The sequence below is a fragment of the Mesoplodon mirus genome, assembly GCF_964341445.2.
Source record: "Mesoplodon mirus genome assembly, chromosome: 13".
In the NCBI taxonomy this organism is placed as follows: Eukaryota; Metazoa; Chordata; class Mammalia; order Artiodactyla; family Ziphiidae; genus Mesoplodon; species Mesoplodon mirus.
In genome coordinates this window covers 76,223,633-76,367,811 of record NC_138989.1, presented here as the reverse complement: position 1 = coordinate 76,367,811, position 144,179 = coordinate 76,223,633, and the positions used below count along the sequence as shown (strand labels likewise).

The 144,179-nt window shown below is 42.8% G+C and overlaps 1 protein-coding gene across 6 annotated transcripts; it reads left to right on the top strand.

Annotated features, from left to right (window-relative positions):
- Nucleotides 1–50,474: 50,474 nt before the first annotated feature.
- On the top strand, nucleotides 50,475–135,942 carry RNF152 (ring finger protein 152). Of its 6 annotated transcripts, XM_082641174.1 has the most exons (3): nucleotides 50,513–50,566; nucleotides 51,711–51,834; nucleotides 127,907–135,942. In XM_082641174.1, the coding sequence occupies exon 3, from the start codon at nucleotides 128,057–128,059 to the stop codon at nucleotides 128,666–128,668; it is 612 nt and encodes a 203-aa protein (XP_082497300.1). In that variant the 5' UTR covers nucleotides 50,513–50,566; nucleotides 51,711–51,834; nucleotides 127,907–128,056; the 3' UTR covers nucleotides 128,669–135,942. The 6 variants fall into 6 exon arrangements, with proteins under 6 accessions (XP_082497299.1, XP_082497301.1, XP_082497300.1 ...); XM_082641173.1 differs by lacking the exon at nucleotides 51,711–51,834 and having other exon boundaries at nucleotides 50,475–50,562; XM_082641175.1 differs by lacking the exon at nucleotides 51,711–51,834 and having other exon boundaries at nucleotides 50,477–50,566.
- Nucleotides 135,943–144,179: the final 8,237 nt, after the last annotated feature.

Genomic DNA, 144,179 nt, shown 5'->3' with positions numbered 1-144,179 from the left:
GACCACACTTTGAAAATCACTGTTTCAGATTTTGCTGGCTGTCAGCCACTTTGTGGTGTAGATGTCTTTGAAAAATGACCTCTTTTATTTCATCTCCTTGGAATTTAAATGCTGGTTTTAGGGTTAAGAACTGGTAGATCCTGCTGTTTGCAACCCATGTTCTGTCCTGTGAAAAGATACAATACTGTCCATATGGAATCCATCCATCACTTGCCTCCTTCTCCCTGGACCTTGAGAGTTGAGCTCATAGGATTTTGATGTCAGGTTGTTGAGATATAGAGTTACCAATAAAAGCATCAAAGATTGCCACTGTATCTTTTTTAGCATCAAAGATTGCCACTGTATCTTTTTAGCATCAAAGATTGCTACTGTATCTTTTGAAGCAAAGATTGCTACTGTACCTTTTTAGTGTGGAAGATCGCTACTTTATCTGTTTTCTGATCTTCAGTAGAGAATTTGGGCTTCTCCTTTGGACATATGCCAAAGGTAATTTTTAAATTAAATTATAGAAATTATTATGCACACGCATGCATACACACACACACACACACACACACACACAAACACTGACAATGGAAAAGAAAAACACTGCTCAGGGCTGGAACAGGGGTCCAGGGCATTAAATTGTAATTAACTGATTCTCTTGTCTGGTTTTATTTCTGACTTATTTAGGACTTTGCTCCATCAAATGGATGTTCTTATTCTAAGGTTTGACTTATTTTAAAGTCAGTTTTTTCCTTTTCCTTTTTTTAGAATGGTGAATTAGAGTCATCACGTCAGTGGCAGGAATAGCCACTGAACAATTCCTTTAATGGGGAAACACAAAAGAAAAGAGATACCGATATTTTCTTCAATTAGTTATTATTGAAATATTTTTCTGATGTTTAACTCCCCTTCTAAAAGACTATATTAGGATTCAAATGGAATTAACCTGACATTGTTTTTTTTTTTTAAGGAATTTAACTTTTTAAAAAATTTTATTTATTTATTTATTTATTTATTTATGGCTGTGTTGGCTCTTCGTTTCTGTGCGAGGGCTTTCTCTAGTTGCGGCAAGTGGGGGCCACTCCTCATCGCGGTGCACGGGCCTCCCACTATCGCGGCCTCTCTGTTGCGGAGCACAGGCTCCAGACGCGCAGGCTCAGTAATTGTGGCTCACGGGGCTAGTTGCTCCGAGGCATGTGGGATCTTCCCAGACCAGGGCTCGAACCCGTGTCCCCTGCATTGGCAGGCAGATTCTCAACCACTGTGCCACCAGGGAAGCCCGACCTGACATTCTTTTATGAAAATACCTAGACTAACAATACTTAGAGAAACCTGGAAGGAAGAAAATCCTGATATCTGCTTAAAACACTGGACTTTTGGATAATGTTTTCCTGAGGGCAGCAGAAGAAAAAGCATAAGTGACCTTTCAACCAGCCTTCTAAATCTCTTTGAGGAAATTTCTGTAGAGCCCTCTGGACAAAGATGGACCACTTACCAAAACTTCCTCTTCTCAATCTGTTCCCTGTGCTTCCAGCTCCACAAAGGAGTGCCTGCTAAGTGTTCTTCTATCCATCCCTTCTATCTTTGTTCTTCTTTCCCAAACTCTTCTCCTTTCTTATTTTCTTACCCACAGCCCTCTCTTCTGTTCTTAGCCCTCCAGAAAGCCCCTGGAGATAAGCTAACAATAATGTGTGTCTTCCCAAAGGAGAGATATACAGTAAGGAAAGGAGAAAGTTTGGGTATGTGGGGAGTTGGGTGGGGAGTGAGGGATAGAACTTAAGAAGGGAAGGAGCATAATAACCCCAAAGTGGAAATAACCCAAATGTCCACCACCAGATGGATGGATAAACAAATTGTGGAATACATAAACACACAGTGGAATATTACTCAGCCAGAAAAAGAATGAAGTACTGATACATACCTCCACATGGATAAACTCAAAAACCTTTGCTAAGTGAAAGAAGCCAGACACAGGGATTCCCTGGTGGCGCAGTGGTTGAGAGTCCGCCTGCTGATGCAGGGGACACGGGTTCGTGCCCCAGTCCGGGAAGATCCCACATGCTGCGGAGCGGCTGGGCCTGTGAGCCATGGCCGTTGAGCCTGTGTGTCCGGAGCCTGTGCTCTGCAACGGGAGAGGCCGTGACAGTGAGAGGGCCACATACCGCAAAAAAAAAAAAAAAAAAAAAAGACACAAAAGTCACATATTTTATTATGTCACTTACATGAAAAATCCAGAATAAATAAATCCATCAAGACAGAATAAAGCTTGGTGGTTGCCAGAGACTGGAGAGAGAGGAGATAGGAGAGTGACAGCTTCCTGGGTGTGGGGATTTACTTTGAAGGGTTGGAAATGTTTTGGAACTAGATAGAGGTTATGGCTGTACAGCATTGAAAATGTTCTACACGTCACTGGATTGTTAACTTTAAAACGGTAAAGTTTGTTACATGAATTTCACCTCCATAAATTAAAAATTTTTTTAAAGAGCATTATTTATCAAAATTTCAAACTCCACTTCTCTTAGATTTTATAGCCTTCACATCTGCCTTTCTCCTTAATTGTATTCCAAAGAAAGTTCTACCTTTAATTTAGATACTAAAGCAAGGAGAGGTCCTGGATTGACCTCTAAATCTAAGTATTATATCAATCTTCAATAAAATAGCCCTAATAACAATGGGAATAATAAAGTCACCCTGTGAGTCAGTGATAGAACTGGGAATGGATCCCAAGGAGCATTACCTTTTAGTCTCTTCTGAATTCTGTTGCTATCTCTGCATGTCCCTGAAACTCCTTACATAATTGAAGATGACTTGTCAATGATGTCATTCCCCCAACCAGAAGAAACAGCGCAAAGGAGCCTTGAACGTAGGCTATACATCGCCATGTCCTCTGGAGGCTGCTGCTTTCAGATTCAATTTTGCCCTTGGCAAAATTGTGAAGCAACATAACATTTGTCTGGCCTGCTCTTAACTCACGCCTTTCTATATGCTATGAGCCTCTCTGGGGCCCTCCTCTTTATCCTTTAGACATCTAGAGAGAACTTTCTACTCATTTACCCCTCCATTTCTTATTCTTCCATCTGCACCAGTATTTAGAAAAGGGGTTGACATCATTTCTTCCCTGCGAGTAAATTTTATATCTAATGTTGCTGGAGATATCACTGGACATTTTTGCAGGATTGCTGGTGTCCCCACGATCTTTTGTCAGCTGTTAGGTCCAACTGCATGGTGTGCTTCAGGAAGAGGAACACAGGGGTGATTCACTACTGCAGATCACTGTCAAGTTTGTTGGAAGTCTAGGTACCACAGAGAAGAAGTAGTGAAATATAGTCAGGGCAGCCTAGCAAACTAGTGAACTGACTTTCAAAAGACTGTAGACAATTCTAAGTATGTAAAAGTGATGTAAAAGGATTCTAACTTGAGCTTTGCCCAGAGGCAAACTGCTGGGTTCCTACACCTAAAAAAATCAAAGAGAACAGTTGACTCGGTGGTCCAATTTGGACTAGATCCATTTTAACTCAAAAATAGTTTACCCTCAGAGAGTTTATGAGTCATTTCTATATTCTCCTCCCCACACCACATGGTATCCACCTGTAATAACATGAACCCACATTATCCCTGTTTATCCAGATCACAAAGATGGAGCACTAGTTGATGGGCAGCTAAACTATAATCAGAAAAATAATACATCTGTGCTTGCAAATAATTCGTTGTGAGCCCCTCACTTTGTTAGCACAACCTCTTTTTTCAGCTTCATTCATTTTTATCTAGTTTCAAGAAAGCATACCTCATTTTTTGATTGTTTGTTATCACCATGTTTCTAAGGGAGCCCCAACTTTCTAGGAACACAAGGTGCTGTCATGTTAGATGATAACAATTAGTGAGTGTTGTGGACTGCTGGTCAACCAAGATGTCCATGGGGGCTTGTCAGCTGTCAGGTACCTCTTGGCGACTTCAGCTTGCTCTGTGCACTGCCCATTGCCGTCTGTCAGGTCACAACCAGGCGCCAAAGAACTGGAAGTTTGAGCAAAACTATTTAGACCTACGTGTTACTCCTAATTTCCATGAGTTTTAAATGAAGACTAATAAAATCTGCAAAAATCTTTTACAAAGTAGTGCAAAAAAAACCTTTTCAGAATCTTTATTCTTTCAACAAGACTTATAACATTCTTCTATACCTTTTCATAACATTTTGGTTTTCTGGGCTTTCATAAAATATTTGGCATTAATTTTTTAAAATCCTCTTTGGGGGTGGGGACTACATTTCCCCCCCACCCCTGCTTATATTCAATATTTATTTTTCCATTTGGAGTTCAGTTCTTTTGGGGGAAGTTCCTTGATCTGTGTTTGGGAAAATTACTTTTGGGGCTGATGCCAAAACTCTGGGTGATTTTGAAATCCAGACAACACCAAACTAAACACAGTCATAGCCTTTCTGCTGCTGTTTGCACAAGTGTCAGCTACATTCAGTGCCTCTGGACAGGCCCAGGGAATCTTTGGAAATTAGACTGATCCCAGTGAGTAAATTAACTCAATACTGTACAGATAAAATCAACATGCTTTTGATTATACTAGCATGGACATTTGTAAATACTCTTTAAAATTTTCAAAATAGCATGGGCTAAAGAGGTGAAGTAAGTCATTATTTTAAAATCTTTTATCAACACCATTTCAGGAGATGTTAGGGCTCACACTGAGTGATAACAGTTTTGGATAAATAACTTTTTTGTTAGGATGATTGCCTGATACAGCCAAGGGGTGCCATGGGGATGGGGCTCAAAATGACTTACTTTGGAAAAGTTCAGCTCCTCTTCCAGTTCCTAAGATGTTATTTAGAGAACTGGTTGAGAAGATTTACCCATGACATTGGTAAACGGAAAAAAGATTGAACGGACCACTCTTTCTTCACCTGCTAAACCAGACCCTCTATTTACCTTATATTTGTCCCTACCTGCCTGCACTCTGTAACGTAGATGGTGCTGTTTTTCTCCCCTAACACTCAAATCTTTAGCATAGTTAAATCCTGAGAAGGTAAAATAACTCCTGGATTTGGTGGGAGGCAATGACACAGTCAGGTTTTCAGGGCATGTCTGTGTGTCTAAGGTTTTCTCCACATTTCTGAGCTGTGGTCACCAGTGATTTTGTATTTAGTTGTATGCCTGGTATATTAGTTATCTATTGCTGCATATCGAATGGTCCCCTACATTTAGCAGCTTAAACTAATAGCACACATTTATTATTTCACCCACTTTTTGTGGATTAGAAGCAGCTTAGCTGGTGGTTTTGGCTCAGGATCTCTCCTTTGGTTGCAGTCAAGATGTTGACCAGGGCTGCAGTTATCTGAAGGCTCGACTGGGATGGAGAATCAGAACGTGGCAGAGTCAGACAAGTTAACAAGTACCTGGTCCAGTTCCCTCCTTTTGTAACAAGGAACTATGGTTCTTCACAAGACCAGTCTAAGATAGTTCTTAGGCAAGTTCCCTGTGTTAACCCATGCCTCAACATGAGATCATGGGATCAAAGTAAGGGCCTTTGGAAATTTCTTTTAGTGACTTGGTTACTAAGATCCAGAAGGTCGAGAGTATAAGAGTCATCTTTACACTGCTTCCCTCCTTATTTTAAGGCTTTGCTATCTGCAGTATTACACACCCCCCTGTCCACCTAGGCCCCTGTGGTTGTATGAATGAATGAACAGAATATCTGTTTTGAATAAGGAGATGGGAAAATTGCTTATAGTCTTTGATGCCAGGAGTGCAGAGATGGTGAATGACTAGAGGGAGGCTGGGGACACTTTATTTCTCAGGCCAGCCCAGTGTATGTTCCTTCCTCTAATTTGGTGGGGTGTGGGTCACGTCAGGCGTTGGAGGGGTAAATGGACCAAACCTCTCCTACTCAAATCCACCCTTCCTCAGGCCCTTGCTGTCAGATTTCCAAACCAGCTGTCTTCTCTCAAAAGGACCCATGGAATGCCCTGTTCCCTACTCCCATGGCTGATCCTGTGAGCATAACTTCCAGCAAGGTCAACCAAATGGAAACAGAAGTCATTTCTTTAGGCTTGAATCATTAGCGAGTAGAAAACTAAAAGATAAACAATTATATTTCTTGAGAAGATGGAGCAAGAGCAAAGAATCCGAACTAAAAGTTCCTTTGAGGCTTTCTCTTTTAGGAAGGTATTTATTTTAGAACTGCCCTTTCCCCTCAGTCTCCATTCTGTAATCATACATATTAACACAGCACCCAACGCCAACATAGCTCACCTCAGAGAAAAACAGCAGCTCTTCTCATCGCAGTTCTAATCTACTGAATAATGAAGAACGTAGATAACTCACGTTCTAAATTAATCCCAGAGAAGTTTAAGGCAGTGTTGTTCCAGGCAAGGAGTGATAAAATTGCTAGTATGGATGAGGTATATCTGAAATTAATTAACCTGGTCTCCCCTTCAATATCTAAGCTCTACAGATATTTTCTACCATATTTTGTTGGTGTTTTCCCATCCATCTGGACATGAGCCAGAGGTAACCCCTCTCATAAAGAACATTGAAAATATGACTTGAAATGATGCAGACTTGCATCATTTATAGCTGTTTGGCAAAGTGGTTTGAAAAATGTGAGCGCTTGAATATTTCAAACTGTTGGCAATAATAGGATCTTCTGTTTCCAGGAACACTGTCAGGTTTCCTATCTTGCTCTGCTTAAATTATACCAGATACTAGCAATATTTCTAAGAGTGTTTCCTAAAGTGGGGTCCGAGATGGTCATGTGTGCGTGTGTGAGACAGAGAGAGACAGAGAGTGAGGGTTGATTGCAGCCGCTGAGGGAACTCTTAGGGGCAACTGGTACTACTACCACAGCACCAAAGACTGGAGCGGCAGAATTAGGTGAGTGTTGGCTGAAAAGTCAGAAAAGCTCTTAGGAACACAAAGCAGCCGTGAACAGAGGTTAAGGAATATTGTCTAATAATAAAGGGAAGGAAACATTCTTACTAAAAACAATAGGGGTCCCAGACAATCTGCTTGGTGGTCAAGAGTTCCTGCAGAAAGAAGTTGGAGAATGTCACTTCTCAGAAGACAGGCCATTGGCTCAGTGTGGAAGGTGACCTGGCAGATGCTTCCGAAGGCTGTGGCCCTGCGCTGTGACACCCCCATCCTACACCCCCACCCCGACCAATTTCAGGAGAATGTCTAAGGAGTCCTTCATAGCAATGGGTGCAAACACCTTGTAGGTTTCCTCTAATCCAGCTGGACCAAAAGGAAGCCCTGAGAAACATAGATAAGCTGATTAAGTGTGGTCGCATTCCTGATAGGAATTTGCACTGAGGAATAAAAACACAAAAGCTAAACGAAGTGCAAAGATCCAGGCGTGTGTTTCGGAACCAAGAGAGGGAGTGTATCAATGTAAGTTGTTGCTCGCCGCCAACATACTAGTAAAAGATGAAGATGACAGTACTTACCTCATCCAGAAAAAGAAAAGAAAAAAAAAAAGACTCTGTACAAGATGATATTCCCTTTTGTATTATTATGGAACTGATTTGTGAATATCATTTTTATCTTTCCATAGGGTTTTTAAGGACTTTATAAAAGTAAACATGTCACAAAAAGATGTGTTTCCATATATTTGATCTATAAGCTATCTCTTGTACCAGAGGCCCTGATCCCCGTGACTTTTCTCACCATGGACAATGAGACTTGAAGAATATGAACAGCTATCTCTGTGCCAAAGTGCCGGTTCTTCGTGGACCGAATGCATCACACAAGAGAGGATGACGCCAAAACAAAAGGTGGACTCCAACAGGCGTTGTGAGCTGCCCTGTAGCTGAGGAGCCGATTCCAGGTGAGAGCTAAGCAGGTTTATAGTCTGCAGATGGATCCTGAGGGGTGAGGAAGGAAGCCTCAAAGCTCCTGAGAAGCTGGAGGCGAAGAGAAACTGCCTCCTGAGCCTCCCAGGGGAGACGTGGAATGGGGAGGGGACCTCAGAGCAGCCCTCACAGGCCTCCCGGGGCAACACAAGGCACTGGGCCAAGACTCAGGTGAGCTGTGGGTGGAGTTCACCTGCGTGCCCATGTGGATATGTGCAAGGTCACCATTTACAATATGTCAACATTAGAGAGTGAATATTTCTAGGCGGTGTGAGTGAAGATGCAGTCGTCTCTCCGTATCTTGGGGGTTAGGTTCTAGGACCCCGCAGGAACCAAAATCCAAGGATGATCAAGTCACTTGTATAACATGATGTAATATTTGCATATAAACTACACACATCCTCCCATATACTTTAAATCATCCCTAGGTTACTTATGATGCCTAATACAGTGTAAATCCATGTAAATAGTTACTGGGTGTGGAAAATTAAAATGTTTTGCTTTTTGGAATTTTCTGGAATTAAAAAGAACTGTATTTTTGCTCTGCAGTTGGTTTAATCTGCAGATTAGGAACCTGCGGATACAAAGGCCAACTGTAATTACAGCCAGTCAAGCCATTCAACATGTAGGCAGGTTATTTCTAACCAATACCTCTCCCCTGGTACCAGCTGCCCCAAACTCTGACTGCTTTTCATTCCTCTAAACACTTTGAGTCTCTGAAAGCTCGAACACTTATTTATCTTTCTGTCCCATAATGGTTCTCATGATGGTAGCAGTGGGCCAGAGCTGTCAACTTGCAAGAATAACAATTTTTTGGATCCCGGGCTGGTATCGTTTTGGAAGAGGACAGTGGGGATGCATTCTACATTTCTAACAATTGCTTTAAAATGGAGTTTTCGAAAGTGGAGAATTGTTTGTATTTAAGAGATAGCCTCAGGGCAGTAGAAGGAGCCTGGTTTTGCTGAGACTGGCAAGAAGGTGCAGCAGGGATGATTCATGGGGCCAGGGATGAAAATCCTGCTGACCTCCTGTGTCTGGTGAGCTCATGGTGACAAGGCTTCTAGCTCAGGAGTGGGATTTGCTTAAGCGCTTAGGAAAAGGTGAGGGAAAATCCCACGAGGCTGGGCTGGGTGGAGATGCAAATTGAGTTCTCTTACAGTGAACTGACTTAGCCCCAGGTTATAAGCAGCCCAGACTTTGATTTTAATAAGCTTGAGGGTTGGTATGTCTTAGTAGTGAGCAGAATTTAAAGAAAATGAAACCAACTCATGAGTTTTAGTTCATTTGTTGTATAGCAGAAAGCACCCCGATTAGTGATGGGAATAGCGGTAGGTAATGTCTTGGAACTAACTGACAAGTTAAAAAAAGGAATTGGGAATCAGACTAGTTCTCCAGCCTACATTTTAGCTCTTCTCTGATCAAGAAAGAAGGTGACTGGATTTTCAAGACAATGCCATCTCCAAGGAGTGGAGTACAGCCTTCCTTTATGAGATGGGCTAGTTCATCTTTAAAGCCATTGAGAATATTATAATTAACACACCTGCAAAGATTTTTGGACCTTCACTATGAGAGAATGTCTTGGGGGAACTCAGCAGCCATTTTTTAGTAAAAATAAATATTCACGTGTGTCCAAGAAATGCCCCCATGTCTACCATATTTAACCATACACAGCAGAAATGATAAATGTCCTGAGTCCTCACAGTTCCTTGCGTAACAGGTAAATGCGCAAAGAGTTGACCTGTGGCATTGAAGGAGAACCCAAAGCACAGAACCATCGAGGGCTTTGGTGAATGCAACGTAACCAACGTCTGTGGAATGCCAGTGACAGGGCCGATCACCATAGAACTATCTAGAATGAGCATTGCCGAACCATCCCAGAGTGTTTATCTTCAGGCACCTTGAGGCGCACACTGAGGAATCCTGAGCTTCTGGTAGAATCAGTGCCCCTTCAGGCATCCTTGGAGTCACAGTATGTAATATTCCTAACAGTGCTTGACAGGGTGGGTGACAGGGAAGTCATGAGTATGAAGCCACAGTACTTGGTAAAACTTAAAAAATAATAACATGAATGGGAAATTCAAGCCCTGGAAATGCTTACTCAGACACGAATTTACTAAATGTCCTTGACTTTTGTTTTTTTCACCTGTGAAATGAGACTATAATTCTGCTCTGACTTTCAAAGATGCCATATGGGCTGACAAACTAAACTAATGCAAATCATGTTTGTAAATATAAAAGTTGATATAAATAAGAAATAATATGCTTTACCCTGCATAGCCTGTGAACAAAATTAACGTGAATGTAGAAAGCTATTTTATTTAAGTGGTTAAAAATGAGTAGCATTTCCTTTATGTTTCGGTTTTAATTTAAACTTGGGGCTTTATAAGAACAAACCCCTGACTGAGCATAGACAAGGATGATGATTTGGAGAGAAAAATATGATTTTGAAACTCATGCTCAGTGCCAGAAACTTGAAGGCACACATCAGGTTTCAGAGAAGCTTGTGTGGTTTCCAAAGAGTGAAAATGCAGAGATTTCCTTTGTTACTGGTCCATGGTATGAGACAAAAATAAAACATAGGTGATTATTTCTCTCAGATCTCAAAGATATTGCAAGGGATCTTGCCAATAGAAGGACACTAATGGAAAAATTCTTCTCCCATTTAAAAATGTCGCCCCACTATAGTGAAAATCTGTAATGGTGCTTATCCTTCAATGTAGTTTTGCTTCTAAGCTTGGCAAAGGACATCTTCAGATTTACCTCTCTTCTGTGTAAGTATCCCAATCCCAATGCCTAATGGGCTGATAGCATCCCTGCACTGTTGTGTTTACATAGACTAAACGTCAACAACTGAAAATGCAAATCAAATTGTAGAACATGAGTCACTGCCCTGGCTGGGTGGGCTTGATGGGGAGAAGCCATTTTCTATCAGCACGCCGGGGGCCAAGCTGGGGGAGCTGAGGTCTGGTTCTGGTCATGATTTGGCTCAAGGGGTTTGTACTCCTATTCCGCTTCAGGTCCCAACGTGCTCACTGACTCATGAACTGGGCACCAATTAGCACATGGGTATTAAGATTAACAAAAGAAAATGAATTGAATAAAAGAGACAACAAAGTAGGTGGGGACGCTCCAGGGGGACGCTGCAGAGTCAGAGATGTGAGTGGTCTGCAGGTCAGATTGCACCAGGCTGGTGCATTTGTTTCTAAATAAGAATGGTGAGAGGGACGGAGTTTGCGGGGAGATGCCAGACCAGGTCCATCATCTTGAGGGCAATCACACTGCAGTGTTTTGGTCACAAGGGGGAACAAATACTGTCCAGGTGGGTGAGCATACCTAGAATTGTGCACCCCGGCTGCATCCCAGCATTTCTATATAGGGGAAAATATGGGTGGTTGTTCATTAAAGAACAGCAGGACAACCACTCTACTGTGAGGGGCAACAAGAAACATTGGGTCATATTGGGCCTATTCAGTGAGAGGAGGAAAGGGGTCCAACAATTGCCCTCAGTGGTAGAGAGTGGTCTTAGCCCCAGCTTTAGAGCTCAAGTGTGTAGGTACAGGGTTTTTCCAAACTTTAAAAAAATTGAGGCATAATTTATATACAGTGTCTTAGTCCATTTGGGCTGCCATAACAAATACCACAGACTGGGTGGCTTATAAATGACAGAAATTTATGGTTTACAGTTCTGGATGCTGGGAAGTCCAAAATCAAGGTGCCATCATGGTCATGTTCTGGCAAAACCCTCTTCCTGGTTCATAGCCATCACCTTCTCCTTGTGTCCTTACAGTGTGGAAGGGGTGAGGCAGCTCTGTGGGGTCTCTTTTATAAGGGCACCAATCCCATTCATGAGGGCTCCACCCTAAGGACCCAACCACCTCCCAAATGCCCCACCTCCTAATAGCATCACCTTTGTGGGTTAGGATTTCAGCATAAGAATTTGAGGGGGACACAAATGTTCAGCCCATAGCAAACAGCAGAGTTACATGCAGTAAAACTGTTGCATTTTTGCATATGCACATCCCCCTGTAAACAAGCACCATTTCTTTTACCCCAGGACCCCTGGCCAATAAGGCCACTGAGAGGCAGCCTCTTCCTGATTTCTATCATCATAAATTAATTTTGCCTGTTCTTGAGCTTCATATAAATGGAATCTTAACAGTACAGACTCACTGTGTCTGCCTTTTTCACTCAACGTTAGTTATTTGAGATTCATCTTCATTGAAGGCATTGGTAGGTAGCAATTTGAAGAAGAACATGCTTTTCCCTTCCTTCTGTACTTATTTCACTTTTACTGGGATTGCTGTTAAGTGAGAAGAGGGCAGGTGTCATAATATGTAAATTCTTTAAACTAAGAAAGAAGTTCTGTATAAAAATATCTTGTACCCAGCATGGTACAAGGGATACCGCAATCCCATGCCATGGCACGGCAACTAAGCAAACACTCTTGACTTTGCCTAGTTTTTACTGTGTGTGCTTCTCTGCTTCCCACTGCGGTACAAGCATTTCCTCCAGCCTTGCGAAGGTGGCCTTTTTTCACCAAAGAGCCACAGAACTGCTATTGGCTAGTTCACAAGGTGGTTAAGGCTGTGATTGAAATTTCGGAGACAGTGTTCAATGTCACCTTTGATGATCTAAAATTGCACACAGGTAGACTGGAGATCCTCCGTAATAGACAACATACAGAGGCTCATTTTGGGATTATGGGCTCACAGGGTCTTGCTGCAGTCGATTGATGTTATTAAGCTTTAAGGACCCCTCTGAGAAGGATGTTTGGCTCCGAATAACAGTGTTCTCAGGGAGATTGTGACCCGGTGACCTCACACAATTGAATTTTTCATTTTATAGAGAATCTGAAGCTCCTTGCCATTAAGCTGACCAAGAATAGCAGTGCAGTTTTTTCTTTTCTGCTTTAGCACATTACTGGGGGTTGGGGGCTGTGCTTTCTGAGCATAACTGGGACAAGAGCTTATGGAAATGTAGTGAGATGAGGGATGCACAGAGCGATGTTCACAGATGCTGCACGGTGAGAAATGCTGGGTCCCTTAGCAAGTTGCACTAAGGGTCCCCTGACATTTGGTAACAGTAAAATAAACAGATCTCCTTTTGTGTAGTCCTTCCCCTGCGGACCAAAGAGCTAATTAGCCCTCAGCTGAGGTGAGCTGTGTTCTCCCTTTGGAGTGACCACTCAAGCCTGTGGCTTCAGTGTCTCTGGGAGGTGAGAAGGAGGTAGGTGTCAAAACAGCCCCTTCTTATGATCAACATTTCGAGGCCTCATGAAAAAAATGCCCCAAATGAGAGAGAAACCGTCATCTGTGGGGGCACCTGATTATTAAAATGTGGGGATTTTCCTCAAGTTTGGATAAACCAACAAACAAAAACATTTAGAAAGAAGAAATGAGAAAAAGTTAACTTGCAAAAAGGTAAAGGGAATCAGACATCAAAAAGACTGACCCTCCAAATAAAGACCCCAATAAAGGGGGAAAACCACAGGTTATAAATTGGTCAAACATATTCTTTTGTTCATGGTGGAAAGCAGTGACTTTCTCACACGATCATCATATCCACCGATTAATACATTGGTATTATGAAGGTCAGACACTAAGCTGTATTTTGGTTGGGGAGTTCAGGTTTGTAGGAGTGCCCCTATCATTTTTGGTTTGTGTCAAGGTGCAAACCCTCTTTTTTTCTTGTTTCCTGATTGTGGTATGTTGTATCCTTAATCATAATGGAAACAGAGCAAAATATCAGTTGTGCTTCAGGAGTCCATGCTTTGTTCAACTTCCTGCCCCTAAGGTACGGGTTAGACCGCATAAGATGCTCAGTGATTTTCTGTTTCACTATCATTAAGATGATTTTTATTTTAGTGGATAAGTTTTGTTTTGTTTTCTTTTTCTTTTTTTTTTTGGCTGTGCCTTGCAGCTTGTAGGATCTTAGTTCCCCAACGAGGGATTTAACCTGGGCCACGGCAGTGAGAGCACAGAGTCCTAACCACTGGACTGCCAGGTAATTTCTAGGGATGTCTTATTTTCATAGGAGTGACTAATGTTTAATACACAAAGACCCTCTTGTACATTCAAAAGAACAAGAGCAACATGATATTAAGGCTTAAGAGTTACTTCTATCTGGAGGCCTTGTAAAGCCCCTAGGGGTATAAATTTTATGTCTCAGAAGTATTTTAATTTCCTTGTCAGTTTGTCCACTGAGATCAGGACCCAAGAAGCCTCAACTTCATTTCTACTGGGCTTTATCTGCAGTACCTTTAAGTTTTGGATGTAAGGATTACTCAGGGCTCTCCAGAGAAACAGAACCAACAGGAGATTGATAGATAGAGATACAGATGATAAATAGATTGATGATAGATAGGTAAGATGATTGATAGATGATGCACACATAGATAGATTTATTATAAGGAGTCAACTCATGTCATTCCGGAGGCTGGGAAGCCCCACAGTCTGCTGTCTGCAATCCGAGGACCCAGGAAAGCTGATGGTGTCCGAGTCTGAAGGTCTGAGAGCCAGGAGCACTGATGGCGTAACTCCCAGTCTGAGGGCAGGAGAAGCCTGATATCCCAACTCAAACAGTCAGGCAGAGAGAGAGAAGTTTCCCTTTCTCCATGTTTTTGCTTCATTCAGGCCCTCAACGGACTGGATGAGGCCCACCCACACTGGGGAGAGAGATCTGTTTTATTCAATCTAATCTCATCTGGAAACAGACACACCCAGAAATGATGTTTACCAGTATCTGGGCATCCTGTGACCCAGACACACTGACATATAAAATTAGCCATCACTGTGTGTCAAGGTCTCCTCCTTCCCTGACATCCCCTTGTTTGTCAATGTTTCACAGGACAGCTTGCAGACCAGGTTCGTGGGAGGACACTGACAGCCTTGTTCTGTATTGAAGGCATAGTTCTTGGGTTTATGCTACTTAATTAGATGAGAATTCTGGCATGATCATAGTATAGAATTTTTTTTCCCCAGAAGATATTTATTTATTTATTCTCAGATAAATATATTTAGAATATTGAGAGCTCAAATTGGTGTGATTGACACAAGTAGATAATACCCAAAACAAAGTTGGGCTAAGGAAAATGGTTATCATAAGCAGTTTCGTGATCCAATTTTTTCCCTGTGAAACAGGTAAGAGAATGCACCAAGATATCACACATGGTCATTTACATACAGTATCATTTTAGATCATAATATAGATTGGATTTGATTTATCCAATTGTACCCTGGTTGGAAAAAGAACACATTCTTAGTGAACCTAGGCAAATACTAACCATTGATACAGGGAGTAAAGGAACTTTAGTAAAGGAACTTTAGTAAAGGAACTTAGTAAAGGAACTTTAGTAAAGGAACTTAGTAAAGGTACTTTGAAAAATATTTAACCATTGTTGCCATTGTTTTATCTTTTTTTTAAAAAGAATCATTCTTGTTTTCCCTCATGATTTATTAATTTGTAACCTATATTAAGATCTTTCATAGGATTCCCCTCACCCCCAATCCTCAGGGTCCAGTTGGAACAAGATTGCATTTAAAGAGGGTTTCATAACTAGTTTGAACAAGTGTAACCTGTCAAACTGTGGGTCAGGGCTGGATTAAGAAGAAAAGAGTTTCCCTCACAAGAGCATTTAAAATAGAACACTGGCCACAGTTAAGTCAGTTCATCCCATTCATTAAGTTCTAAGGAGTTAATTGTGTTTTGTTGATCTCAGAGTAAACTGTTTATCTCCATGAAGTTATTTGCTTTTGGAGGGGAAAGTTCTGGGTGTCCTGATAACGGACTCTTGACAGTCTCACAGAGTGTGGTGAAGATATGTCTTATAATGGAGCTGTGAGTCTAGTCCTTGTAGTTTCAACTGTCCTGAGTATCTGGCTCAGTCCTTTACTGAAGCTCTTTTGATATAGTATTTTTTTCAGAAGATTCAATTTCTGATCTGTTCTTGTAGCAGAGACTTTTAGGTGAGTGTAAGGGAAAAGCAGAAAATGCTTGTGGATAATAGGACTCAAAAGTTCTGTTTAGTCCATTATAATAACCAACAATATCAGGATACAGAAAAGTAGAATCCTCTATTGAGTGCAATAAGCAATCGATTTATAAGGATTTAGTTAATACTTATCATGAGGGTAAGAACACATTATAAACAGTGAGGGCATTGTCAAATCTCCAGAATATTTAATTTATCTCATTAAGTGTATTCTGATTATCATCAATTGACAAGATTATTTATTTAGAAAATCAGAGGTCTTTTGAAAAATTAATCTGTTTTTTGAAAGTCATAGTGCCCATCTTTGTGCATGAACGTAAGTATGTTTCTGATGTAAAATTTCATAATTGCCAGAACATTATGTCATTAAAATTTTATTTATATGTAAAGCTAAACAAAGAAGTTTAGCTTTTTGACTTGCTGATTTTTCATATGGTGGACATAATAGTGTTGAGTATAGTAAAACCATATTATTTCTATGATCTCTTATTTTAAAAGCTGAGAGATCAAATTTTTGTGATACCCAGCGGACATCTGGGAAACTCCAAAGGTGACGTAGGTATAATAGATATCTTTACAGCTTTGGAGTTCTGATTTTGGGTCCTGAATTTGGGAAAGGCAGTACCAAAAAGAGTTATCAGAGGAGCCATGGTAAGAGCCTCAGTCACGATGAGTGAAGACAAGAAACGGTTTCAGGTAATATTTAAAGGAAACACGGCAACACATAAAAATGATTATTAGGAATTCTATTTCAAAACTAAAGACATTTTGTTAATATTGATACTAAAGTGAGACAAAAACAACAAGTTACACAGCATTTTAGTAAGAAAGAGAACCACTGATGTCTGGGCACAGAACATCTTTTAACTCTTCTCTTTTGTCTTTGTTTTTGTTAGTAGCTTTCTATGTAGACAAGGATCAATTTACCCTTTTAACAGAAGGAGACCCAAATTCTATTTTACTTTTTTGATTACCGTTTATGTAGCAGTTTGCAGTAAATGATACACAAGCCTCTTTCCACCTTATGAATAAATCGATTATCACTGAGTCAAATTTGCAAACATTTTAAACATATTTCTTTGCTCATTTCAAATTCACTACATGCAGTTATTATAAGCCCAGGCTCTTGATCTTACTTTTTCCTCTGTTCTATATTCATGGTGTATCCTGAAATTGTCTTCTATTTCCTTCTTCATATTCTGGCACAACCAGAAAATTTTAATTAAAGCAAAACAGAATACATCCATCATCTTACACATGCACCTCTCTACAATCAAATACATCTTTAAGAAATTCTTAAAATAGTAAATTTTTACATCCTTTGTAACCAGCTAACTTATAGCAAGAGTATAGTAAAAGTAGAGTTTTCAGGTGTATAAGATATGTACTAATAGCTTGATTTACTATTAGTTCAAAGTCTTAAGGTTAATTGGTAGGAATGTAAAATTATGTAGCCATGTGGAAAACAATTTGATTTTTCCTGATAAAAAGTTAAACATAGAATTACCGTAGGACCCAGCAATTCTGTTTCTGGGTATATACTCAAAAGAACTGAAAACAGGTATCAAATAAACACTTGTACATGAATGTTTATAGCAGCACTATTCACAATAGTTAAAAGGTGGAAACAACCCAAATATCCATCATGAATGAATGGATAAACAAAATGATGTGGTGTATATAAACACAATGAATATTATTCAGCTGTTAAAACGAATGAAGTACTGATGTACGCTCCAGCATGGATGAACCATGAAAACATTATGCCAAGTGAAAGAAGTCAGACACAAAAGGTCACATATTGTATGATTCCATTTGTATGAAATAGCTGGAACAAGTAAATCCATAGGTACAGAAAGCAGCTTGGTAGTTGCCAAGGGCTGGGGACAGGGAGGAATAGGGAGTAACTACTTAGTGGTTTGAGGTCTTCTTTTGGGGTGATGAAAACCCCCTCTGGTTTTGGAACTAGGTAGAGGCTATGGTTGTTCAACATTGTGAATGTACTAAATGCCACTGACTTAGACACTGCAAAATGGTTAATTTTATGTTAGATGAATTTCTCTTCAATTTAAAAATGAGGGATTTCATATATCTATATGATTTCATATATATATATGATATATAGAATTATAAACACTTAACAAGAGTAAACCCTTTTAAAGGACATTAATTATTATACTTTATTTAGTTGGACAAATAGTTTTACTTTTTTATAATAATAAACACTTCCTTGACTCATGAAACTTTAAAGCATTCAGATTAATTAGGCTTTCCATGATAAAATAAACCCAAGTTTTGTATAAACTAGATATTATTTTCTGTATTGTGTTAAAATCAAGAAGAAATATAATTAATTGCTTCGAATTAGAATTTTCACCTTGAACAAGAATCTTAAGCTTTTCAAAAGCTTTATACTTTATGAATATCTATAGTTATAAACCTAATATTGAAAATTCTTTAAATTGTGTTTGAAGTACCTTAGCATTCTTTTACTTTTTATCTTATTAACCTATAATCAAGGCTACATGCAGTTATTATAAGCCCAGGCTCTTGATCTTACTTTTTCCTCTGTTCTATATTCTATAATTTATCTGAGAGTTAAACTTTTTTATTCCTCTGAGGTATAGATGCAGCAAGCTTCTGAAGTTTTTTCTTAGCGAGCCATCACTTTGAAAACATTAAAATTTGATTTTCCTCCCTTCAGGAATGTATTTATTCCAGATTTTCCTCCTTTTAAATTTATTTTAACCTTCAAAGTTATTATTTTGAATTTATATGAGTGCTTCTGTATGCCAATGAAGAAAAGTACTCCCATAAATACAAGTAACTTTGTAATGTTATGTGTTAATTTTTCCCTCCTTTATCTGACTAGTTATCCATCAAGTACACAATCATTTCCATAGATGAAAGATATTTATAACTAATTAATCTCTAAAAATTTTTGGGGAGAGGGCAGAAAAGGGAAATGAAAAGTAGGAGAAGAGAAGAAGGGAGTGACCACAAATACAGAACGTGATAAACAAAATATTTCATTACCTTCCTTTTACAAGGAAAGAAAAAGAAAAAAAGGTATTTTTCACACACAAAAAGAGCTAGCAGCTTCAGTTTTACAACCTCAGCTAGAGATAAAAAATAAACAGAACACAAAAGCTCACTCATGGGTCCAGCCACTGTAGATCTCAAAGGTTGTTTGCCTTTCCAGAAGGTACAGAAAATTTTCTTGAGTGATGTGATCTCATTGATGGGGAGGTAATTTTGGCTGATGACTAGCCATAAACCCAGTTCACCCAGAGAATCTGGGAGGCAGAGGTGAATAGATTTGGGTTCTCTTTGGGCCTCAGTTAGTCTTCAATTGGGGCCCAAGAAAAGTGGCACATTGCAAGTTAAGGACATCCTCTTCCAGGGCCTGAAGGCACCGCTTTCGATGTCCAATCATGTCGTCAGCCTAGGATATTTCTAAAACACGTCTCTCTTCATTTTATAGAATGTTTGTATTAACATTTCAACAGTCAAAGATATCAGAATCCCCACATCAAACAAATAAACAAAGATGACACATAAACCAGAGTCTCTGTTATTTACCGCCTGACAGAAATCGCCAGAAACCTAGATTCTCAACTTTTCAGTCATTAACAGGGAATAAATTATTGCCCGAGCTCAAACCACACCTGGAACCAGACTTGATCCAGAAACACAAATAGAAACAGCCAGAGAAGCACAGAGTTAGGAAGAAGAAGAAGAAGAAAAAAAAAGCAGTGATAGTATAGCTCTCTTGCTGCAGGAGATTTATTCTGTAAATGAAACAAGGCACGTATCTGTTCACACTGCACATGAGATAAGTGTGTTCTGAGGTGAAGCTGTTCAGTCAGCTCTGGCAGGTGAAGGCCCTTCCTCACATAAATCTCCTCCATGGAGCCTCCAGAACTGCAAAAAATTAGGCACAACAGCACATGGAAAATAAAAACATGTTTTTTCTTCACTCTCAAAGTGCTAGGTGTCAGACTTCAAAAGGACTGATGTGCCCAGTAAAAACCACAACAGGTGGGGACTTCCCTGGTGGTGCAGTGGTTGAGACTCGCGCTCCCGATGCTGGGGGCACGGGTTCAATCCCTAGTCAGGGAAAGAGATACCGCATGCCGCAACTAAGGAGCCTGCATACTGCCACTGAGACCCAGCGCAACCAAGTAAATAAATAAAATAAATATTTAAAAACAAAAAAAACCCACAACAGGTGTTTAGTGGGAAAATACCACAAAGCTTAACAAAATGATCAAATTAGATGATTGGTTTATGTCAATATGATATTTGTATTTATTATATTTACTTATATTAGTTGTTATTAGTCTGTTCATGAGGGGAAAATAATAATTTTTTACATGATCATCACAGTCACAAAGTTTATGTTATATCTGTAAACACCACTATTATAAAAGTCAAAGATAAAGCATCCCCCCTCCTTTTTTTTTTTTTTTTTTTTTTGCGGTACGCGGGCCTCTCACTGTTGTGGCCTCTCCCGTTGCGGAGCACAGGCTCCGGACGCACAGGCTCAGCGGCCATGGCTCACGGGCCCAGCCGCTCCGCGGCATATGGGATCCTCCCAGACCGGGGCACGAACCCGTATCCCCTGCATCGGCAGGCGGACTCTCAACCACTGCGCCACCAGGGAGGCCCCCCCCTCCTTTTTTTAAGGTCTGTGTTCAAATTTTTATTATCTTGGGGGCCATAACTAGGCAGAGTGACTGTTATTCTTGGTTTGTTTCAAAGGGCAAAGATTTTCTTTTTCTCTATGTTCCGTCATGTGCTTAGCTGCAACGGGAGCAGGAAAAAGTGTCAGTTTTGTGGACATGACAGTATGCAGTGTTCCCTGGAGACTTTGGGGTCTCCTATCACACTTGTTATGGGGGGACATGTGTCTCCCCCCAAATTCATAAGTTGAAACTCTAACCCCTGGCACCTTAGAATGTGACTGTGTTTAGAGATAAGACCTTTAAAGAGGTGATTCATTTAAAATGAGGGGTTAGGTTGGGCCCTAATCCAATCTGACTGGTGGAAATTTGGAAACACAGAGATGCCAGGGAGGCATGCACAGAGGAAGGACCGCGTCAGGACACAGTGAGAAGGCGGCCGTCTGCAAGCCAAGGAGAGAGAGGCCACAGGAGAGACCAACCCTGCCAGCACCTTGATCTCGGACCTCCAGCCTCCACAATTGTGAGAAAATACATTTCTGTTGTTTGATTCCCCCAGCCTGTTGCACTTTGTTATGGCAGCTCGAGCAAATTAATATAACACTGCAAGTTCCCCCAAACTAGCAAGTCCTGAAAATGAGGCAGTGTGGCAGCCGGCTGTTGTGACTCACAGGTAGACGTTTTGGGCAGTGCTTCTCATTCCTGGCTGTACGTTAGAAATACCAGGGAGTTTTAAAAATAACAGGTCTCAGACCTCACCTCCAGAGAATCTGATTTAGTTCATCTGGGGCAGGTCTGGATCCTGGTGTGTGTTTTTTTAAGCTCCCCAGGAGATTCCAATAAGCAGCTATGGCTAAGAACCCACATCTACAGCCCCAAGTTTTGCAGAGGCTGCTTTCATCTACCTAAAGCTAGTCTACCCAAGCTTCTGAGTTATGATGTATGCTTTTTAAGCTGCATCAACATATTTTCCAAATTCTGCTGGAGAAACAGGAAACCAAGCTTGTATTCCAATTTGTAAATTTAAAGTAGGTGTCCCTAAGGGCAGTACACAGAGTCTAGTCCTAGAAACTGGGGAAAATATCAATAGTTTGTCTACACATATTTGAACTAGGAAGAAAGTATTAAAAAATCCACCATCCATCATTTCTTGATCTTTGAAATGGATTTATACCCTCCTGTAGGACCTTGATATTTGACCTCTGAGATCAACATATATTGATTACCCACTCTGTACTGTGCTGATATTCAGCCTGATGTCTCCCTCCTGGAAGAGGATATGGAGAGAATGGGCCTCAGGAAAGCTCGAGAACAGTTTCTTAGGGTGTGTACAATGAGAAAAATGTCCCTTGAAAAAAGAAATCTACATGTAGCTAACTCTGGGAAATATTGCATACTGTATCCTCTCCTAGTGATTCGTAATGCACGCTAACATTTTAAGGGATCTAAAAAAAAGTTCTACATTAATTCAATCAGCAGTTTCTAGACTTCGGTGATCAGGAATTCCCCTCCCTTTTCTTCTTTTTTTCCCCCCTTTGGGTAACAGCCATTATTATCCCGCAGAACTAATGGTTCTTGGAATACACTTCAGGCAGAGTTATATTACTAGATTTTTATCTCCAATTTTTGTGATTGTGCAGGGAATATATTCCTGAATTTGGGGGAAATAAATGCTTCATGCTAAAAGCCTTTTTGAAGTTTCTAAACTTGATTTAGAGAGTTTGGCCTGGGCTCAGGAAGGAGGTGCTTCCCCTGGCACTTGTCATGGTGCATGTTCCATGGTGCTGTGACGCTTATGCACATCTTTGCCCCTATATGAGATGTTAAGAGTGTGATGTGTGCCTGGCCATGTGGTAGGTAATGTTTGTTGCATGAATGAATAAATAAGTCCTGTTTCTGCTGTGATGCGGTACTTGTAGCAATGCCACACCTCACTCCACCCTCCTGAATGTCTATGTCCTGAAAATTAATATATCTCGTTTGTTCTAACAGATTATTACATAGCAGGAGGTCTGGTTGAGGAGGTCTCATTGTCCTCTTTGAGCCCCAGCTAGTCTTCACCTGGGGCCCAAGAAAACGGATTCATTACAAGTTAGGTACATCCTTGCCCAGGGCCTGATGGCACTGCTTTCTATGTCCAATCTTGTCACCAGCCTAGGATATTTCTAAAACATGTCTCTCCTCATTTTATACAATGTTTGTACAAACATTTCAACAGCAGAACATTTTCAACGTATCACTGAAAGTACTTTTATCTTCCACATTGTTTCAGTGACAAATGGTTTGCCAGATTATAAATCTCATGCGGCAGTAATGTCAAGACGACAGCAATCTTATGCAAAATTCATAAGCATTTTCTGGAAGAAGTTAGCCAGGAGAGACAAAGACTTAAATGCAATACGAGTGTTGTCATTATTGCAGGTGATTATTATTAAACCAGCGTCTCTATACATTTGACAGTGGCCCCAATAATTAATTGCTGTGTGTTAACTAGTCACTTATTCAGAGTCAGGCCCTACACTAGAGGATAAAATAACAGACAAAACAATTTCTGTCCTTGAAGAGTTTCCAATCTAGTTAATCATGACTAATTATGAATACAAGTAATAAATGTGTGCAGAAGCAACTTGCTACTAAGTGATTGAGGCTAAATGATACACTTGTGCTTAAAGTCTGTAGACCAAAGAACTGTGGAGTAGATAGCTTTTAAAGGATGAATGGAGGAACTGTGGTATTTACAGGTAAGAGAAATAAACCTCTCAGAGGAATAGGGATCAAATTTATAAAGATATAATAGATTTATTAAGTGAATTATTTATAATAGCACTTATACATCAAATAAGGAAAATATATTACTTTTCAACTACTTTCAAAGATTTTCTCATGTGTTTAATTTTGAAGTGGGAACGTAAGTGATAGGTGATGAGGTCTTATGAGTGTGACATCTGGTGTTGTCATATCTGATGTCTGGTGAGGAACGACAGTTGTCTTGCTGGAAGGATTAAACTCATTTAAGATCATGGTTTCTGTCCTATTGGCTAAGAGGAGGGGGAAAATTACTGACTCTTATTTAAACAGTGATGTGCAGCCCAAACCTACATTTCTTTCTAACACTTACATCAGAGGCAATTTCTTTTTCCAGGCCCAGGATTTAATGCACCAGAACTAGAAAACAGTTTAAAGCCTATAATGAGGAAATTGAATCTGAGAACCCCCTAACCTTTTCAAGACATTGTTCACTTTCTAAATCCAATCTGTATATGGTGAAATTCTCATAGGAGAAAGTAGCCTCCCTCTGCCCGGTGGCGGTTTGAGTTGTTTATATTTGTTAACGTTCAGGTGGAAATTTGATGTTTGAGTGAAGAAAAATAGTGGCAAACACCATGCAGTGGACCTAGCATGGGGAAGGGGGAAGAAGAATTGGAAGAGAAGAATAAAAAGTTTTCCTAGTTGCATTTTTATGTCCTTGCAATTCTGTTCCATGCAGAAACCCAAAGGGCAAATTCAGGAAGAGTTGTGAGCTCTGAATATATTGGCTTTCCGAAATAGTTTTATATATTGTGATATGCTAAAACAAATTCTATGCAATCCCCAGGAAAGAATGCTGGATTCAGAAAAAGAAAAGAATTATAGGGTGCTTTTGATAGTTGTTGTAGGGAGAAGATTGGAGAGAGCAGGTTACTGCTATTCAGAGGGTCTTTTTCTTTTAGGAGGATCTCAGGAGTCACAGATGACAGGACATAATGGTATCTAAAGACTTATATTAGTGTCCAGGCTACTAAATCCTTTGTTGAGGTCAAGGTTAATTCAAACCTTGGGACTACCCTAATCCCTTTCCCTGAGCTCTCTCTTTGAACATCCTCAGTGCTGGCAAATCTTCATCCTTTGAAGGACTATTCTGAGGATTAAAAAGGATACTATTCCTAAAGCCCTTAGTGCAATTTCTAGCCCTGAATAAGTGGGAGACATGGCGACTTTTTATTTTGAAAATTATTAATATTAGATTTGATTTTTGCAAGCAGTCAAAAGTAATTTAGAAGGGGAGTCTGATGTATAAGGAAAGGGGTCAAGCCAAGACCTGGCAACTGGAGTCCAAAATGCAGGCAAAAATGGTGAGGTTGTTTCACATGGTTCATAAGCTGAGAGTGAAAGGCTGTATTTCATGAAAAATTACTGGAAAAGAGAAAGCTTCGAAAATATCCTGAGAGTAAATCTGTACATGCCCAAGGTGACAGTGTATGTGCACATTCTGGTGTGCTCTCTGCAGGGCACTGTGGGCTGTTGAAAGGGGAATAAAAAATAAAGCCAGAGGAGAGTTGGGAGTGAGGTGTGGGGTACAACCCAGAGAAAGCAAGAAATAGCATCCCAGCAGGAGGCCCCAGTGCTGAGGCTACTGTTGCCACAGGTACAGTCCCCCTGCTGCTGGCTGCTGCCTTGGGGACTAAGCAGGAACCCAACCCTTTCCTTTATGGCTGAGCCAGAGGAACAGCCTCTAGCAGTAGCTTCTCTTTTGACTTTGGAGCGCAAGGAGTTTGGGAGGTCGGACATACCTGGGTTTGGATTCTGGCTCCATCATGTATTAGCAATAGGGCAAGTTATTTAGTCATTCTTAATTCACTTATCTTTTTTTTAAAAATTGGGGCATTTGACATGTTCTTTAAAGAACTTTCTTTGAAGGGTTTTGATTTTTTATTGTGAAAACTTTCAAAGATTTCACAATTAAACAGAATACTGTACATGATAACCTGCCATGTATTCATAACCCTGATTCAACACCTATTACTTTAAGTCAATCTTGTTTTTTTTTTCTACTTTTACCCAACACCCCCATTCTAGATTGTTGTAAAGTAAATCACAGGCATCCTGTCTTTTAATCCATAAATATTTAAGTATGAATCCATAAAAGATTAAAGCCTCCTTTTAAAACTATAGCAATTCTATAATGACACCTAAAAATATGATCATTAATTTCATAATAGCAAATATCAGCTACCTAGTCAGTGTTCAAATTTCTCCATTAGTCTTGTAATGTTTTTAAGAGTTGGTTCAAATTCAGAGTAAAATATAGTTCATACTTTGCAATTAGTTGATTTGTTTCTTAAGACTCTTTTAAGCTAAGATTCTCTCTCCCTCTTATTTTATCCCCTTGCTATTTCTATTTTTTTAATTGAGGTAAATTCCCTTGCAATTTGTTTGTCATTTGTCTTGTAGAGTTTTCACACAGTCAAGGTGTTTTAAAATGTAGGTTTTATGGGAATTCCCTAGCGGTCCTGTGGTTAGGACTCAGCACTTTCACTGCCGTGGGCCTGGGTTCAATCCCTGGTCGAGGAACTAAGATCCTGCAAGCCGTGCATTGTGACCAAAAAAAAAGTAAAAATTAAAAAAAAATAAAATGTAAGTTTATTATTGTTCAGGTATGGTGAAGCCAACAGATCAGGAGACAATTGCCGCTGAAAAGAGAGTCTGTTACTCACAGTTCCCAAGGGGAAGGGGCACACTGGGCCACGCCGGGCCATGCAAGGCCACATGAGGAAGCATTGGAGTCATCAGGGGACAGTAGTGGGAGGGAAGTGTGGGCAAGAGCTTTTATTATGGTTTCCATGGAAAGGAAGGTACCAGTTGTCTGGATTGGTTAGTTTGTATATGAAAGATGTGCTCAAAGGTGAATTCTTTGCTATTACTAGTAATTGGTTAGCCCTGGGAGGTCAGTCTCCCATGGTTTGTAACGCCTCAGTTGTCAAAACATTAGAATAAAAAGACATGCTTATTACATAAGATTTGTCTATTGCATCCCCATGATGTCATTTTATATCTTTCTCTGTCCCCTGTATTTGCTATAAACTGGTAATGAAATCGGGAGGCTTGATTGGATTCAAGTTTAATTTTTTTATGACTTCCATCACAAAGAACGTAATATCCAATTATCTCTCTTTTTGTTATGCCAGCAACCATTCAAGAGCAATCGCTAAATTGATTCTTTAATTAGGAATTACAAAAGAGGGATATCCTAATCTCCAAAATATACAAACAGCTCATGCAGCTCAATAACAAAAGCAAACAAACAACCCAATCAAAAAATGGGCAGATGGGCTTCCCTGGTGGCTTTAGTGTCTTTGCTTGGGAAATGTGCTCTTCTGTTTCAGTCTCCTGTTTCTGAGCTTTCATTACCAAGCCTTTGGGTGAATGAGAAGAAATTCACAGGGCCCAGTTAGTGGTCCACTGCCCTCGGTCTTTTTTTTTTTTTTTTTTTTTTTTTAATTAGTTTCTGCTTTATAACAAAGTGAATCAGTCTTGAGCTACATTTTTATTCCTTAGAGGAAAAAATGCTAAATTCACTATAGGGCTAGCCCACAAACCACAGGGAAGTTTTCGACTCCTTTTCAGGCAAGAACTAAAGTCTTTTTAACTTCAACCACAACTTCTCTATAAGTTCTGTCAGAGCAAAGCTAGTGTTCTATTCTTTGAGTGGCCACGAAAGCCCCCAAGGGAGTGGCTGGTATATGAAGGCACGCAGTATGTTTATTGTAAGAAAGAATGAACGAACGAGGCCGAGTGGTTATGAAGGAATGCTTGGTAGGAAAGGAAGAAAGAATCCTTTAGTCTAACAAATACTCCATAAAGAAGACTATTTGTTTTGTTCTTATGAAGCAACTGAACCACATTTTATAGCCTGAAAGAACACTTGGGGTGCCCCTAGAAATTTATTGTTAAATAACTTTTAAACCCCAATACTACTGGAATCTTAGAAGTTGCAGCTTTTATTATGAATGATAGCATTACCTAGGAAATAACCACCCGAACTACATTCTTTGTAAGTATTATATTGACTACACCAGAAAATTATAGATTTTTCTGTATACATGCATTAAACAACAGAAACTTGCTAAATTGATTATGCAAATTTTGGAAAATAAGCAAATATTTGCTGCATAAATATTTCTAATATCTACACTCTATATTAGATACCCTAGAAACTATATTTTGCCTTTCTATGAAGTTTTGCAAGTGTGGCTTAAGAATAATAATAATGATGATAACAGTCAAAATAGCAATGCAGAATTTTAATTGAGAATATTAAAGTACTCTGGAACCCAATAATGAATATAAATCTCATACAACAATACGGTTAATCTCTTGATTTATTAGGAGAGTGTCTACAAAGGTAAAATTCAGCTCGGTTCCTATTAATATAACACTGATTATGAATTAGCGGCATCTGAATTAATGAGGTTTTATTGTGAGTGAAACTTTACTTTTTAAAAATTTTGTTTTGATTACATAAAATTTTTTTGTAGTTGCACCTGTAATGTCTCCAATAACTGAACGTGCCACTCAGAGGAGCCAAATCTATCACCGCGAGGGTCTCACTATCAGGGACATGATTTTTTTTTTTTTTTTTTTTTGCGGTACGCGGGCCTCTCACTGTTGTGGCCTCTCTCGTTGCGGAGCACAGGCTCCGGACGCGCAGGCCCAGCGGCCATGGCTCACGGGCCCAGCTGCTCCGCGGCATGTGGGGTCTTCCCGGACCGGGGCACGAACCCGTGTCCCCTGCATCGGCAGGCGGACTCTCAACCACTGCGCCACCAGGGAAGCCCAGGGGGACATCATTTTTAAGACATGCGTTATATTATATATATTATATTATATTGTATTGGACTCTTACATTATTTGGGATCATTGCTGGCTATTTTAGTCCTGAGCCTCTGATCTGTTCCACAGCAGTCTGCTCTCTCGTGATGGCAGAGTGGTGAAGAACCTGAACCCTGGAGTCAGACAGACCTGAGTTCAAATGACATTTCCACAACTTTCTAGCATGCGACCTTAGCCTTCCTTAACTTGTCGAAGCCTCAGTTTCCTCATCTGCAGAATGGGTCCATCTTTGTAGGCGAGTTAACAGGATTGAATGCAGTAGAGCAGGGACAGTGCTGTTCAATGTCAGCCTATGGTAGGAATTGGTCCCGGTAGTGGTCTCTACCCCTGCAGGGCCTAATATTCATAACTGGCTTATAAGCATTGTTCATGAACAAAACTGAAATCACCACTGAAAGCACTGCAGGGTTCATGGAGGTAAGACGGGAATGAACCTCACTTTCTTACTGTAGGAGAGCTGGTTTGGATTAGAGGATCTCAAAGAGCCTTTTTAAGCTTAATGCTACAGAGCCTGTGTGGTATGATAAGAAATAAATATGTGGTTTTTGTCCCAGATTCCTGTCACAGAACTCCTAAAACTCTTAGAATTTCCTGAGTTTAGGGGTGATAGGAGCAACTTTTTTTATTCATAATGGATTCCTTTCAACCATTCAGCCTGAATTTTTGCAAATGAGGTGACTTTGGGCGAGGCCCTAGATAGCTTCTGGATGGGAGGGGGGGCTGGCCAGAAAGATAGAGTCTTGGTTAAAAGGTTGGAACTTTCATCCCCACCCCTTGACCTCTGAGAAGGGGAGAGGGGCTTGAGTTTGTGTCCAATCACCAATGGCCAGTGATTTAATCAATCATGCCTGTGTAAAGAGACCTTCAAAAGAACCCCAAATGAGGGAGTTCTGGTATCTTCCAAGTTGGCACCAGTGTGCCAGTAGGGTGGCGCACCCCAGCTCCACGGGGACAGAGGCTCCTGTGCTCGGCATTCTTCTGGACCTCACCCTGTGTCCCTCCTCATCTGGCTGTCCATTTGTATCCTTTATAATAAACGGTAACAGTAGCATTTTCCTGAGTTCTGTGAGTCCTTCTAGCAAATGATCAAAACTGAAAGCGGGGGCATGGGAACCCACAATTTGTAGCCAAGTCAGAAGAAGCGTGAGCGGCCTGGGCATCGCCTGCTTTTGAAGTGAAGGGGGTCTTCTGGGACTGAACCCTCACACCTGTGGGATCTGAGCTAACTCTGGGTAGTGTCAGAATGGAATGGAATTGTTGGACACCCAGTTGGTGCCAGAGAATCAGAGAATCTGAGAGTCTATAAGGACCATTTCTGATAAGTTTTGCAACCTGATCCCCCTGCCCCCAACCAGCACTGTGTTTCTGGTTTCTGAACCGTTAACTAGAAGTGCGGACAGAGTTTCTCATGCTTCTAGGCTGTGACAGGGAGAGGTGTGTGTGCAGTGACACTAATAAGGAGAGCCATCTCTCTCCTCTGGACTGATGTTTTCAGATGGGCATCTCGGGGTGAGAAATCAATGGCGTAAATGCACAACTACAGGACCAAGAGTCAAGAAAATAAGGAAGTTAGTTACCAGGGCCAAGGTCATCCTTGAACCGCAAAAGGGGAAGCTGCGTGTAACATCTCTCATAGGTACCATACTTAGTATGACAGTCTTACACATACGTTCAAAATACTGCCCGATCCAGACTGAAAATATGTCCCCTACTCCCCAGAATTTTCTCATTCACTACAAATCCCTTCTGGAAGTGGGCAGGGTACAGCAAACATAAATAAACACACAGATAAATATATCTCATCTTCATTATTCTGTAATATATCACTAGGATGAATCTCATTCCAAGAAGCTTCCATGACCTCAGGAATCATGTCTGCTCCTGTGGTTCACGTTTTCAATTTTGAAATGCTTTCCCACAAACCATTTTCTTTCAGGTTCTGGGCCTATGAAACGAAATTAATTCACTCTCCTCTTTTCTGTGGTGTCAGCTCAGAGGTTAAGTTGGATGCTAGAGGACATGTGTTATAACGCTGCATGAGAACTAAAAAATGTTTTCCAGCTTGTAAATTGCTTTTTGTTTATTTAATTTTGTCTTTCACGGACTATATATTCAGCATATGCCTCTGGGGTCTTTTATACATTAATAATTCAGAAACCACTGACCTATAATCGTATTAAAACTCTCATTTTATCTCCAGTTTACCCATAATAGAATCCTGTTACATGAGTTAGGCAGAAGCCTTGTGAATAGATAATCTCGTCTCTAAAATGCTAGGGCTTTAAGGAGTAAGTAGGGATTGTAAATTCAAATTGTGAGCCATTTTATTGCTGTGCATTCTGTCATTATGGTACGATTACAAAGCATTTCAGATTTTATTAGTTAATTTATTTAGCCATCTCCTGATCAGTTTAGTTCATTTTTTTTGATCAGGATTGCTGACCCTTCTAACAGGTGAAAATGAAAGCAGTTCATAGTGAAAGAAACCCCTTCCAGTTTCTTCGCAGGTGTTGAATGAGACCTGGGCGTCTCACGTCTCAGTGATTCAAAATCAAAAGGCCATTTCCACAATCACCTGGGGGCTGGAATATACCACTTAAGCCTCTTGTCCATGTAAAAAGGTAGTTTAAACCCGGGACATTTTTTTTTTTAATTAGTTTCTGCTTTATAACAAAGTGAATCAGTTATACATATACGTCTGTTCCCATATCTCTTCCCTCTTGTGTAGGCTCGGCTGAAATTTGTTTCTCCAGCTAATCTTTGCCCTTATTAATCATGGTCTGTTGGTCTGTTTCTGAGTGGAAAACCAAAGTGTTTTAAAACAACAATTATGCTGAATGTCTGCCGGGTTTTGATTATCCAGATAAGTCATAATGTCAAGTTAATGACAGTTTGATCTAAATTTCATTATTTAGTTTTATTGAGATCTATATTATGAGAAAAAAGGGAAACAAGTCAAAAGCTGCAGCTGTACACAGCCATTCAGTCAACCTTCTGTGTGCACAATTGTTTGGAATACCGTATGGTTAAGCCAACTGGATCATTACAACAGCAAACAGAATCGACCATGTAGCAGCATATTTATTTTGGCCACATTAGGACAAATGAGGTGATGTTTTAGGGCAATGTAACCAGTTTACTGAATGGGATGATCTTAGTGGATGCAAAGAGGACATGGCATTAGTTATTTTCCCCTCACGGCTTTGTCAGCTCTCTGTTTCCTGACCTATGACAGCACCGCGGACAAGTCTCATGGCTTTTGGGTGGCTTTCAGTTATAAGAATCATCTCACTTGGGTAGCTGTGACTCATGTTTCAAGAGTTAAAATGTCTGCTCTAGTCGAAATCAAAACTTCATTCTCCCCTTCAATCGAAAGCTTCTTCCTTCCCCACCTCTGGCCTCACCTCTGCTCAGAGACACAGTCAGGAAGGGCTGCTTCTTTCCCTTCTTTCCCCTTTCCTTGCCTTCCCACCATCTTCTTGAAGACCCCCCTCCCCAGCCTCTGTGAGGGGTCTCTCAATGGCCACCCACTTCCAGCCTGGAGTGGGAGGAAGCTCTCCCTCTGCCACTTAGCAACTTTCTCCAATTATTCTTTCCTATTTCTAGTCTTTCTTACTTAAGCTGCAGATGGACGACAGGGATTTTGCTCTGATTTTTCTCAGCATTGGGCTGTCCTCACAATATATTTCAACACGGAAAGTCCCATTAAACATCTGTTCACAGATACATAGACCATAGCACAGGTATATTCCAGGGCAGAAACTTCACTGCATGTGATCAGAGAGTTCTTCAAAGCCTAATATAATTCTTGGGAGTTCTTTAGTTTACTAGGAAAGAAAGAAATGACTATAGAAGTAAGTGCTGAGAAGAATAGCCAGTGTTGAGCTTTGATGCTGTTACTTTGCACATATGGCCCAGAGGATCTGAGGAGTTCTTAGACGATCTCCCTTGTGCACAGAAGGTGATGTTGGTGTCCACATTGGCTTGAGTGGTTCCCATTTCTCAGAGACAGAATCAGGGCCAGCTGCCTCCTCTAGGTTCCACCTCTTGTGCAGTGGGTGGTCCGAATAATGTGAAAGGGAGTCCCTAACTTTGTGCTCTCTTTAATTTGTTTCTATTTTCATTTGACTACTCTGTTGGGGACATTAAATCAATGTGCATGATTTTTGAAGAATGTGACCTAGAAAATTCAATTATTGAGTGTCTGGAAGGGTTTCAGAGATTAAAGTGCTCTGTAAAGATGTGTGAGCAGTTATTATTAAAATTAAATAAATGTTTGCTCCATACAATTAGATTGCATTGTCACATGGTTTGTATAACTCCTCAAGACACGTTTTGTGTTATTTTTGTTTCGACTTTTTCTAATTCCCCCAGGTGGGATTAGAAACTGCTTTCCTCTGTTGCTCCCATAGCTTTTTCTTTATACTTCTATTTTAGCTAGATTCAATTCAATTGGATTTGCTTTAGTTTCAAGTAACATTTATTAAGTGTAAACTATGTGCTAGTTACTGTTTTAGGCCCCGAGGAACAAAAAATTGAGCTGTACCTTCCAGCAAACATCTAGAGCATGTGTAAGTGTGTGTGTGTGCATTTGTGTGTGTTAACATGAATGCAGTTAGGTCCATGGGAAGAACAAAATTCAAAGGAGGCAGAGGGAAGGGAATACCTATCCATGGTCCAGGTGCTGAAAAGTTCAAAGATGAATGATTTTGGCTGCATTGAATTAACTATGAATGCTTTCAGCAAATCTGTGCCCCTTCCCTTTTGGAAGGATTCAAATCTTTCTGGATGGGTGGTTGGCAAAAATACTCCTCTTACAGCCCCCATGGAAGAGGCACAACAGAGAACTATGGTAGCAAAATTTTCTTCTCACTAGTTTTGCCCTTGAAATTGGTGAGCACAGTTCTGCAAATTAGAAATTATTTCTGAGGTTTCCAGGTTGTTCAGTTTTCCAGCAAGCATGCCAAGCATGATGGCAACCTTCTTCCTGGAGTCAAGCAGTTTTCTTCACTTGCTCATAACTCTGACTTGTTTATTGAGGGTTGATCTAGAATATTAAGCAGTTGGTATTCAGAAAAAAAATTGGTAAGGAACAACATTCATGGTTATAAAGTCATTGCAAGTGGAAGAATTGGAAAGTCAAGATTTTGGCCTTCCATTTTGAGTATCAGCAGAGATTTTAAAAAGGAAAGACATTAAATAAACTAGACAAAGCCAAACAAATTACATATTAAAGTTAAAATACAAAAAGACATCATAATATTCACAAACCATTTGCCTTTCTTAAAAAGCAGGGTAGGTGTCGCCCACATTGTAGATATTTATTATTGAAAGTTTGGATTCTGGAAAGGATGAGAAAAACATCTTCCTGTTTACTTCTTATCTGTAAACATGTTTCACGGCCTATTCGAAGCTCCTCAGAAACAAAAACATTTTTTAAACCATTTTTTTTTTTTTTTTTTTGCGGTATGTGGGCCTCGCGCTGTTGTGGCCTCTCCCGTTGTGGAGCACAGGCTCTGGACGCGCAGGCTCAACGGCCATGGCTCATGGGCCCAGCCGCTCCGCAGCATGTGGGATCTTCCCGGACCGGGGCACGAACCCGTGTCCCCTGCATCGGCAGGCGGGCCCTCAACCACTGCGCCACCAGGGAAGCCCTTTAAACCATTTTTGTGAGGCAGTGTTTGATAGAATATGAGGTTAACTGAGTGTAAAAGACCAATAAAATAAATAAATGGTGAAAGATGTGGTAAAAGAAAGCAAAGGGAAGGATTACAAAACAAGTGGAGTAATTTCCATTTTTTACATGCTTTGGAACAAACCATGGAGGATGTGAATTTTCATTCCTTGAGAATTTGAAAGAATCTATTAGTGAAATGATTTGGTTCTGGAACTTTTGGGGGGAAGTAGTTCTTTAATAGTTTTTTCAGTTTATATTATTGTTATTGCTCTAGTACATTATATTATCTCTGGTTTCAGTTTTGGAAATTTACATTTTTTCAGCAAATTGCCAGATTTTGAAATTTATTAGCATAGAGTTGAACATCGTATGAGAATTTCATATGCATGTCTATGCTAATCTATTTAAATTTCCTCCCATGTTAGTTGTTGCTTACTTTATCATTTCTAAATTTGTGCTATTTCTATTTGTTTCTTCATTTAATTTGTAAAACATGGCCTATTATGCTTATTTTTCCTAAAATATAAAGCTCTTGAATTTGTTGACCAGTCCCTAATGTTATTATTTTGGGATTTCTACCTCTTTTATTTTCTTCCTTTGCTTCATTTTAGGTATCATATGATCTTTCTCTAGCTTCCAAATTCAAATGGTTATATTTTCTCTTTTCAACCTTTCCTGAACAACAGTGAGAATTTTTAAAACTTTTAAATTTGTTTTTGGGTACAATTTTGGCTAAGTACCTTAAGTTTTAATATGTATGGTTCTAATTTCTGTTTCTTCTAAACAGTTTGTATTTTTATAGTAACATAATAGGAAGTGTATTTATTGTCAAATAATGAAGGGTTTTTGGTTTAAACTTTTATTACTTTTTTCAATTGTCGTTGTAAGAGATTAGGACCACACAATTTTTGCTATCTGGAATTTATTGAAATTATCTTCTTTCTTACTACATATTTAACTGTGTGTGCATGTATACATACATACATGTACATGTATATATATGTGTGCATGTGTGCGTGTGTGTGTCCCATGAATGCTTGTGAACTTACATTTTTAAACAAATTCAGTTTTTAGGTCAATCTTAAGTAAATATATAGGTCAAATAAATAGCTCCTAGACTTCTTTTTTAACTCTACAGTATCTTCTTCCTTCTCAGTGTACAAACACATTTAGGTCTCTCCCAGCCTTGGAAACTTCGAAGGAATGACGCTATTCCTTCGAAGTGGTCCTGGCTCGCCCCTTACCTGCACTGATAAGCATTTGGAAGTGGCAGCTACACTTACTAACTTCAGTACTTCACTGCTCAGCCTCTCTTTATTTTATTAAAGTTCAAACCTGTATAAACAAAAAGGATTTACTGTATAACATAGGGAAGTATATTCAATATCTTGTAATAAACTATAATGGAAAAGAATCGAAAAAACAAAGACTATAGATATATACATATATATGTATAACTGAATCACTTTGCTATACACCTGAAACTAACACAATATTGTAAATTAACTATCATTTTTAAAAAAAGAGAAAGAAAAAAAATCAAAAATTTAAACATTCATGGAGGACCCACTGTGAGGTAGGTGTAGAGGTGTGATCCGTGAGATCCATGACCTCAAAGAGCTTGAGTTGGGTCTGAGTTCCAAAGTTTGCATCAGGGTTCTTTGATTTGGCTTGGTAGCAGCTAGTTTCATCCCACGGCTAGTTAGGAAGGGTGTAAAACAAAGACAGAGGAATGGCTTCTCTGAGTAGAGGCTTTATTACATCCTTCCCTTCTTTCACCTTTGCCAGGAGAATAAGAGTGAGGAGGAGAAGGCTGACAGCTTTGAGCGTCTCTGGCCTCGTGAGCAGAAGAGTGTAGAGCAGGACCAGTCTCCACGAAGGTGGGAGAGAAAGCCATCTATGAAGCTGCCCAAAACTTTTGTGTCTTCAGCTGGGTGTAGTTGGGACCCAGGGAAGAGAGCCAGAAGTTTGGCTGATAATATGTCAGGTCTTCCATCCAGGGTGGGGTTCCTATTTCTTCTCCATCTACTTATGGGAACACACCACCCTTTTTGATCCACTCAGGATCTCCTGCCTTATCTGTGTTAGAGATAATATTTTGAGGGCACCATCTTGGCCCATCTCAGCCCCATCTGACACCTTGCAACCACATGAGAGATCCTGGGCCAGAACCACCTAACTTAGCCGCTCCTGGATTCCTGACCCCCAGAAACTAGGAGCAATAATAGATAGTTTTTTAAGCTGCTAAATTTGGGTATAATTTGTTACAGTGGTCCATACTATAACAGTGCATTAGAGCTTTGCAAAGAGGTACAATGAAGGCTAAAGAAAGGAGCGGTCACATCCCCGTGGGAGAACAGTGAAAGCCTCCGATGGAGGTGTGTGGCCTTTGAGATGGGTCTAGCAGAGAACTGGGCATGTATGTGCATATGGAGAAGAGAAATAACATTTCAGGAGAAAGAACAAGGAGATGGAAAAGTGAAAGTCATGTTCAGGAAAGAGGGCAGTGTCAGTGATCTGCCTCTGTGATGCACGTCAGAAACTGGTGGGAGATGAGTCAGGAAAGGTGGGCTAGCACTACAAAGAAAGCACCTGTGTGCTTCCTCTTTCTCACCCAAAACCCTAAGGACAGCCATTCTTCACGGTTTGGTCCTTGGACCTCTTCTCTTTCTTTATGGAGTTCCTTGGCGATCTCATTCACACCAATTTCTACCTGGGTTGCTTTAAAATCTAATCCAGACCAACCCTTAGTGATTATCTTACATCTCCAATTGCTTGCTGATCTTTCCCCCCTGGATATGTTACCGGCCTCTCAAATGTTTTTGACTCCTAAATCCATCTTTCTCTCCAGCCATCCTCCTTAACTGGCTGCCTTAAATCTAACGGATGACACTGCTACTGTTGACACCATCCAGGTTGTTTTCCCTGGACCACTCATCTGGGCAGAATTGTGAGAATCCAAGAGGGAAACTTTCTAGTGGGATGTCTCTAGGGACACAATTTAGTGCCACTGATTGGAAGCCTGTGGGACAATTCAGAGGAAGCATCATCCACATTGCTACCCCTCTCCCCATATACACATGTCATATGCTTCCTTGTTACCCTCTGTAGATGACTGTTTTAGATCACATCCAAAGCAGCCATTTTCCTTTAATTCTAACCCTGAATGCAGCTGTTCTAGGTGTATCCATCCTGGGCAGTGTAGATGAGGTTACTGAGAAGTTTAGTCCTTAGGCTAAAAACCTTGTCATCCCATTGGTATCTTTCTGCAATTAGTCATCAAGTCTCATCCATTTTATCTCTCCTTGTCTCTCGTTTTTCAGCCAGACCCCCTACCCTGAGTGGTCCTGATGGCACTGAGAGATTCTCAACCTGGCTGCAAATTAGAATCCCTGGAGAGCTTTCAAAAACTCCCTTGGGCCTCACTCAAGGCCAATTATATCAGAATATCTGGGGTGGAGCCTAGACAGCTTATTGTTTAAAAGTTTATCCCGAGATTCTACTGTGTAGTCAGGTGGAACTCCACCGGTGGACAAGGAAAAGCGTTGCCTTGAGGGATAATGCTAACCTGGTCTTTAATTATGCGGACCTGGGGAAATCATTCACACCTTCTGAGAATCAATTTGCAATTCTATAAAATGTGATAAAAGGTTCCTAGCAAGATTATTGAAGAAGCAAATGAAACAGTGGGGTGAAAAGGCATGATAGCTGTAAAGAAGTAGGTACTGTTGTTATGATGATCACACTCTCACTGCTCCCAGTCTAATTCAGGTCCTAATCACCTTCGGGGGCCCTGGGTAAGGGCTCTCTAGCTGAGCCTTTTGCCTCCATTATCTCTGCCCTTCAATTCATCATCCTCTACATTGGGGCCAGATCAGCTTTACCGTGTCACAGTCTTTCTCAAAAACCCTCCTGCTTTTCATTTCCTACCAAACCAAGTCTACTACTCTAGACATCCTCAAATCAAAACCCAAAGTGCTTTCCTAACCTTCTCTTCTGTTTCCTAAATGCAGCCTATCTGCACTCAACCACCAGCCAGCCAGCCAGCTAGCAAACGCTGGAGATCCTATTGTATGGCGGCATCGATCTGTGAGGCAATGCAAAGATGAACCAGAGACAGGTGAACCGAGAAGTTAACCGAGAATAATTTCATAGAATAATTAGTTTTAGTTAAATATAATCTCCAAAGACATCTTTGATTTCCCCACCTCTCTGCCTCTGCATTCTCCAACGCAACAGCGTACACAATGCAAATTGGGTCTTAAGAGGTTCTTGAACAAACTTTAAGAGATAAGTGAACATAATGTCATTACTAAATGGTAGAATAAATGGTGTCCATTTCCCATGTTTTTGAGAATGACGGTAGTTGGCTGGGCCGGCTTCAGGGACGTGTGACCTGCGCAGTCACACGGGGCCCCACGCTCTGGAGAGTCCCATGCTTGGCTTAATGCTCTGCTGTCACCACCTTGAAATGTTTAATAACTTTGGGGCAGGGGACCCACAGTTTCATTTTTTTTAAATTGGAGTATAGTTGCTTTACAATGTTGTGTTAGTCTCTGCTGTACAGCAAAGTGAATCAGCCATACGTATACATATATCTACAAATTATATAGGACGTACTGATAGCGAGTGACAATGTTTGATTATTCATTTATGTTATTTTTGTTTTAAAAAGAATTTAAGGCAGCATAAATGATGACTAAAATGGAGGAAGATAAGTTGCTTTTTACTGAGGCAAAGGAAAAATAAAATTAGGAAGTTAAGGTGGAGCTGGACTGAGTTTATTAAAGTCAAGATGGACTTCTAGCAGTCCAATTTGCCTGCTAGAAGTTGCACATGAATGGGGTTTGAAGACTTTCTAGCAGCCACGGGGAGGAGGGAAGAATGATAGCCTGTATCCATGGTCAGTGGCTCAGGAAGAAGCACAAATATCCCTGATAGGAGACCACAGGGAAATCTGTCTCACGGGTCTTCCTAACTGGGACACGGTACAAAAGTCTTTAGGGAACACTACTGGCAACATCCATACCAAGAACCCAGCAACACCTATCACAGGGCCAGTTCTTTTAATGTACCTCACACAGTATCTGCACACAATTCAAGGTATATCAAGTGAGAGGGGCTCAGTACTGAATAAGGCTGAGTGGGTGAATAGATGGATAATAGGGGACAGCATGAGTCAAAAACGTGTCTAGCTCTGCTGGTCTGACTTATTTCAGGGATAGATTTTGGGGTATTTTGAAGAACAGATAGGCTCTCCATATTATTTAGAGAAACTGCCGAAAGAAATGCTATTGCTCTTTTGTGTATCAAAGGACACTATCAGTGGAGTGGAAGGGCATCCCACAGAATGGGAGAAAACGTTTGAAAATCACATATTTAATAAGGGATTAAAATCTAGAATATATAAAAATGCCTAAAACGCAAACAAAAACGAAACAACCTAATTAAAAAATGGGCAAAATACTTGAATAGACATTCTCCAAAGAAGATCTACAAATGATCAATAAGCACATGAAAAGATGCTCAACATCACTAATTATTAGAGAAATGCAAATCAAAATTACAATAAGACATCACTTCACACCCATTAGACTGGCAATAAAAACAAACAAACAACCAGAAACAAATGTGGGCAACAATACGGAGAAATTGAAGCCCTTGCGTACTGTTGGTTCGAATGGAAATGGTGCAGCTGCTGTGGAAAACTGTATGGCAGTTCCTAAAACAAAACAAAACAAAACAAAAGAACTACCATATGATCCAGCAATCAGCAATTCCATTTCTGGGTATGTACTCAGCAGAATTGAAAACAAGGACTCAGATATTTGTACGCTTATGTTCATAACAGCATTATTCACAATAGCCAAAAGGTACAAGCAGCTCAAATGTCTATTTGATGAATGGATAAATAAAATGTGGTCTATACATGCAGTGGAATATTATTTGGCCTTAAAAAGGAAGCAAGGGGCTTCCCTGGTGGCACAGTGGTTGGGAATCCGCCTGCCGATGCAGGGGACATGGGTTCGTGCCCCGGTCCGGGAAGATCCCACGTGCCTCGGAGTGGCTGGGCCCATGAGCCATGGCTGCAGAGCCTGCGCGTCCGGAGCCTGTGCTCCGCAGCGGGAGAGGCCACAACAGTGAGAAGCCCATGTAACGCAAAAAAATAAATAAATAAATAAAGGAAGCAAATTCTGATATAGGCTACAACATGGATGAACCTTGAGGACATTATGTGAAGTGAAATAAGCCAGTCACAAAGGGATAATACTGTATGATTCCATTTACATGAGGTACCCGAAGTCAAATTCATAGAAACAGAAAGTAGGATGGTGGTTGCCAGGTGCTGGGAGGTGGAAGAATGGGAAATTATTGTTTAACGAGTGCAGAGTCTCAGTGTGGGATGATGAAAAATTTCTGGAGGTGGGTGCTGGTCATGGGTGCACAACAAGGTGAATGTACTTAATGCCACAGAACTGTACACTTGAAAATGGTTAAAATGGGAAATTTTATGTTATGTATCGCTTACCTCAATAAGAAAAAAATGCCATTTCTCTCTGTTGGGCCTTTGAAACTCTGCATGGCAGTCAATGTAAGGTTATTAGTTCTAATAATACAATATTAGAACTGTGGAAAATCAAAGCATATGTGTAGAAGTGGCATATTGGTATGATTTCAGCTATCAGCAGCAGAAAACAACACAAAACGGGTTGAGCAGTAAGTGGATTTATGACCTCAGAAAATGAGAGATATGGAGTGAAGTCATCACCTGGCCCTTTACCCTCCTTCTACCTCTAGAGTGTTCTCCTCAGGGGACCTCCCCTCATTGTTACAAGATGGTCGCCCCCATCCTGACATCATATACAGATCAGTAACATCCAGCAGCAGAGAATGAACTGCTTCTTCTTGGTGCTTTTCCATAGTAAGAACCCTTTTCTACAAGCCTTCCAGCCGACTTCCTCTGTGTCTCATTGTCCTGAATTTTGTCACACGCTCATCCTCAAACCACCAGAGAGAGAAATGGCACCACCACGAGTGACCACAGGACTAGGCAGGATGGTCAGAGTCCCATGCGGTGGGGTGGACGCTGGAACAAAAGAAGGGGGACGTGCCCCGTGGAAGAAGAGCACAACAGACCTCCAATAGGTCACAGTTGAGCCTTGAGAAGCAGGATCCTGGGCAACTTACCTAAACATCTCTGAGCCTCAATTTCCACCACTGTGAACTGAGGATAACAACGCCCGCCTCAACTGGGGGGCTGGGAGGATTAACTAAGATAGTGTTTGCAAAGCACCTAGTATAGTGATTATACACACTATTGTATTGATCATTATCTCATTACTGATACACGCATTAAATGCTTCAGAAATGGTAGCTGTCATGACTATTTTTCTTCTCTCAGGAGTGTGAGTGCACAATTGCTGGGTTATCTTCTTCTTTTTTTTTTTTTAGCTGCACTGCAAGGAGGCTGGCAGGATCTTAGTTCCCTGATCAGGGAATGAACCTGGGCCCCCAGCAGTGGAAGCATGGAGTCCTAACCACCGGACCGCCAGGAAATTCCCTGGGCTGTCTTCTTGGGAATTCCCTGGGCTATCTTCTTTAGCTTACCTAATGCAGGTAAATACTCAGGAAATAAATGGCACTTGGATATTCCACCATGGGCTGTGGAGTCCAATTCTGTGAGTCCTAGGGTGTATTAGTTTATTAGGGCTGCCAAAAAAAGTGCCACAAACTGGAGGACTTAAACAACAGAAATTTACTGTCTCACAGTTCTGGAGGCTAGAAGTCTGAGATAGGTGTGTCCCTGTGTCTTCACATCATCTTCTGTACATGTCTGTGTCTAAATTTCCCATTCTTATAAGAGCCAGAGTCATACTGAATTAGGGACCACTTTAATAAGAAAGTGTAATTTCCACTCATTTTAACTTGATTACCTCTGCAAAGACCCTACTCTAAACACTGTCACATTCTGAGGTACTGGAAGTTAAGACTTCAACGTACAAATTTTGAGGGGACACATTTCAACCCATAATATACAGTAAGAGTTGCTATGGAGATCTATTTTCCTGAAAAGCCCAGGGTGAGAATTCTCAGGTCAGGTCGGAACTCTTCACCCCACCCCCACCCACCCCCCTCCCAAACTCTTTATTTTAAATGGATTTGGAAATAACCCTAAATCCCACTCTGGCTAAGCTGGAGTAACGGGGTTGTAACAGATTTGTGAAGTTAAAATGTAGAGAAAATCCCCTGACAGGGGTTGTAGGGAGCAGGAATCTGGAATGGACAAAAGAAACTCCTGTTTGGTCATTTTGAACATTTGTTAAGCCCTGACTGTGTGCAGGGCATGGGCTGTCTATTCTGCATGATGCTGTGGGGCATGCTGTATGCCAGGGTGGAAAATGTGAGTAAGCAACAGTTCCGGTCTCTGGGGACCTACTGATGATGTAGATATGTGAGAAGCTATCAATGATGTAAGGCAGAAGACAGGAAGTGCTAAATAAAAGAATAACCAATGGGTCCTAAGAGTGCATGTTGCCGAACGCAAGTTCATGTGCTGGATGCAGAGGGAGGCCAAAAACCCCGAAACATCTGAGTCTGGAGCAGAGAAAGGTTTACTGCAGGGCAGAGCAAGGAGAACGGGCGGCTCATGCTAAAAAACCCTGAACTCCCCGATGGTACTGGGGGGAGAAGTTTTTATAGGCAAAATTTGGGGTGAGGGCTGCAGGGTGTGTGACTTTGCTCTGACTTGTTGGTGGGGAGGGAACTGGGTGGTGTTTCAGGAATCCTGTGCTCAGCCAGGAAATTACCATCCTCCACCTGGGTGGAGGGCCTTAGTTCCTGCAGAAGAGATCAGAGATATTGTTATGTATATTCCTTGAGGAGGCACCAGGACCCTGCCCATCGCTGCACTATTGTTTCTTGATTGTTCCTCCTTTGTTTCTGCATTCCTTTCCCTCTCTGATTAGCAACTGTTTGAATCTGCTCTTTGGAACTCTGAAAGGTGTAGGAGGGTGAATGAAGCCTATTTACTACTAACAGGAAATGGGGGACAAAGAAAGGATTTGTACCTGGAGGGCTTCACAGGGTTTCACGCACAGATGGTAGAAATGAATCTGGTTGGAGAAATTTGAGTGAGCTCTCAAGGGACACAGGGTCAGGGTGAGAGGCAGTGATGTAAACTTTGAAAGCACTGAATCTTTGGGGATCACAATGATAAACGTAGGTCAGGTAACTGCACAAAGAAATGGTGAGGGTAAGGATAAGAAAGAGCGGATCTGCTTGAAATCTTGGGGGAAGCTTGGAAGAGACAGATGCCTTTAAACCAACTCAAACGGAATTGTCTTGATCCTGGTTGATGGGAGGAGTCTTGGTGCAGAGATTCACGGGAGGTGCTTTGGGTTCTACAGACCTGGGTCAAGTTTACATTCACCATTTACTGGTCATGTTAGGTTGGGCAAAGTGCTTAACTTGTCTAGGCATCAGTGTCCTCATCTGTAACGTGGAGACATTCACACTGCTGCTAACGTCCTTTTAAGGATGAGTGGAAAATGGTCAGCGACACCAGCTGCACACAGGCTCAATAACCGTTCACTGACAAAAAAGGGATTATAGGTATTTACTGATTTTGGACTTGATTGATATCCTGTAGTTCCCTCGCCCTGTGGCAGAATAATCTATGCTCTTTAAAAATGATGAATATGTGATCTTGTCAAACTGCTGTGGACACTGTGAAGCGGGGGAGGTGTCAGAAGAGAGTGAAGGAGAAGGCTTAGGATCTGGTAGGGGGTCCTTTACTCCAGGAACCCCGCGAGCACACTCCACCCACTGGGAAGAGAGGGAAGTAACAGCAGAGGAAATACATTAAAGCCGGAAGAGGTAGGAAGTATGTGAAGAACGTCCTATTTGACATCATCCTTCCCTGACCTCTGGAAGGTCTGACCTCTGGGGGATGTCAAGGGTGCCATCTCTCCTGACCACTAGAGGGTGCTCTGATTTGATCCTCTGGATCCAGAAGCACAGATACAGATGTTTGTTTGTTTGTTTGTTTGTTTTTGCGGTACGCGGGCCTCTCACTGTTGTGGCCTCTCCTGTGGCCTCTCCCGTTGCGGAGCGCAGGCTCAGCAGCCATGGCTCACGGGCCCAGCCGCTCCGTGGCATGTGGGATCTTCCCGGACCGGGGCACGAACCCGTGTCCCCTGCATCGGCAGGCGGACTCTCAACCGCTGCGCCACCAGGGAAGCCCTGTTTGGTTCCTTTGAGTTTGAATGATTAGGGCAGGAGGTGGCTGAGAACAGAGACAGTGGGAAGAAGAGGGTGGGTGAAGCCAGGTCTGGACCTGGAGCAGGTATGGGGTGCCAGGTCAACTTGGGTAAGATGAAGGCTAGGGATGGAGTACAGAAGAATGGATCCTGGAGAGTCTGGAGCCAGCTTCGGGGACCCACAGGACAAGGCCTTGGATCCAGACCCGGGTCTCGACAAGTGGTGATAGAACATCCTCATTCTTTTTCCCTTTTTTCTCAAAGCTGCACTTTTGCCCTAACTGGCAGCCGGAGCAGCAGGTGTAGTAGCCAAGCGAGGGGAGGAGCCCAATGGATGCCAGGAACCTGACAGCAGATGGAAAGGAAAGGCAGGGAAGGCAGCAGGAATGGCATGGGTGATAGAAGGTGGACGTGCTGTGGAGGGAGAGAGGATAGGACAGAAGATGGAGGTGACACCCAAGGGCGTCAGAAAGGAGCTACGCTTTCCAGTCCTCTCCTGGCTGATGAGCTGTGGCCACTCCAACCCATTAGTCCGTGAGAACAGTGTCTCATATTGATTGTACAAGGAAGAGAGTTCAGTTTATAGTGATTTCCTTCTGCCAAGCTTATAGCAAAGACTCTAGCAACTTACTGGTAGGAGCGAGGGTCTCACTCTACCCCAAACTGTACAAATGTGATGAGAAAGCAGCAGATACCTGCTGCTGAGGAGGGTGTCCGGAGGACCATGGCATCACACTGTAAGCTGACACTCAGCCAGGACACAGCAAAGTGGCCATCTTGTTTATGGTCATCATCCAAATTGATTGGTGGATGCCTATGCCTATAGCTGTTGACTATCATCCCTGCTTGTGGCCACATAATTCTAACCAACAGTTTCGGAATGTGTATTGTACATATTAAAGGTTAAGAAAAAAGATGGCTTTGGTCAACCCATTGCCACTTTTAGAAAAGCGGTCTGGGTATGGTTCTTATGAAATCCTTTGGAGTTTCCCGAATACTTCAGTTATTGTGTTCCAGATGAGGCTTCATTGTCCATAGATAGTACCTGGTTCTAAATAGGTAAGAGATTAGACACTGTTTCAAATATAGCAGCTCTCCCACTTAGAGAACACCTTACTGGAATAATTAGTCTGTTGAGATTGGTTTACGTAGTGCCCCCAAATAAAAACCAGTCTTGAAATGGGCACTATCTTTAGCAATCACCAACAGTAAACTATCTTAGACTATATGTAATTGAAGACCGTTTTTTACACTTTTAAAAAGAGACTGTGTATTTTAAGGTGGCAAAAATCACATAAGGGAAAAGTAAATTTGCAAGTTGAGAAAGAAAAACTCACTCTTTCTCCTGGTTGTTTCTCCTTTACTTTCACATATAATACTTCACTTCTGACACTTCTGGTCACCAAATGTGTGGGTTTTTTCCCCCAAGGTAAGGAATTCTCTGTGACACCATAAGGCAGCTGGGCGGCTTTATGATTTAACTCAGATCTGACACTGGAGAAGCGGAGTTACCTGGAGATAACGTCAGATCCCAAAGGCGAGGGATTCTGTCCTAGAAGACTGCACACCCCCCAATTTCAGATGCCAGTCAGAAGTCCAGATTGTCCCCTGTGCTTCTGACCAGTCAGCTCTAAATCAGAGATTCCCACCTTAGGTTTGATTAATTTGCTAGAGCAGCTCACAGAACTCAGGGACACCGCTTACTTACTCTTTACCAGTTTATTATAAAAGGGTACAATAAAGGATCCAGCTGAACATCCAGATGGAAGACATGCATAGGGCGAGGTATGTGGGAAGGGGCAAGGAGCATCCATGCCCTCTGCAGGCCACCCCTCTCCAGCACCCCAACGTGCTCACCAACTGGAAGCTCTCTGAACCTGTACTTTCGGGATTTTTATGGAGGATCATCACAGAGACATGATTGATCCGTAATTGCACTTCTAGCCTCTCTCCCCTCTTTGGGGGAATATGGAGTGGGGCTGAAAATTCCAAGTTTCTGATCTTGGTCTTTCTGGTGACCAGCTCCCATCCAGGAGCCCACCCAGGGTGACCTCATTAGAACAAAAGACATTTCTATCACCTTGATGTCAGGAACCAGCATCAAAGACCAAATATTAGAATAAAAGATGCTTCTAGTGTACTTATCACTGAGAAAATGACAAGGGTTTTAGGAGCTCTGTGCCAGGAACTGGGGGCGTGGACCAATATATATCTTTTCCTATTATTTCATACAAATCTATTTGGTTTAAACACCTATTAGGAAGGATGATAATGTGTTTGGTTAAATATGCCTCTTTGGGTTATTTACAGCACATGAAAGCTGTCTAAATGCAGCTCCTACTTCAATGTTTTTACACAGCTTTATTTAGGTATAATTTATGTACCATAAAATCCACTTTTTTTTTTTTTTTTTTTGCGGTATGCGGGCCTCTCACTGCTGTGGCCTCTCCCGTTGCAGAGCACAGGCTCCGGACGCGCAGGCTCAGTGGCCATGGCTCACGGGCCGAGCCACTCCGCGGCATGCGGGATCTTCCCGGACCGGGGCATGAACCTGTGTCCCCTGCATCGGCAGGCGGACTCTTAACCAATGTGCCACCAGGGAAGCCCAATCCACTTGTTTTAAGTGTACGACTATCACCATAGTTCAGTTTCAAGATGCAATTTTAATATGTAAAACCCAAACCTGTTAAACAGAAAACTCACGCTCATTACTGGGCTGGATTAAGATCTTTAGGGGTCTTAAGCACCCGGCTGGGTTTGAGTGTTTCCCTGTCCTAATTCTCCTCTGTCTCTGCCTCTCTCCTGTATTTCCTCCTTCTCTCCCTCCCTCTTAGCGTCTTAGGTGCTCAGGGAACAAGTTGAAATATAATCTCTGCCCTTGAAGATCAAGAACACAGTCACGAAAAGTGATGACAAAAGATTATCACATTGTTTTGTGGAAGTGTCATCCTGATAGAAAGGCAGTCCTGGGAATCATGGGGTCACATTTACCTCAGCCCCACCCCGTGTTCTAGGAGATTTAAGGGTTCAGCTCAATAAACATTTATGGGATACCTATGCTTGTATGGGATACCTATGCTTGATGCTCATCCCTGCCTGGATTTAAGCAGCTTTCATTCAACCTCAGGTGACTAAGCATCAATAAACGCTACTGGTCTGACTAACCTTGTAACCCAGTCCCAGTACCTTGACTCAGCCCAGGGGAGTGGAGTGGGGATATTAGAGCCCACCCGCTCACACACATCCTGTCTGATGGCAGGAAGTCTCTCCCTCTTCAGCTCTCCCCTCAAAAGGCACCTTCTCAGGGGCCCCTCCCTGGCCACCAAACTAAAGTTTCAGCTTCCATCCAATACAAAGTCTTCACAAACCCCCTCCCTGCTTGATTTTCCCCTCTTTCCTTCCCTTTCCCTCCCCAGCACACAGTTTCTTTCACTTACTTATTATCTTGTGTATTCCCGGCTTCCTCCATTAGGATGTAAAGTTCCTTGAGGGTAGGGATGTGGGTCTGTTTCCTTCTCTAACTCTAGGGCCACATTCCAGGTACAGAGTCCACACTCAAGGAATATTTGTTGAATGAACTAAGGACTATCTGATCCTATCTTACTCCCCAGTGCCGGGGACCCCATCCTGATAAGCCTGGTTCTTCAAGACCTGGGGTGCTGCCTTGCTCTCGTCTCCCTCCCTCCCACACATGGGCACAGTGCCTCAGTCTGGAGCGTGCTGCCTTCCTGAAGCTTTGACCATGCTGCCTGCCAGCGTGCGCTTCTCAACACTGCCTGCTCCTAACTGCCTCGATCCTTCAAGTGTCTCACTGAAGAATCCTTTTCGACATGCAGTTGCCTGTGCCTCTCCTGACTCAGACCGTGGCTGCCTGCCCCGGTGCTGGCCCCCAACTCATCTTAAGAGCTGTCTATCCCGGTCTGCCCCACTAAATTAACCTTCTCTGCGTGACAGCTTTACAAGACTGGACAGAAGGCAGAACACCCCTGATGCGGTTGTGAATTAAAATACCAGTCAGGGGGAATGAATGACTAAGGGTGTTAGAGTTTACCCAACACCATGCTGAATGCTTGACTCCTCCCAAAGAATTGTTTGGAAAGCAGCTGAAAAAGACTTCAAACATTCTGTAATGATTAGCGATCCCTGAAAGTACGTAGTCTTTAAAGTCACTCTTTTTTTTTTTTTTTTTTTTGCGTTACGCGGGCCTCTCCCTGTTGTGGCCTCTCCCCCTTGCGGAGCACAGGCTCCGGACGCACAGGCCCAGCAGCCATGGCTCACGGGTCCAGCCGCTCCACGGCATGTGGGATCCTCCCAGGACCGGGGCACGAACCCGTGTCCCCTGCATTGGCAGGCGGACTCTCAACCACTGCGCCACCAGGGAAGCCCTAAAGTCACTTTTGTATAATAATATTTCTAGGCTAAACTTTTCTAGTAAAATCTTGGTGTGTTGTAACTCATCATCCTATTCAAAGCTCCTGGTCAACATCAGAGTTTGCAATACTCTTATTAGCTTCTCATTAAAACAACAACAAGGAAAAGAATTTTTTTGGCTCCTGAAGTTGAGCCTGAAAATAAGACTCCTGAAGTTTTCTACTCCAAGAATATATGTCTGCTTTTTTTTTTTTTTTTCTTTTTGTGGTACGCGGGCCTCTCACTGCTGTGGCCTCTCCCGTTGCGGAGCACAGGCTCAGCGGCCATGGCTCATGGACCCAGCCGCCCCGCGGCATGTGGGATCCTCCCGGACCGGGGCACGAACCCGCGTCCCCTGCATCGGCAGGTGGACTCTCAACCACTGCGCCACCAGGGAAGCCCTATATGTCTGCTTTTAAAGCAGACATATCGCTCTCACTCCTGCCAGGTGTACAATAGAGTATATAACTTCAGGGAACAAAAGGACATGGGTCAGCCAGGTGAACATTTTATCTGGGATCCTAGAGAAGCCTTATACCCATCAAGCTTTATGTTTCTTGGTGACTGATTTCTGTATGTGCTGAGTGACCGCTCATTTGGGAACACTATTAACAGGTTTTTATTTGAGGGGCAAGAAGGGTCCGTTGAGCACACTTTGAACTTTAGTAGGTCACATAGCGTGGTTCATAGGGCTTCCATCTCGTAATCTTGGCAGAAACATTTACATGAGCTGTCGGGAGAGGTTAGAATGGGAGTTCTTTTCTCGTGGCCAAGACAGTAGGGACACAAAGACAGCTCCATTCCGGCAGCCCAGAAAGGCTGCCCGCTCTGCTGGATGACTAGGGACCACTCAGTTGAACCCTGGTGCTGGAGATCCAGGAAAGTTGGCAGGCTTCACTTTACTAGAGTCATACAACAGACTTTTGGGTTTCCGTTCTGCAAAGAAATCCTTTAAAAAGGCAACAGAGAGCATGGACACCATCCCCTACCAGCGACCTCCCTCCTCCATTCTGCTATTCTGCAGTTAACACAAGAGCCACGCCTAGATTTTCTCGGAGGAACTAGACATTCTAAGCATGTCCCTAAGGTAGGAGTTCGGTTTCAGGGTGGAGAATAGGGTGGGCCCCGAGGTCCCAGGGATTCGCACTGCCATGTAACCCTCAGGACTGGCCCCTCTCTGTTCCTGCTCCCTGCACCCCATCCCAGGGAACCAGGTGGCGGGGTGTCATTCAGGCTTCTTTGGGCGCATCCTCCCCTCCACCAAAGCAGGACCCCGCCCTGCCTGGACCACATGAACTCTTAGGGGCAGCCAGAAAGTACCAGCGGTGATGCGGACCCAGGGCAGTTTCTGGAAACGTGACGATCTCGACTCCCCCCTCGCTCGGTCCCCAGGTCCCGAGCTGCAGACTGGTCCCCGCCGGCCTCTGCCCCTGCCTCAGCCCCGCCTTCCTGCCGGCTGAGCTCGGCCTCCTTTCACACCTGATTCCAGCTCGGGTCCCACTCGCGCGCCGTGGAGGGGACAACGTCGAGGTCCCGGCCGAGGTCGGGCACTTGGAGGCAAGGCCGAGGGAGCGCGCGGGGGAGGGTGGGCGGCTTCTCAGCCCGTGGGTGGGTTGCGATTCGGGACGGACAGACTCAAGTCCTGGACCAGCGGGGAGGTGAGAGGGAAGGGGCGTGGGAGGTGGAGCCGCCGGGGAGGGCGGTGCCTCGGGGAGCGGAGCCCGGCCTCTCGCCCCCACCCCTTTCGGTGCCCGAGTCTGGGCGGTGACACAAAAAGCTCCCGCTCCGAGCCGAGCGCCTGGCGGCGGTGTTCGACTGCGAGCGCGGAGGGCGGCCGGGCAGGTGGGGCGCCTCCTGAGGGTCCGAGCAGGGAGCTGGGGCTGCAGGCGCCGCCGCCGCCGCGCTCCCCGCGCCCGCCCCGCAGCCCTCGGCGCGCGTCTGGCCGAGCGGGTGGCGGGCGCGCCGGGACCCCCCGGCGATGCTGCTGCTGCCGCCGCCGCCGCCGCCGTCGTCGCCGCTTCTGTAGGGAGCGCCGGAGCCCGCTGCGGAGAGAGGTCGGTGAGTTTCGGTTTCTCGGCTCTGTCCCTCCTGGGTCGCAGGCGGCGAGAGGAGCGCGAAGGGATGTCTGCGCCCCCGCGGCGGCCGCGCCCGGAACTAGGGGAGCTGGAAAGGGGAGGTGCCGCCTGGTGGGTAGAGGGGGCACCTTTTGGACTGTGGGGGGGGTCGCGGGGCCGCAGGGGTCGCGGGGAGCGGGGCCCCGGGGCGCGGCGAGGCAGCCCCGGGGCGCGCGGGAGGGGGTTCCTGGAGTTGCGTCTCTCCCGAACGCCGGCAGAGCTGCGCCCGCGGCTGGGTCTCGGGAGCGGCGCTGTCGGAGGTTCCGCCGAGTCCTCGGATGCCCTCTGGAGCTGCTGTCCGAGGGAGCCGGTCTCGTGCCCGCGCCGCGCGCGCCCCCCGGGATGGGCCCCTGGCAGGGCCTCTGTCGAGCGCTTCCCCCCCTCCCCGGAAATTGTCTCTGCGGTCCCCGGGCCCCTCCGGGGAAGAGAGGGCTTAGTGGAGGGCCAGATGTTGGGGGTCTTCTGTGCGCACCCACGCGTCCGGGGCGCTCGCTCCTGGGAGGGCAGCGGCAGCACAAAGCAGGCTGGACTCGTGGGACGCTGCTCCGGAGGCGGCGGTCCCCAATCCCGCCTAGGCTGGGGGCAGCGCCGCAAGGTTTTGGAGAGAGTAGAGAAATCGGCAAAACAGGGTGACCGGGACTTGATGAGGTGGCGGACAGGGGCGACGAAAAGAAGGATGCTCGCGAACGCAGCGCTGGTGTGTCTCTCTGGGCGCGTGACTGGGCGCCCCGCGTTCCCACATAACCGGGTTTCCCTAGTATATTTTGCTTGTGCTCCACGGTGCTACGCTATGCCTTCTCGTTTTTCTTTCTTTCTGAGGGATTACCGTTGCCAGTGGAGGCTCTACTACCAGAGGATAACTTAGGGGCGGGGGAGACTGCAGAGGAGTCCGGGGAGGTGGTTGTTTGTCCCGCGGAGACGATTAGGAAGCGTTACGCCCCTCGGCGGCCCGCCAGCCCGCCACACCTCCGCCGCCTTCCTCCACCTCCCCCCGGTGCACCCACGCCACCACCGCTGCTCTGCCCGGGAGGTTGTTTGGGTTTCTCTGCTGCGCCTCTCTAACCCTTACTGCATGTATTTCACTGCAGGCTGAACAAAGCTCAGGCTCAGTTGTGCTTCCTGCTTGTCAGCCTCTTGCTTCCCAAACGCGTACCATTTCCACTTGATGTCATCACGCAGAAGGGGGTGAAAGGGACTCGGTGACAGATTCAGGTAACCACCGCTAATCTGGGTAGCCTCCTGGGCGTCTCTGGGTCATTGAGGTCAACGGGCGTTTGCAGGGGGGCTATTCGGGTGGTTTCTGCCTCACATCATCCATTCCTATCTGTGCGGAGCAGAAGGGGCTGCTGAAACTCCTGATTCAAAGAAAGAAATTGCAAAAGACTTGAAACCTTCCCTTTGAAGAAGTCACTGAGAGCAGGCTGCGTTTGGGGTTGTATAAATTCCACCTGGTTCCCTTTGAGGGGAATTTTGATATAATCCACACATAGGCAGTTGTATCTGAATGTAGGGTTTGGATATGTGTCTGCTTTCTTATCTATAGTAATACATTTTGGCTTCAGTCTGTAGGTGGGATATCATTTGTTGAAAAGGTATTGGTCAAATGTCCTAATTGTTCTCGCAATATCAAGAGGGACGTGCAGAAGTAAGTTACTGGGAGGCGGGAGGGAGGACAGTTGGGGGAGCAGAAAATGGAGCTTCAGTTAAGCTTTATATTTATATTTATAAATATTTATATTTATATAGCCATGAACCATCAGGCCCTCAGTCTGCATTTTATCTTTAGGTGTTGGTTCTTTTCCAAAAACTCTGGCTTATTCTTTTCTTTCCAAGGATAGTTCTGTTTTGATAGCAACCTAACCAGGTCTGGGGTTATCTTGATAAAGCTCAGTGAAAGCCTACCCTTCAGATGGATGAGGACACCTGGTGTTGGTGTTGTCTCCTAGAGGGCAGAGTCATGGTGTTCTACACGAGAAGCAGGGAGGAAGAATGTGTATGGACATAGACTCAAGTTTTATTTTGCAGGAAGAAGGGATGAGGACCAGAGGCCAGTGTGCAGTCACTTCCACTATAGCCACATCATGGTATCCGGGGCAGATTTTCCCTTCACCATTTTTTCCCCCAAATCCCTTAAAAAATAAAATTTAAAAACTTGAAAGGTTTGTCATTCCCCTCTAGGGTAGTTTTGTTTGGAAACGTGACTTTTAACAAAACACCAATGATGCTGGCATTTATTCTTTGACTCAGAGCATTCAAGTATCACTAGGAAAAGTAGGTGAGTTATCAACCTGTCCCAGCTGAAACGAAGACCAGTGCTTTGGGAAGATCAGCTTTGTAGTGGAGCTAAGGTAGAGGTATTTTGACAAGTGGTTTTTATGTCAGCAATAATGCAGGGTGTGTGCTGTGTTCCTGCAAGAGGGGAAGCCACGTGATGGGATAATAGGGAGTGTAATAATGCAATAGAAACAAAGGGTGTGTGTGTGTGTGTGTGTGTGTGTGTGTGTTTTAAATAGAAAAAATAAATACCTCACCCACAAAATACCACATGGGAAAACAGCTGCCTGCACATGTAAATGCATGTCCAAGAACAAAGATAACCGTAGCGCAGGGTTAGCTTTCAATGTGGTTTTCAATTGTGTCTAGTAATAAATCCTAATCAAGTGTTGTACTGATGTTTAATTTGTTCTTTTAGGTGGATGCTCCCCACTCCCAGATGTCGGCAGTAGTGTGTTTTAGTTTTAGGTTGGAGGAGCCCTAGAGGTGATGAGACCGACTTTTTCTGCCAGAGCTGAGTCCTTTCTACAGTGTTCATTTAATTCATTTGGCAGATGCTTATGGAGCACCTGATAGACACTGGGCTCTCTGATAGCTGCCAAGGGGCAGGCTGGGGTGGAGTGTGGAGACACAAAGGCGAACCACCTTCCAGAGCTTCTGGGGTGATGGAGAAATGAAGACCTGACTAATTAGGTGCAGTGGATGCTAGAGAGAGAGGAACAAAGAGGGGGTATTGGACTTCTGAGGAGGCAGCTTATGATCATCCCGCCTCTACTTGAATGCCTCTTTCATTAGGGTGCTCACTGCTTCACAAATGTCTGGACCTCTTGTCAGAAGGTGACCTTCTCTTCATAGTCTTTAAACTCCGCAGCTGAATTCCACATGAGCAGGTAGATTTCACCATTGTTGAGAGGTTATTCTCTCCTCATTCCTTGTTCTCTCAGAGTTGTTTAGACCTGTCTATCCTGTTGGCACCCTCTACATTTCAAGGCATTCTTCAGGCCCTGCTGCACTTGAATTTTGAAATAAATTCTGCTTTTCTGAATTAGAAAACAGATGGGAGGGGGATGTTTGCAGATTTCTCTCTTTTTTAAGCAGTGATGTATCAGCAAGATAGGTTAGGTTATTCTGCCGTAACAAATAACCTCCGGGTCTCAGTGGCCCGGTTTCTTTCTTTCCCACACTGTGTGTCCAACACAGTCAGCAGGTGGGCCCTGCTCATCTTAGTCACGCAAGGACCCAAATTGGTGGGGGTGTGATCTTGACGTGTGATCAAGGTCACAGATCACTGCAGCATGGGAGAGGAAGCTCCAGAGGACCTTGCTCCAAAATGACATGATCTGACCCTGAATTGACTTATGTTGCTTCACCAGACTAGTCCTATGACCCCATTGAACCACAATCTGATATTTCTTGTGCTGAAAAAGGGAAAACCGGATATAGGTGAGTAGCACTAATGACCTTCCACAAGTGATGTGGCCTAGTGTGTTCCTATGGGGTCTAGCTTAGCGCATTGAGTGTTATACGAGTATGGATTGAATGAACAAATGATACATCGCTTAAAGAATCTGGTCCTACTCCAACCTGTTCTTTACTAATATGTTGGTATTATATTTGTTAATACGACTGCACACCGGTCATCAAATAAAAAATGATAATTATTTTCTCTTTTTGCCTGTTTTGAGTAGTTCTTTGTTCTGAAGTGATAGGCCAGGAGATGTTTCCAAGGCTGGTTCTAGGAGGTTCTGTGCTTAGCATTATATAATAGAGAGGTGTTGCTTACACACTTCCTTTCCCTCCCTGTCTGCCTCTTGTCTAAGACTTCCTGAGTTTGTTTGAGCAGCCCAGGGTAGAAAAAGAGCAACGGTGGGCCTAGCGTCACCCAGGATGTGGCCTCCCTCAGCCAACATGGCAGATAAGACCTAGAGGGGGCAGGGGATGTGTGGGGTAGTCTGGGTCATCCTCTTATTGCTTTGATATTAGAAAAAGGAATTTGGACAAGAGGTATTTTCTGGTCAAAGGGCTAATGGAACACCTGAGAGTTCTGGGACATTCAGACTTTCATCAGCAACCATGGTGGCTATGAGGGTGGTAAGTTTTAAAGCCTCCCTTGCTGCACCCTCCCTAAATATAGTTGGGTTCTGTGTCATAGACATTGTGAGGGGCTGTGGATTAAGCGGCTGGTGGCTTGATGAGAGATTTTGCTGTGCAGAGTGCTGGTCACGCAAATAATCTTTGTTGTGATAAATGCGTGCATGGATGAGAACGTTTAGGATTTGATATGTACCTTTAGCATAAGTATGGAATTGAACAAAAGAGTATGGCTTCTGGGTCAGTAATCACCTTGTTGAAGTCATTTTTACAGACAGCTCTCTGTAGGCAGGTGATGTGGTAAACTGCCTGCTAGCTCCTGAGTCAGTGACCAGAGGACCTCAGTGTTGGCCTAAGAGTCCAGAGGCTGCCCCCTAGTCCAGCTTTCCTTGAGTGACAAAGTATTGCACCCGTAGGAGTTCTGAGGTGGAGATGAGCAGCTGAGAAACCGGCAGGGAGATCAGATGCAGCCCATCCAAGACCTCCAGGTACTAATTCAGGGCAAGGCGCAGACTGAGAGAGGGAGAAAATTAAGCCCGGAGGGACTGGTCTTGAAATATCTTTGGGAAGCTCCAAAATACCTGTCTATATTTTGTTTGGCGTCTGAGTTCCTACCGTTTTACTTTCATAGTGAAGTTGGCCATCTATGTAGAAGACCCCTGTGGAGGGAACGTGGTTCCTGGCACTGCCAGTCACAATGACGTAGTTGCAATGTCATGGAAGCCGGAAGGAAGGAAGGAAGGAAGGAACGCGTTGGTTTTCCTGATCCTTCCCTCAGGGCTTTGGGAGCTACACTGTATGTTCCAGGATAAAACAAGTACTTGTTTTATGGTTAAGGATTTTCTATTTCCAGTTGACTTACTGTCATTGTGAGATTTCAGGAGGGAGGCCTCAAGTAGTGTCTATGTGATTTGCATTTCCTTTGAGTAGCTCTTGAGGCCTGGGATTTCCTGGCGGAGACCTGACGTGGCTGTGCAGGCCTTGGAGCACATTCCTTGTGGAGTTGTGTGTGTGTGTGTGGGTGTGTCGGGGGCGGGGAGGGGGTGGGCGGGTGTGGTACCTGTGAGCTGCTGGGAGTCAGGGGCTGAGTAGGAAAGGATGCCGTATTCACCACTTGATTTATTAATTCCTGCATGGATGAAACTCATTGCAACATCCTGCATGGTAAAGGTTATTATTGTAACATCACATAGGCTTCCTGGGGTAGCACACTTCCTGCAAGGAAGGGATGGATCAAATGCAGATGTGCTGCTGGTGGAGAGGAAGTCGTGAGGAAATGGAGTCTCCGAACGCAGGGTTCTGTGCTTGTGTTTTCTCTTTCTGCTCCCCCATCCCTGTCTTAACTTTTCTGCCTCACTTTCCATTAATAAGTCCAGATAATCACACGTAACGTACTCCTCACTGAGGTTCTACAAGAACTGGTGAGATTTTGGTAAAAGCTTTGAGAGATACTGTGGAAATAGGGACCATTATTATTCACACTGGTGTTCCGCTTATTAACAGATTAACTGATCATCTTTATTTTTTAAGTTTTTTATTTCTTTTAACATCTTTATTGGAGTATAATTGCTTTACAGTGGTGTGTTAGTTTCTGCTGTATAACAAAGTGAATCAGCTATATGCATACATATATCCCCATGCCCCCTCCCTCTTGCATCTCCCTCCCACCCTCCCTATCCCACCCCTCTAGGTGGTCACAAAGCACTGAGCTGATCTCCCTGTGCTATGTGGCTGCTTCCCACTATCTGTTTTACATTTGGTAGTGTATATATGTCCATGCCACTCTCTCACTTCGTCCCAGCTTACCCTTCCCCCTCCCCGTGTCCTCAAGTCCATTCTCTACGTCTGCGTCTTTATTCCTGTCCTGCCCTAGGTTCTTCAGAACCATTTTTTTTTTTTAAGATTCCATATATATGTGTTAGTATGCGGTATTTGTTTTTCTGACTTACTTCACTCTGTGTGATAGACTGTAGGTCCATCTACCTCACTACAAATAACTCAATTTCATTTCTTTTTGTGGCTGGGTAATATTCCATCATATATATGTGCCACATCTTCTTTATCCATTCATCTGTTGATGGACACTTAGGTTGTTTCCATGTCTTAGCTATTGTAAGTAGTGAACTGAGCATCTTTAGTGACAGTTCCTACATCTTCCTTGATTTCCATCTCCACTGCCACATCTTAGCTGAGAACCTTATTTCTCTCATTCCTGGCTTTCCCAGCCCCAGCTTCCTGTCCAACTTTGACTTTTGCTCCGCATGACTTTAAAACACAACGTTAGCTGGGATGGTTAGCCCACTAGTCCCCCAAAATGCTTTGCATGGCCCTATTTCTTTTTTTTTTTTTTTTTTTTTTTGCGGTATGCGGGCCTCTCACTGTTGTGGCCTCTCCCGTTGCGGAGCACAGGCTCCGGATGCGCAGGCCCAGCGGCCATGGCTCACGGGCCCAGCCGCTCCGCGGCATATGGGATCCTCCCAGACCGGGGCACGAACCCGCATCCCCTGCATCGGCAGGCGGACTCTCAACGACTGCGCCACCAGGGAGGCCCATGGCCCTATTTCTTAATCCTGGAATATTCTGTGGCCTACAGGCTCCTGTGCCTCATGATACCCCATCATTAAAGGTGTGACTCAGCTCTTAACTCCCCTAAAAAACTTAACTCCGTCATTTTAGCTCATAGCAATCCTTGCCGCCTCCACAGTTCTCTGTCAAAATTACCTCTCTCATTTCACTCAACATTCATTCTACAAAGGGCACTTACCATAGATTGTCCTTGTATTATCACCTAAGATTGAAGTGTCTTTTTCTTTCTGTTTAATTGCCAAGAATAGAAACCCACTAAAGCTAGTTCATGTAACAGGAGGTGTGTTGACAAGATGTCCCAGGGTGTCTTTTGTCATCAAGCCACATATCACAAGTCATTGCTCAGCTGGGGGAGAGGGTAAGGCGTACAGTTCTTTCCAAGGGTCCTGCAGGCTGGTAGATGTAGAGGTTAAAACAGCAGGATCTCAGTTCTCTTGCAAGTTCCTTAAAGATGAAGACTGGATGAGGTTTGACCTTATTTTGTATTCCCTACCACGTTTGTAAAAATTAAGGGCTCCATACATACTCAATCATTGAAAACACAGAAATGATTTTGACTTACTGTGGTAAGGGAATTATATATGCTTTGGGCCTGTAGAATTGAAGTTAAGAAGAGAGAAAATTATTTTTAAGGGCTTCCCCTCCTCGCATTAATAATGACTAAATGTTGAATCATATTAGAGTTGCCAGGCTGCAGTGTGCATACCAGTGGGTGGGAGGTGAACATTCTCATAGAGGGTCATCATTCTAACAAAGTGAATTGTTACTGGTGGCCTGTTTTTCGACTTGAATTGGGCCGATTCTAACAAAACAATAACAAAGCAAACAAAAAACCCCTCTTCTTGGGGACATACAGTAAGCAGCATCAGAACTCTACACTCCACCAAGCCAGCCAACCAACTCGAGGAGCAGATTGTGCTGTTTGGGTTTGACAAGAGTGGGTGACAGTTTCCCACAAATGGCTACCACCCCTCCCTTCTTAATTAACTTCTGGCCATAAATGCCTTTGGGAGGGACATCTGGTTTACCTCACTTCTTTTGATTTTTGGAATGATTCACATGATAGAAAGTTCTTTAGCCCTCGGAATGCTCGATCATTATGGATAGTGTTATTATGAAAGAGGAAATGTGTTCAGCTGCTTGGAGAAAATGGCCAGGAATATATTAACATTAAAACAATGTTCTCAGTTTGACGGATAATGAATGGAGCTGAGATAAATGTCTCAAAAACAAAGTATTTGGTGATGTTCTTTTGCAGTTGTGTTGCTCTGTAGGTTTGCAGATTGCTTCCTTTCAGGTTAAATGAGATTAAAAGTGGTCGGAGAGCAGGAGGGTAGATCTCTACCATGCAGGTAGAGTGCCAGCCATCCTTAACTGGGGTAAGTACCTGTCCATGTATTCCTGCCCCGTCACACTAACCCTTCAGAAGCTTCAGGTAGGAGTTCATCTGTTCACCTACGGTGGTGGGTAAAATAGCCTTTGAAACACTGAGCATCAAGAACTTAAACCTCATATTAGGTATGCAATTGTATTTATTACATTTATTCAAATATTGAGTGCCTACTGTTTGCCAGGCACAATTCTGCCCAATTCTAACTAAGATCCCTACCTTGCCTTAGCTTAATGTATGAGCTTAACTCATAATTGATTTGGTTTCTGCCTTTTTTTTTTTTCTTGCAATGGCAACACTAAAAGTGGAGAGAATAAAAGAAATGTGTCTGATACTCTCCTCTCTCAGTTCTTGATGCCTAACTATATATGCTCACCTTACTTGAACCTAATTCAATTGAATGGTTGAAAACATGGAACTTTTGAAGCAAGATGGGTTGGGTTCAAACATGAGCTCTGTCATAATGACCTTGAGTAAATAAGGTCTGACTGAGCCTTGGTTTCTTCCTCTGGAAAATGGAGGTCAATCAACCTCACTGAGTTATTGTGAGTGTGAGATCATTTATATAAAGTGCTTAGTGTGTTGTCCTACACATCGCAAGCCCTGCATAATGGCAGCTATTATTAACGTCCATTTTATGTAGTATTTACCATCCACCAGTCTTGGTGCTGGATTCTGGAAATCTTGGGGTGAATAGTTATGGTCTAAACTGAAGGAGCTCTTAAACTAGCCAAGGAAATACCCACATCCAAATAACTCCAGCCTTCGGCATTTATGTGAAGATTTCTTCTGTATGTCGTGTCATTGGAGTCTTGTCATTGGAAAGTCTTTGTAAAGCTTAAATGGTGTGGCATTTTAAAAGGATAGGCCTTCTCAGGAGGAAGCTGGAGGAAGCTGTGAGTTTCTAAGACAGCCCACAGGCAACCCAGGCCTTCCTTAAAGGGCACCAGGCGCCTTTCTCCTATGGCCTCATTTCCCTCAGGCAAGTGAAGTAGTGTACCTCCCTTTGCTGAGGTCTGGTTTCTTGGGGGTAGGGTGACCCACTGACTCAGCTTGTCCAGGACTAAGAGGGTACCTGAGTTGAGGGACTTGCCATTTTAAAACCAGAACAGTCCCAGGAAACCTGGGACCAGTTGGTCACCCTACTTAGGGGTCCTGTCCTTGTTCTATGATTGTTGTTCACATCCTGAAGCAGGCTTTGTAGACATTTCACATCATTAGAGACACAGCCATTGTAAGACAGGAGGCAGGAGAGAATGGGGCAGGATAAGACTGGAGAAGGCAGTGTGGCTGTCAATCTATATTTGAATCTGCTTTTTGGATGGAATCTTTATTAGTATTATTTTAAAGAAGAGAGCTCTTTAATAAAGGCACAAAAACTAGACTGTACAATGCAAAATATAAAGTTAATGGAATCTTTAAGAAGTTTCCCCTAGACAGTGGTATTTGCTATGCCTGATTTGCTATGCCTGATAGGGCTGTTCAATGGAACTTGGTACATAGTAGACATTCAGTAAATATTTGTTGAAGGAAGGCTGGAATCAATTTAATCTTCAGAAATAGCTTTAAGAGCTGGGTTCCATTTCAGCCTGCATTTGAGCCTGGGCCTTTGATACCTAATTTGAAAGTGTGTAAACCCAGATCTGCTCTTGTTGCGAGCAGATTCCTTGTTGTGCTGATATCCGAAGTGTATTTATGTAGGAGCTTAGGCCCTTCTCGACTTGTGTTTTTTTCTTCTCGGTGAAACCACATGATACCGGCAGATGACTTGCCTTGTCTTTTGGTTGCAGCTAGGATGCTTTTGGAACGTGCCCGTGTTGTAAACGTGACGGTAGTGTGGGCTGTGATGGGGGCGCTTGTGTACACAGTGCTCAGTGCTTTCCTCCCAAAGGTATGGGAGGGATTTCCTGATGAGTCTGTTAATTCCAAGTGGGGGCTGGGAAGGGGACCAGGCCTGGCTCCACACTGCTGGGTGGAGATGTCCAGAGCCGGGCTCCCATTTGCCAGCGTTCCCTCTTCCTGAATCTTCGCTATTAACACGGAGGACTGATGGCAACCTATAAGGCTCTTAGATAAGCCACAGATTTTTCTAGTCTTTAGCTGAGGCTTCACATGGGAATCTTTTGTTTTCTGTTTCCCTGAGAAGTGTTAACTGTTTATCCAGGGATGTTAGGACCTGCAACAAATTGCCAGAAACAGTAATTAGTTTGCTGCTTGCCAGTCCTCTAAATCTCATGCCCAGAGCACCTGAGGGCAATTGCCAGACATTCACATTACCCTTCGCATCAGATTCCCATGTCATCATTATGTACGCTGAGAAATCATATTCTTTTATGTTCCTGATAAGCCAGATTTCTTCATGGTTTCTTACTTCACCTAAGAAGAAGGTAAATAGCTTATCTACGGAGGGGGAATCTTTCGGGTAAACAGAATTCATTTACTAAGTTGCCTTTATTTCTATACACAAAATACTAAATATTAGTTCAAAGAGTGTTTCTTTGCAGAGTCCATAGTTTACTTTTTTTTTTTCCAACAGTGGTGTCAGAGCTATCAAAAATTTATTGTTCATACGCCTTGAGTTCATATCAAAATAATAAATAAAGTTTTTGAGAATTGCACCTCAGGGTGGTCGTACTTCCCTACAAGAAGTTCATTGACGTACAAGGAAAAGTGTCTTTACTAAGAAGTTAAAAAGCACACGACAGATTTCACTCCAGACTTATTACACCTCACGTGTTGAAATCCGTCCATGCAGATGCCAAACCCTCTCTTTAATGTGCTCCTTAAAGTAACATTCTCTTGGGATCAAGTCCAGTCTGCAATGGAAATTGAAGAAGACACTGTCCAGACAATTTAGAATTCCTTGTAAATTAGGAGGGCAGTGATCATCAATTTTGAAGCCTAAGCGTGATTCAACCTAGTTCTTCTGGTTGGCTTGACTTTTGTTTTATTCCTTGTTCTTGACTTATTGCAAAAGGCTTTGCCATTCAATTTTGTTTCCACTTTTCGTAACGGTGGATGGGACTTGACGTAGCCTAAGACCCTAGATGTCTCCCCCTCACCATAGGAAGGAGCAGTTCGGAACAGGCTGACTCTCCTCCGGGTTCTGGAGGCCACTTCCCTCGTTTTAACTTCTCCTTCGAGATTCTGACTTGTAAAGAAACAAATTTCTTCCTTTTATGAGGCTTTTTAGTGCTAGGTGATTAGTGTCGTTCGATATAATCTATAGTACTTAACAACTAGATACACTGTCTTCCGGAAGCTGATCACAGTGAAAATAAGAGTTAGAGAGAGAGAGGCAACAGTTTGAGGGAGGAAGCGTGCGGGAAGAGAATGATGGGGGTAAATAATTGTGTCGGAGTGTGGTATTTAAAAAAGTTTAATTTTAGCTTCAAAATTAAGAACCACCGTTGTTTACATGGGGATGTTGGTTTGTAATTAATAGCATCTGGCCCAAGCAAACTGAAGTCGCTATTAGTAATATTCTACAAAACAACATGAAAGTTCATCAGATATTTTCCTTCCCAACTATGTCAGATTCCACAATGTATTTTATGACAACCGAAAGACAATTTTGGGGGGCAGAGGAGATGGCTATGGTACAAAGATAGAGATAGTGTTTATTATATGCTTCAAGTTCAGTGCTAAGAGCTTTAAGCACATTATCTGGGAGGCAGTTGATCCTGGAAACTTAGGTAACTTCTTCAAGGTCGCACAGTGAATTTACGCCCGAGCCAGGATATGAACCCGGGCAGTCTGTGCTCTTAACCACAGCCTGGGAGCTGCATTCACAACTGGAATTAAAGATCGGAAGAAGCAAAAGCTTTTCCTTTTTAACCCAACAGGTTCAGTGTAACATAATTTAGGAAGAGATCTGACTTCTGCACTGTCCTGTCTTTGGGGAACAAAGATGGATGCATTTGGTCAACCATCTGCCTGAATCAGTTTCATGTTGGCTTTCAGGTAGCATGGTTTGAAAGACTCTGTGACAGGTCCTGGTGGGAAATTTGCAGTGAGATTTCCAGCTATTACCTGGGCTTTGCCCTGTGCTAACAAGTTTCTATGAAGCCTGGTGGTGTGAATTGTTTCTCAAGGGCCACTTGACTGAAAGCCAGTGTGTGTGGCTGGGAGCTTAAGACTTTCATGAATAAACTGCTGAAAAATGTTTGAACCAAAAAGCGTTTTTTACTACCCCTCCTCCCCTAGTTCCTATTTCTTCCCCTAAACAAAACGGGAGTAAATCATATCCTTTCATATTGTTATTCCTTTGTTTGTACAGTTCCCTTTTCCTGGAACCACCTTTTTCTTCTCCACCACCCTGCAAAAAATACCCCACAACATGTCGATGGAAAGCCATGAGTATATGCTTCCTTCAAGACGTCTTTCCTATTCCACTTTCCCTATGGCTTCTCCTCCAACTCTCTCAGCCGGAATTAATTGCCCTTCCATTTGTTCTTTTAAATCCCACTTACCCCATGTCTGATAATTCTACATATGCCTGCCTCCCCTGCTCCACTGTGAAGTCCTTTGACTTGTAAGACCTTGTCTTGTTTAGGAGCTTGGAGCTTGGATAAATGAATGGAGGAACAAACAAGCAAATGAACGAACAGACTATCGATACATGGATTTGTTGTGATTGATGAGGATGTCTGGTAGTGGGAAATGGTGGATCTGAGCATTGACGTATGTGCGATTGTGGAGACTGGCTAGATGCTTACCAAAGTCTCGGCAATATTGCCATTTGGGGCTGGTTAATTTTTTGTTGTGGGGAGACTGTCCTGTGCACTGGGGGACGTTTCGGAGCTTCCCTGGACTCTACCCACTAGATGCCAGTCACCCAGCTGTAACAATCAGAGATGTCTCCAGACATTGCCACCTGCCTCTTGAGAGTCAGAATTGCCCCCAGTTGACAACCACTGTATTGGACTACTTTCTGTATGTAGGTGGAGCCATGAGATTGGTTCTCACGAAAGGATGTGTGTGGAAATGAGAGGCAGTTAAGAGTGGGGGTCCTTTTGCATATCTGCTCTCTTTCTGGTCTGCTGGCCAGCTGCAGGGGGGTGCTGGGGAGAACTATGAAGCCCTGGGGTATGATGGAGTCACAGGGTGGAAGGACCCCTGGTCCTGAACGACCGTGTGGAGCAGAACCTCCCTTACCAAGTTGCATTGAGATGCAACGTGAAGAAATTAAACCACATGCGTTCGGCCAGTGAGATTTGGGGGTGCGTGTTTTGGCAGTCAGCCTACCTTCCCTAACCTTCCCTGACGCTTGGAAAGAAGGGACTTTGCTGAAGCAGCCATGCCAGTATTCCAGGCAGTGAGTAAAATCAGACATTCTAACCATGACAAAAGAGAGAGTTTGTTTATTTGTTTGTTCTTGTGTAGGTAGCATCAGTCTTATTGCTATAATTCTTTTAATTTCTAAAATGTATCAGAAAATAAGAGGATGATAAATGTGGATTTGCTGTTCCACCACTCTAATAATTCTGACCTGTGAATAACAGGCAGCTCTGAGCTATAAATACTTTTAGTAAAAAGTTAATAAAACATCGCATGTCCCAGCGGTTCTCGTTTCACTGTGTATGAATATGAGTCTGCAATGCAAGTTCAAGTTGAGATACCTGTGGTAATTTATGTTAAATGCGTTTTCATATTTTGGGGGGAAAATGAGAGATGTTGATACCCTACAGTCACAGCTGTTCCCTACACCATTAACATAAAATCACTGTATATGATGTGATGGGCTTTGAAACAGACTCCTATATGCTTAGTCCAGCTGAATGATGTGGATTAGTGTCCCTTAAAAAGCTGAACCCCAAAGCTTGCTTCTCAGCCCAAATTCAATGCCTAGTGCTAGATTTCCTTTGCAGCAGTTAATTGGATTTGTGGTTGTGTCGACGCAGAGCCACTGTCCGCAACTCGTAAGTCAAACGGTTTCATTTGGCACTCATCTGGATGACAACAGAGGGGCTGTTTGTGGGAGACAATGGCTGATTGTGGCTGAGCCCTTCGTTGGCTGAAAGCTTAGTGTTTGAGTCAGGGTCTCGGTGCCTGCTCCATTTGCACAGCGTTCAGTCCATTGTACAAAAGAGCCACCCCCCGGTGGATTTTACCTTACCTGTCAAAGACTCCCTGTCAGCAAACAGAACAAATCTGACCTCAGGATTTTAAGATGGTAAAGTCTCTCTTTCTAGAAAAAATCCTGCTGGCATCTTAACTACCAAATATCTGATTCTTCTGTGTTTTTTTTTTTTATCCCCAGATAAAACATTTGCACAAGAATAAGAATAAGAGTAGCTAATATGGATGACACTAATTATGTGCCAGGCTCTAAGTGTTTTGTATACAGTATGTGCATCATTATCACAATAGCCTTAAGGGGAAGGTACTACTAATATCTCTATTTTGATTTCTCCATTTACAAGAACTTGAGGCACAGAGAGGCTAAATGATTTGCCCAAGATCACAAAATAAGTAATGCCAGAGCTGGGATTAGAACCCAGCCATGAATGGCTCCAGAGTTTATGGTATAAGCCACTGTAGTATTCTGCCTCAGATTTTTCATTCTGTTAAGGAGACTCACTTTGTCTGAGATATCCTGTATTTTTATGACTTCAACTAACGTTTGTATATGATGATTAAAAAGAGTTCGTAATATCATTGCTTTATTTTTGCATGGATTGAGCATAATTCCCTGCTAAACTGTCAGCTGATGGCCTTGTGTCTTCCATAACTCTTTTTTTTTTTTAATGTTGAGCCTTCTTTTAATTAATTTATTTTTATTTTTGGCTGTGTTGGGTCTTCGTTTCTGTGCAAGGGCTTTCTCTAGTTGTGGCAAGCGGGGGCCACTCTTCATCGCAGTGCGCGGGCCTCTCACTGTCGCGGCCTCTGTTGTTGCGGAGCGCAGGCTCAGTAGTTGTGGCTCACGGGCCTAGTTGCTCCATGGCACGTGGGATCTTCCCAGACCAGGGCTCGAACCCGTGTCCCCTGCATTAGCAGGCAGGTTCTCAACCACTGCGCCACCAGGGAAGCCCTTTCCATAACTCTTGACACAATGCTTCCTTGTAAGAAAGTGCTAATTTAGCACGTTGGTTTGATTATTTTTATATAGAGATGCTCCTTTAGGAGGTTACCTTTGTAGGAATAAGAACACATAGACACAAGGAACTCAAGTGCCGGGTGGTGTTGGATGAAGTGGCCTTTGAGTTCAGAGGCGGAAAGATGACTTCCTGCTAGAGGGTTTAGAATGGCTTCATGGAAGAAGTAGCATTTGCCAATGCCCTGGAAGGGTAGGTAGTCATCTGGACATCTGGAGTGGCATTTCTGCAGCAGCAAGGTGGTAAGGGAGGGTGGATCTTGTCTTCTGGACAACAAAAAATGCTTTCTGCCTGAAGCCTGGAGCATGTGAGCAGGACTTGTAGGAAAAGGATTAGAATGGTGGGTGGGAGGGGGACTTTGGCATTTATTTTGCAGGAAGCCATTGGTGGTGTACGGGCAGGAAAGGATGTGGATGTGAAGCTGTGCTTTCAGAAGCTTAATCTGGCAGCAGTCGGTATGGATCGGGGCAGGAAAGGACAAAGGTGGGGAGGCCAGTTGGGGTCCAGAGAAGATGTGGGGAAGACTTGGACTCCAGGGGAGGCCACAGGAATGGAAAGGGTGAACGAAAGCAAGAAGCGTTTCCGAGACAAAGTTAGAATTTTGGAGACCGATTGAATGAGAGGTGAGAAGTAAACAGGTTTTCACGTCTGAGCTACTGGGTGAATAGTGGTAACAAATATAAAATTGTGGAGGAAGGACCAGATTTGGGAGAAATCAAGAGTTCACTTTGGAAATGCATTTAGTAGCGAGGTCAGAGCTGTTCTTTTGAGAGTAAGGCACACCCAGGTGGTCATTGTGAGTCTGAGTTTTGAACCGTGTTACCCAGTGTGAGAGAGAACCTCTCAAGGGCTGGCTGTGAAAGGACATAGGTGAAAAGAACGGTAGGAACAAAGAAACAAATTATCTGGAGCGGAGGAGACTTGCACGTATGGAAAACTAAAAGTGGTGTGTGACCACGTTATCGTGTAGCTTGATTTCTATGTATTGCTCCTAAATTGGTTATGATTTCTTCTAGATTTGAAGTGCTTTACGGACCGTGCATGAGAAGTGCTCCCTATGGGACCCTGCCTGGAATATTGGGAACCTGGTTGGAAGACCCTCTCCTCACCTAAGCTGGTTCACTCACCAGCCCCTAGATGTGCTCGGGACCGGCCAGCCTGCTCCCTCTTCCTCTGGCCTTCTATTCAAATCATCACTCTTTCTTTAATTCCCTGCTCAGATCCTATCACGGAATCCCTGATAACTGCAGCTGAAAGTGGCCTTTGCTGCCTCCTCTGTCTCGCAGACCTTAATGTAGATCCTGGGGACAGCCAGCTGCTGACCAAGGGCAGATCAGGGCTGAGGGCTGAGCCCACCTATTCATCTTTGCATTCCAGGGACCTAGCTTACTACTTCTTTCACCAGTAAATGTTAGTGTGAACTGTTACGTCTCTAACTAGTTTTTAATCTCCTTGAGCACTGCAGAGATCTAATGCTTTTTTGTATTTCCCACACTGTTTTTTGGATATGGTATCTTGGTGGTACTGGTTGATTAAGGGCTATAGCATCAGAAAGTTTCCTTTCCTCTTTGGGGCCACTGCATCTTGACAGCTAAATCTTGTATCTGTAATCAGAAGTGTCATGTCAGTTACCACCTTTGACTTCGTTTATATTTGTCTACTATTCAAAAGACGTATTGACTATCTTGATTCTTTTCTTAATGTGGTGTTGAGCAGTGGCTGCAAGGAGATAGTGCCGGGGCACATTGCCATGTAGTTTTGCCTTTGGTATTAAGGTAAGATGTTGGGTTAGGTTTTCAGGAAACAAAATATACTCAGAGCCCAAATGGGTAAAAACAGTAGTAGAAACCTGAACTTAGTTTTTATGTTTCTAAAATTAACTTAATCAGACAAAATTCATTTAGTAATGTATGAAAAATGGTTGTGAGTAAACAGAATGAAACTATGCTTATTAAGGTAGATTAGGAAAATACTTTGGGGAGTAAAGCAGCTTTAATTTTCCTTTCTTTTTTTTTTATTTTTTTTTTTGCTTTATAACAAATTTAATCAGTTATACATATACATATGTTCCCATATCCCCTCCCTTTTGCGTCTCCCTCCCACCCTCCCTATCCCACCCCTCCAGGCGGTCACAAAGCACCGAGCTGATCTCCCTGTGCTATGCGGCTGCTTCCCACTAGCTATCTACCTTACGTTTGGTAGTGTATATATGTCCATGCCGCTCTTTCACTTTGTCACAGCTTACCCTTCCCCCTCCCCATATCCTCAAGTCCATTCTCTAGTAGGTCTGTGTCTTTATTCCTGACTTACCCCTATGTTCTTCATAACATTTTTCTTTCTTAAATTCCATATATATGTGTCAGCATACAGTATTTGTCTTTCTCTTTCTGACTTCACTCTGTATGACAGACTCTAGGTCCATCCACCTCATTACAAATAGCTCAATTTCATTTCTTTTTATGGCTGAGTAATATTCCATTGTATATGTGTGCCACATCTTCTTTACCCATTCATCCGATGATGGACACTTAGGTTGTTTCCATCTCCGGGCTATTGTAAATAGGGCTGCTATGAACATTTTGGTACATGTCTCTTTTTGAATTATGGTTTTCTCAGGGTATATGCCCAGTAGTGGGATTGCTGGGTCATATGGTAGTTCTATTTGTAGTTTTTTAAGGAACCTCCATACCGTTCTCCATAGTGGCTGTACCAATTCACATTCCCACCAGCAGTGCAAGAGTGTTCCCTTTTTTCCACACCCTCTCCAGCATTTATTGTTTCTAGATTTTTTGATGATGGCCATTCTGACTGGTGTGAGATGACATCTCATTGTAGTTTTGATTTGCATTTCTCTAATGAGTAAAGATGTTGAGCATCCTTTCATGTGTTTGTTGGCAGTCTGTATATCTTCTGTGGAGAAATGTCTATTTAGGTCTTCTGCCCATTTTTGGATTGGGTTGTTTGTTTTTTTGTTATTGAGCTGCATGAGCTGCTTATAAATTTTGGAGATTAATCCTTTGTCAGTTGCTTCATTTGCAAATATTTTCTCCTATTCTGAGGGTTGTCTTTTGGTCTTGTTTATGGTTTCCTTTGCTGTGCAAAAGCTTTTAAGTTTCATTAGGTCCCATGTGTTTATTTTTGTCTTTATTTCCATTTCTCTAGGAGGTGGGTCAAAAAGGATCTTGCTGTGATTTATGTCATAGAGTGTTCTATGTTTTCCTCTAAGAGTTTGATAGTGTCTGGCCTTACATTTAGGTCTTTAATCCATTTTGAACTTATTTTTGTGTATGGTGTTAGGGAGTGATCTAATCTCATACTTTTACATGTCCCTATCCAGTTTTCCCAGCACCACTTATTGAAGAGACTGTCCTTTCTCCACTGTACATTCCTGCCTCCTTTATCAAAGATAAGGTGACCATATGTCCATGGGTTTATCTCTGGGCTTTCTATCCTGTTCCATTGATCTATCTTTCTGTTTTTGTGCCAGTAGCATAATGTCTTGATTACTGTAGCTTTGTAGTATAGTCTGAAGTCAGGGAGCCTGATTCCTCCAGCTCCATTTTTCGTTCTCAAGATTGCTTTGGCTATTCGGGGTCTTTTGTGTTTCCATACAAATTGTGAAATTTTTTGCTCTAGTTCTGTGAAAAATGCCAGTGGTAGTTTGATAGGGATTGCATTGAGTCTGTAGATTGCTTTGGGTAGTACAGTCATTTTCACAATGTTGATTCTTCCAATCCAAGAACATGGTACATCTCTCCATCTATTTGTATCATCTTTAATTTCTTTCATCAGTGTCTTATAATTTTCTGCATACAGGTCTTTTGTCTCCTTACGTAGGTTTATTCCTAGATATTTTATTCTTTTTGTTGCAATGGTAAATGGGAGTGTTTCCTTGATTTCACTTTCAGATTTTTCATCATTAGTATATAGGAATGCCAGAGATTTCTGTGCATTAATTTTGTATCCTGCAACTTTACCAAATTCATTGATTAGCTCTATTAGTTTTCTGGTAGCATCTTTAGGATTCTCTATGTATAGTATCATGTCATCTGCAAACAGTGACAGCTTTACTTCTTCTTTTCCGATTTGGATTCCTTTTATTTCCTTTTCTTCTCTGATTGCTGTGGCTAAAACTTCCAAAACTATGTTGAATAAGAGTGGTGAGAGTGGGCAACCTTGTCTTGTTCCTGATCTTAGTGGAAATGGTTTCAGTTGTTCACCATTGAGGACGATGCTGGCTGTGGGTTTGTCATATATGGCCTTTATTATGTTGAGGAAAGTTCCCTCTATGCCTACTTTCTGCAGAGTTTTTATCATAAATGGGTGTTGAATTTTGTCGAAAGCTTTCTCTGCATCTATTGAGATGATCATATGGTTTTTCTCCTTCAATTTGTTAATATGGTGTATCACATTGATTGATTTGCGTATATTGAAGAATCCTTGCGTTCCTGGAATAAACCCCACTTGATCATGGTGTATGATCCTTTTAATGTGCTGTTGGATTCTGTTTGCTAGTATTTTGTTGAGGATTTTTGCATCTATGTTCATCAGTGATATTGGCCTGTAGTTTTCTTTCTTTGTGACATCCTTGTCTGGTTTTGGTATCAAGGTGATGGTGGCCTCATAGAATGAGTTTGGGAGTGTTCCTCCCTCTGCTATATTTTGGAAGAGTTTGAGAAGGATAGGTGTTAGCTCTTCTCTAAATGCTTGATAGAATTCACCTGTGAAGCCATCTGGTCCTGGACTTTTGTTTGTTGGAAGATTTTTTATCACAGTTTCAATTTCAGTGCTTGTGATTGGTCTGTTCATATTTTCTATTTCTTCCTGATTCAGTCTTGGCAGGTTGTGCATTTCTAAGAATTTGTCCATTTCTTCCAGGTTGTCCATTTTATTGGCATAGAGTTGCTTGTAGTAATCTCTCATGATCTTTTGTATTTCTGCAGTGTCAGTTGTTACTTCTCCTTTTTCATTTCTAATTCTATTGATTTGAGTCTTCTCCCTTTTTTTCTTGATGAGTCTGGCTAATGGTTTATCAATTTTGTTTATCTTCTCAAAGAACCAGCTTTTAGCTTTATTGATCTTTGCTATCCTTTCCTTCATTTCTTTTTCATTTATTTCTGATCTGATTTTTATGATTTCTTTCCTTCTGCTAACTTTGGGATGTTTTTGTTCTTCTTTCTCTAATTGCTTTAGGTGCAAGGTTAGGTTGTTTATTCGAGATGTTTCCTGTTTCTTAAGGTGGGATTGTATTGCTATAAACTTCCCTCTTAGAACTGCTTTTGCTGCATCCCATAGGTTTTGGGTTGTCGTGTCTCCATTGTCATTTGTTTCTAGGTATTTTTTAATTTCCTCTTTGATTTCTTCAGTGATCACTTTGTTATTAAGTAGTGTATTGTTTAGCCTCCATGTGTTTGTATTTTTTACAGCTCTTTTCCTGTAATTGATATCTAGTCTCATAGCATTGTGGTCGGAAAAGATACTTGATACAATTTCAATTTTCTTAAATTTACCAAGGCTTGATTTGTGACCCAAGATATGATCTATCCTGGAGAATGTTCCATGAGCACTTGAGAAAAATGTGTATTCTGTTGTTTTTGGATGGAATGTCCTATAAATATCAATTAAGTCCATCTTGTTTAATGTATCATTTAAAGCTTGTGTTTCCTTATTTATTTTCATTTTGGATGGTCTGTCCATTGGTGAAAGTGGGGTGTTAAACTCCCCTACTATGATTGTGTTACTGTCGATTTCTCCTTTTATGGCTGTTAGTATTTGCCTCATGTATCGAGGTGCTCCTATGTTTGGTGCATAAATATTTACAATTGTTATATCTTCTTCTTGGATCGATCCCTTGATCATTATGTAGTGTCCTTCTTTGTCTCTTCTAGTAGTCTTTATTTTAAAGTCTATTTTGTCTGATATGAGAATTGCTACTCCAGCTTTCTTTTGGTTTCCATTTGCATGGAATATCCTTTTCCATCCCCTTACTTTCAGTCTGTATGTGTCTCTAGGTCTGAAGTGGGTCTCTTGTAGACAGCATATATGTGGGTCTTGTTTTTGTATCCATCCAGCCAATCTGTGTCTTTTGGTGGGAGCATTTAGTCCATTTACATTTAAGGTAATTATTGATATGTATGTTCCTATTCCCATTTTCTTAATTGTTTTGGGTTCGTTATTGTAGGTCTTTTCCTTCTGTTGTGTTTCTTGCCTAGAGAAGTTCGTTTAGCATTTGTTGTAAAGCTGGTTTGGTGGTGCTGAACTCTCTCAGCTTTTGCTTGTCTGTAAACGTTTTAATTTCTCCATCAAATCTGAATGAGATCCTTGCTGGGTAGAGTAATCTTGGTTGCAGGTTTTTCTCCTTCATCACTTTAATTATGTCCTGCCACTCCCTTCTGGCTTGTAGAGTTTCTGCTGAGAGATCAGCTGTTATCCTGATGGGGATTCCCTTGTGTGTTATTTGTTGTTTTTCCCTTGCTGCTTTTAATATGATTTCTTTGTGTTTAATTTTTGACAGTTTGATTAATATGTGTCTTGGCGTATTTCTCCTTGGATTTATTCTGTATGGGACTCTCTGTGCCTCCTGGACTTGATTAACTATTTCCTTTCCCATATTAGGGAAGTTTTCAACTATAATCTCTTCAAATATTTTCTCAGTCCCTTTCTTTTCCTCTTCTTCTTCTAGAACCCCTATAATTCGAACGTTGGTGCGTTTAATGTTGTCCCAGAGGTCTCTGAGACTGTCCTCTGTTCTTTTCATTCTTTTTTCTTTATTTTGCTCTGCAGCAGTTATTTCCACTATTTGATCTTCCACCTCACTTATCCGTTCTTCTGCCTCAGTTATTCTGCTATTGATCCCATCTAGAGTATTTTTCATTTCATTTATTGTGTTTTTAATCGATGCTTGATTCATCTTTAGTTCTTCTAGGTCCTTGTTAACTGTTTCTTGCATTTTGTCTATTCTATTTCCAAGATTTTGGATCTGGGAAATAGAATCTTGGATCATCTTTACCATCATTATTCTGAATTCTTTTTCAGGTAGACTGCCTATTACCTCTTCATTTGTTAGGTCTGATGGGTTTTTATCTTGCTCCTTCTCCTGCTGTGTGTTTTTCTGTCTTCTCATTTTGCTTATGTTACTGTGTTTGGGGTCTCCTTTTTGCAGGCTGCAGGTTTGTAGTTCCTGTTGCTTTTGGTGTCTGTCCCCAGTGGCTAAGGTTGGTTTAGTGGGTTGTGTAGACTTCCTGGTGGAGGGGACTAGTGCCTGTGTTCTGGTGGATGAGGCTGGATCTTGTCTTTCTGGTGGGCAGGTCCACGTCTGGTGGTGTGTTTTGGGGTGTCTGCGGACTTTTTATGATTTTAGTCCACCTCTCTGCTAATGGGTGGCGTTGTGTTCCTGTCTTGCTAGTTGTTTGGCATAGGGTGTCCAGCACTGTAGCTTGCTGGTCGTTGAGTGAAGCTGGGTGCTGGTGTTGAGATGGAGATCTCTGGAAGATTGTCGCCGTTTGATATTATGTGGAGCTGGGAGGTCTCCTGTGGACCAGTGTCCTGAAGTTGGCTCTCCCACCTCAGAGGCACAGCACTGACTCCTGGCTCCTCAATTTGGGATGATTTGTTGTCTATTCATGTATTCCACAGATGCAGGGTACATCAAGTTGATTGTGGAGCTTTAATCCGCTGCTTCTGAGGCTGCTGGGAGAGGTTTCCCTTTCTCTTCTTTGTTCTCACAGCTCCTGGGTCTCAGCTTTGGATTTGGCCCCGCCTCTGCGTGTAGGTCGCCGGAGGGCGTCTGTTCTTCGCTCAGACAGGAAAGGGTTAAAGGAGCAGCCTCTTCGGGGACTCTGGCTCACTCAGGCCGGGCGGGAGGGAGGGGCACGGAGTGCGGGGCGAGCCTGCAGCGGCAGAGGTCGCCGTGACGTGACGTTGCACCAGCCCAAGGCGCGCCGTGCGTTCTCCCAGGGAAGCCGCCCCTGGATCCCGGGACCCCGGCAGTGGTGGGCTGCACAGGCTCCCGGTAGGGCGGTGTGGACAGTGACCTGTGCTCGCACACAGGCTTCTTGGCGGCGGCAGCAGCAGCCCCAGCGTCCCACGCCCGTCACTGGGCTCCGCGCTTTCAGTCGTGACTCGCGCCCGTCTGTGGAGCCCCTTTAAGCAGCGCTCTTAATCCCCTCTCCCCGCGCATCAGGAAACCAAGAGGGAAGAAAAAGTCTCTTGCCTCTTCGGCAGCTCCAGAGTTTTCCCGGACTCCCTGCCGGCTAGCTGTGGCACATTAGCCCCCTTCAGGCTGAGTTCTCGCCGCCAGCCCCAGTCCTCTCCCTGCGCTCTGACCGAAGCCCGAGCCTCAGCTTCCAGCGCCGCCTGCCCCGGCGGGCGAGCAGACAAGCCTCTCGGGCTGCTGAGTGCCGCTCGGCACCGATCCTCTGTGCGGGAATCTCTCCGCTTTGCCCTACCCAGGTATGTGGGGAGTTTCTTGCCTTTTGGGAGGTCTGAGGTCTTCTGCCAGCGTTCAGTAGGTGTTCTGTAGGAGTTGTTCCACGTGTAGCTGTATTTCTGGTGTATCCGTGGGGAGGAAGGTGATCTCCGCGTCTTACTCTTCCGCCATCTTACCCGGAAGTCAATTTTCCTTTCTTGATGTTTGTTTACCAATACAATCTCAGCTAGAATCTGCTGTCCTGGGCTGTGGCCTGTTCCATTTTCTCAGAAAACAAGTCCACTTCCTCTGGGTTATGGAGAAAGAGCTTTTCCTCCTTCAGAGAATTTTAGGTGGGCTGATGTTCATAACTAACTTTTGAGTAATGGGAGTTTAGTACGTTGGCAGAAAAAAAGGAGGTGGTGGTGTTAGCCGCAATGCTGTAAGAGGTAAGGCCTGCCAGTTTTTAAGTATGGAGATTGCAAAATTTGGGGTAAAATTTTAAGTATTAAATATCTTTAAATTGGTCTCACAATTTTATAATTGAAAAAAAATTACTGATATGTACTTGGCAGTCACTAAATCCAAAGCATCTTGTAAAACTCTACATAGTCACCCAATGTAATACTTACAATAATTTAGAAGTAGGTTTTTGTCCCCATTTTTTGGATGACCAAACAGGCACGGAGAGGTCTAGCAGCTGGCTCTAGATTATGCTGTCAAGTGGCAGAACCAGGATGGAAACTCAGGAGTAGCATTGGTACATCAGTTCATTATAACACAGTGATCTTTCAAAACTTTGCAGTATTGAAAAGTACCGATAAAAAGTAATTGCTATCAGAAGCAAAATATACTGACAATAAGCATCTTCAACGAACATAATATTAACAATGAAATGCTAAAAATTTTAGAGTTTTAATAATTTCAGTCACTCTGTGCTCTGGTCACAATAGAGTTGTAATTTATCTTATTGTGGCTATTTTGTTTCTATACTAGAAATTCATCCGGAGATTATAGTGCAAAGAGTAGCTGCTGAAATTATGTGGAAATAGAGAATAGTGAGGTTATTCTGAGGGAAGTCCACTTTAGTAGAATAGCCAATGCTTTTCGAATGTAGGACAAGCCAGAGAGGAAGGGGGCCTAATTATGGATCCTGTTTTGGAGATCAAAAACCAGACTGCCCAGAGTTCATTCAGAGTTTTTAACCAGATAGTATCAAGGTTATTAGCAATATTTTTTGGCTCTGGTATTAAGTTTTTAAAATAAACATTGTTCATCTCTAGCCTGTTCTATGAACTACCCATTCTGAATGTTGGGAGTAACCAACATCAGGTTTGCTGCCCTCCTGACCACAGGATCCTTTTCTGGAACCTCCCTCATGAGAAGTTTTACCTTTTGCCATGAACACTTCCCGGTGTCAGGAGCTTACCACCTCCCGAGTAAATTTGTTCCCATTTTATAGTTGGGAAAGCCTGAGACTAAATGAGGTGAAATGATAGACAGGTCTCTGCAGTTCAGAGGTAGGCCTTGAATCAGCCCTGATAGAACATAACATCCTGTTCAACCCCAGTCGTGCTCCAGGAATCACTCGACGCGCACCCCAGCCGTCCAGCCTTTCCTTCTGATGGGGCGCCCTCAGCATACCACAGGACCCGCTAATGCACTTTCACTCTGCTGGCCTGCAGTGTCCTTGGCTTTACCATTAGAGATTCATTCCTTGTGGTATGGAGAAGACAGCATGAACGGTGGTTACTCAGTGGACTGAGGGCTGTACCCCTCCTCTGTTACTTATGTATTAGCCTTGTGATCCTGAGCAAATCACTCCGTGTCCTCATTTAAGATGAGGCCAGCAGTACCTGTCTCGAAGGGTCACTGCTGTGAAGGTTAATACTGATAACTGATGTGCACAGAGCCCTTGCAAGCGTGCCGGGTGCTGTTCTCAGTGTTCTGTATATGTCACCTCACTAATTCTCAGAACGATAGTCTGAGGTCGGAATCAGGCAGGCCCAGAGAAGTTAAATGATGTATCTGAGAGCTGGAGCTGGTACACAGACAATCAGTATAAATTAGTTCCTTTTGCTGTTCCTTTTGGGTTTTATATCCACGAGTCCTTTGCTACAACGTGAGTGCCCTTGGGTAGGATAACACATTCACCTCCGTAAGGGTATAGTAGCTAATCCTGTGAATCAGGTTTCTTTTAGCCCCTCTGAGAAGCAGGTGCAGGTCCGATGGAGGGAAGGTGAAAAAGATGACCGCAAGCTGTAACGCGATCTGGGCAGGTAGGCTGAGACTTGAGGATGGTGTCGAGGGAGGGACCCCGGGAGTGGTGGGAGGAGTAGGGTGAGCATCACAGTGAGGCAGGAGGCATGGATACGGAAAGGCAGTGGGCGCTCAATTTAAACTGGACCTTTTTGCCCCGGATGGAGGTGGTCCCTTACTTTGGCTTCACTTTTCTTTTTCTTGGATCTGGAGAAGTGAGGTCTACAATCATGATGATAGGGAGATAGGACTTTGACCCTTTTTCTTTCTTGGTTAACCTTAAAAGAACTCTTCCTTCCACATCCTTAAAAGAAGGGAGAGAAAGAAGGGTGACATCCTGAAGCAGAACCTTCAGGGAGTGGGGTTTGGGGGCTGCTTGGTCAAGACACAAATAAGGGGCGGGACTTTGGGGCAATGGAGCCAGCAGGGATGTGAAGTCTTTTCTCCAGGGACCACGCCAGCTGTGAAGAGCCAGGGGTGAAGGGTCAGCCGGGGTTGGGGAGGGACCCTTTCTTCCCTGGGTAGAAGAAACCAGAGCAGATGAGAGCACTTAGTAGACACAGCTCTGTGGGAGACAAGGAGATGCATGACATGAGGATTTTTTAAAAATACCATTGCTTGTGCATATTTGCAATAATAAATCCCATCCTCAGACACTGTGATAAGTAAAACTTGTTTGGAGTACACAGACCACATCATGGCTGCAGTGAAATTTGGCCACTGAGGGCTTCCTGCTGTGCTTTCTACACCTACCCACCCCATGAACTCCAGCCTCCTTACAATCCTAAAAGCAGGGGATTAGTGTTAGATATGGGTCCAGTAAAATAATATTTCTATATTTTCTATTATTTCTTTCCAAGAGAGGGGGAGGTTTGGGAGAAATGGAAGGATGTAATAGGACAATATATATGGCGATGCCTAACTTGAGTTGGTAGACTTGCCCATCTTTTCCCTCATGGGTTGAATTCAGAATGAATGAGCTCAACGTGTAAGTCTATATCAGAAAATACAAATGCTTATCGTGAATCCTAATTACACGGTTACTGTCGTGGCTTCCTGTCCAAAGGTACCTTTGCTTTCTTATTTTGTCTATATCATTGTTCCTTGTACTGTCAGCTGTTCAAATTTGAGGATAGACATTTCCCATTTCTGTGGATTTCAGTAATTAGAATTTTGTGGTGATTGAAATGGTTAAGACTGGAGTTACTTTAGCTAGTCCTACTTACAAAGAAATGGAGAACTTAGGATATTGCCAGAACAAACGAGATTACCAAGATGTTAGAATGTTCTAAAAATCTTTTCTAAGAACCTCAAATGCTTATGAAAGATCTACATTCTTATGAACAATGAATGCTTTTTAGTTTTTGTATTTAATCATTAAAGTTGGAACGCTAAGAAACTCAAGAATAGGCAATTCTTTATCAATTTGCTTTTAAGTCACTTTTGAAGAATCCTGTGTGTCCTTGACCTTTTCATGAAGCTGCCTTTGCAATGCCTGGTCCTGACTTTCCCCCACACTTTTCTGTTCTGCATCTTTTCTCCACAGAACTACACAGCAAAATATTGATGTATGCTTCTCATTCATTTAGTGGACGACTTTGAAGTTGCTTCTAAAGCCCATACTTATCCTTGTGACCTGAGACGGCCTTTCTGGATGCCCAGGGCAGTGAGTGCCCTGCAGAGTCAGCTAAGGGTGACTAGGCTGGACTTCCCTCCGCCCTGTGGTCTCCAAGCTGACACTGAGCAGGTGTGGCTGCTCTTGAGACATTGAATAAACTGGGAAGAAAAGAGAAACATTGGAAAATATTTTAAAAATGCTTTTCCTTGGGAGAAACACCCCTGAACGTGGTGCAGATAGGTGCCATAAGCTGATAGCAACACTTGAAGGCCAGTGCTGGCTGCAAGGGAAATGGAGAGAAAGGAAAGCCCAGCTTCATGCCTTACCACGAATGAGGGTTTGTGAAGGAGCCACGGGGCATCCAGATTGTCCCCCAGGGGCTCATTAAGTCCTAAGAAGGTGAGTGAAATTGGTTTAATGAATTGTTTGTTTTAGCTAGCATAGCAGTTGAAGTTGTATTTTTATGTGCATTTTGTGTGTTTTCACAGTACCGTGGGGTTCCTCCGAGAAATTGCATGCCCTGGACATTGGTAACCATTCTAAGGGATTTAGGAACATTATTTTATATTTCAGGTGATTACCCCGAGTTACAGTTGTTATTTTTGCTTTTCATGCTGCACTGTCAATGGCATCTGGGTTTATTTGATGCCAAGTTCATGGTCAGGAATAGAGGCCTGAATGGTTCAGACTGGTGCTGCAGGGAGTCCAGCCTGGTTTACATTGGTTCACCCTGTGGTAGGGTCCACAGAAGAGATGTAGGGAATAGGTACCCTCCCTTCTTAAAATTAAAAACAGCAACAACAACAAAATCCCCTTCTTCCAAATATCTCTTTGCTCTCCCTCCTGCTGCCAGGAAACAACAATAAAAACCAGTCGGAGCTGTGGATTCAGTTTGTCATCTCTTTGCTTTTGTAACGCGTGTGTGGCTCTTGAGTTCCCACTCTGAAGGTTCTCTCTTGCTGATTTAAAATCTGAAACAGGCTTGCTTCATAAACCCTTGAGCTAACGAGCAGATAGCTCGGTGTGTTTGCCATCACGAGGTTGCCATGTTTGAATGCTTGGTGGAAAAAAATGCCCTGACAGGCAGAGCTTTTAAAAAGGGCACATAAACCCCATGTCCTCCTCCCTACTCTTAAGGGTCCTGAGTCAATTTGGGGCAAGCCCCTAAGTGTTGTTTGGTTTTGCTTTTGCTTTGAAGACATTTGTCATAGCACATTCATTAGTTCCAAAGCTTTGGGGACCGGCTCACTGCGGCCCTGCTGCGGGCACGCAGGGGCTGGTTGTGGAAGAGCCAGAGCTGTCGCCTTGGAGAAGGTCACGGACTCGGGGGAGACACACGTGTGTCCCCAATGTCAATAGAAAGTAGTGAATGGTTGACGAAGGGGATGAATGTGGCACTGCAGGAGCATAAAGGGGGGGTTGCGGGAGCCCTCCTGGGAGGAGAGGTGGGGGGAACAGCACGTGCATAGTTTGGAAAAGCCAGAGTTGGGGGAAGATGGAGAAGAGGGTGTGGATCGGATGAGGCTGGAAATGTAACCAAATCACCAAAGGGTCTTTAGACCTTCGTGGGCATGTGGGCCCCACTCCCTTGGTCATAAGGAGTAAGTAGAATCTTCGAAGTTGTGGGAGGCATGCTCAGATGGTTCAAAGCATGGGAAATTGGGCGGAAAGTGTGGGTGTGAATCCTGGCTCTGCCATGTTCTTGCTCTGTAACCTGGGCAAGTGTGTTGAGTGTCTTTGCTGCCATCTCTTGCTCCGCAGTATTGGGACCATGAGGGCACCTTCCCCGAATTGTCTCAGGGGTTAAGCCATCATCATATTAAATCCCTGGCATGGGGTAGTGCTCCTGAGGGCTGCCGGGGACCTGACTTGCCGTTTAGGACCAGTACACAGGGTGGTGGGAGTGAGGGGGAGATTGGAGATGGGGATGGACCTGGTTTGCAGGGTTGTCGTGGTGGTCTGGACAGCGGTTCCCAGTGAGGTGTGCCCTGTGGGACCTTGGTCCTCTGAGCGCCTTTGGAAGTTGGGGCCACACGGTCAGGAATATCCCTGCTTCTCCACCCTGGTCTAAGGTGTGGACCCAGGCAGTGGTTGTAGGAACAGACCTGAGAGAAATTTTAGGAGGCAGTATATATAACCTGGGCTTGATGAAACTTTGGAAACATTATATTATCTTGTCTTTTGGACCACAGGGTTTACTCTAGTTCCCAATCATTCCAACAGGGAGATATGTAATTTAATCTCAGCTGGCTAGCCCTCCTTGCAAACTAAAAGAAAATTGCCATGTTTAGAGTTTTATGCAGGTTTCTTTTGGGGGGATGTGGACAGATAGCACGGAGATATTCGCCTTCAATTTAAAATGAGTTGCCCTGGAAATCCATTGCACTGTACGTTGAGAAAACTCTTTTCTGAGGCACAGAAGTATTAGTCCATTCTGAACCTCTCTGAGGCAATAGAGACACTAAGTACTAAATGCCACAATGAAATGGAGGCTGCTAGCAAGGGATTAGCTAGGACTTGGGTTTAGACAATTTGCAAAACAATTCAGCAAAGTCTATAAAGGCAATGGGGGAAAAGAGTATTTCTTTTTTGTGCTGCCAACCAGGTTGTCACATGGATTAGTAATTTAGATAGGAACAGCCGTGAATCACTGCTTAGAGTTTCGCATTTAATTTTATCCTGAAAGCAATTTTCCTTTCAAATTCTCGAGCTGTAGTTATCATTAATGAATCAAACATTATGAAACCCAGAGAACTACTAATTCATTTTGAAATAAGTACACATTTAAATCTGAAAAAGAAAGCTTAAATTTCTTTCAGTGGTGTTTAATATTTTCAAGCTGACAAAAATGTGGGATGGCATTTCGCAGAGGTAATTTCCCAGAGTGGTGAGCGGTAGGTCCTGGGGTCTGTGTGCCTAACGTCTTGGCTGCAGCGTTGGGGGTATGAAAGTCAAGACTTCTCAGTGACCAGTGAGTGACTGGGTGTTTTCCAGGGGGGAAAGATTAAAATATATGGAAAAGGCAGCTGGTTGCAGTCAGAGCTCTCCACCCAAGCTCTCATCCCCAGTGTTTTGCGGCTTAACCCTTTCAGTCCCATCCTTTCCTGGGACGCCTGCCACCCAGCTCTATCCCTGCCTTCCTTCCCCTTATCCAGTGTTGCTTTGGGAAAAGGTCCGTTCAGTCATCAGAGGTTGTTGGACGTGAGTCTGTGGAGTTCCAGCCTCTCAAACACTGTCTGAGGTCCAGCTTGTGCGGGGTGATGGCTATGAAAGGTCCCTGTGGCTACACAGGAGTGCGTGAAGATTTGGAAGCACTGAATGAGACTGAACACCAAAGGCCAGAATACTTACATTTTCAAGCCTGGAAAATGTGTTTGGGGTTTTCCCTCAAAGACACTTTAAAAAATGGTCAGAGAATCCGTGGACTGTGTCCAAAGCAATATTACCTGAACAACTACTGAAAAAGGTAAAGGGACTGCTTTTCACAGCCAACAGATTTGATTTGTTTTGGACGTGGAAGGCTTCTAGAACTTTTGTTGAGCTCATTTTTTTTTTTTTTTTAAAGACAAGATTTAGGGCTGTTTTTTACTCCCTACCTCCTACTTCCACTCCACCTTTTTTTTTTTTTTTTTTTTTTTTGCGGTACGCGGGCCTCTCACTGTTGTGGCCTCTCCTATTGCGGAGCACAGGCTCTGGACGCGCAGGCTCAGCGGCCATGGCTCACGGGCCCAGCCGCTCCGCAGCATGTGGGATCTTCCCGGACCGGTGCACGAACCCGTGTCCCCTGCATCGGCAGGCAGACTCTCAACCACTGCGCCACCAGGGAAGCCCCACTCCACCTTTTTTGAAAAGGCCTTTTGTCAGCTGATGTTCTTTTCAGGATGGTCATCTCATCTGTGATCTCGTGTGAGCCTCAGTTTCCTTGTGTGTAAAATGGGGGTGATAATACTTTCCCTCCTTCCCTGTAGCAAAAATGGCTGTGAAGATGACATGAGATCATGGCTATGAAATCACCTATTAGTACCTTTCTGTAAGCACGTGAGGCAGAGAGGGACTCCGAGGCTCAGGATGCAGGAGGGAGTATTTTGTATGTAAACAGGGAGGAAAAAATGCCCGCCCCTACCCCGTTCCTTCCCCTACTTAGGACCTGAATTAGATGGTCTAGTTTCTTAGGGGAAGGAAGTTTCCTTCTAGGGACTCTGGGCCTTGTCTATCTTCCTCCAGTTCAACCAGGCAGGCGGCCACGCTGTGAAAGATGTTCCTGATCACAGATATGTACAGATCTTCCTTGGCTTACGATGGGGTTATGTCCCAATCAACCCATCGTAAGTTGAAAATGTCTAAAGTCAGAAATGCATTTAATACACCCAACCTACCGAACACCGTAGGTTCGCCTCGCCTACCTTAAACGAGCTCAGAGCACTTCCATTAGCCCACAGCTGGGCAAAACCATCGAACACAAAGCCTATTGTATTGACTATCCCATGTAACTTATGGATGACTGCACTGAAAGTGAAAAACAGAAGGATCATCTGGGCACAGAATGGTTATGAGTGTATGGTTGTTTACTCTGGGGATCGCGTGCTGATGGGGAGCTGTGCTCACTGCCACTGCCCAGCATCACAAGAGAGGATCGTACTGAAAATTGCTAGCCCCCCCAAAAGATCAAAATTCGGAGTACAGTTTCTACTGACTGCATATTACTTTCACACCACTGTAAAGTCGAAAAATTCTAAATCGAACCATCCTAAGCTGGGGACTGTCTGTATTTTCTCTTTCCTATTTGATGCTGCTTCTCAATCAAGAGGTTTTCGTGATTCCTCAGTTGTTCATTTCCCCCTTGGGTTAATTTCCTAGGGCTACTGTAACAGAGTCGCACAAACTGGGCGGCTTAAAACAAGAGAATCTTGTTCTCTCGCATTTCTGGAGGCTGGAAGTCCACATTGGAGGTGTCGGCAGGGCCATGCTCGATCTGAAACCTGTAGGAGACGATCCTCCTTTGCCTCTTCCAGCTTCTGGTGTTGCCGGCAACCCATGGCTCGTAGATGCATCATTAATCTCTGCCTCTGTCATCACATGGCCTTCTCTTCTCATGTGTCTCTTCTCTTCTTAAACACACCAGTCGTGTTGGACTAAGGGTCCCTCTAATCCAGTGTGAACTCACCTTAACTGATGAATGTGCAACAACCCTATTTCCCAATAAGGCCACGTTCTGAGGTACCGGACGTTAGGATTTGAACACACCATTTTTGGAGACACAATTCAACCCATAACATCCCTGTCTCCCCCCACAACAGAGAGTTTGATGCTCATTCATGCCACAGCTTCAAGCCCATTTTCAGAGAGCAGCATGTGCCCCCTTGGAGAGGGATGCAGCTCCTGCCTCTTTCCAGAACTGCTTGCTGTGACACTGTGTCTCTAATGACTATGTCATGGAGCCCCTGGGAACATGGTCTGTGAGACTTAGGCAGCACTTTGGAAGCAACTTAGAGTTTGGGTTAGCACCAAAACAGCCCTCTCATGCTCTGTTGCTGATTTCACTTAAGTCAACTAAGCCTGAAACCAAGAAGCTTAGATGGTACTGGTGGGAAGTGCAAAAGTCCTCCCAGTTTTATTTGAAACAATTGATTTTATCAGAAGTACTGAAGTGGGAGTTTGAGCAAGTGCCTACTCTGTCCCATTCTGCGAGGTGGAATGAGTTCGTGGTGGCTTCTGAACGGTGCGTGCAGGTGACTGGGATGCCAGGGAGCCCTAACCCTCACCGGTAATACAGGGTTGTGGCCAAGGGGCATCAGATTGCCGCACGTGGGTTAAAAAGTGCCTCCTCCGTCCTCCTGCACCTGGTCATTGACATAACCTGGTGCCTGAGAAACACAGGGCTTCCGCAAGTAGGATTCATACAGTAAGAAGGAAGCCAGATCAGCCTGCATCTAGTCCTGGTTTTGCCCCAGTCTTGCCGACTGAATGTAAGCACATTTCCTATTAAAATGGGATCTCAGGTTTCTCACCTCTGTGTGAAATTTGCTGCATCATGATGTCTGCAAGGCAGTTAATAGGTGGCTGAGGGCAAGCCACCGGCAGATCTCAAGTCACTAGTGAAGGGTGGTGGTGAGGATGGCCTCTCTCGGGTTCTGTCTCCACGAATAAGTAGATGTTAGGCTCGGACCGAGGCGTTTAAGTAAGAGCCAGGTCTGAAATGCAGACGGTTGATTGAGGAGCTGCCGGTCTTGTTCTTGGGGTCCGGCCAGGTCCGGAAGGAGTGCTGAAGACTTGTCTGGTGGGGGCCATGGGTGGAGTCCACTTCCAGATAAAACGCAGGAGCTGCAGGAGGGCTGGGGAAGGGAGGGGGTCCTCTCAGGGTGATGGGTTGCAATAGGAGGTTGAAGGAGACAGAACTGAAGACTGTTTCCAGAGGTGGCAGTCTCTCAGGACAGGCTCCCAGTCCTGGGGTACGTGGTTGTAGGGACAGCAGGTCCAGGTGGCTTGAGGGATGGAAGGGCGGCCAGGAGTCCAGGGAGCTTCAGACCCGGAGGGCTAAGGAATCAAGAAAGGACTCAAGTGTAGATACAGGAGCCTGGGCAGGAAGTCACGGTCGAGCCAGCAGTCAGAGGGACTTGGGTGGGGTCCCAGAGGGTTGTACCAAAATTACTCAGACGTCTCCACTAAGGTTAGGGCTGGTCCTAGAAACTGGGGTGGGTGGGTGGGTGGAGGGGAGTCCAGCTATGAGAAGAGAGGGTTGGGACAGACCATGTCTGGTACAGAGCATCCCCCTACCCAGCCCTGCTCTGGGTCTTCGCCCCGCCTCATTTCTTTCAGTGGATTTAGTAACAGGATCCCAGAAATGAAGCTAAGCTCATACCCACCACCTCAGCACAGACTAGAGCTGTTCTTGCTGCTGCTGTGGTGTTTTAGTTATTTGATCATTTATAATCCCGGGGCAAATGCATTATTTTGGCAAACACTATTGAATGTAGGTGTTTAAACACTTCCATGACAAATTTACTTTAAATGACTATTGATTAACAGGGCTGAGGCTGAGAGGTGTTTTGCGAAATGGTATCATCCCAAAATAGAATGAACAAAGACCCACAGTCAGATTTCTGATTGCTGGCCAGGGCCTGGAAGTGGACTGTGGGATTATTTGCTACTTTTGTGCCCTTGTGTGATCAGAATACGGCCATGAACCATAGGCCTGGTCATTTAAAAGAAGTAACAGTGGGTTAGGAGGTGAACTACGGTAATGACGTCAGACTGCGAGGGGCGTGTTCTTACCTGCAGCTGCTCGTAAAGAAAACTCCATTTATGTGGCAGTTGGAAATTTGCTTCATTTTGCCAAGATTCAAACTAAGAGTATTCTGAGGGCCTGAAAGTTCAAAAGCAAGGCCCAGGCAAAATATATGACAGCGTTTGATATAAAAATTATTGTGGTTTTTACCATGCAGATGAAATCACTGGGACACAGTGTGTGGTGTCCTGGAGGAGACTTTGAAATCAGAAATTTGGTGATTTGGGTTTTTATTGTGACTCCGCTTTGGGCTTATCATTTAATATCCTTAAGTCTCGGTTTTCTCATCAGCAAAATAGAAGAATTTCTACCCTCTCTTCCTCTTACAGTGTTGGGGCTTATCCAACGAGTAATCCACAAAACAGTGTTTGAAAACTGACTTAATTATACAACCGGTAAGTAGGAGTTATCAGCATAAAGGTAAAAAGTCAGATTCTCTCTCTTTTATGCCTGTTTCCCTGCATCGATTTTAATTATATTCACTCCAGAGTTTTGATTGAAAAAATGCTGGTTTTTCCTTGTTTTACTACTTAAATAATTTAAAATGCTATCCTGAGTAATAGCACTCTATCTAGATGAGGGCTGTTCAAAGAGGGGGAATTGTGCTGAAGGATGTTTGTAAATAATGTTTAGGTGACACTATTGTGATAATTATGGCTTTTTAAACATGAGTTTTATAATAAGTCCTCAATTTTCCTGTCACTTTTTTTCTTCCTGGGCTTTCCCACTGGAGCATATTTGTTCCGTAGAGAGAGCTGTTGAGGGAACTAAATCCTGAGAGAGCTCAATAGCCCTTTGAATCCACTTTTCATTTTCTGTGGCTAATTTTGCGGGCCCTCAAGAGGACAGAGTATGCCCCCCTTCCCCGCTGCTAGTAAGGGCAGGAGGAGGGAGGTGTAGCAAATCCCCAGACGCTCAGTTTCCGGCGGCAATGAATCCCTGGATCAGAGTGACCTTGAAAGCTATGTTCAGTGGCCAGAAGGCCCCGAGCGATGATATTTGTGTGGGATCTGAGTCCCAAGGGTAACACCCCACCTCACCCATCCCTTCTGAGCCGGTACTTGAGACGCTGCTGAGCAGGAGGCAGCATGAATGAAGAGGACCCTCCTGCAGATACATAAAGCACCCTCAGGGGGTTTTGCAATAAACTCTTGGGACCCCCAGGCTTTGTAGCTTTCCCAGGAGAGGAACCCGATGTGTATTTCACCATGATGCTCACCAGCTTCCATGTGTTTTCCAGCTTTTAGTTGTTAGCAGTCTCAAACATCAGCTTCGTTATCTTCTTTTTACTCACCAGCTCAATCGGAATCTAATGTCAGATGAGTCAGTAAATTTTGTTAATGGATCTTTGCAAGCTTTTAGAGTTGCAATTGGAGGAGCCCTTGGAAGTCATCTTGACCAGCCCTCTCACCTTACAGATGAGAACCCTGAGACCCAGAGAAACTGAGTGACGGGTCCAGGTTATACAGCAAGTTAGTGGCGGGGTCAGGACAAGGACCCAGGGCTCTTTAACTACCTGGAAGCATTGCGTGGTCCTATAAAGTATGGAGTAAGGCGTCCTTAGCAGGTGTACCCTCTTTTAATTTAGCCAGGTTATCTGGAGGCTATGATATCACCAAAGTAATGTATCCCATGGATTAGAACATCCTAATTTTATTAACATGTTTATTGTTAACTCCTGGTAAACCAGAATTCCCTTATGATGCTACCCTTTTTGAACAACTTAACAAAGTTTATTGGTTCATTTTTCTGAAATAGTGACCCAAACTGACTCTTAGATGTCTGGGAATCTTGCTGTCCTTAGAATCAGTCCAAATATTGGTTGTAAGTGTATATAGGGTTATAGTTTCAGAGCATGGATTTGGCATGAACACAAGCCACAAAATGTATTCCAGCACCGCCCTCCCCACTTCTCCCCACCACATTAGCTTATTTAAAATATAGTATTCTGGTTGTTTGAATTCTTCCGCATGACCTTTACTACAAGCCCTATTCACTGTTTTATTTTATAGTTTTGGGGACTGAGACAATGAATTATCTTAGTCCAGGAAAACCATGTAACTTGCTGATATTATACCAGTTGCATTGTGATGCGGCACTGATTTTTTTTTTTTTCCTTCACTACCATTTTCACTTCAGATTGCACATAGACACGGGCAGTGATATCTGCTTGGCTTGTTTATTTTCTCCCATTGTTAAAGTGCCTATGACTCAACACTGGGTTCTTTTCTACTCCATGATGTTCAAGTGAGAGGAGGGGATGGCACATCCCAGGCATCAAGGGAAGTGTGACCATCGTATTAGAATGTCCTTCGTGTAGGAAGCCTTGCCCACTCCTTTCTGATTACCCAGCTGCGGCACACCACACGCCAGGGGACCACAGACTAAGGCTCTAAATACCACCCTGTCAGCCCTCTCTAGTTCCCTCACTTGAGAGCAAGAGAGGAAGGAACCATGGAAAATCACTGAGAGGACGGTTTCCTATGTATTCTACATAGATTGTTTCAAACATGGAGGATGGGGGTGTCACCTATTATAAATTTTTCTTGAGACAGTTACTGGTATGTGTAGGTTTTAGCAAGTTAAGATTGTTTTGCTCTTTTAAAACTGAGAGCTGTCATTTCCACACCCCCTCGCCCATACACTTCCTTGTGTGACTAATCTCTCAAGTAGTTGTGACGTCGTAGTCTGTAAAATGAATTGCTGCCTCGGTGCCTTGCTGCTTCTGCTGGACCATAGGGAAGGGGGCTGACCTGAGACAGGGTGACCAGCAGGGGTAATAGAACTGGAAGTTTCCACTTGGCATCTGTTGGCTGAGGAACAGAGATAATGATAGGGGCAGAGTCTAAATACTTGTTGTTAACAGTATGGTGAGAGCCTGGAAAAGAGGATAATATTGCAGGCATCGCCATATCTGGAGCGGCCGAAAGGAGTGGGGCTTGGAGTTATGAGATCGGGTTTAAATTCAGCCCCGTCCCAGACGTGGAACCTGGTTAAGTCATGCAACCTTGAGCCTCAGTTTCAATTGAAAAGCGACGGTGGTGGGCAGAGGGAATAGGCATAGTGGTGATGCTGGTGACGTTTGCCTTACTCTGTGACAGGCTGAATATTGGTCCCCAAAGATGTCCTTGTTCTAATCCCTGGAACTGTTGAATGTTACCTTACGTGGCAAAAGGGACTCTGCAGAGGTGATTAAGGATCTGGAAATGGAAAGGTTATCCTGGATTATCCGAGTGGATCCAGTGTAATCACAGGGTTCTTCCTTATAAGAGGGAGACAGAAGATATGAGGAAGGGGCCCTGAGCCTAGGAATGCAGGTGGTCTCTAGAAGCTGAAAAAGCCAAGGACACAGATTCTCCCCTGAGAGCCTCCAGAAGGAGCCAGCCATGCCCATACCCTACTTTAGCCAAGGGAGACTGATTTTGGACATCTGGCCTCAAGAACTATAAAAATAACTCATATTGTTTAAGCCACTAAACTTATGATAATTTGTCACACACAGCAGCAATAGGAAACGAATACACTTACGTTACCTACCTCATAGTTCTTGTAATGGTGAAATGTGACTTTGTATTTCTATATTTGCAAATCTCAAAGTGCTACATAGACGTTAGTACTTTTAAAATGAATTTTTGTATTCATCTGGATTTCCAGGTTAAGTTGGTTAAGGTAGGTCAGGAAGACCCAGAGAACAAGAATCAAGACTTCTCAGTTATGCAGTGAACAAACTGTGTCTGAAAAAGTAAATCCATGTTATCAAATAATTCTTAATTGTGAAATTGTTCATGGTCATTAACACCCGTGAATCACTTTTTAGGTGAACGTCTGGGTGTGCGCCTCACTTTCTGCACCTGTGCGTCTCAAACTTGAATGTTTATTAGAGTCACTGGGAAAGCTTTGAAAAGTCCAATGTCCAGGCCACACCCCAGGATGATTAAATTGGAACCTCTGCAGGTAGAACCTGAATGTGGGTGATTTTTAAGGCTCCGCAGGTGATTGCAGCAGGCAGCCCAGGCTGAGTGAGATCCACTGCAGGGGTGCTGTGTTTGCTGAGCAAGATTTTAAATCAGTTCTCTTTGAAGCCTGATGTAGCTAGATGTTCTTTTGAGTTTGGGGGAAAATGCTGTGCCGAGGACTCGCTGTTATATCTTTCAGTGATATTAACACATCAGTTTATGAGCTGTGGTGTGCTTCCAGTAGGAAATACAAAAGTATTAGCCAACACTCCTGAGAAGTTCAGCAGACAGATTGGTGTGCGCTGATGGCAAACACAATATCAACAAGTACTTTTCTCCTCATCTCGCCCAAGGGTTTTTAAAAGCAATGGCTGCGGGGAGAAAAGGAAGACGCTGAGGCTTTCTCCTCAAATGGTCGAGCCCTTGAAAACTGATAAATACTGTTTTACTTGGACTGTATGTCCTATGTCTCCCGTCTGAAGGAGAAAATAATCATTTTGAAATTTCTTCCTTTGGAGCCATGTAGTCAGAAGCTGTGAAAGCGTTGAAAGTTGCCATTGCTGTCTCCCTGTGTTCCTGGCTGCCGTGAGCTGTCATGTGCTTCCAGGCGTCTCTGGGGCCCCTGTCACTGAGGGCACCCTGGCCTTGACGGCTGGTGACATTATCTGCCTTATGTATGTCACAGGGAGGTTATTACAGATAAAATTATTTTTATAAATCACAGGGTGCTGTACATTGTTGCTATTGTATTTTGAGCGTGCAGTCTGCCATGAAGTTATAAAGATGATAGAAAGCCTGTAGCATAAGCTCATTCTATTCATGATAAGAACGGATGGGGTCCCTTATTTTCTAGGGTCCTAAGTGACCAAGTAGAAGCACTGGCTCTAGTACCTGTGAAAGTCATGTGATTTCTTACTGGTCATTTAACCAGTTGGGTTTAATTTTCTCATCTAAATGGAAACACTAATGCTTGACTGCTTAATGCTGCCCAAGGTGAATTTGGGTGTCCAGACAGTAGGGTGGTACTTCAGTGTACCTCTGTATTACATTGTCTCAGTTTAGATCTTGGCTCTGAAACTTACTGTCTGGGGGATACTCAGGAAGCGATTTAACCTCTCTGTACCTCAGTTTTGGCATCTGTAAAATGGGCAAATAAGATACCTGAGAAGGCTGCTGTAAGGATTGGCTAAGGCATGTAGAAAACCTGGCACCCATCCTGGGTGTGTCACCATGGCCTACATCCTTACCCTTGTATCTGGGGCAGCTCAGGAGCATGGGTTAGTGTTTTCTCCTCTTTTCCTTCCTCCTTCCTTCTGTGCCTTCAATAAATATTTATTGGACACCTACTACTTTTAGGAACTATACCATGGATACAATGTTTATGCAAAGCAGGCGCTCTTTTCCAGAGCTTTAATGGTTTGAAAGTTTGATTTAAAATGTTGATACAGGGCTTCCCTGGTGGCGCAGTGGTTGAGAGTCCGCCTGCCGATGCAGGGGACACGGGTTCGTGCCCCGGTCCAGGAGGATCCCACATGCCGCAGAGCGGCTAGGCCCATGAGCCATGGCCGCTGAGCCTGCGCGTCCGGAGCCTGTGCTCCGCAACGGGAGAGGCCACAACAGTGAGAGGCCCGCATACCGCCAAAAAAAAAAAAAATGTTGGTACAAAGTGGTGATGGGGTAGGATTGGGTGAGTAAAACCTGTTTGTTTCTGATAGACCTGAAATGTAAGACTTCAAATGGTTTATCTGCACCAACCAGAGTAAGGTCCTAAGATGTTTCTTGTAATTACGGGTATCAGTTGATGGACCTAGGGACCAGGGCAGAGGAAGGTCGTTGGAATGATGCTCCAAGTGGTCCCCTGGGGAGAGGACGTGGTTCTCTGATCCGATTGGCCGTATGGTCAATCATGTGTCAGAGCAAACATGGTGATTGGGCACTTCCGTTTGCCTGGTGCTGTGCCAGCTCTTGAAGGTCCATGGTCCCTTGTCCAGATGGAGTTCTCTGAGCACTAGGAGATTTCACAGTTGAGGGGTGGGGTACTTACAGTGTGGATGCCAGGTAGGAGCTTTAGGAAGCTTTCACCAGATCCCTGAGCTTAAAGAAGCATTTGGGTATTTTATGGTTTATGAAATTGTTTATTTTTTAACTTAGTTTTTGGGTACCATTCACAAACAGGTTTCCCTTACTGTCGCGAATTTATACCTTTTTCATAGAAAATTTTCCAAAATGAACTCCTCTTTTCCCAAGATTTCTCTTAGGATGAATTTCTTGTGCTCTAATCAAGTCTATGTAGCTTGACCCTGCTTTTCAGCCACTTAGGTTTCGTTAGTGATTAGAGCTATTAATCAAGTTTGGTGGTGATCATAGTAACCGTTTGTGTTATTTTCAACTCTACTTTTCCAGACTAAAAAAGAGAATTATTTTAAGGACATAGAAAAATTCTAGAGAGTGCTCAGAGAAATTTTGTGCTTTCACCAATCCCACTTGGAATTGCCTATGAAAAATGGTAATGAGAATGATAATGATGGTAATATTTGCGATGATTGCACTTTGCTTTCGGGTGGTTATTCTATGCCAGACAAAGTCCTGAGGGCTTTGCACGCATACTCTCATTTTATCACCCAGCAGTTGTATGAGGTCGTGCTTTCTTGGCTTTCACTTTTTACAGAGGAGGGGCACTGAGGCACAGCAGGATTGGATACATTGTCCAAGTTCAAATGTCCCATCAGTGAAAGGTCTACCATTTTATTTCCAAATGAGTCTGACTCAGACTTGCTTTCCACACTACTTTATTATCTCCTTGGGCAAAATGCACAGTTAGGAGGTTGGGTGAGAAGAGCCTCTGAAGGAGACAGGAAGGATATATTAGCTAATTCACCCCAGTAGGTCCCTGACAGGTTTGGATGAGGAAGCATCATATTTATCTTGGGGTTAGGGACACTGAGCTGCTGAGAAACTGCGGATTGCCTAAGGTCATAAAGTAAATCATTGATAGAACTTAATCCAGAAGCTGGCTCCTCCTCCACCTCATTCGATGGAGAGTCAGTTTACACAATTGCACAACCTACAGAATTCAATTGCATGGATGACAGATCCATTATGTTTTGGATCATCTGAGGTCAGAGGTTTAAGAATTTTCAATTTGGATTCAATTCTAAAACTTCTTTTCTCTTCCTATTTTAGAATACTGCACAGGCTCTGGAGTCTACTCAGAGGTTGCTTTGGGCAGCTACTTCTTAAACCCAGCAACGAGTCCTTCCTTTGTGTGGCTGTTGGGGGGAGTGGGTGCTAAGGGCGCCTGGAACTTTGTGGGTATTTGCTATAATTGCTCAGTGATTGGTCACTTAGTCTGCATTTGAAATAACTTTGGAAGAGAGAGCAAGGCTCTCAGAACTGTAATCATGGGACTAGGGGAGTTCTTCAGGGTCAACTTCACGGTAGCAGGAATGGAAACTCTGCTATACCACGTAGCAGTTGCATCTCAGTTTTTGTGTGTTGGGCACTAGAGACCACCAACTTTGGATAAGGGACTTAGTACTTAGGTTATGAGCTATTGATCCCCCCTGGGCAGGACTCCCCTCCAAAGACTTGGCTTCCAAGTCCTAGTGGATCAGCAGCTCACAGTGAGGGGAGGTAAGGAAAGCTCATGGCCACCTCCAGGCTCCCCTTGCAGGCTCTTCCCTGGACTGGACTCTAGGATCTCCATCGGCTAACAAGGGTGTGCTGGACATTCTCCCATCTTCCCAGACCTTCTTGGGCTCCATCACCCTGGCTTCCTTGCCCTCTGGCTTCAGGTTGGGTTGTGCCACTGGCAGGAGATGGAAGGACAAGAGAAGAGAGAAGTCAAAGCACATCCCTGTTTCCTCCTTCCCTGAGCCCCATTTCCCCCCTTCTCTCTCAGCTCCTCCTGGTAGACTACATGACTACTTGTACTGATTCTGGTGACAGCTCCCTTCTTTTGCCCTTCAGCCCTGGAGGTGGTGGGGTCTTCCACTGTTGCTAACCCCTGGGGGTCTTGATAGCACTCTGAACCCTGCACAGCCCCGCAGACAGTCCCTTCCTTAACTCTCTTCAAATGCTCCTTAGGAAAATGCAGCTGACATTTGAGCACAGGCTTGAAGGAGGCGAGGAGGAAAGACACATCCGTAACTGAGAAGAGATTCCAGGGAGAGGGAAGATCAGGCCTGGAGCAGGGGCAGCAGGGGTGGGCAAGTGGAGGGGGCCCTGGTATACAGTGGGGTCGGATGGTGCCGGGGCCCTGTGGGCCATTGCAAGAACTTTGGTTGGGGTTTGTTTTTTTTTTTTTTTTTTTTTCGGTACGCGGGCCTCTCACTGCTGTGGCCTCTCCCGTTGCGGAGCACAGGCTCCGGACGCGCAGGCTCAGCGGCCATGGCTCACGGGCCCAGCCGCTCCACGGCATGTGGGATCTTCCCAGACCGGGGCACAAACCCGCGTCCCCTGCATCGGCAGGGGGACTCTCAACCACTGCGCCACCAGGGAAGCCCAGAACTTTGGTTTTACTTCTTGTGACACGAGTGGCTCTTGTAGGGCTTACAGAAGGCGGTTATCGCAGCCTGCTCTGACTTGTGTAGTCACTCCATCACTCTGGGTGCAGTACCGAGAGTAGACGGTAGGGGCATGAGAAGGGGACAGGGAGCCCCTCGAGCTAGTGCCAGTGTGCCTGGTGAGAGGGGTGGTGGCTTGGACCAAGGTGGGGGCAGTGGAGTAGAGAGAAGTAGATTTAGGAAATTTTTTTAAAAGGTGAAGCTGATGGGGTAGATGAAATATGACAGAGAGAGGTGACCCAGAGGCTGCTGAGGGTTTTGGCTTGAGCTGCTGGAAGGATGCAGTTGCCAGTAGCTGAGATGGGGAGGACTGTGGGGACAGCAGGTTTGGGGGTGGGTTGGGGGAGGGGACCAAGAATTCCATTCTGGACCTGTTAACTGAGAGAAGTCTATGAGAAATCCCAGTGGTGATCTCAGATGTGTGACTGTTGTCAATGTTTGCATGGTAGTTTTTAGTTTCAAATTATATCACCCTTGGTGGCTGGCTTTCTCTGGGGTGAGTTTTAGGAAAAAGAAATATTTACAACCGTGGCTGTAGTGATTTTGAGAGTAAGCCTCAAGGCAGAATATGCAATGCCTATATTTTCCATTGATGCAAAACCGTCTTTGCATACTTAACAGATTCAGGACACTTGTGGGAATTTATTCTGAGCCAAGAGGCTTTGGTCACTGTTTTACCAGCCTGGCTATAACAACACCAAACTTTTTTAGAGCAGGGCTGCGTGTTATGGCATCATGCAATGAGGGTTTCAGGCCAGCCACAAAAGCAGACCTCATGCAAATTGAAAGCGCACATTTAGCAAAGCCCCAGTTTGCTGGTGTGTTAAAGCTTTGCTGCCCTTTTAGGTATGTTTTTGCTTTTCAGTGTTATTCTGGTATCTTTTCCTTGTGCTTTTCTCTCCAAGTTTTTATTTCCGAAAGTTCTGTTTTCTTGTTGGCCGTGTCACTGTTGCTCCCAAATTGAAGTTAGGCTATGAGTTGGGGAAAGAATACCAGTGTTTCTTGAGCACCTATTATATGCTGGCCATTGGATACCTTCCTAACCCATTTAATCCTCAAAACAATATATGGAGATAGCTATGGCTGTTCCTCCTTAACAGATGAGGAAGATGAAATCAGTGAGGGTAAATGACGTGCAGAAGGCCTGAAGCTAATTGGTCACAAGAGTTGAATTTCCAGTTCCAATTAATGAGTTTCCAAGGTCCCAGGGCTTCAACTCTGTCCAAGCAGAGTTCTCTCTTCTGGCAGTTTAGTGCTTCTGGACATCAGTTCATCCACTGCTTTGTCTGGCTTCCTACTGATGAAGAAGAGGTGAGCAGTAGTAATATTTCTGTGCCTCATGCTTCTTTCATAAATGTTTCTACAAGTTTACCGGGACGTATGGTGCATGCCTGCTGTGTGCTCGGTGTTGGTGGGAGGTGGCAAGTCCTCAGGGGGCTTCCACTCCAGCCAACGTTATGTAAGGAATTACATGGGAGAAGTGTGGGGGGCAAAGGAAGGAGCCCTGCTCTGTGTGTGTGCATCTGTGTTTTGGGACCACCTTTCACCCCACCTCAAACTCTAAGCCGAAGAGTTGTCCAGCCAAGGAGATAGAAAAAAGGCTCTTTGCAGCAGAAACAGCACCAACCAAGGCCTGAGGTCGGGCTGAGATTGGATTAGATGAGATTGCACACATGCAGTGGGTAGAGGGGGAGAAGGGGGCCTGCAATAGATAGAAGTGGTCCACTCTTTGGTACTAACTGACTCTTGTACTTTTGTCTTTTTTTTTTTTAACATCTTTATTGGAGTATAATTGCTTTACAATGTTGTGTTAGTTTCTGCTGTACAACAAAGTGAATCAGCTATATGCATACATATATCCCCATGTCCCCTCCCTCTTGTGTCTCCCTCCCACCCTCCCTATCCCACCCCTCTAGGTGGTCCCAAAGCACCGAGCTGATCTTCCTGTGCTATGCACCTGCTTCCCACTAGCTAGCTATTTTACATTTGGTAGTGTATATATGTCAATGCCACTCTCTCACGTCGTCCCAGCTTACCCTTCCACCTCCCTGTGTCCTCAAGTCCATTCTCTACATCTGTATCTTTATTCCTGTCCTGCCCCTAGGTTCATCAGAATCTTTTTTTTTTTAGATTTCATATATATGTTTTAGCATACGATACTTGTTTTTCTTTTTCTGACTTACTTCACTCTGTATGACAGACTCTAGGTCCATCCACCTCACTACAGATAACTTAATTTCGTTTCTTTTTATGGCTGAGTAATATTCCACTATATGTATATGTGCCACATCTTCTTTATCCATTCATCTGTCAGTGGACACTTAGGTTGCTTCCATGTCCTGGCTATTGTAAATAGTGCTGCAATGAACATTGTGGTACATGACTTTTTCTGAATTATGATTTTCTCAGGGTATATGCCCAGTAGTGGGATTGCTGGGCTGTATGGTAGTTCTATTTTTAGTTTTTTAAGGAACCTCCATACTGTTCTCCATAGTGTCTGTATCAATTTACATTCCCACCAACAGTGCAAGAGGGTTCCCTTTTCTCCACACCCTCTCCAGCATTGTTTGTAGAATTTTTGGTGATGGCCATTCTGACTGGTATGAGGTGATACCTCATTGTAGTTTTGATTTGCATTTCTATAATGATTAGTGATGTTGAGCATCCTTTCACGTGTTTGTTGGCAATCTGTATATCTTTGGAGAAATGTCTATTTAGGTCTTCTGCCCATTTTTGGATTGGGTTGTTTGTTTTTTTCATATTGAGCTGCATGAGCTGCTTGTATGTTTTGGACATTAATCCTTTGCCAGTTGCTTCATTTGCAATTATTTTCTCCCATTATGAGGGTTGTCTTTTCGTCTTGTTTATGCTTTCCTTTTGTGCAAAAGCTTTTTAAGTTTTAGGTCCCATTTGTTTATCTTTGTTTTTATTTCCATTTCTCTAGGAGGTGGGTCCAAAAGGATCTTGCTGTGATTTATGTCATAGAGTGTTCTGCCTATGTTTTCCTCTAAGAGTTTGATAGTGTCTGGCTTTACATTTAGGTCTTTAATCCATTTTGAGTTTATTTTTGTGTACGGTGTTAGGGAGTGATCTAATCTCATACTTTTACATGTCCCTGTCCAGTTTTCCCAGCACCACTTATTGAAGAGACTGTCCTTTCTCCACTGTACATTCCTGCCTCCTTTATCAAAGATAAGGTGACCATATGTGCGTGGGTTTATCTCTGGGCTTTCTATCCTGTTCCATTGATCTAAATTTCTGTTTTGTGCCAGTACCATACTGTCTTGATTACCGTAGCTTTGTAGTATAGTCTGAAGTCCGAGAGCCTGATTCCTCCAGCTTCATTTTTCCTTCTCAGAATTGCTTTGGCTATTCGGGGTCTTTTGTGTTTCCATACAAATTGTGCAATTTTTTGTTCTAGTTCTGTGAAAAATGCCACTGGTAGTTTGATAGGGATTGCATTGAATCTGTAGATTGCTTTGGGTAGTATAGTGATTTTCACAATATTGGTTCTTCCAATCCAAGAACATAGTATATCTCTCTATCTGTTTGTATCATCTGCAATTTCTTTTATCAGTGTCTTAGAGTTTTCTGCATATAGGTCTTTTGTCTCCTTAGGTAGGTTTATTCCTAGGTATTTTATTCTTTTTGTTGCAGTGGTAAATGGGAGTGTTTCCTTAATTTCACTTTCAGATTTTTCATCATTAGCAAGAGATTGCTGTGCATTAACTTTGTATCCTGCTACTCTACCAAATTCATTGATTAGCTATAGTAGTTTTCTGGTAGCATCTTTAGGATTTTCTATGTATAGAATCATGTCATCTGCAAACAGTTACAGTCTTACTTCTTCTTTTCTGATTTGAATTCCTTTTATTTCTTTTTCTTCTCTGATTGCTGTGCCTAAAACTTCCAAAACTGTGTTGAATAATAGTGGTGAGAATGGGCAACCTTGTCTTGTTTCTGATCTTAGATGAAATGATTTCAGTTTTTCACCATTGAAAATGATGTTGGCTGTGGGTTTGTCATATATGACCTTTATTATGTTGAGGTAGGTTCCTTCTCTGCCTACTTTCTGGAGAGTTTTTATCATAAATGGTGTTGAATTTTGTCAAGGTGTTCCTGCATCTATTGAGATGATCATATGGTTTTTCTACTTCAATTTGTTAATATGGTGTATCACATTGATTGATTTGCATATATTGAAGAATCCTTGCATTCCTGGAATAAACCCCACTTGATCATGGTGTATGATCCTTTTAATGTGCTGTTGGATTCTGTTTGCTAGTATTTTGTTGAAGATTTTTACATCTATGTTCATCAGAGATATTGACCTGTAGTTTTCTTTTTTTGTGACATCTTTGGTTTTGGTATCAGGGTGCTGGTGGCCTCGTAGAGTGAGTTTGGGAGTGCTCCTCCCACTACTATATTTTGGAAGAGTTTGAGAAGGATAGGTGTTAGCTCTTTTCTAAATGTTAGAATTTGCCTGTGAAGCCATTTGGTCTTGGGCTTTTGTTTGTTGGAAGATTTTTTTTTTTTTTTTTTTTTTTTTTTTTTGCGGTATGTGGGCCTCTCACTGCTGTGGCCTCTCCTGTTGCGGAGCACAGGCTCTGGACGCGCAGGCTCAGCGGCCATGGCTCATGGGCCCAGCTGCTCCGCGGCACATGGGATCTTCCCGGACCGGGGCGCGAACCCGCATCCCCTGCATCGGCAGGCGGACTCCCAACCACTGCGCCACCAGGGAAGCCCTTGTTGGAAGATTTTTAATCACAGTTTCAAATTCAGCGCTTGTGATTAGTCTGTTTATGTTTTCTATTTCTTCCTGGTTCAGTTTTGAAAGGTTGTGGTTTTCTTAGAATTTGTCCATTTCTTCCAGGTTGTCCATTTTATTGGCATAGAGTTGCTTGTAGTAATCTCTCATGATCTTTTGTATTCCTGTAGTGTCAGTTGTTACTTCTCCTTTGCATTTCTAAATCTGTTGATTTGAATCTTCTCCCTTTTTTTCTTGATGAGTCTGGCTAATGGTTTACCAATTTTGTTTATCTTCTCAAAGAACCAACTTTTAGTTTTATTGATCTTTTCTATTGTTTCCTTCATTTCTTTTTTATTTATTTCTGATCTTATCTTTATGATTTCTTTCCTTCTGATAACTTTGGGTTTTTTTGTTTTTCTGTCTCTAATTGCTTTAGGTGTAAGGTTAGGTTGTTTATTTGAGATGTTTTTTGTTTCTTGAGGTAGGATTGTATTGCTGTAAACTTCCCTCTTAGGACTGCTTTTGCTGCATCCCATAGGTTTTGGGTTGTTGTGTTTTCATTGTCATTAGTTTCTAGGTATGTTTTGATATCCTCTTTGATTTCTTCAGTGATCTCTTGGTTATTTAGTAGCGTATTTTTTAGCCTCCATGTGTTTGTATGTTTTACAGTTTTTTTCCTGTAATTGATATCTAGTCTCATAGCATTGTGATCGGAAAAGATACTTGATAAAATTTCAATATTCTTAAATTTACCAAGGCTTGATTTGTGACCCAAGATATGATCTATCCTGGAGAATGTTCCATGAGCACTTGAGAAGAAAGTGTATTCTATTGTTTTTGGATGGAATGTCCTATAAATATCAATTAAGTCCAACTTGTTTAATGTATCATTTAAAACTTGTGTTTCCGTATTTATTTTCATTTTGGATGATCTGTCCATTGGTGAAAGTGGGGTGTTAAAGTCCCCTACTATGATTGTGTTACTGTCGATTTCCCCTTTTATGGCTGTCAGCATTTGCCTTATGTATTGAGGTGCTCCTGTGTTGGGTGCATAAATATTTACAATTGTTATATCTTCTTGGCTTCATCCCTTGATCATTGTGTAGCGTCCTTCTTTGTTTCTTGTAATAGTCTTTATTTTAAAGTCTATTTTGTCTGATATGAGAATTGCTACTCCAGCTTTCTTTTGATTTCCATTTGCATGGAATATCTTTTTCCGTTCCCTCACTTTCAGCCTGTATGTGTCCCTAGATCTGAAGTGGGTCTCTTGTAGACAGCATATATACGGGTTTTGTTTTGTATCCATTTAGCCAGTCTATGTCTTTTCGTTGGAGCATTTAATCCATTTACATTTAAGGTAATTATCGATATGTATGCTCCTATTACCATTTTCTTAATTGTTTTGGGTTTGTTTTATAGGTCTTTTCCTTCTCTATTGTTTCCTGCCTAGAGAAGTTCGTTTAGCATTTGTTGTAAAGCTGGTTTGGTGGTGCTGAATTCTCTTAACTTTTGCTAGTCTGTAAAGGTTTTAATTTGTTGAGATCCTTGCTGGGTAGAGTAATCTTGGTTGTAGGTTTTTCCCTTTCATCACTTTAAATATGTCCTGCCACTCCCTTCTGGCTTGCAGAGTTTCTGCTGAACGATCAGCTGTTAACCTTATGGGGATTCCCTTGTATGCTATTTGTTGCTTTTCCCTTGCTGCTTTTAATATTTTGTCTTTGTATTTAATTTTTGATAGTTTGATTAATATGTGTCTCAGCATGTTTCTCTTCGGGTTAATCCTATGTGGTACTCTCTGCGCTTCCTGGACTTGATTGACTATTTCCTTTCCCATATTAGGGAGGTTTTTGACTATAATCTCTTCAATATTTTCTCAGACCCTTTCTTTTTCTTTTCTTCTTCTGGAACCCCTATAATTCGAATGTTGGTGTGTTTAGTGTTACCCCAGTGGTCTTGGAGGCTGTCCTCAATTCTTTTCATTCTTTTTTCTTTATTTTGCTCTCTGGCAGTTATTTTCACCATTTTATATTCCAGCTCCCTTATCCATTCTTCTGCCTCAGTTATTCTGCTATTGATTCCTTCTAGAGTATTTTTAATTTCAGTTATTGTATTGTTCATCACTGTTTATTTGCTCTTTAGTTCTTCTAGATCCTTGTTAAATGTTTCTTATACTTTCTCCATTCTGTTTCTGAGATTTTGGATCGTCTTTGCTATCATTACTCTGTATTATTTTTCAGGTAGGTTGCCTATTTCTTCTTCATTTATTTGGTCTTGTAGGTTTTTACCTTGCTCCTTTGTCTGTAACATATTTTTTTGTCATTTCTTTTTTTTTTTTTTTTTGATGGGTGGATCTGTATTCCTGTCTTACTGGTTGTTTGGCCTGAGGTGTTCAGCATTAGAGTTTGCAGGCAGTTGGATAGAGCTGGGTCTTGGTGCTGAGATGAGGACCTCCAGGAGACCTCACTCTGATTAATATTCCCTGGGGTCTGAGGTTCTCTGTTAGTCCAGCGGTTTGGACTCAGAGCTTCCACCACAGGTGCTCAGGCCTGACCTCCGGCCTGGGAATCAATATCCCACAAGCTGCGTGACGCGGCAAAAAGAGAAAGAAAGAAAGAAAGAGAAAGAAGGAAAGAAAGATGAAGGAAGGAAGGAGTACAATATCAAAGAATAAAAAACAGAATAAAATTCGAAAGATAAAAAATATATTAGGAAAAATGAAAGTATAATTGAAACAACTGGTCTCTGTGGGTTCCTCCCATCCCCTTAGGTGTCTGTGTTCCCCCACCAGTGCCTGGTAGGTGCCCTAGTTGTGTGGAGACGTGAATTCTGTGTCCTCCTAGTCCACCATCTTGACTCTACCCTCCTTTTGACTTTTTCATTTCATGATATTGTAGCCACTTTCCAAAATAATCTTTGAGGATTTTTTTTTTTTTTAAGTTTAGGAAGAAGCCAAGGACAAGAGCCAGCATGGCTGGACTGAGACTCATGAAATTGTGTGTTGGCTAAATTTTTGAGCGAGCTTACAGTCAGGTCCACCACATGCAAATGATTATTAGGAGATGGTTTTAATTGGGAGCAATGTCAGCCCAGCTACCTCTCTTATGAAGACAGTTTCTCGAAGAGTGGAGAGTGCTTTAGAGGGTAGTCACCTAAACTGGGCAACGTCCAAAAGTACAAATGAATGTATCTACCCATGTGAGATGAGATGATAGAAAAACTCCCAAAATCTATTGTAAGGGAAGAAACTTTTGTGACTATAAATGTCAAATTTCAGCACCTAATTAGATGAAAGGTGGATGTTTTCTAGCACAAAAGCCTCTGCATGGCCCAGTCAGTTTGAGTGGCGGCCTGAATGGCATGCACTGTATGCCTAGCTGGTGTGGGGCCGATGTGCGAACTTGGCAACAGATCTGGCACTCTGAGCCATCGTCATTGTTTAACGGAGTTTTATCTTACCTCCCTAGCCTTTCCCTTCTTCTAGAGCACAGCCAAAGCTGTCACGTCTATAAATGAATAAGAAAATCGTCTTAACCCAGCTTCTCTCCTAGCATAAATATCCTATAGTGTTACCAACATTTTTCTACCCTCAGATCCACTTATGGTCCCTGGGAGGAATAGAGGGAATAAAATGAATGGAATAGGCACTTTCTTACTTGCCCTACATAAATTGTTTGTCACCAGGGTGAGTAGGTGAATAAATGCCTTTTTGCAAGGCCATTGTGAATATCTAAAGTTCATCAGAGCCTTTAAGGACGAGGATAAAATGCATTTTGCATGTTCCCTTGAGAAATCAAGTTTCACTGCATCTTATTGCCCTCGTTGGAGGTACAAGTTTTAAGCACATATGGCCTACAGACCCATGCTTTCATTATTCTTCTTCTTTCATAACCCTTAGAGTTACTGGATAGATGTAAGATGAATAATTTGTTGGATCATTTGTGCAAGTACTTAGAAAAAGAAGTTCACCTTCTAGGTAAAACGTGCTGTGCATGAATACACTACAGACCCGAATATACTTCTCACACACGAACAACGAAACAAGTACACGGAACCCAGCAGAGCGAATGTGGCTTACTGCACCAGATCGAGGTGATGGATGCCCTTTGTCATGTGAAGGATGGCAGTAGGTTATGATTTTTATGATTTCCGGTGTTCTGTTACTGATAACTAAATCCCGATTAGTTGGGATTTTATATAAGAAGTTTGCTCATGAATTTGACTTTGACTCTCACACAAAATGATAACATTTGTGCTCTGTAGAGTTTCACTGTGCTTTTTAGACACCTAGAATACCATATAGGGTTTTATACCATAGCTGCAATCCTGAAAAGTTGACATCTAGTTTGGTGAGGCTTGATTGAGAAACCAGTGGAAATGGCTAGAAGTACACTGTGGACTTAAATCATTTCTAGCTGGAGCTGTTTTTTCTGTGAGTATCTGCATGAGTTGTAAAGAAAATAGTTTTCCCAATCCCTCAGAAGTGGTTATCTACATTCCCCTGGTACAAGCCCACATGGGCCATTCTAACATCCTTCCTACAGAGCAGGTCGGCAGGCACGTGGCCAGGCCTGAGCTTTAAAATGCAGGACACTTGGGAGGAAAACCGATCTATACCACATCCATTCTGGGGAGTCAGGTGGTTGTGGTTGATGGGGGTACTGCCAGAACCGAGTCAGGAAACAAAAAGTGACTGGTGACTCTTGCTGACCCAGGAAGGCACTCGGTAGGCAAGCATTTGACCTTTTACCATGAAGAAAGGATCGGCCAGAGAAGAACCTCCTGTGGGTCCTAATTTTTGTGAAAATAAGTCTCTAGGGAAACAAAGCCCTTGTGACTCTTGGCCTGAGTCTGACAGCTGCTAGGCATGTTAAAGAAATGACAGCGGCCTCCAGAAGAGACATAGGCGGCTTGGAACACGAAAGATTGTGTTCTACTTTTGCATCATGTGTGTGATCAGCTGTCAATTAATAAAACTTTGCTGAGAGTCAGAAAACTAGGCTGCAAAAGCTCTTTCAGGAAATGTTTATAACGTGGAATTATTCTGATCTTCATTGTGTTGGTTGAAAAATGGAACAATGGCTTGTTCATAACAAATTGTTCAGTAGGAAAAAATGCAATAATGGGAATTGCTGGGTAAGTAAATAACAGTGAATATGACAAAATTTGTGGTAAAAATAAATGTGAGCCCTTAAAAATATCAGAAGTGAGCTGAGTTTTGTGATTTGCTATTATAGTCCTGTGCTGACTTTGAGGTGATACCTTCCAGAGTAGTCCTTGGGCCAAATCCAGCCTGCCTCCTGTCTCTGTAAATAAAGTTTTATTCGAACACAGACACGTCCATCCGCTTGCGTATTGTAAATGGCTGCTTCCTGCTCCGATGGCAGAGTTGAGTAGTGGTAACAGATACAGTAGGACCCATAATACCTAAAGTGTTTACCATCTCTTCCTGTACAGAAAAAGTGTGTTAACTTCTATTCTAGAACTTTGCCACTCAAAGCAGCATTGGTGATTCATTGGCACATTAAAGTTTGAGAAGTAATGGCCTAGGGCATTCTTCATCTGGGGCTTTGGTGATCAAACTCCATGAAGTTATAGGCACAATTCTGTTTGTGTGCTTATGTGTATTTTTCTGCATCTCTACCCTCTCAGAGATGGAGGGGTCTGCACCCTTCATCACTTTCTCAGAATCTGCTTTTCTGTTTTTCTCAGAATCGCTGAGAATCATTAGGCTAGAAAAGGAAGGCCTTGACTCAGAATTCATGGATTCATGTTTGAAGTGATGGTTACGAAGATCTCACTACCTTACACCAATAAAAGTCAGACCCAGCTCGTGCTCATTTATTTATTTATGCTTAAATAAAGAATATAAGATTTGCAGCACAGCCTAGCTATAGGATATGACATTTTGTAACTATTATTAATGGGTAAGGGCCTATTTCATGGATATTGGTTCTCTGAGCCTTAATAGCTATTGTCATATCACATTGTGGTTCTGGAGATATTTATTACATGCCTCTCCCACCTTGGAAAAATGAAAGCCCAAAGGTCCAAAATTATAGGACTTTGTAATGATTTTTTATGGGTACCCACTAGAAATCACTGCTAGTTAGCCTGACAATGTTATTAAATATCCATCATGTATAGAACCCTGTAGGAATTTCTAAAAGGCAGAAGACAGAATCTAAAATGGACTGAGGCTGACTTCTCATCGTCTTTCCTATGAACGGCTCTTTCATGTATTCTGTGGGTATTCTTTACCCTCTATCAGGCTCCTACAGTAGGTATTAGGACCAGATGATTTATATGTCATGTCAAGTTTACCTAGATGGACACATGCTTCTGGGGATGGAAGTTGTGCAGATCAGTAGAGGGAGGAATAACAATGGTGCTTTTAGAAAACTGTGGTGTCAGCGGTAGAGAAAGAAAAGCTTAGAAATGCAGGACTATCTGACCTTGGGACAGATATTTTGACCTTGGGACAAAAATAATCATCCTCACAAACCCAAAAAGGTACAGATCACTTTGCTTCACAATCTAAAACTATTTTTTAATCCATTAGAGATAAATGTAGGCTAAGATGGACCACAATTAAGGATTTAAATACTTTTTGGTGCTGATTTTCAATGGGGGTGTTCTCCACTGGAACAAACAGGTCCCTGGGGTCCTGGGTTCTGGGAGCTGGAATGGAGTTGTGTTTAGGGCAAGCCTGGCTCTTGGGCTGCCTGGGACCCAGGGACTCTGAAAGTTCACCTATGAAGCCAAGAAGTTAGAGGCAAACAGTATATGGCTAGGAGAGAGACCAAGGATGACTCATCAGATGGAACTAGGAGCTTCCAGACCAGAGTGTGAGGCTTTGGAAGAGGAGGGAGAGGAGGAAGAGCTGTGAGAGACAGGACCCCACTCTGTAGGCTTAGCTCCTTGGGGTTGTGGGTTGCGAAGAAAATACAGACCAGTTCAAGTTGTAGGATTCTAGGAGACTTTACTGATGTTGAGGCTTTTCTACTTCATAGGAGCAAAACTTTGGACATTCCAGGGGAGCTCAGAGGTTACATATGTTTCCTAGCTGTGTCCACTTACAGGGCCTGGGAGTAGCGATATCCAATGGCCGTGAGCACATCTATAAGCCACATCTTGGTTTCTAAATACCATTCTGCAACTAAAAGGAATGGGCTCCTTGGAGAAATCTGATTCTGGGCCTGGGGAAGGGGAACTATAACATGAGCCTAAAACACCTTTTTGTGCCACAAAGTAAGGAAGTGCTCAAAGAATAGTGGGGGCATGTCAAAAGGACAGGTTGATGAAGCTCCCAACAGCCAAACCTGGCTTGTTTTCAGCATCAAAATAAATATAGCGGTAATGGATCATAATTCATTAAGTAATATAAAATCAATGAACCCATACTAATATGAATAAAATAAATAAGGAAAACGACATTCTGTTTTCAGTAGAATGTCCACTAATAAATGTAGAATAAAAGGTGGAGTTAAAAATCATCACTGGCGGGCTTTCCTGGTGGTGCAGTGTTTGAGAGTCCGCCTGCTGATGCAGGGGATGCGGGTTCGTGCCCCGGTCCGGGAAGATCCCACATGCCGCCGAGCGGCTGGGCCTGTGAGCCATGACCGCTGAGACCTGCGCGTCCGGAGCCTGTGCTCCGCAACATGAGAGGCCACAACAGTGAGAGGCCCGCGTACCAAAAAAAAAAACAAAACATCACTGGCAATCATCATGTAATGGTTAATTCAGGCACGAAATGTTAAAGTGTGCTAAAATCAGTGGGTGAAAGCTTGATAAGGTGCAAGATTTACATAGCCTCAGGCTGTCTCCACAAAGTATTCGGTTGGCCAAAAAGTTCGTTCAGCTTTTTGTTGGCCGTTACGGTTAAACCCGAACAAACTTTTTGGCCAACCCAGTATTTGTTAGATACAAAAGAGTGGGGTATTAAAGAGTAACTTTACTTTGGAGAAACCTGGGAGACACAAGTGTTCAAGTTACTGTAACCCAATCACTTCCTAAGATAGAAGGAGGAAATTACAACATTGTTTCTGTAATATCTCCCCTCTCCCCTGCCAAAAAAAAAAAAAAAGGAAACGAATCTCTTCGTGAGAAAACATCAGACAAACTCAAGTTTAGGGATATTTTAGGAAATAATTTATGGTCATCTTCACACTGTCAAGGTTATAAACATCAGGGAAGACTGAGGAACGGTTCCAGATTGAGGACAGATGAAGAAACATGACAAGTAAATACAGCATGTGACTCTGGATTCTATCCCTTTGCATTATTAGGGTATTTGGTGAAATTTGAATAAGTCTGTGGTAGTGTACCAGTGTTAAGTTTCTGATTTTAATGGTCGTACTGCAGTTAAATAGGAAATACTTTGAGTATACAGGAGTAATGGAACCTCAGGTCTGCAACTTACTTTCAGGTAGTTTGGGGAGGGGGGGACGTTATTTGTTTTTTGCAACAATGTGAGGTCCTATGGGTAATCATGTTTATTGAAGTTGTGTAAGATGGTGCAAAGTTCAGCTTGGATTGCAGACAAGTGAGGTTGAAGGTGGATTGGGACATTGTGTTGTCTTTATCAGAAAAGCAGGTTCCAGTAGGGACAAGGATGAAGGAGCAAACGGGAAATTGTCAGTTTAGGATAAAGGAGCATCAGCCTATAAAAGGCTATGTAACGCCAAGGGTTCCCCAGGAGGGGAGTAAATGGGAGGCAAGGAGTTGAGTCCTGAGAAAAGGGTGGGTCTAAGACTTTGATAGATCTGGATGTGGAGGTGAAAGCAGGGACCTCAAGAGGGGCTTTGAACAGCAGACGTGCAACAGTCTATGTGCGGTCCTTTGCTGGACCCTCCAGTGCCATCCTGGTAAACGGTGGCTCTTCCATCTCTTCCTCGCCATGAATGTCAGTGCCATTTGGGGGCACTCCGTGGCTATCTGTAGATGCTTTGGGGCCAAGTTGGGCAGGAGAGGTGGTTTGCCGGGGACTTCAGAAGGATTACAGCAGTTTATTCTAGAAAGAGAGGTTGTTTCAAGCTCACATTGAGGTACATTTTACTTAATCTCAGTTCTCTGAGATTCATTTCTGTTAACGCTAATGAAAATCTGGCTGGCTCCAAGTACAGGCTGATGGGAGGATTTAAGTATTACTCCTCTGCCTTTGGTGACAGGGCTGATCTTTAGAGTCCTTTTTGTGATGATGCTCTGGTCCCTTGAACATGCCAAATAAGTGAAAAGCCAAAAGAGTCTGAAATTGACTGTATAGGATTGTTGGTATTTCATGGTAACTTAATTCACAGAAGATACGAACGCCTAGCACGTGCTTAAATGCTGTGCTTTACAAAGATAAAGAACACATATTTCCTGCTCTAGAGGAACCAGAGTCTTGGGGTGAGAATTGTGAGTGAACAAGTAGTTTTAATGCATCATGGGAAGGAGCTTAACAGGGGCTGATAAAGGGCTGAGGAACTGGGGAGGAGGGAACCTTCAACTTTGTAAGGGTTGTGGAGAGATACCTTCAAGTCAGGAGGAACAGTGTGTGTTTCTTCAAAGAAAGGCACAGAGGTGAGAAACCAGGAGTTGGAGCGTGTCCTCCTGGAGCCTGGGGAGGGGGTGGGGGTGGGAGATGGGGCCTGTGTGTGATTAATGGGGGCCAGATCGAAGGACCTTGTGTGCCACCTCTGAGGAGTCCTGGAGAGAAGAGTGCATCTGGGCAATGTAAGCCAGGAACTGTGCCTGGCAAAAGAGAAAATTAATCAAGAAAAGCACCAAGTCAGTGTATGAGTTTGCTCAGGCTGCCATAATCAGAAGCACCGACTGGGTGGCTTGACCAACAGAAGTTGATTTTCTCACAATTCTGGAGGCTAAGTCGAAGATCAAGGCATCCACAGGGTTGGCTTCTTTGGCGGATTCTCTCCTTGGCTTGTAGGTGGCCATCTTTCCCCTGTGTCTTCACCTGGTCTTCAAAATATTTGTCTGTGCCCCAATTTTCCCTTCTTCTGAGGACATAGTCATATTGGATTCGGGCCACCCTAATGGTCTCATTTTACCTGAATCACCTCTTTAAAGGCCCTGTCTCCAAATACAGTCACACTGTGAGGTACTGAGGGTTAGGACTTGGACATTGGAATCTTGTGTGGGGGCGGGTAGGGAGGTGGGGTGACACCGTTCAGCCCATAACAGTCAAGGAGTTTTATTTTTGTAGGTCCTCATGCAAGTTTTTAAAGGGCAATTGACAGCTTTTCTAGAAGTGTGAGAGACTTGCTTTAGCTGTATTGAGGCTTTCTCTCACCTATAATCTTAGAAACAGAAGGACAAACTAAACAGGTGGAATGGAGACGAGTTTTAACGTTTCACCACGTTTGCAGCATCATGACCCTTCACCTTGGAATACTTCCAGCATGTATCTCCTGAGAACAAGGACATTCTCCTGCAAAGTCACATCATCACACTTAAGAAATTCACCATTAAGTCAGTAATGTCATCTAATATATGGTCCATGCTCAAAAATGTCCTTTATCACAGTAGAGTTTTCCCCCACCTCAATCCTGGATCACATCAAAGATCATGCATCGGATTTAGTTACCATGTCTGCTTAGTCTCTTATAATCTGGAACAGCTTCCTTGCCTTGGTTTGCCTTTCCACTCAATTGACAGTTTTGAGGAGCCCATTACCAGCCCTACATGTCTTGTTCCCTCATGGTGAAGTTCAAGATGAACATTTTGGCACAGCAATGTTTAGCAGTATTTCACTGCGTCACTGCAGGAGGACGATGACACATCAGTCTGTTCCATTATGGATGTGCTAAATTCGACTTGGTTAAGGTGATATCTGCCTGATCTGCACATTGTAAGGATGACTTTCCTTTTTTCCGTTTTTTGTTTGTTTGTTTGTTTTTGTTTGTTTTTTTCTCTTTACTGTTTAATAAGCAATCTGTGAGCCGATACTTTGAGGCACGTAAATATCCTCCTTTCAATATGCTTTCATCCAATGATTTTTAGTTATCTATTGATGATCTTTGCCTAAATCATTCCTACATTGGAGATGACAGTGTTTTTTAAGTTTAATCGATCGTTTTTTTCATCTATAAACCATCATTCGTCAATTTAAAAAGTACCCCCCCCCCTCCGCAGTTCCTCTCTTAATTTCCCCCTTCTCTTCCTGTATGTTTTTCCCTTTGAGTATCACTGTGGAGTCACAGATCCTTTTTATAATTCCATGTCTTATAAAAATACTACCTTTGTCTTAGTCATCTTGGGCTGCCATAACAAAATACCATAGACTGGGTGGCGTAAACAAGAAACAATTATTTCTCACAGTTCTGGAGACAGGGACGTTCAAGGGCAAGGGCTGGGCAGGTTCAGTTACTGGTGAGAGATCTCTTCCTGGTTTGCTGGTGTCTGCTTTCTCACAGTGTTCTCACTTGGTGGAGAAAGGGCTCTGGCCTCTTCCTCTTAAAAGGGACTGATCCCGTCATAAGGGCTCCACCATTATGACCTCATCCAAACCTGATCACCTCCCAAAGGCCCCACCTTCAAACACCATCATATTGGGGGTTAGAGCTTCAATCTCGGGGAGACACAAACATTCAGATGATCGTTCTTTTCCGTGTTCAAATGGAAAGATGGGGAGACACAAGTAAATAGACTATGATCATTATAGAAAGGGGTCCTTAGAGAACATACTAGTGGCATCTAACCCAGCTAGAGGGATGAGGGGAGCCTTCTTGGAGTTGCTGATGGACATTTGGGCTGAATTTTTCCATACTAAAAATGGGAGGGACAGCATCCCAAGCTAAGAGAATGATGTGCATGCAAGGGCTTAGCGGTGAGAGAGGCACATTGCTTTTAGAGAAGTGTAAATGCCTCAAAGTGGCTAGAGTGAGGGCTTCGAGCCAGGGCATGACAAAAAGAAGATTGGATAAGTAACCACAGGCCACATCATCTGCTCCAGGGCCTGGTGCATAGTGGGTGTTAAATAAATCATTGGATGGTTGATCGCACGAATGATGACTTGCTGATTTGTGAAATAGAGCAGTTTTGCATTAGTGTTTTGCTAACTACTTTCAAGATAAAAGGAGTTGGTGTTCCCAGTGTATTTGATATTTTATCTTGTGGATAAAGCTGATTTTTTTTTTAATGCAAAAGGCAATCAGATTATGAAAGTAGCCATAATTGGGAAGGGTCACCTGGATGATGTATTGCCCCATTCTGGATTGATGGACAGAAAGAAAAATCTCTTCAAATTGTTTTCACAATGTTCCTGTCTCTTTATCTGCTTATTATAATCCAGCTTCAGGGATAGATGGCATTTTAAAAATGCATAGTCCTCTTGGCCCTGAGAGCCCTCGGAATGTTTCCCATCAGCTAAAGAAAAACAAACGGACTAGACTAATAGACAGCACTTGTGTTCAGTGATGTTAGCTGTAGAATGACTTCCTCAGGAAATTGTGTTGTGTGTGAGTCTGGTTCTGTGGTTTCATTGGTATTCCAAATTAGACTGGAAAACGGAGGAATTGCGACAATTCAAGCAATCATTTGAAGGACAGGAGTTCTGGTGGAAGCTGGAATTGAATTTGCAGCTGTAGCAGTGGGTCACTGTGAATCACCTTAGCTTTGAATTTCTTTAAGCCTTTGCTACTTCTTCCCTCCTTTAATGTAGGTTAAATTCGACCTTGTTTCATTTTAAGTTACTCAATATCTTGAGAGCATTAGAGAATTATTTTCCGAAATAGACCGGCTATCTCAACAAACCAATGTAATCTGATTCCTGTGACCTACATTGGCTAAAGGCTGATGAGACATCCATTTTCATTTAAATCTATATTTGTTGTTTCATTTCTACTCTTATTATGTCTCTATGAAAAGTGTCATAATATGCATAAAGCAAGGAAACAGCTATTTTCTCTGTTGGTAAGAGTCATTGAGTTTAGTAGAACCATAGAACCAGGAACAAGGAAGCTCGCTGCCATGGTATAACTGGCATAGAGATTTGAAATATGCTTTACCACTTCTTCTGCTAAAATATCTTGAATTAAGCAGATATAGATTAACCGTGTTATTAAAGGTACTCATAAGATAAGAACAGACTGACAAAAGCTCAGCAATGTGAGACCTAGAAAATTACCATTTGGTGATTGAAAACACATGCTTGATACCAGGCATGACCTAATATAGGTGGGCTCCATAAAGAGGTGGCTTCTAAAATCCTATCAGTTTTATTTGCTGGCCTGACTCTATTTTAATTTGTTTTCTATCAATACTTTAAAAAAATGAATGCTTGTTAAATCAGACTGTTTTAAACTCAAGGATAGAGTTTGGGTAATTTAAAAAATATTAACTTCCTGTTTTTAGATACATTTTTTGACTATTCTCAGAAAGATGAGTTATTGAGAATTTTTTTCACAAAAGAAATGAAAGCTGAAACTCAGTAAGTTATTGGTAGATTAAATAGACTTAACAGGATAGTACATGGCTATTTGGGAAATGTATTTGCCTTACTGAATTGGGATAGCAATTTTAACCAAATAAGACTTATCAATTACTTTATTTAACTGAAATGCTAGCTTTGGAAAATAAGTATTCTGTACTATAAAGATACATATTTTTATGTTTTAAGTAGTTTTAGTTAAGTAATATGTCTAGACATGTGTACTTAAAAAAAATTAAATATCCACATATTGTGAATAACAATACCAACTTATTCAAATCCAAAATACTTTAGGATGACTTTATTCCAACCAAAAAGGATATTGGGAAAGGCGTTGGTAGAAATTATTCTTCAGTGTTGGTCATTACTGATTAATTCAGATATTCTGACTATCAATTGTTTAAAAATATGACTTAAATATTTTACTTCGGGATTCCCTGGTGGCACAGTGGTTAAGAATCCGCCTGCCAGTGCAGGGGACACGGGTTCGAGCCCTGGTCCGGGAAGATCCCACATGCCACAGAGCAGCTTAGCCCGTGTGCCACAACTACTGAGCGCGTGAGCCACAACTACTGAAGCCCACGCACCTAGACCCCGTGCTCTGCCACAAGAGAAGCCACCGCAATGAGAAGCCTGCTCACCGCAACAAAGAGTAGCCCCCGCTCGCCGCAACTAGAGAAAGCCTGAGCACAGCAACGAAGACCCAACGCAGCCAAAAATAAATAAAAATAAAAATAAAAAAATTTATTAAAAAGCTAAATATTTTACTTCTCCTAAAATTGAATGTATTTGATGTGATGGAGATAATATTGCAATAATTCTATAACAAAACCAGTTTAAGATATGAGAATTGTCCGTCTCTGTTATTTTCAAAAAAATGAATTGGATCTTATGTGGCCTATATATAAAAATATACTAACAGATCATGACACATATATATCCCCACATGCTATATTTAGAATATGTATTAATATTCTAAAAAGGTTACATAATTTAAAAAAAGGTTTTGGAAGTAAATTGTTCCTTATTTGATGATGGGACCTTTAAGCTTTAATATTAAACAAGAAAGCTTTTTTTTTTTTAACAGAAGTCATTTACATGTAATGTTTTAAATAAAGTGAATCTTTTTTTTTTTTATCTGACATAGAGCTTGTATTTTTACAGTGTTTTTTGCTTTGAGGGTACTTGGTGAGAGTAGGGGGAACATTGTGTCCTAAATTACTTAATTTTTTTCCTTGCAGCCAGCTTAAATGCTTTGTGCACGGTCTTGGATATAAAGATTTGGAGAATCCATAACCTCACATTTCAATTTGGGGCTCCTTGGAAAGTTGAATTATTTTAGTTGAGATAAAAAGAGAGTAAGTGTACACTTTAATGTGGTGTCATTTAATAAAGGAGTGCCTGCCATGAACCATCTAAAGATGTGTCTGTTTACAGAGGAAGAAGGTGCTCCGATGAATAAGTAACCAAGGGAGAGGTGGTGAATCTAGCATTTCCCTGCGTTGATTCTATCACAGCCTGGTGTTGATTGAGAAAGGAATTTACGAGGCAAGAAATGGCTGGGGGCCCAGAGATAGTCCTTATTTGACAATGTGATGATCTAATAATAATCACTCTGGCCCGGCACAACCCCTTACAAGTATTTTACTGTAGCTTTTCAGAGGTGCTAAGAATGGGAGGTTTAAACTGCTAAGGTTTAATCTCTAGAAACTTAAACATTTGTGATTGTGATTTGTGATTAATCCTTACTGATTAATTCAGACTTAAACATTTGTGATTCATAGTTCTCTTCCCCCACCTTCATTTTTTCTAGAGGGCCTATTAATGAAAATACCTATTTCTTTGTTGTCTAATAACTGGCTAGGTGAAATATAACTTCATATAAATAAAAGTATGCAGTAAAGCTAGTTTCCCAATAGTTGTCTAAGTTTCACATGGAAGTCAGGACTTCAGTAGTTAGAAAATTTCAATAGTTGTCTAAGTTTCACGTGGAAGTCAGGACTTGAGTAATTAGAAAATTTCAAGACGCAGAGAGTATTGGGTCATCTCTGTAATCTCCAGACCCCTCGCTGCTTTTCATCAGAGCCACTCTCCTCAAAAATGCTACCTCCGTATAGTGGTCTGAACTGGAGACTGGGGATCTTTCCCTCATTCCTCCCTTGGTCTCCCCTCTCTCTCTACTTCCATCCTATCTCCAAGTCCTCTTCATTTTCTCTTCCCTTTTCCTCCATCCTCATGGCCTTCATTCCAGCCTTGCCCATCCTTCCCTTTCAGCTGAACCCCTGCCAATTCATCCCCACTCTGCTGCCAGGGGAGTTGTTAAAAATAATGCACAGTGGAATATTACTCAGCCATAAAAAGGGATAAATTCTGATACCTGCTTTAACATGGACAGACCATGGCACACATGCATAGTGAAATAGGCCAGACCCAAAAGGACAAGTGTTACATGATTCCACTTACACGAGGTACCTAGATAGGTAGTTCCTTGGGACAAAATGCAGAATAGAGGCCACCAGGGGCTTGGGGGAGGGGATGGTGGGGAGTTACTGTTTAATGGCTATAGAGTTTCTGTTTGGGATGATGAACAAGTTGTAGAAATAGTGGTGATGGTTCCACTACATTATGTATGTACTTAATGCCACTGAATTATATTCTTTAAAAGGGTTCAAAATAATAATGATAATGCAGTTGTGATTGGGATGCCTCTCTCCTGTGAAGTCTTCACGAGCCCTATCACCTCCCAGATAAAATCCAGGCTCTGTGTAACAGGAAGGGAGGGGCCCCGGTTCCATTCCTTGGAATCCCACCTCTTCCTACAAAATAAGAACTCCCACTTCTGCCTTCTCCAGGGGGCCTCGGCCTTCCTCTAAGCCCCTTGCTGAGAGTGGGGAGGAGGAGAAGACGGGGCCCTGCTTGGCCTGTGTTCCCCCCACCCCACCCTTCCACCTTCCTCCGCCTCTCCTCCCTCTCCCATCTCTCAGACCTTTTCACCCTCCTTGGGGGCTTGTGTTGCTCGCTGCACCAGCTGCCACCTAGTGACCTGGCCTTTTCCAGCCTGTGGGGACAGCTGCTCTGATCATTAGGACTAGAAGGGGAAGGAGAAAGAAGTGCCTTTGGGCTTTGGGGCCCGGCTGTTTCCTCCAGTCTTGCTTTAGAGCCATGCGGCGGCGCTCATGTTTTAACCCCTGCCTGCTTCGTCATCTGCTTCTCCATTGAGCTCAGAGCCTGGGGGGAGGACTGTGCTTAATCGGTTGACTAGTTAGCACTGCTCCAACCCCACCACCCTGCCTTGGACCCAGCCTTCTCCTTCCTGTCTCCTGAGATGGCGATCGTCCCTGGAAGAGCCAACTGGATGCCAAGCACTGTTCAAAGTGCTCTCCGTGTGTTAATGTATTTCAGTCCGAACAACCTATGAGGTAGGTGCTATTATTATCACCTTTTACAGAGATACTGGAGTCACTTGCTGGTGGCTCCAGGCTCTGGTCCCTGTTCCGAACCACCCCTCATTCTGTCACATCTAGAACTCTGTGCTTTTGCATATGCTGTGTCCTTACCATGGAGTTAAAATGCCGTCTTTTTCTGAAAAAAATCTTTCCTGCCTTTCCCAGACAGATAGAGGTGCTCCTTTTTCCATTTCTACCAGATCCCCTGCCCACCCCCTGCATGAAGCCCAAATCACACTTGTGCTGTAGTTACGTGAGCATGGTTATCTTTGCAATAATGGGCCCCATCTTGTTCTCTTTCAATCCTTCAAACCTAGAACAGTGCCTCTTAATACATATTTGAATGAATGCATTTGTAGTAGTATTTGCTACTCTAGGGTTTTCTCTGTGAAGTTGAATAAACACCTTATATACAAGAGTCATGGTCCTGGGACATCTGAAAGGAACCTCGGAGTATTGCTATTTTCCCCTAAGTCAAAGCCCACAGGTAGGGTTTTAAATACAGAAACGAATTCAAAGATAGACAGCAGAGTAGTGGCTGGGAGGGACGGGGGTCTGGGGTGGAGGTAGGAAGGATGGGCTGGATGAGGCGCAAAAGGGACCTTTGGTGGTGGAAATAGCTTGATTGGCACAGTGGTTACACAGCTGCACACATCTGTCAAAACTCATTGAACTGTACCCTTAAAATATGTGTATTTTATTATTGATAAACTTTACCTCAAAGTTGACTTAAAAATATAAGAAAGCAAGAGGAAAAATCTTTTGGATTTATTGTTTGGTTAGGAAAGATGAGTTAATGATTGATGGCCTTTGGTTTGCAGCACTGTTCAATATCTAATTTGGGGGGTTGTACGTTTTTTCTTTTCTTCTTACCTTGCCTAAATGGAAAAGCAACCCTCATTGAGTTACTGCAGCCAGAAGTAAGAAAAAGCAGAAGTAATGAGCAGACTGACAGCTAACTCCCCATGGCGCTTACTTTTGGTACCAATGCCTTTAGGAATTCTTTGCAGCTTCAGTTTGAGGCTTAACTCGTGTGATGAATCATTGATATTGAGGGTAGGTAGGGAGGTTGAAGCAATGAACACTCTGCTCAAAGAAAATAATCTCATGAATGCCTTTTGAATAGGCTTATTTGAAGTGATAGCTATAAAACCCACCAGGTTTTTAATGTGCCATCCTTTTTTCAAATGTTTAATACAGAATATTCTCCAGGTAGCCTGAAGAACTCTTAAGAAATAAGGAAATCCAAAAAAGAGGGGATATATGTATACATATAGCTGATTCACTTTGCTGTACAGCAGAAACTAACACAACATTGTAAAGGAACTATACTCCAATAAAAATTAATAAAAAAAAAAATATATATATATATATATAAATTTTTTTTAATGTGTGAAAGTAGGTGAGTCTTAACAATTAGGTGGTTTTTAAAAAAATTGAGCCAAGACTTTCCTGCCCTTCCAGCCTTAAGATGCCTCAAATTAATGAAGTTCTCATTGTAAATCATCCACGTTCTGTGGCACTTTGAAGGAATGCTCCACGTGTTTGGGAAATGTACCCAATGTCCCTTCTTGGCAAAGGTGAACCATCAGAAGATGCTTTGGTATAGGGCTGAGATTCACCTGGCCAAATCTAAATTTGTTGAGCTACTGAATGACTATGCATATGAACACAAGAATTGTATCCAAAGTTCAGACCATCAGGAGGCACTATCATGGTGTCCTTGTGACATTCCATCAGATGAAGGCTTGTCTTCAATCTGGTGCTGTCTTAATGACTTCTAGAATCATTGCTTATTTTGTTGAAGCAGTGGATCCATATTTTTAAGTGTGAAGAAAGTTTGGAACCCTATCTGTATGCTCTCACTAATGGTACTTGCTGTTGGTGAGACAAGCAAATGTTTGTCATTGTTAATGTTATTTGCTCAACTCTCTTTCCTCCTGTTGTCTGGGAATAGTCATTCAAAACAATGCATCTGTAAAGCTGATATTCCCTTAATGTCTTCCCAACTAACTATGAAAATATTTTGCATTCTGTAGCTTGACAGAAAACTCAGTTAAGATAACTCATGTTAGAGCAATAAGATGATTTGAGGATGGGTATCTCTGGAGTAATATACTGAATTTCTGGGATTAAGGACAGAGATGATGAGAAATGATGTAGATCTGAGGTCGGCAAATGATGTCCTATTGGCCAGATCCCATCTGTGGCCTGTTTCTGTAAAGGCAGTTTTATTGGAACATAGCCTCTGCTGCTCCTTGACATATGACCTGACTGCTTTCACACTTTGGTGGCAGAGTTGCGTATTTGCGGAAGAGCCTGCATGACCCGAAAAGCCTAAAAGCCTGAAAGATTTATCATCTGCCCCTTTACAGAGGAAAGCTGTGGGTCCCTGAAGTAGATGAAATATAATGGGAAAACATTAAAAAACAAATTGCCTTCAGGTTTCAGTGGTTGGAATTTGTGGAACTTGTGGTTAGGTAAGAAATAGGAGTGGGGATGCACGTGTGTGGTTCATATTATGAAAATGCAAATACTTACATAGGAAGTTTGTCAGGGGCCTTCAGAGGTTCTCTGTCCCCTGCACATGAAGAGCAGGGGCAAAGGGGACCCTCCACAGAGAGAGACCTGCTCCCCTGGGCACTTGCCTACTTGGACAGCCCCTCAGTCCTTAACTCACAATCTTGGCCCTCAAACATCCTCCCCAGTGATGATTTAATGTGCTTCCCTGGCATTGGGCTGCCTTTAGATATCGCAAGGTATCGCTGCCTTGCGATACCATCTTAAACTCCTTCATCTCTTGAGACTTGTGAGCTCAGAGCCACCTTGCTGTCTGGGATGGTGCTGACATGGGTCAGATGGAATGCTTACTCAAATAAAGGAAATTTCGGTATCCTTCCCTCTGACTCTTCTTGCTCTCCAGTGTCTCTGAAGTGGAAAGAACCGTGGGCCAGCTTAGGCTCCTTGGGTTCCAATATCCTTTCTGGCTCTAACAGGCAATGATAGTTTCTTGCTTAGTGGTTCTGTCTAAGCCCTATGCATGATCAATTGAATTCATATGATCACTTGAAGAAGAGTCTCCCTTTCAGTGCTTTGTCTACACTTCCCCTCGCCTTTGCTTCTCTTTCCACAGATCAGGTTGCACAGTCAGGGTCCTTGAGGGCAGAGACTCTTGTTGCCATGGTGACCCCAGTGCCTTGAGTAATGCTTGGCACTTGGTGGATTCCCAGTAGATATTTGTTTACCCCCTACTACATATTTTATCTTAGTAGATGTCCAGCCATTGGGAAGACTTAGGATTTTTGTTTGTTTTCTATTCCTTTACTTTACTTATGTGCCTGGCTTGTCAGTTCCTTCAGCTCTACTCAGAATTCTAGGAGTTGGGGTAATTGATCTTTTCCCCTTTGCTGTGCCTGTCTGTCTGATGGCATCTTTTATCATCCCCTCTCTCCAGGGAGTCTGGGGACACCTGACAATCCTTTATATCTCTTCTCTACCTTTATAACCATCTGCAACTTTTCTCTTTGCCGTCATTGGGTGATCAGAGCAAGTGAAGGTGAAGCTGTGTGTCTGATTGATTCCAGCATTAACCTTGGCCTCTCTATGAGCCAGACAGTTATGCAAGCTTCTGCTCAAGGGATAGTTGGAACCACCTTCACGTAGTAGCAAGTTTGGATAATGGGAATATCTTGCTTGAGCTGAGAGGGTTATTGATTAAACATAAATAGTTATTCCTTTGATAGTTGCTGCAAATTGAGGTTGTGGCTGTTTCTTTTAGGGTGTTAGCTCTCTTTAGACTCATTCATTAAACCTAAGGCCTAAAGGAAGAAGCTTCTAATATGTAAGATGCTTCCCATTTATTTTAGATGCCCACTGTCTCATGTAAGCCTGCATGAGATCATTGACAGTTAATATGTATAAATGATCTGTCAGATGTAATGACTATAGAACAAACAGCCTGACAGCTCTGTCATGTTGTTGAAAACCCAGGAGTGTGGTTAGCAGTTACTTAGGTCATAGAACTATTTTTACTAGAAGGGACTCTAGGGCATCATCTAGTCCAGTGTCCTTGTAGGTGAGGACACTGCAGCGAATGGAGAGGTGATTTGCCTAAGGTAACCCAACTACTTATAGGCAGAATTAGAGCTAAAATCCTTACCTCCTGATTCCTGATAGTAATGATTATCTGATAGATATTAAAACGAGCAAACCAACAAAAACCAGTGGTTATTATCAGTCGTGGCAATAATGAAATTTGGCTTTAATTCCTAAAAATGTCTTGGTTCCAATATACTTTGATTTTAAATATTCATCACCAAGCTGTGGCTAGGTCAAATGCATTAATCTTTTCCCTACCTTGACTTAATTGAAATGCTCCTATGTAAGTACATCTCTGGAAACTGTGGTTCGGTTTCAGCTGCTTGGTTAGTTGCATTTTTGCAGCGAAAAGATTGGCACGTGCAGAGGTATGGTCCCTACTCTGTGGGCAGGTCCATCGGGCTCGTGGTTGTCCCATTGGGCAGTGCTGGCAAGGCTAGCCCTTTGTGTGGCAAGTCCCCAGGCTGACCATGGAGTTCTGGCCTGCTGCTCTTTGCCCATTTAACCAATGACCTCTCTCCCTACCCTGCCTGCGTCTGCTACCGGGGCCAGTCGGCCTCCAACACCGTCACCGTCCTTTGCCCCGTCCCCCTTGGTCACCCAAGACTTGTAAGTAACCATTCTCACTTTCCAGAATTTTTGCATCTTCAAATACACAAACCATGATGCTCATAGGAGAAAACAGGGTAACTGTTTGGGCCCATAGAATTCTCACTTGAGATTTGTCAGAGTCCTGGAATCCACTGCCTTCTCCGTGAAAACAGAGTGTAGTTATACCAATTGGACTTTACACATATTAGGCAACTGTCCTGAAAGGGTTGCTCTCTGCTACCAGAGAACCAAAAGTCAGCCACACATCTTGTCACTGCCAGCCATTCCTATTCTTGCAATTAATCGGAGTGTTTGTCAAGATCCAATATAACTAAATGGTCTTGCCAGCTGACATGCCAGATTAAATGGAATTGTAATTAATTTCTTCAATCTCAATTCAAATATTTGCATTTTCTTGAAAAATTAAGTAAATGACCTGCGTCAGAAAGACATGCTATTTTAAGAGAATAAGAAGAGCAGTATAGTAACTAGTTTAGTCTCTGACTTAGAGATTTTTCTCAACACAACCATTGAATTTAAGATCCTTGTGTAGACCATCAAATGGAATAATTCAAGGTCAGGCACATGTAATTAATATCAGTTCGTGTCACAAGTGGGGAGAGGCTTCATAGTTGATGTCACAGACGCGGATCTAAATCAGAACTATGAAGAGTCTTTATAGTATAAACAGAGTAAAACTACCTACATTATAGTCAGCAGGTTTCATATTCAAGAATTTCATATCCAAGGATACAGAGGGCCAGCTGTCCTAGGCCATTTTAAATAAGGGGCTTGAGCATCCTTGGATTTTGGTATTCGAGAGGGGATCCTGGAACCAATCCCCCACAGATACCAAGGGACAACTGGATATATTTCATCAGCTTTTCTATCCTCATGTGCCCAGACTTCTAAAAACAACTGGTACAATAAAAATTCAGTGTTGGAGACCTTTGCTTTTTTACCACCCACTAAATTCATGGGAGCACTTTATCACACCCACACCTTTAATAAAAATGCTTATAATTATACAGTTTTTAAAAAAGAAGAAATTTTATTTTATGAAAATATATCGATGTTGTAAAGCAACAAATGTCCATTGCCCCTAAACAACAATTACAATATACACACCCCTCTGGTTTTGGCATTTTCCCTCCAAGTCACACCTTCCTCCATTTATACAAATCTCAGTTTTTTAGACTATTTTAAAACCAGGGCATGCATTAGTATTGAGTTCAGTGATGATTCAAAGCCTTTAATTTGTATATTGTACAATTGACATTATTTATGAAACTACTGTTTTTTTAAATTTTAAAGTAATTTTTTAAGAAGATGTGGTAGGAGTTTATTAATTAACTTATTTATTTTTGCTGTGTTGGGTCTTCGTTTCTATGCGAGGGCTTTCTCTAGTTGTGGCAAGCGGGGGCCACTCTTCATCGCGGTGCGCGAGCCTCTCACTATCACAGCCTCTCTTTTTGCGGAGCACAGGCTCCAGATGCGCAGGCTCAGTAGTTGTGGCTCATGGGCCTAGTTGCTCTGTGGCATGTGGGATCCTCCCAGACCAGGGCTCGAACCCGTGTGCCCTGCATTAGCAGGCCAATTCTCAACCACTGCACCACCAGGGAAGCCCTAAAGTAATTTTTAATTAAGGTAATATATATTGTCTTTTTTTTTTTTTTTTTTTTTTTTTGGCCGTGCTGTGCAGCACGCGGGGATCTTAGTTCCCCTACCAGGGATTGAATCCATGCCCCCTGCAGTGGAAGCTTGGAGCCCTAACCTCTGAACCACCAGGGAATTCCTGAAACTACTATTTTATGAAGATACGTTTGAACATAAATTCTAGATCATAAGCCACAGTTAGTTTGAGAATGTCCTCCCTTAGCTGCTATTCCCCTTTTTGTAGTCTGTTTTTTTTTAATTAATTTTTACTTTAGGTTCTTTCAAAATAAACTGTTAAAACTCGTTCCAGTATATTTCAGTTTACACCTGTTCTTATGCGTTCTACCAAAATACTCTTTTCTTTTGAATTTGAGTACTTACTTTGAGCATCATGTCTTGCTCCTGTAAGGAAACTAACTCCAAAGACAGGTCTCTAAAGCAGTTGCCAGTGTGTGCTTGTGTATCCTGTGTTTGACTAGGAACTCCGAGTTTCTTTTTTAGCTTACGTGGACCTTGTTTCTTCTGTAGTTGACTCATATCTTTTGAGTTTATGATGAAAGGGAGAAAGAAGATTCATCATTACCTTTGGTCCAGAGCCTCATAAATTTTCTTCTCTTTACCTAAATTGTCATCATCATTTACTAATTATGCTACAGGAAATAAACTGGAGTTCAGTATGGGCAGAATCAGAGAGCTGCCCTGCTGTCAAAATGACTTGAGTGGCTGAGCACAGAAGATAGGAACTGTTTTCCCCTTCTGCCTTTGTGTTCAGCCTGTCTTGTAAGGCCTACACTTACTTGGATAGAGTTGAAAATTGTGTTGTATAATCTAATTTTAAGGGAACTCAACACCAATTAAGTGAACATTACTTGGAACATAAATTCATGAATAAAATTGCATGTTGGTTTTGTTGAAAAATGATGGTGTGGCAGGTCTTGGGGCAGGGCCAAGAGGAGTGCTTGCCTTCCTCCTCCCAAGCTGTTGCACACGGCCATACTTTAAGAGCCAGGAAGCGCCTCTGGGTAGACCACACTCGGCACCGTGTGGAGTCCAAGTCAGAAGGAAGGAGGGATTAGCACCAGGGCTCCCTGAGCCCTTCTCTACCTGGCAGTGCCTGAACACACTTGACCTTCAGCCACAAACTCCATCACCCCTCATTAGCCAGTGAGGAAGCAGACTCTAGAAGCTTTAGGACTTGTTCCAGTGGCACCGCTGATGGTGACAAAACAGGGATTTGACCCAAGATTCTTTGAAGCCAAAGCCCCTATTCTTCCCACTCTGCTAAGCTGTTTCCCACATTTTTCTATGGAAGCAAGGTAATTAATGCGGCAGTAGAGAAAGGTAAGAAAGGAACTGGTGGTCACTGTTTCTGTATTGGTGTCACAAAGTATTTTTTTGTTCCCAGCTCTCTTTACATAGAAGGTGGTTGCCCTGAGTGCCATTGTTAAGGACAGCTTTCTCCAAATTCATAAAATGGCAGGAATCTGTGCTTTTCTTTTTTGTACCCCTCCCCAATGTTTTTTTAATTGAAGTATAGTTGATTTACAATGTTGTGTTAGTTTCAGGTGTACATCAAAGTGATTCAGATATATATACATATATACATACTTTTTTTTTGCAGATTCTTTTGCATTATACTTTATTACAAGGTATTGAGTCTAGTTCCCTGTGCTATATAGTAGTTCCTTGTTTATTTTATATATAGTAGTTTGTGTCTGCTAACCCCAAACTCCTAATTTATCCCTCCCCATCTCTTTCCCCTTTGGTAACCATAAGTTTGTTTTCTATGTCTGTGAGTCTGTTTCTGTTTTGTAAATAAGTTCATTTGTATCATTTTTTTAGATTCCACATGTAAGTGATATCATATTTTATTTGTCTTAATCTGTCTGAGTTACTTTGCTTAGTATGATAATCTCTAGGTCCATCCATGTTGCTGCAAATAGCATTATTTCATTCTTTTTTATGGCTAAGTAATATCCCACTGTATACATGTACCACGTCTTCTTTATCCATTCATCTGTCAGTGGGCATTTAGGTTGCTTCCATGTCTTGGCTACCGTATACCCCTCCCCAATTTTGTCATTTCTGCCACCCTAGTTCATTATGATCAATCTCTGTCCCCACCTCCATTTAACATTCACATCTTCCTATGATTTATAATATTATGGCCTGCTCTCTGTCAGTGGGCTTTAACAGTGAGGATAGATAAGAGCATTGGTCAAGATTCACCAGCAAACCCTGTGTTTGGTTTTTATTTTCTAAGAAAAAAGAAATGCAGTACCTTGGGTATAAAATTAGAAGAATTCCACCCTCACTGCTGACACTTTGGGGATTTCTGCTTCCGTTCCACATTCCCCACCTCAGTGTCCGTACACTTTTTCCTTTCTGAGCTTCAGACACTACCTTCTGCTCGGACCTGTGGCTGGCAGACACCGTATTGAACAGCACAGACCAGACCATCCGGCTGTGAGCGCCCTAACTTGCTTGCTCTGCCCGTCTTTTCTCAAATTTCTCTGCTCTGGAAAGAAAAAGAACTGTTGCTCGATGCTCTTTCCTCTAAGCTATGATCCTATCGCCTGACGACACTCCGCATCACAGGGAACTCCAGCATCCCGCCAGCCTCCATCATACCCCTGGTCCCCTGCTGAAGTCACACCCCCAAAATGCTAGTGACCTCCTGGTCGCCACACCTCAAGGTCTGTTCTCAGCGCCCACTGCTCATAGCCCTTTGCTGCCTGGAACTCTTCCATCTGGGGTATGTGCTGGGAGGGGTTCCTGGGTTTCCGCCTATGTCTGCCTCTATTCTTCCTTTTAGCCAGGCTTAACGATAAGTGCTGCCTAGGGGTCTCTCTCTGCTCTGCCTTGTCTGTCTCTGGTTGATATCTGTGCTCCGGAGATGCCACCGAGATCTCTCAGATCTGGTTCTGACTTTGCTCTGCAATATCACAACGCAGAGTACTAACCACTTTGCGATCACGGTGCACCATAGTCCCTGTGGCCGCTCTGCCATATCAGATCCATATATTCAGCTTTCTTTTGACTCTTCAACATCTTCCTGGATAACTGATTTCTTTTATCTTCCTAGCCCCTCAAATGGAATGCGGCCCAAACAGAACTCATTATCTTTTTCTTTGCCATCCCTATTTCTTTTAATAATAATACCAGCCTCCCCTCAAGACTTGACCTTGGACTTCTTCCCCCTTACAGCCTCATTGTCACATGTGGCCAGATCCCACTTGACCCCTGTAGGACCTGTCAGCACTTTTCAGCTCTTCATTCTCATCACCACTATTGACTTCAGCTACTCATTATCTCTCGTCTAATATTATAATAGCTTCCCAGCAGGCCTTTCCAGTCTATCCTGAATATAGCTACCTGATGAATCATTCTCATATTCTTAACCTTTCTGATGTTTTTCCATTGCTCACTAGAAAGTCCCACATCCTTGGCACTCGAGGCTGTCCACGGTCTGTGGTCTGTGGTCTGTGGCCTGTGCCTGGGTCTGATCACCTCTCCCATTCCTGTGGGCCCTGCTCTCCCTGGCTGGGCCTGTGGGAGGGTGCTTGCCAGTTCTGTGAGAATTCTGTTTCTTTAAAAGGCATCTGTATCAAAGACCTAAACTTACAAGCTAAAACTGTAAAACTCTTAGAGATGGCATCTATAAGTTACTCTTGTATTAGAAAAAATCTTCTAGCCAGTGCCACAGCTAGAGTATAAAAATAATTCTGTAATTGCTCACCCCTTTTCCTTTGCTCATGCTGATTTCTGAACTTGAAAATAACCTGTCCCTGATTTTACATGTCTGAATCCTCTCCCTAATCCAGATTCTTCACTGAGCCTTCCTTTATTCCTCCAGCTCCAATAAGGCATGCATCACTGTATTTCTATTATAACTATTTACTCGCATAACTATTTAAGTACCTCCAGGCTGGGAGTTTCTTATGAGTGGTGACGAGGTCTTTGTTACAAGGGACAAAAATAAATATCATAATGCTTGACACATGGTAAATATTCAATGAGAATTTGAATGAATAAATGAATAGAAGAGAATATATATTCACTAGTTCATTCTTGCCTAACTTTAAATTGCTTAAGAGTGGTATTTCGGTCTGATTCATCTTAATATCCTACCATGGCTAGCTTTGTGCATAACAGATACTCAGTAGATATTTCTTTTTTATTTTTATTTCCTTTTTCAGCTTTATTGAGGTATAATTGGCATATTAAATTGTAAGACATGTAAAGTTGACATCACAGTAATCTGAAATATGTCCACATTGTGAAAGGGTGCCATCTCACATATTTATCTTTTTTTTTTTTTTTTTTTTTTTTTTGGTGAGAACATTTAAGTTCTACGGTTAGCAAATTTCAATTATTCCATAACTATTTCTTGAATTAGTGGATAGATGAGTAGTTGATAATATTAATAATATGAGCTTTCTGAATGCTATGTTACTATATTTTTACTTTCAGTAATTTGAGTTCTCTTACTACAGCTAAAATATTTTTAAATGTTTCTCTTTTGATTGTCAACATTAATTTTTATCAGTGATTATTTTTGACTTTTTCTGCATGTTTAATTTTGATTTTAACAAATCGTAATCATTGGGGAGGGGTGCATTCTTCATTTTACAAAGGAAATTGGAAAGAAAAAGAAGGTTCACTTTTTAAGAAAAATGTGAAGGAGGTTTTCTGTGTTATTAGCTCCTGCTTCTGGGTGTAGGTGGGGTTCTAGGACTGACAATTATTTCTACAATAGTGGTTGAATAGTTCTTTCCAGAGGCATCATGGCTCCATCTAGAGACACATAATTTGGATGCTTTTAATAGGAAGCAGAGTTGGGCAGCCTTTATTAGAACACTTGGCGGGGAGGGGGGCGGGGACGGGGTGGTCCTTAAACTCCAGTTAAGTTGAACTAAGTTATTCTGCCTCCTGTCAATACCAGAAGGCTAACATTCCTCCTTCTTCTTCTCCTCCTCCTCCTTTTTTTTTTTCTGGTGAGGCTGCCTTACCAGTCTTCTCTGACAATAATGCTTGATTATGATCAGTGAATTAACAGTATTTGCTTTTGGTCACGTTAATTGATGCAAGCCCAAATAATAATGAAATTAAAAGAACTGACTGAAATGTAGTAGTGATCCTGTGTATTCTTGTGACCCCTACTGCATAAAGGTTCACTGTTGTTATTTGGGGGTTATTTTGTTTTTGTCTCTTTTTAAAACCAACTGACAAGAATTGCCTTGGTTCAGGTGATTTGGTGGAAAAGATAACAGATGCCTGCATGTGCTTCTTTGGTGGCATCATTTTAATTACCTGTGAGAGAGGAACAGTCCTAACCCATATCAAGTGAGCGAGCTAGTTACATGAAATACCTGGATTTTTAAAGTTGCCCGTATCTGGCAATGAATACTTACAGGAAGATAAGTAGAGTCAGAAAAAGAAGGTCAGAGGATCTAAGGAAAGAAATTTACTTTTACGAAATGCTACAAACTTATTGGGAACGAGAGAATTTCTGCAGTGTATTTGGAAGAACAATCCAGAAGAACAATAAAACAGAAAGAGCAGACTCCCTCTGTATACCCCATAGAGATATTTGTTTCTTCAGAAATAAGCAAAGTATTCACGGAGACAACTCATCACTGTCCACTGGACGTTACGGGACTCCTACAGTCTCACAAGTGGGAAACTTTACCCTTTTGACCTGGTGTCAAGACTTTTGAGCAGCTGTATAAATCCATCTCAACTTGTTTGAAGTAATTAAGTTGGTTTGCATTTTTTGTCTCCTTCAGAAATGAACACGCCTGAGTATGCTAGATGCCTGTGAACTCCCCGATCCCCCGGCGACTTTGGAAAGACTGCAAGAAAGAAGGTGGCGGAGTGGTGGACTCTGAGAACAAGCTCCTCCCCGTCGGCCTTGGCCTTCCTGCCCACAGTCCACCATGGAGACGCTCTCCCAAGAGTCTTTGCTGGAATGTCAGATCTGCTTCAATTACTACAGCCCCCGGCGAAGGCCCAAGTTGCTGGATTGCAAACACACGTGCTGCTCGGTGTGCCTTCAGCAGATGAGGACGAGCCAGAAGGACGTGAGGTGCCCCTGGTGCCGGGGCATCACCAAGCTGCCCCCGGGCTTCTCCGTGTCCCAGCTCCCGGACGACCCCGAGGTCCTTGCCGTCATCGCCATCCCGCACGCCTCCGAGCACACCCCAGTCTTCATCAAACTTCCGAGCAATGGCTGCTACATGCTGCCCCTGCCCATCTCCAAGGAGCGAGCGCTGCTGCCCGGAGACATGGGCTGCCGTCTGCTGCCCGGGAGCCAGCAGAAGTCCGTCACCGTGGTGACCATCCCGGCAGAGCAGCAGCCTCTGCAGGGCGGGGCTCCGCCCGAGGCGTTGGAGGAGGAGCCAGCCAGGCGGGGCGCGGTGAAAAGCTCCACGTGGTCCGGGGTGTGCACTGTGATCTTGGTGGCCTGCGTGCTGGTCTTCCTTCTCGGCATCGTGCTCCACAACATGTCCTGCATTTCTAAGCGCTTCACTGTGATATCCTGTGGCTGAAGAGGGCCGCGGGGAAGTCTCTTGTGGGTGCCAACTAGCGGTTGAGCAGGTGTTGGTGATGGATCACGGTGAGGAGATGGGGGGCCACGCTGACCATTGGGTGCCGAGTGCTGGCCTCTGGGCTGCCACTTGATTAACCCAAGACAGACACGAAGGGTAGGGTGTGAGGTGTCAGCAAGATACCAGGCAGAGCGCTCTGATTATTGGTGGCAACAGCTTCCAAGACGATCGCATGCATCCTCCTAATCATGTATTAAATGGACTGTAATTATGATTTCTCAAAATCATGTTGCCAGATAGACCTATTCTACTTAGATGTTAAACTGTGGAAGTGCATACAATGTGATCTTCTCTAAATGTGGTAGATTAAAACAAAGATGCTATGTATACAAGTAGAATTAAATCTGAGAATCCATGTAAAAATTCAGTGATAACATGCAGTGCTGGTTTCTTTCCTTTTTAAAAAAATGAAACCCAGTCTTCATTTAGTTGCTAAGGCCTTTTATACTTTTTGAATGGCACCCAAATTAAAATAAGTTAAGTGGACAGTTGTTTTTTCAGGAAGATATTTGAACAAGTGTTTCCAGTGTGTTGTGTTTTGTCACGTACCTCCATTTTTCTTCCCTTGTAATTAGAGCTCGCTATGTGTTTATTAAACGGAAAGCCCAACAGGGGAGCAATAAACTGAGTAATAATGAGAAATGCCTAATCCCACAGGAAACCTACATGCCAATTTTTCGCAAGCCATCTCACAAAATAAGAATTTTAAATGTAAATATTGTGTATTTGTGTGTGGGTGTGGGTGTGTGTGTAATTTGATTTACCTCAGGTTTTGAATCTTTTCAGAAGAATCCCGGGAGTAAGACTTTGTGGGCATGAGTGAGTCCGGGGTCTGAAATGATGGCCACCTCAAGGGCACCGGTACCTACCCAGCGAGGGGTCACAGACCCGTCACTTCCAAACTTGCTCCTCTTCTGTGTATTCAAGTCCTGTATTCTGTAACGCACTAAGGGAGAGTGACAGAAGAGTCTGTCTTTTCTCCCAGTTTTGATGTATTGTAACAGCCATGAGTGTTGGTAAACAATAACAAACTTGGACTGGCATTTTAAGACGGTCCATGATTATTTTTTGAAAGAGATTTCTCCATGAGAGTTAAATCATTTTGAATTCCCGTTTCCTCTTGTTGGTATAAGTGAGACTATCTCTTGTATTTCAAAATATGTTTTCATTCAGAAAAATGGCAAGGTGAGCTAGCATCTCACATTCCCAGTTTAAGTGGACCAGTTCATCGTAAATTCTCAGACGTTCTTAAATGTGTAATGGCCTACAGATGCTCATGAAGAAAGATCTGCTGGTCTTAAATGATAAATTTCTCTCCCTGAATGTGTGTGCGTTCAGACATAGCTGTGAGCTTTACAGTTCTCTTCTAGTTTCTCTTACGAAATTCATGAAGCAAGTGGTATGTGCCAAGGTCCCCACTCATAAATATGTCTGTTTATGTTCCATTGAATCCCTGAAAATGGGGACAGAAAAGTAAGGCTAGAAAAAGCCCTTAAGACTGAGATAATTTAATTTACTTATATGCTAACTGTTACCTTCAAGCAGCACAAAATATGCACATTAAAGTGATGGAATTAATGAGATAAAATGACAATATAATGAATAGAATCCCAAGCTAACCCTGTTCATTGACATGAGGATTTGGTATAAAAATATGAACATGGGTTTTTCAAATCTTTCAAATTTGTCATTAGACCTTTAGGAAATGTATTTGAAAGCTCAAACTAGAAATTAGGTTAAAATGCCATTTTATTGTGTAAGCTATTGGGCATTATACAACAAATAATCTAGGATTTATTTGGTATTAATAATTTAGGTATCACATTAGCTGAATGCTATCCTCTATTATGTAACCTAATATACTGTTGGGTTAGTTTCAATTTCTCAGACTCTCCCAGGCTGCCGTGATGCATGTCTGACCTAATTTCTATTCCTCTTGGGGAAAAAACCCCACAGAAATGTTACATTAAGAATTCTACATTTCAAATGGACTTTACCCTTGCAATATTCAGTCATGCCATTTTCAAATTAATTTTGTGAATGATGTCTACACATGTTTATGTCCGGTATGAAATGACCAGCCCTGGAGTGTAGTGTGTGATAGAATTCTACATGGTCTGTGGGTTATATATAGACACTAATATATGTGATGATACAGTGCCCTGTGTTTCTTAGTGCAAAGCTGTAGAGTACAAATGTCCGTGTACCTTTTACTTAAAAACAACTCTGTGCTAGAGCTGCAATTAAGCAGTGCAAAATTAACCGGCTCTATGATAGATTCTTGACCTTACAATTTAAGGTACAATAACAACCAAAATCAGAATTTTTCGTGTGAGTCTTACTGATGTCAGAACAATTGTTTATGTGGATTCTGCCTGCAGTTATTTATTTGTGTACCTGCTTATCAGGGTGTGCAATCCTGTGCATGCACGCGTGTGTGCGTGCACATGTCTATGTGATGTCTCAGCCTGCCGGATAGGATTTTTATAGGCTTAATGATGTTTAATGTTATTTAGCATCCCGTTGCTCTGGCCTCTTTGGCATTTACCCACGACACTAAAAACTCATCTACCCCATGTGACTCAAGTCCAGTGACACAATCAGCCAGAATTCACAGTTGCACATCAATGAAAAAACTCACAACTGAAAGCACAGAAAGAGCTGAAAGCAACCTCTGGTGGCTTCATTTTGTAGAGGAGTCTGCTGGGGCCCCCAGAGGTGCAAGCCCGTTTGTCATTCTGCAGCAAAAGGGGGACCAGAACTTTGTACTGCACTTTCCTCTTGCTGCTTCCTAGACCTGTCGACCTCTCTGTTGGTCTATGATCTTTTTCAGGGAGGATCAATACCCTTTACTAACTCAACTATTAAGTTTTTTGTTTTTGTAGATTTATATATTCACTTTAGTTAGCATCTACCTCTCTGGGAAATGAAAGGAGGGTTGATTTAGGGATGAGTATAGACAGTTAAAGAGAACCATGTGATCTGAATTTTTTTAATTGCAAAACATTTGTTCCCCCCTCCCACTTGAGCTATAAAGGACAGTGAGTGTTGTGTAAATAGTAAACTATAAGAAGCATGAATTTTCATCTTAATGATCTTGACATAAGCAAGAGAATGCCGAGTATGCTAAGTAGAGCCAAGTATGCGATCAAAAAGCATTGTCTTTGGAACATTTTTGTATAATGACCTGGGGCATAAGTTGTGAGAAGGCAAATGCATTCTCAGGTCCAGTCATACTTTATGATCAGAAAGCTATAAGGCATTTCCTTTAGGAATATAATGAAGTTTAATCTTGCACATGACTTGAGTGGGTCCCTTGAAGGTTAAAACCGTGTGCTGGTGCAACCTTGGGATCTTCTAGATTGACGCTGTTCAATAGAACTTTCTGTGATGATGGAAATGTTCTATAACTTAGGCTGTCCAACACAGTAGCCACATTGGGTGTTGGGCAACTGAAATGGGATTAGTCTGAGTGAGGAACTGGATTTTGTATTTTATTTAATTTAAAGTTATTTAAATAGATGCCACTCACATGTGGCTAGTGACTATTATATTGGACAGTGCACTTCTGGAGGGTTGTGCAATGGAATCTAGCATCAAAATATTAATGGAGTAAAGAGAGTAAGGCGAAGAAGACAGTTTTTGGTTTAGTAACATGCAGTTGGCTTAAAAATGTATGATCTCAAGTATGACAGTAAAAATGCATCAATTGCTCTTCAGGGTTATTAGATACTCTGGGCCAAGGAATAATCAGTGAAGCTTAAAGAGTGCTCAATAAAGCCCCCTTTTCTGGGATCATTAGCTGCATGTGAATCTATTGTCAAAAATAGTAGTTAGACAGTAGCTCTAAAACGTTTGACTTGCATGACCTGTACTGTGAAATTGTGTCTTGTGACCAAAAAGTAAATGTTACAGAAAAAAAAAAAAAAAGCCTAATGAAATCCCTCTTCACTTTCAGGGTCTTACCCAAACGCCATCATTGCATTAGTAAGGTATGAAATAAAAGAGCAAGCATGTTTTGCAGTGTTCACGGGGAGTGTTTTTGTTTGCCCTTGAAGTCTGCCAGCTCGTCATTGTATTTGAGGTGGGCATAGGTGGGCATCATTTTTCAGATGCCAGACAAAAACATAGGTACTATTTTTAGAGTGAGATTTGACATTGTTTTCGTCCTGTTTGTTTTTTTTTAGTTATCACTGAAAGAATCGAAGATTTGAAGCCTTGCACAAAGACACTTTGTTTTACATTAAAAAAAAAATGCCCATGGAATTTAAAGCCTTGAAGGTTATTAAAGTTACTAAAATTGCTTTTTAAGTGAATAAAGGGAAGCAGAAAATTCAATTTGAAATATATTTTCATAGAAAGATCAGACTCTTCCTGATAGTACAGTATTTATTCCAGTCTAGATTTGGTTTTATAGAGTTCTCATAGTTTTATTTGAAAAGCTATGCTGTGTCTAAATTGGTTAGTCTGCTTTTCATTGTCCAAAAATACTGTAAACCAAATGCATTTGCTTCAATTCAGCAGAATTGGGTTGATTTTTTTTTTTTTAATAGAGAACTCATCAATGGGCAGGACTCTTTAGTTCATCCTTGAAAATGATTAAAAAAATTTTTGCCCAATGATAGTTTTTCTTTAGACTTATGAGGAAATTAGAGGTCCAAAGGTTATTGGTATGAGAGGAGTGATATGCCACTGGTTTGAATTACTATCTCCTCTTAGAAAAATGTTGCTGCCAACTAGTCAGCATTTTCACACAAGTGTCATCAGTCAGTCAATCTGTCATCCTTGACCTAGAAGGAGAAGCTGTTCCTTACCATTTCCACCATTCTCAGTAAAACATTGCCCACAAAGTAATCCTTACTGAAAGAGAAACTCCAAAGAAGAATAAGTCAAGATAATTCAGCAACTGTTTTGAAAGTGGTAGTCTATTTCAAAAGTGATGACAAGTTGCTGAATTTTGTTAAACATGAAAGTCTTCTCAAAAAATAAGTGGAAATTCAAGCCATCGATTTTCCTGACACAATTGATTCACTGTATATAGATATAAATATATATATGTAGACACACGATTTAGCTATAACTGAAGCTAAAAAGATCAAGTAAAATGTTTTCCAATGTGGGTTATATAATGGTGAATTTAGATGTTACTTTCTCAACAAATGTTATAGGCTGCATCCATTTTGTCAAACCAGCTATCTTTGGAAGTGTCTGTATAACTAAGCTCTTGAGACTTTTCAAATATATGAAGAGGTGGGTTCTACCATATACATTTTGTTGGAAAGCCATTGATCATTAAAGAATATTAGTGGGTGGGGCATTTAATTTCTGTCTTCCAAATGACTTATTTTTTGGCTCTGCTCAAGTTGAGGGTAGAGCTCCATTATTCTCGAACTCTTGCAATATGGCTCCGATTTTTCTGCACAAGTTTCCTTGCACAGTCGGGCCAATTGTTTTTTTTTCAGGGTTCACTGCCTGGGGTACCCCACTATATACAATCTCACTTATGATGTAGTGGTGCTTAAAAACACTCATCTCATTAGCTGGACTTTATTATTCTAGTCTACGGTTTTTGATACTATTCATATTATGATCTTTTTAGAGACAATCAGTAATATTTGGGGCAAAGAACTGTGGGGTCTCTTGAAGTCTGCAACAGCATGTATTTTCTTTGTTTTTCTGGGGGATGTTCTCTTATGGCTGTCCCGTTCTTCTAGAACGCTGCTCTAAATTCATCTCCATGGGATGTAGGGCTAGTAGCCCGTGTGAAAGCCTTCTGTGGTCTCCCTGGGGTATGTTAATTGGATAATTCTAGCAAGAGTTTTCCAAAGGGAAGCTCAGCTTTTAATTTGACATTTGCTTTTTGAGTATCCAGAGGTAGATGGTTGGATGTGATGGTTGTGAAGGAGCGTGGGCTGTAAGAAGGAGGAAATAGATGAGGCAGATGCCCCTTAAAGGGGAACAAGTTGAGATATTTAAGTCATCCCTATTTAAAAAGTGGGAGGACACAATTGTTGGTGTCTTACCCTGTGCTTCAGAAAATTCCTGGTTGGATTTTCCTGGCTGAGAGAAAACCCAGCTCTCAAGTAGATACTGTATGGTAGAGGTGGAGACGTGGCATTGGGTCTATGGCAACAGATAGGAAGATATCCCCAGAGAGTGAGAAAACACTTGCATAAAGGGAGGGAAATCCGTAATGAGGTGATAACTCCTGAACAAAGTAGATAGAAGATGAAGGTCAATCGTGGCAGAAACCAGCTGAAGAAAGAAACCCAGGACAACTGGGAATAACTTAGCCAAGCACAATTTGTCATTCCAGTATGGCCCACCAAATTCAATTCAGGATGTTTAAACTGAGGACAAACAGGGAATATGATCAGCTGAAGAGAGGGTCCAAGGAGGCCCTATTGGGTGTTAGCACACAAGACAATTTCAGAACCTGCTCTGCAGCTGGTTGCTGAGTCATTGCAGACAAACTCTAATGACATCCTCTTAACCATGGAATGCAATGCCCGTGCCTGTGGATGTATCCTGACTTGAGTAGGTTAAGACTATTGGGAAGACTCATTCAGAATATTTCCGTTTCTATCCAGGTTGTGGTCATTTATTATATTTTTTATTCCACCACTTGTTCCTGTTTCGCTCCCTTGGCAGATGCAGGTGGGGAGACTGGTTTCAGCTTGGGGTGGTTACAAACTCCCAACATACGCCATGCAGCTGCTGCACAGGGTCCCTGCCATTTGGATGGCTCCACTGGTGGGTTCCCTGGCCCTCTTGATAACTAGTATTCCAGTCAAATGGCTAGATTAATGCTGCTCAGAGGCTGTTAACTTAAGTCCTTGACATGTTTCATTTACAATTATGTGGATTATTTATTTTAGAATCTTTTCTTTTAAAGGGCCAAATAGCCCTACAGATAAATGAGCTGCTGGACTGGGTAGAAAATATTGTCCAAATGTTGCCAAATATTGACTTCGTTAGGGGGATATCAAGCTGCTGTTTATAAATCTGAATGTCTTAAAAGCATTCTTGCTTGCTCTTTCTGTTGTAGGTGGTGTCTTAGCAAGTTCTGAGTTTTTCCAATGAACCCGATTTTAATATATGGTATTTTTGTATGCCAATCTGATGTCTTGTCCTTTGTATATGTGGTAATGTTGATTTTATGACTACTGTTAAAACACATTTGTTATGATTAAAATTCATAAAATGATTTCAAATAGACTCGTGTTGGTTTTTCCCCCCCCACCCCATGAAGAGAAAAAAATTGGATGGAATTTTCATCATCAGAGACTCTAATAATTTTAATAGACTTGGGTCATAAAGCAACAAGCTGCTTCTGAGCCAAGGATTTTAAGTGGAGTTGACCTTCAAGTGGCTCCTCTGAGAAGACAAAGAACACATTTGTAATGGGTAAGTCCAAGCGTGCTTTTGCAGTTTGGGTTTTTGTGGCTTCTGGTGGCCCCAACTTTATCCTCTACCATTTAGAAATGATGCTGTGTGGACCATCTCTAAGTACCTTGTGCAAAAGAATTTCTCAGGTCCCTGTGTAGTGAGAAGTACCATGACCTGGCCTCTTGGCCTTGCGTCTGGAAAAGAATCTTTTAACAAATGTTTTTATCAGCGGAACAGAGGGTGTTGGGGCAGCCTTTTTGGATAAAAGCATTCTGCCTTTCAATAACTTGGGATCACATCAGCGAATTGCATTTCAGTTGAACAGGTGCCCTAATTTAGCAATGATTGGATATGCATGAACGCTAGTGTTACTGTGCTCGGGCTCTCGCTGGGAAGTTAAAAAAATAATCCCTGTAGTTTTAAACATGAGAGGTTACTGTGCTTCAATACTCATTTCCTGTACCAAAAAAACAGGCCCTTTTTAGGGAGTCCAGATTTTTGAAAGTGTGAAATTTATTTAGTATATTTTAGGATTTCTGGTGTGGATTTCCCTGATCTCAAATAGAGAGGGGGTGTGTGTGTGTGTGCGTGTGTGTGTGTGTGTGTGTGTGTGTGTGCTGGGGGTCCAGGGAGGGATTCCTTACTGTTAGAGCCGAGCTTTTCTGTCAGCTAGAGGAAGAGTTGACTCGAAGAAGGCATTTAAGGCATTTAAATGGTCTTAGCTCCTCCAGGAGCTTAGCCAGGACTGGATCCCATGTATAGTTTGATCTCGAGGCTTCTCTAGACTGAATGGGGGCCAGGGCGAAGGAGAAAGAAATCACGGGAGAGCTCTACACACCAGTCTTGCCTGGGGATAACCCACGTTGGCAACCTCTTCAGATGACGCTGTTTGGATGGCACAGGTGGTCTGCTTGTGGCGCAGGACTGGAAGGAGAGGGTGAGCCTGTGCCAGCTCCAAGCTCTTTGCCGTTCTGGCCCCTCCCTGCAAAGGGGGGGCTGAGTGTGAGTAGTTGAAGGTCCCATGGGGATGGTGCAGGGTGCACACATAGGGAGTGGAGCCAGGTCCGGTGTCCACTGCACCCCACCGTCACCCTCAAGCCTTACATACATACCCCTCCAAATACCAGCCAAATTTCCTGAGATGAAAGCCTGTCTATCTGCCAATGCGTTGTCTTTCTTAATGCTTTTGTTTCCAGTGATAATTCTGGGAAGAGAAACCCATGTCCAGTGTCCACCACGTAGCTGCAGGCTGGGGTAAATGGTGGCCCGGGAGGGGGTGGGGAGAAGGAACTGATCCAAAAATTAGACTGAGCCTCTGCTTTTCTTTATATAAGTTTGAAAACTTTTGCACAATTTTACTTGACCCAGGGAGTGATACAGCTGTAATTGGGTTCGGTCTCTCTCATTCGCCAAACCTACTGCTCCCTGCATTCGCATCTCTCTTCACACTATTAGACTTGATAAATGATTGTTTTCATTTTTTAAAAATTAATTAATTTATTTATTTTTGGCCGTGTTGGGTCTTCGTTGCTGCACGCGGGCTTTCTCTAGTTGTGGCGAGCGAGGGCTACTCTTCCTTGCGGTGCACGGGCTTCTCATTGCGGTGGCTTCTCTTGTGGAGCACGGGCTCCAGGCACGCGGGCTTCAGTAGTTGTGACTCAGGGGCCGTACAGCACAGGTTCGGTAGTTGTGGCGCACGGGTTTAGTTGCTCCGTGGCATGTGGGATCTTCCCGGACCAGAACCCGTGTCCCCTGCATTGGCAGGCAGATTCTTAACCACTGTGCCACCAGGGAAGTCCCAATGTTTGTTTGTTTGTTTTTTTGCGGTACGCGGGCCTCTCACTGTCGTGGCCTCTCCCGTTGCGGAGAACAGGCTCCGGACGCGCAGGTTCAGCGGCCATGGCTCACGGGCCCAGCCGCTCCGCGGCATGTGGGATCCTCCCAGACCGGGGCACGAACATGTGTCCCCTGCATCGGTAGGCGGACTCTCAACCACTGCACCACCAGGGAAGCCCCCCAATGTTTGTTTTTATTATCATTATTATTCACAGGAGTAAGTGGATGTATAGATGTACCTGTGTGCATGCATGCCTGTGTGTGTACATGCATGCCTGTGTGTGTGTACACACATATATATGAATATTTCATAGACTCTTGGTATCGTTTTTTTTTTAAAGGTTGAAAGAGTGAAGATCTTTCGAGAAAGATCAAAGTAGAGAAAAGTACTCAGATTTGGCTACAAAGAAAGGCTAGTCTGGGTAGAATCATGAGAGAAATTAGGGAGAAGGAAGCTCCCCTGCAATCCCTCGTTCCTTTGCTCAGAGCTGCCACTGACTGATCGCCACGCACTGGGGCTGCTGAGACAAACAAGGTGGAAACGGGCCCTGCCCTCGTGAACCTCACAAGCTTGTAGCGAAGACAGGCATTAATAAATAACGTTCATGTCCAGTGCAAATGTACATGCTGTAACAGGGAAGCAGGTGGGCTGACCTGGTAGGTTCATGGTAGGGGATGTAGTCAGAAAAGCCTCTCTGGAGGAAGTGTCTTCTAAGATAAGATCTGAAGGATAAATTGGTGTCAGTGAGGACCATTTGTGGAAACACTTTCAAGAAGGGACAATAAGGGACAAAGGAGGTATGAGGGTTTTTATGGAGACAGAGTTGGCTTTTCCTGTTAGGCCCCCTGCCATTCATGCATTGCCTTGTGTCGTGTTACACTGTGATTGATGATATTTAGGTAGGACTCCCCAGTCCCCGAGAAGGTCCACAAAGGACCATTTGACAAAAGCACAGCTATGGGGTCCATTTCACTGGTAGATATTTTCATCTGTCATCACCATGTGGAACGGTCTCCACAGTGGACATTTCACCTCCTTGTGCCCACATAACACGCAGTTATTTTCTTCTGCCTTCGCCATGTTCAGAAGAAGAGGACATGGAATCTTATGTCCCGATCCTTATTCGTTTCAGAATCAGACAGATTCAGAGCCCGATATTGACAACCTGTCTAAAGTAAGTGTTGAGAAAAGCATTTCCCAAGTTATATTTTGAGAGATTAGTAGGTGTTATATGAAAAATGTTTTATGATTTGAATAAACTGGGAAAATACTGGGTTAAGCACGGTTTTTTTTTAACTGTAGAACTTATCAGAGACTTTAATATGTGTATTAGTTCTCTAGAGAAACAGAACCAGTAGAGGGTGTGTGTGTGTGTGTGTGTGTGTGTGTGTGTGTTTGTATTCTCTCTCTCGATATAGACCCTTGAACAGCACAGGGGTTAGGGGCACTGACTCCCCACTCGGTTAAAAATCTGCCTATAACTTTACAGTTGGCCCTCCATATCTGCAGTTTTCCCATCTGTGGGTTTAACCAACCCTGGATCACTGGATCACGTAGTACCGTACTACACATTTATTGAAAAAAATCTGTGTATAAGTCGAAACACTTGCAGTTCAAACATATAAGTGTGTATGCATCTACATGAGATCTCTCTCTCTCTGTATATATATACACACATAGAGAGAGTGTATATATACATATATCTATGCATATAGATTATATATACAGATATACATAGTATGTACACATATCTGCAAGTATGTATGTACCATCTAGATAGAGATTTATTTTAAGGAATTGTAGAGGCTATGGCAAGTCCCTAATCTTCAGAGCAGGCTGCAGACCCAGGGAAGAGTTGATGGTGCAGCTTGAGTCCAAAGGCTGCCTTCTGGCAGAATTCCCTCCTCCTCAGGGGAGGTCAGTCTTTTTTCTCTTAAGATCATCAACTGATTGAATGGGCCCACCCACATTACAGGGAACAGTCTGCTTTACTCAAAGTTTACTGATTTAAATGTTAATGTCATATAAAAAATACTTCCACAGCAACATCCAGACCAATGTTTGATCACATACTTGGTTATCGTGACCTACCCTAGTTGGCACATAAAATTAACTATCATAATATGCTCAAGAGCCTTGCAAATCTGTCAAAGGGGAGCACAATGCACATCACTTTCCCCCAACTTATCTGAGTAAAAAACTCATTGTTTGCAGAATACCTATTAACATCTGGTAGAACACAGTTTGGGGAATATTGACCTTGAAAATGATTCACAATTGTGACTTACTCCACATCATCAAAATCTGGCCTCCAAAGTGCATTAAGTGCTTATTATTATGTAATAAAATTAAACCATTAGCTCATGTTTGCTTTTTTATTTTAAATCAATGTCATGCAAATGTAAAAATAACCCAGTACCTGTATTAGAGTTACATTGATGGTATACTGTGAGCAGTTTGCATGCTGAAATTCCACGTACTGCCCACATTACCAATGAAATGGTAGCTTTTGGGATATGCGGGGTGGTTGGAGCTCTCTTCTTTTCAGATCTCATCACTTCCTGGACTTAGATTCTTGCTATTGCTGTGGGGAATAGTTTGCTTCCTCCATCCTGTCCAACAATGAAATGTTCTCACATTAGCAAATCACGGGGGGTGGAGGGGAGTATGTATACATCTGCTGTAGTAATAAGGGTATGGATGATTCATACTTGAACACGTTGCATAGAGACCAGAGAGGTTTTGGAAAATTATAGCCTAAAAATTTATAAATATTCATTACTACATACTGTGGGGTTAAAAACAACCCACAACAAACTAAATTGATAATGATGAGCAAAACCAACAATAATTTGCTATTAAGAAGCAAGAAGAGCAGCAATTAAAGAACATGATCATTCAAGGCAGTGCTGATCGTGAATACGGATCCTCCCCCAAACTGTAGGAATTCAGCTGTTTGCATATGCACGTGTGCAGTAGGAGCCTTGCAATGTTAATAAAACACGGAATTAGCAAAAAACTAAATTGGAGGCAGACGTAAACTCTCTCAGCTCTCAAACGCACTGTTTAGTTTAAAAATACTGAACTTAGCAAAACATATGTAGTCAGTTATTAATGAGTTGATCTCATTGAGGCAGGTAAGAAAAAGTGTTGGGATTGGAGAGCATGCCCGCAGCGGGCAGAGGCCCACATACCTTGAGAGCTACTGCACAGAGAATTAGGCGAACAAAGGAATTTACAACCATATACAAAACACATAAATTAAAAAGAAATCCTTGGCTTCCCAGGTGGCGCAGTGGTTGCGAGTCTGCCTGCTGATGCAGGGGACACAGGTTCGAGCCCCAGTCCGGGAAGATCCCACGTGCCACGGAGTGGCTGGGCCCGTGAGCCATGGCCGCTGAGCCTGCGCGTCCGGAGCCTGTTCTCCGCAACGGGAGAGGCCACGGCAGTGAGCCGCCCGCGTACCGCAAAAAAAAAAAAAAAAAAAAAAAAAAGAAAGAAAGAAATCCTTTTTCCATTTCACAGAACATCATTTTAATAGAAATATAAATTTCATGGAATGAAATCCATAGTTGTCATAGAGCAGTCCCTGATTATCTGCAGGGAATACATTCCAAGACCCCCAGTGGATGCCTGAAACCATGAAGAGTACTGAACCCTATATATACCATGTATTTTCCTGTACATACATATGATAAAGTTGAGTTTATAAATTAGGCACAGTAAGAGGTTAACAGCAGCAACTAACAATAAAATAGAACAATTACAACACACTGTAATAAAAGTTATGTGAATGTGGTCTTTCCCTCTCTCTCTCAAAATACGTTATTGTACAAAGTTAATGCTTTTTCCATCTTAACTAAGAATTTATCAAGCACGTAACTTTTGCAGTTTGAGGTACGACAACAAAACTAGCGTGAATTTCTTTTTCCTTCTTCACAATTTCACAGACAAGATTTATTCTTACTGTAGATCTTAGCAACCTCAGCATATGCTTTTTTCTTTCCTTATGAAGCTGCAAATTTAAAGGAAGCACGTTAGGGCTTGTCTTTGACGTATCTGAATTGCCAGCGTCACTACTCTTGGCCTTTGGAGCCATTATTAACTAACATAAAGGTTACCTGAACACAAGCAATATGATACCATGACAGTTGATCCCATAATGGAGATGGCTCCTAAGTGACCAACTGGCGAGATACGATGGACAAAGGGATGATGATTCAGGTCCTGGTACCACTGACAGAGGAGAGCCTGTAGATCCTGCCTGGGGTCTATCCCTGGTAGGCTGGGATCTCTCCGTGCTTTGCACTCGCCATTGCATCCAGTGCCTAGTGGAGTGATCGATGGTGTGTAAGGGTTCGCTGAATGAATGAGTGTATGTGTCGTCCTGTCTGCTGAGATAACTCAGTAACATTAGGCTCTGGTGCACTGACACTTTTGGGATATGCGGGGTGGTTGGAGCTCTCTTCTTTGCAGATCTCATCACTTCCTGGACTTAGATTCTTGCTATTGCTGTGGGGAATAGTTTGCTTCCTCCATCCTGTCCATCAAACCCACTCTAACGAGTTGTTCCTGTTCAGCTGTCTTCTTACAATAAAGTCATTTCCTCTTCCTCAAAATGTTCCTGCTCAAGGCTGACTGGCTTGGCAACTTCGCTTGTTAATCAGAATTCGCTGAAGTGAAGTCTGCACCAACCCTCTCACTTTGACCACTTATAGATGTTGTACATTCCTCATAGTCCATTTGCTTGAATACATGAACACGCTCTATTTTCTTGTATTGAATTGCAGTACATGGTGTGTGCTTAAGAAGGAGGGGACAAGACCTGGACTAGGGTGATGCAAGTGAGACCTCTAGGGCAGACTGTTTAAGGAGACACTCTCTGAGAGGCCTCCCTCTCCTCACCCTTGTCCCAGCTCTGGGAGGAGGAAGGGAGTGTGTGTGTGTGTGTGTGTGTGTGTGTGTGTTAGTCTTGACTGTGACTGGATTGAGTATAAGATCCAAATACATCTCACTTGTTTCCCCCACAGCTGCCAAGGTAGTCTTCCAAACGTAGTACATGCTCAGTTAACATTGCATATGCTGATGTAGAAAATAATGCAAATTACAAGGTCATACTTTATCTTCCCAGTTGAAAGACCTAAAAAAGAAAAATGCAATTTAGTCCAACTTGAATATATAAACTTTTATAAGCATAGATGTTTATGTTTAGGCCAACTTGAATATATAAACTTTTATAAGCATAGATGTCAAATGTTTACTTTAAATGTAATTTACCTTAATTGTACAATACATTCGAAATCCTAGGTGATTTTTCTCTTTTGCCTCTTAAAACAACAGTTCTATTGGGTGACCTCTGTAAGAATCTAAAACTAGCAGTCTCCTCATCTGATAATAATAGTCCATGATTTATAGGATTGTTGTGAGGATTAAAAACAGTTAATGCAAATATTGGACTTAGAACAGTACCTGGTATATTGTGGGGTCTCAACAAAGGATGGTTAGGGGCTTCTCTGGTGGCGCAGTGGTTAAGAATCCGCCTGCCAATGCAGGGAACACGGGTTTGAGCCCTGGTCTGGGAAGATCCCACATGCCGTGGAGCAACTAAGCCCGTGCGCCACAACTACTGAGCCTGCGCGCTAGAGCCCGTGAGCCACACTACTGAGCCCATGAGCCACAACTACTGAAGCCCACGCGCCTAGAGCCCATGCTCCGCAACAAGGGAAGCCACCGCAATGAGAAACCCATGCACTGCAACGAAGAGTAACTCCCGCTCGCTGCAACTAGAGAAAGCCCACAAGCAGCAACGAAGACCCAACGCAGCCAAAAATAAATAAATAAATAACAAATAAATAAATTAATTTTTTTAAAAAAGGGTCTTCTCATTCCAAGTGCAAATATTCAACCTAGATTTTTAAAAAAAACACAAAACAAAGGATGGTTATATACATGTGTGTGTTTCTAGCTCATGTGTCTAACCAAAGTAGAAACTTGTTATTCAAAATATATTAGGAAAGACAATAGGGATGTGAAAATCTGGGCTACTTCCTCCTTTCTGAGGGGTAACTTTTTGAGGTGTAACAACCTTATTTTCTCTTTGGGCACATACAATAATTGTCAAGTAACTGTCACTGGCAGTTTTAAAAAGACCCGCATTCAAATCTCAGTGGAGGGCTCTAGAAATATAAGGTGAGTTGAAGCTATGGAAAAAGGCAGTTGGGAGAC

Bases quoted from the DNA above. Each gene is read 5' to 3' on its own strand.
- RNF152 (XM_082641173.1), top strand. From the start codon at position 128,057: ATGGAGACGCTCTCCCAAGAGTCTTTGCTGGAATGTCAGATCTGCTTC.